At 39.7% G+C, this 144,179-nt stretch overlaps 7 protein-coding genes across 10 annotated transcripts; 4 read left to right on the forward strand and 3 right to left on the reverse strand.

Moving 5' to 3' along the window:
- Positions 1-1,000: 1,000 nt before the first annotated feature.
- gucy2f (guanylate cyclase 2F, retinal) lies at positions 1,001-12,595 on the reverse strand. The gene is made up of 19 exons (XM_026193399.1): positions 12,178-12,595; positions 11,278-12,089; positions 10,038-10,339; positions 9,385-9,739; positions 9,199-9,283; positions 8,596-8,692; positions 8,332-8,457; positions 8,014-8,094; positions 7,298-7,474; positions 7,003-7,159; positions 6,768-6,917; positions 5,436-5,584; positions 5,165-5,328; positions 4,862-5,054; positions 4,575-4,749; positions 3,552-3,650; positions 3,368-3,462; positions 3,207-3,292; positions 1,001-2,515 (listed from the first exon to the last, which is right to left on the reverse strand). The coding sequence occupies exons 2-19, from the start codon at positions 12,017-12,019 to the stop codon at positions 2,434-2,436; spliced, it is 3,315 nt and encodes a 1,104-aa protein (XP_026049184.1). The 5' UTR covers positions 12,020-12,089; positions 12,178-12,595; the 3' UTR covers positions 1,001-2,433.
- Positions 12,596-17,357: 4,762 nt separating this feature from the next.
- On the forward strand, positions 17,358-29,135 carry tsku (tsukushi small leucine rich proteoglycan homolog (Xenopus laevis)). 4 transcript variants are annotated; one of them, XM_026192782.1, is made up of 3 exons: positions 17,358-17,589; positions 24,464-24,775; positions 25,993-29,135. In XM_026192782.1, exons 1-3 carry the CDS (start codon positions 17,575-17,577, stop codon positions 26,731-26,733), a joined length of 1,068 nt encoding a protein of 355 aa, XP_026048567.1. In that variant the 5' UTR covers positions 17,358-17,574; the 3' UTR covers positions 26,734-29,135. The 4 variants fall into 4 exon arrangements, with proteins under 4 accessions (XP_026048567.1, XP_026048570.1, XP_026048569.1 ...); XM_026192785.1 differs by lacking the exon at positions 17,358-17,589 and adding an exon at positions 18,117-18,450; XM_026192784.1 differs by lacking the exon at positions 17,358-17,589 and adding an exon at positions 23,669-23,750.
- A 7,652-nt stretch (positions 29,136-36,787) lies between these two features.
- mmp13b (matrix metallopeptidase 13b) lies at positions 36,788-39,491 on the reverse strand. Its single transcript, XM_026192239.1, has 10 exons — positions 39,406-39,491; positions 39,042-39,169; positions 38,790-38,938; positions 38,556-38,681; positions 38,296-38,451; positions 38,075-38,195; positions 37,759-37,892; positions 37,516-37,675; positions 37,310-37,413; positions 36,788-37,225 (listed from the first exon to the last, which is right to left on the reverse strand). Exons 1-10 carry the CDS (start codon positions 39,427-39,429, stop codon positions 37,125-37,127), a joined length of 1,203 nt encoding a protein of 400 aa, XP_026048024.1. The 5' UTR covers positions 39,430-39,491; the 3' UTR covers positions 36,788-37,124.
- Positions 39,492-57,716: 18,225 nt separating this feature from the next.
- mmp20b (matrix metallopeptidase 20b (enamelysin)) lies at positions 57,717-63,487 on the forward strand. Its single transcript, XM_026192238.1, has 10 exons — positions 57,717-57,851; positions 58,629-58,867; positions 59,701-59,849; positions 60,139-60,264; positions 60,360-60,518; positions 60,620-60,782; positions 60,929-61,062; positions 62,033-62,189; positions 62,750-62,853; positions 63,347-63,487. Exons 1-10 carry the CDS (start codon positions 57,717-57,719, stop codon positions 63,445-63,447), a joined length of 1,467 nt encoding a protein of 488 aa, XP_026048023.1. The 3' UTR covers positions 63,448-63,487.
- A 488-nt stretch (positions 63,488-63,975) lies between these two features.
- mmp20a (matrix metallopeptidase 20a (enamelysin)) lies at positions 63,976-68,464 on the forward strand. Its single transcript, XM_026192236.1, has 10 exons — positions 63,976-64,117; positions 64,700-64,950; positions 65,680-65,828; positions 65,913-66,038; positions 66,186-66,347; positions 66,468-66,585; positions 66,667-66,809; positions 67,019-67,175; positions 67,587-67,690; positions 68,152-68,464. Exons 1-10 carry the CDS (start codon positions 64,007-64,009, stop codon positions 68,250-68,252), a joined length of 1,422 nt encoding a protein of 473 aa, XP_026048021.1. The 5' UTR covers positions 63,976-64,006; the 3' UTR covers positions 68,253-68,464.
- An 8,463-nt stretch (positions 68,465-76,927) lies between these two features.
- On the forward strand, positions 76,928-84,784 carry tbrg1 (transforming growth factor beta regulator 1). Its single transcript, XM_026193434.1, has 15 exons — positions 76,928-77,269; positions 77,412-77,549; positions 78,222-78,279; positions 78,386-78,468; positions 78,700-78,736; positions 79,092-79,154; positions 80,304-80,540; positions 81,538-81,608; positions 81,697-81,938; positions 82,030-82,166; positions 82,301-82,447; positions 82,583-82,680; positions 82,825-82,935; positions 84,070-84,212; positions 84,505-84,784. The coding sequence occupies exons 2-15, from the start codon at positions 77,431-77,433 to the stop codon at positions 84,591-84,593; spliced, it is 1,635 nt and encodes a 544-aa protein (XP_026049219.1). The 5' UTR covers positions 76,928-77,269; positions 77,412-77,430; the 3' UTR covers positions 84,594-84,784.
- Positions 84,785-95,510: 10,726 nt separating this feature from the next.
- Positions 95,511-102,154, reverse strand: siae (sialic acid acetylesterase). Its single transcript, XM_026193109.1, has 10 exons — positions 101,969-102,154; positions 101,527-101,688; positions 101,112-101,266; positions 100,776-100,914; positions 100,347-100,515; positions 100,130-100,212; positions 99,918-100,051; positions 99,570-99,724; positions 97,203-97,389; positions 95,511-95,972 (listed from the first exon to the last, which is right to left on the reverse strand). The coding sequence occupies exons 1-10, from the start codon at positions 102,021-102,023 to the stop codon at positions 95,709-95,711; spliced, it is 1,503 nt and encodes a 500-aa protein (XP_026048894.1). The 5' UTR covers positions 102,024-102,154; the 3' UTR covers positions 95,511-95,708.
- Between the last annotated feature and the right edge of the window lie 42,025 nt (positions 102,155-144,179).

Below are 144,179 nucleotides of genomic sequence, written 5' to 3' on the forward strand. Positions count from 1 at the left end.
GGAAGATCCCAACAAAAGATCCCACTGGTGTTATTATTTAGGCTGGTAGTGTTTAGAGAAATGGTCCACCATCTATAAATGAGCGCCTCATAGACTCTCAGTATTCCTGTAGGGCTTCTGTTTCATGCACGTCAAATACGCATTGGGACAGAAATAAAAATAAAGAATGCTACAATAAAAATCACCAGAACCTCTCATACGAGAGGACGTAATCTCATTGTGAGACACAAGTGCGTCTTCTACAGAGAAGCATGCCGCCACCTTGTGGTTGCTGAGAATAAGAGAGAGCGAGCTTTTTAAGGTGTTACAAATGAGTGATTTAGTTACTTTATATTTACACAGATCTTACACATTGCATTACAGTTACATAATATACAAGACAAATAAACATCATATAAGTTACACAATATACATTACAATATATTGCTGACTGACTTAGCTGTTGATTTGTATACTGAGCATGAATAATGCTTCTATTTTCAAAAATAACATGATGTGATCAGTGGGAGAATTTGCAAAATTTATAATCAGCTAAAATATGTTTCATTGTTCAGCGCGTGAATATAAGATTACTTCATACTTAGGGCTGAGTCCAAAACATGCATCAAAAAAAGGTACGTTTCTACTAAACGACATTTTGTATCTATTTCAGTTTTTTACTTTGTAAAGGTTTTACCTTATGCAATCCGCAATGAAACTACAGTGCACAGGGACATTTCTTGTATTGTTGTATTACTTTACTTTTTAATCTAAAAAGAAGTAGATAAGAGGTTAAAAAGCAAAACAAACAAAAAAAACCCCCCAAAATCTGCTCAGCGCTCATTCCCAAATTTTTTTTTGTGAAAATTTTGTGTTTTAATTGTTGTACAGGGCTTTCTAGCTCTTATGTCTGTGACAAGCACTAATATATATATATATATATATATATATATATATATATATATATATATATATATATATATATATATATATATATATATATATATATATATATATATATATATAACATTGTATTTACTTGCTAATTTACTTTGAACCGGAAGGTGGTGCTGTTCATCTGTTACTCCTTGCTGTCCTGGATATATATGTGTAAGTTATATACATGGGACCATTATCTTTTAAAGAAACCATGTGACACTTGACACACGATTACAAATTCACGTGTGTTAATAATAATTAAATAATAATAAAAGTTTGGTTGGAATTTTGGTTGATGTGAATAAAAACATAATGTTTTCTCTACATTTTTGATTTTTTCCCCGTAAAGCCTGATGTATATACAGTCGACACACATACAGTGTGACTGTGAGCAATAAATTTCACAAAAACGCCCTATGTATTAAACATGATACAAGTTAAAGCTCATATATGCAAACTGATATTCAATGTCTTCTATTAATTCATCGGAAGGTTGAATAATCTCTCCAGTTTTATTTATTGATGTTTTTCATTATTCAGGCTTTACAGGTTTAAAATGTCTGACATCATTGAGAATTTTTCACTGGGTCTGTTATAGATTTTCAACATGTATCTTATTTGTATCGTCTTACTGAGCACCTCATCAGAAACAGAACATTAAGGCGGATTCATTTAACTAGAGTTTTGAGTGCTGACAATAGATGTTAAAATGACACTGAGCACATTAGAAACAGTGACATGTTTCACTAAAGGAAGTGGCCATTTTCCTCCTCATGACCGAAATAAAAATGAGTCGTACTTTTCCTTATTTATACTTGTTAAATATTTCAAGAAAAAAAACTGTAGGCATGGGCTTAAATGTACTTTGTCATGTGCTTCAAGACAGTAGAAAAAAAACTGATCGACCCCTTTCTTTTTTTCCTCTCATCTTGTTATTTTCATACAGTAGCAGCTTTTGCCTCAAACTTTGAATGGCTAACCAGTTTTAGAATTCAGCCACAGCTAAGTAACAGTCTCGACAACTATACTATGAGCTTTATAACAAACTAAAAACAGATAAAATCACCAGAAAAAAAGATAACATTTCATTTTGAAATAGGCGTTTGGGGCACTCAAATTTTCCAGCAAGTGAGCTTCTGATTGCCCTGTAATAGGTGACCACGCAGTGGCCGGTGAGTGCAGAGAGGAGTGAGCGAGTGCATCCATCATGAAGGAGTGGTGCACTTTCCCCGTGATTCTGGCAGCAGGTACGTAGGCAGGTAACTCTCATTACATTAGCACCGTTGTGTTTTGCTGCGCTGGCTGCAGGCAGATTAGCCGGTCGATGGACAATCCTCTTAAAGAAGTCTACCTTAAGCCACAGTGAGAAGCTGGGTGGTGCTCTCTGTCCTCTGCGTGCCCCTCCCAGCTCTTTGTCTCTATTTGGATGGATGCTTACTCCTCCTGATGCTTTCTCCTCTCCTTTCCTCTCCTCTAGTTTTGCTTGTTCCACATTTCTCCTTCTCTTCCTTGCCTTCACAACTTTTTGTCCACCTGCCTGTTGGCCTTGCGGAAATGAGTCTTGATCTCCTCTGTCACCATCTCTTGCCAGTTGTCCCTAGTTGACACAGAGTAAGGTGTTAAAATCATGGCTGTAATTTGTGCAGTTGTCAATTTTAGGGAGTACTCTAGGATCCACAAAAACACAACGAGAGCTGCTACAAACACAGTAAATTTAAAAAAACAAAAACAAACCACCAGCCAGCCACAATGAAAACGAATGCACTAAACAAAGAGGGCTTTCCCCAATCTGCTTAAGAAGATACGACAAGATCAAAAGATTAATGTGGCACTGCCAGACCACAAGCAATTTGTGAGATCCAGATATCTATAAGGGAAATTTATGCGCACAATCTCATCACGGTAGCACTTTACAGCACAACACCAGCTGGCATGCAGGTCTATACCTCCTGTGTATGGACTAAGAAGGTCAAGCCTTTTTCTCGGCTTTGTTTTTCCTGTATGCAGCTATCTCCTCAGGGTTCAGCCCGTGATTGTCTTGCCTGAAGCAACATGTGGATAGTTGCAGTTTGCATGAGTGGCAGGACACAAGTTACATGTGTGCATCACACTAATGAAAAGCAACATTTCTGAAAATATATCTGAAAAAAAAAAGATGTTTACAAGTGACTCATGAATCTGACTTCAATGGCAAATTGTGACAATCGCACACATTTCATTATTTCCCTTTAAATTCAGCTGTTGTGACGGTGCAGTGAGCGAATGAAAAGAGAGACTCTGTCTCTTACCCTGGTTTAATCTCTGGTGGTTTTGGCAAAGGCTTTGTAAAGTTGGTTTTCCCCACAAGCCAGTATGTCTCCTCAATACCTTTACCCTGCAACAAAAAGAACAACTCAGAGCTGTGCAGTCGGTCTTTTAGTAAATAAGTAAGTCCTTCCCAAAGTGTTACCTTAAGCTCTGTCTTTCCTCGGACTTCTATTTTATAACCATCGTTAAGAGAGTGGAGGATCTTCACTGTGCTCATATTTACATGGATTCTATAAGCTGAGGATAGGATAAAGCGCATATAAAGACAATATACAGACAACAGAGTCAACCTAAACATGCCACGATGCAGCAAAGATCGCACGTACGCAGGCCAGTGGATTCCATACGAGAGGCAGTGTTCACGGTGTCTCCAAAAAGGCAATACCGAGGCATAGTCAGACCCACCACGCCTGCAACGCAGGGCCCTGCAAAATACACAACAGAAGTCCAATCATTCCATTCACTCATGGAAAAATGTCCGTTACTAGTGGTGTTTTCATTTAAAGGTGAAACCCATGGTTTCAATTAGGAAAGTTTTAGTATCTGAGGTGTTTTACATCACTCACTTGGAGAGAAGCATTAAGAGTCCCACCTCATAACAGAGCATGCATCAATAACAACAAATACGAGAGAGATTAAACATGAAATTTTGCGGCTGAGCCAGAGGTGGGTTGCAGTGGAGTGGACTGCAGATGTGCAGCAACTGTGGGCAAACTAAAGTAGCTTAAACCATGCACTATAATGCCTGAGTTGTGCTTTAGCAGCAAATAACTTAATAACATACCCGGAAATGCCTCTTAACCCTGCGGGGTAACTTTAACCTGATGCACACCTCCAAGGAAATGCAACTACTAATCAGGCTGATGCAGCCCGCAGCACCTCTGATTGGTGTGGAAGGTTACAGCGTAGGGTTTGGAGGGGTTATGTTGTAAGCTATGACGTGGATTTCCTGCTAAAGGATAATTCAAGCATACAATGAGATGTCAGCTGATGTGGGCTGGCATGGCAATGAGCTGTGACTGCCTGTGTCTACCTGAACTAATGCTTGTCCATTGACTCTGCATCAAGCCGAAAGCACTGCAAAGTCCACTGCCAAGACTGCAACTCTTATACTTACTACACAGTATATTTATCTGTGTCATAGTCTTGTTATGTTTTTTTTAGTTCTTGTGTTATTTTGTACGATGCACCACAGTAGCCAACATATACTGTTTCTAAATGAATAAATACGATCGGACTACTATGTGGATTCCTGTTCTAAAATCTCTTTCAGCGACGCACATTCATCTTTGGATTCTACCTGATAAGCTTGTCAGGCTGATAATGACTCCAAAGACTGCCACGCCCACCTGAGTGGATTCCTATTCGTATCCTGACGGGCACGTCCGGCATGTGTCGCATGTGGAAGGTTCCCACTGAGCTGAGGATGTTCAAAGACATGTTGGCGATCTCAGCAGCGTGCTTGTTGCCATTTTTCTTAGGCAGGCCTGATGCTACCATGTAAGCATCACCGATGGTCTCCACCTGGACAAATCAAGAAGTTTATTCAGTGAAAGGGCAAATCAAGTGGAAGTCAAAGGTTTCAGACCAGTAACCTCTGAAACTGGGTGTTTATCAGGCGATATTATTCCCTGACCTTATAGACATCATGGTTAGAGAGCACAGCATCGAATAGTGTGTAGAGGTCATTCAGGAGGTCGACCACCTCAATGGGATCACTGAGCGAGGAGATGGTGGTGAAACCCACAATGTCGCTGAAGTAGATTGTCACCTGATCAAAGAACTCTGGCTCCACTGTGGCACCAGTTTTCAGGGCCTCTGCCACAGAACTGGACAGAAATAGAAAAAAAAAAAAGGACGAATGAGATGATCATGGAGTAGGGGTACATTTATTTTCCAAACTTCATGCTGGCAGGATTGTGTGAGAGTGTTGACTGACGGTGGAAGCATTTCAGACAGCAGCTTCTCCGTTCTCTGCTTTTCCACCTCCAGCTCCTCTGTTCTCTCTCTGATGAGTTCCTCGAGGTTGGAGCTGTACTGCTCCAGCATCCTCAGCATGGAGTCGATGATATTGGTCTTCTTACCCTTGTTGATTAGCTTGAACTATTGGAAAAAGTACGGCGTCATGTTAAACAAATATGTATAGAGCTCTTTAAATAGTTTAGATGAAGTAAAGAAATGAGGCCACGAGGTCGTCTGCAAAAACGAACCCGGTCAAAGATCTCATCAAAGGTCGGTCTGCGGTCAGGCTGTTCGCTCCAGCACTGCTTCATCAGCTGGATGCATTCAAGCGGAGCCTGGTCTGGAGCCACAGTAGGACGGCACATGGGAGGAGGTTTTTTCACCTTACGGATAATCTCTGGAGAACACGGGATGAATAAATACCAAAGTTATTACAGGTGCCTAAAGCAAAACTAAAAACTAAAGCTGTTTGTAAAACAAACATTTTAATTAAGTGAAATAAAAATAATGCAACTAAATAAAACCTTAAACAAAAATTTTAAAATAATTGAAACAGTTTTGTGAACTTGGAAAACTAACTTAAGTAAAAATATACAGGTAATATAATTTTACTGTTTGCTAGTTTGATAAAATTATATGAATTTCCCTGATAAACCTTTGAGGGATTGTTAATTGAGACTGTGGGGGTCTACGACACTGTGAATCAAATGTACGGTGTCCTTGAGAGGCCAAAAGGACTGCAACTTAAGAAAACAACAGTAATAAGAAAAACGCTGCAAAAGCACACAAAACACAACGGAAATAGGAAAAACGAAAACAGAAATAGGAAAAAACACAAGGGAAGTGTTTCTGGGGAGACAATAACCTGACGGACCAGTTGCAGGAACCCAAAACACTGTAGGCGTGTTTTATCATGATTCATATAATACTAATGATGGATTTTTAGGCTAATAGTTAGGTTAACACACTTACCTCATCTTTTCTTTCCTCACAAAACCGATAGATCCTCCACTTTTTCTAAGTGTCTCCCAGCGCAATTCTTGGTTCCTGCAACTGGTCTGTCGGGTTATTGTCTCCCCAGCAACACTTCCCTTGTGCTTTTGGAAATCTGTTTTTTCCTATTTCTGTTTTCATTTTTCCTATTTCCGTTGTATTTTGTGTGCTTTTGCAGCGTTTTTCTTATTGCTGGTGTTTTCTTAAGTTGCAGTCCGTTTGGCCTCTCAGGGCCACCGTACAAATGCTTTCAAAAACTTCTGTGGATTTTCCGAAATCTAACGTCTGACACATGCCCTCCATACAATAATAATTAAAAAACAGATCTAACACTAAAACTAATGAACATTAAACTAAAACAAGAAAGAAATCAAACGGGAGACTAACTGACACTAAGCAGAATTAAAAACAAATGACAGAATACAAAACTATTATTACTTTTATTTCTGTACTGACACTCTGTTAACTGAATTTGAAGTGGAAAGACAGCTTTTGGTGGCAGCCAAACCAAAATCAGATATCTCCATCTTCTCCTTACTAAATAAGTAAATAACTCATTGTTTGAGTATTCTGTGATGAATACACACCTTCAGGTGGCAGTCCCAGCATACAGTACGGTGGCCCTCTCACCACCACCTCTTGAAGAATGATAGAAAAACCGTACACGTCTCCCTTAAATGTCCCTTTGCGAGAATTTGCAAGGTCGCGTAGAAACTCTGGTGCTGTCCAAAACAGATCTAAGTACAACAAAGGAAACATTTAGATTCTGGCATTGTTTCAATAAAGTATATTGAGTGTAAAACACAGCACAGCAAACAGTACCTTCAGGTGGGGGCTCTTCTAAAGGAGCTTTCTGAGACTCCAGCAGCTCATTGAAGCCATAGTCAGTAATCTTGAGGACAAAACGGCCGTCTACCACACAGTTTCGGGATTTTAGCCTGCCGTGGGGGAAGTCCCTGTGGTGAAGATATTTTATACCCTAGAAAGATTCAGATGCAAATAACACTTTGATTCAATCATAAAGAAACAACTAAAAACACTTAATAAAACTCTTGCTGTTTTCTTCCCTTCAAAAAATGGCAAGCGGTTCTTTTCTAAAAGACTTTTTTTTTATCACCTTGATGAGATCGAGCATGAGGGAGGACTTGAACATCCAGTCTAGTTTAACGTCCTCGTTCCTCAGCAGGTCCTGCAGACTGCCCCTCGAGCAGTGCTCCGTCACCATCGCAAACATGGAGCAGTCCAGAAAGAAGCCCAGGAACGGATTTACGTTCTCGTTTCTCAGGTCCTTCATCTGAGAAAAGTAGCTGCAGTTTGTTAAGATGACCAAAAAATCATACACATTTTTCAGTCTGAATATTTGCAGGAATTACACATTCAGGTTTTTTTTCTCATTCATCATTGGGTCACACAGGAGAGCACATGTCACCTAAATATTGTGTTGAAATGACACATGACAATAACACTGTATAGTTTATATTTGTATTTGTACCATTTGATAACACAGTATTTTGCATTTATATTTTGTATATTTGTATACACTGTATTTTGTATTGTATATATATATATATATATAGTGGTGTCAGAGCACAATGTCTTGCTATTTGCCCTCTGTGTATGCTGTTGACCAGGAGCATCACATTTCATCTCTCTGTATATCCATACTGGGCTGAGACAACAATAGAGTTCACTCTGACTCTAACCCTAACTTGCTCTCAGATCACTCTCTTCCACAAATTGTCATAAAAATCTGAAGACACAGAAAGCAGAAAATGTCTCCTGAAGCATATTAATATGCATTTACGTGACATCAAGTTGGACATGCTGCTCTACCTTCATGAAAATCCTGGAGGTGCTTTGTTTTACTTCCTTGAAGTGGCCCTCTTCGAATTTCTTCAGCCAAACCCAGTCGCCCTAAATGCAAAAGCATGATATTATTGTTATATGAAATTAAACTCTCCATTGATAGAGTCATAAAGGGTTCTTATTTAGTCAACCTCCTTCCACTGAAATGTGTTAATTTTGTATATAAAGCATCTTGAGTCACTGGCCCAGACATTATGTTACACAAGGATCTCCCTTACCTTCCTCACTTACTCACCAGCTTATGTTAAGAAGCTTTAGTGAATATTTGATGTAAACTCAGCTTACCTCGTACACAGCTACATTAGTGGTCTCATGAGTTTCTGTTTGCATGCTATTCACAGAGTGTGAGGGGTCTGCAGATTTCTCCTCCAGAGCGCTCCTGGACTCGCTCAGATCTTCTAAAGTGATTTTCTGCATGACATCAAACACCATTTAAAGATTTATTAGAAATGAGAGCCATGCTGTGCTTGGCAGACATTAAATGTGACGATGTGGAAAACGCACAGATGATGGAACGGTGTGCTTTAGTCTAATTTAATGATGACTTACCTTTTTGCTAAGCTGAGGGTTGATAAAAGTGAGATCCTCTAAGGTCAGGAGGATCCGATTGGGACCTCTGACCAGCTGGATCTGATGAAGTCTCCTCCTGCCAAAGTGATTTTACAATAGGTAAACAGCACACATACAACAAATTCCCTGAATCTCAGAAACGATACGGGGGAAGTAGTGATGTCTCCCTCAAATGTCTACATCTGGAAAAACGCTTTTTTTCTTCTGTTTTGCTACAAATTTATATTCCCTGCTGTCATGATTTAATAAGTAAAAATAATAGTGGCTTGAACAAACCCAAATTTTCACCATTTTATCTAAAAAAAGGAGAATGCTTATAGTTCTTCGAGTAGATTCTTCTGGTGTGTCTGACTGTCTTTAATCCAGAGATGAGCTCTAAGTTAAAAGTACATTTCTAATTCTCAAGCTTTTATACATGAGACATGTCTTCTCAAGCAAAGAGGCATAATATGTGATTCTGGAGATGATATTAGTTATTACCCACATCATACCACATGGTATAGATCACACTACTTCAAATCTCTGAATATAGGCTTGGAAGCGGGAGGCATCGTTGGAAAAAAAAAGACTTTGCATATTTACCTGATATAGAGAATTACTGTGAGCCCCGCAACAGCCAGGGAGAAGATGACTGCTAACGCTATTATGATGTAGGTGACCTCCACACCTAAGGACCATAGTGGTATGCATTAGACTGATGGATAAATGACAAAATGTAGACTTGGCTAAACTCACACCTCTTTACACAAACACACCAGAGCCTCATACCTCCTGTGCAGATGGTGCCTTGGTCAAACCAGCAGCTGGAGTCAGAGGGAGGAGGGGACCCTCCGGGGAAATTTATGGACCTCCCCGCAAAACGGAGTGCCCCTGATGTTAGGTCCACTACATAGGTCTGGTACAGCTTGCTGCCCCTGTTGTCAGAGTCCAGGATGATGTAGTTGGTCTTAACACTCCCAGAGGTGTCCACTTTGACCTCCTGGTTGAAGCCATTAAAAGTGATGTTCCGCTTGAAATAGGCCAAGTTCGACCCTGACAGCTGCATGCCTGCTTTCCTGACATTTTGGATGGACTTGGCCAGCAGGTAGATGCTGTTATAGATGGTCCCAAACAGCGGATGAACCTGCAGGTTCAAGCGAAGGCTTAGCAAGGTTGTAACAGAAAACATGACGGGGTTCCTATTTCAGTCATTTACAGCTGCTAAAAAGGATATTTTATAATTAATATAGAAAGTCATATATTATTATTAAAAGCATGTGATTATGTTTTTCTATAATATGCGTGTGGAGACAGCAGGAAACATTATAACTGTCTAATGACTCAGCCTTTGCACCAATATATGTCATGATATGCAACAATGTGTGATGGAATAACAAACAAGGAGGACATTGTGAGTGAAATCAGTTGAATTGGCTTCCTACCTGCTCTGGCTCCATGGGCAGCGTCACTTCTTTGCTCCTCTTGGCCGCAGCAAACGCCTCGTTGAAGGACAGTGGCTCCGAGGCCACTGTGATAGTGAGCACGGCGTCGTAGGCCTCTCTCAGGTTGCTGCTGTTTTGCAGAGGGAGGTAGGAGACGTTCATATAGGGCACGCTGTAGAGCAGAGCGTCGTAGGGCACAAACACATACTTCCCTGAAGTCAGACCCATCTTGCGTGCTGTGAGGAGGAAAGTAGCTTGCTGCTGACCTCCAACCAAGACTGAGTGCATGCACATAACGATGACTGAAATGAAGAGCAAAGACACAAAGCATTACAAATTCCTTATGAATATATGTGGTGCACTAACAGGACTATTATGAACAAATGCTGTGTTGGGAAAAGCACCTTATTTTTTATTGAATGGAGAGAGTGTGAAATATCTTAACTGCAGTAAAAGTGCCAGAAATGTAAGAGGAAATGTTTGAAACCTTTGCAGCTTCTTATTGTCAAAATAAAAGTCTTTTTTAAAAAAAAGCAGATTAATTAAATTGGTGCCGTTCTTCGCTTTAAGCACAAGGTCAAACCTGAGTTATCTAAATGGCATCCGGCTCAGGTGTTGGAGAACAGCTGAGGTGTGGCAGTACTCTGGTTGGGTGATCTATTGGTTTGGCATTTGCCATTCTGCAAGTTGCTTTAATGTCAAATGATGTTTGCTCCCAGTGTTTTGTAACAGAAGTTGGTCAAAGAAGGGGTCATTTGATTGTTAGGGGTTTCTCTGTGTTATTGTAGGGACTTTGCCTTACAATATAAAGTGCCTCGAGGTGTCTGCTGTTGTGATTTAATAATAAAATTGAACTGAAAATAAATAAATATATAAATCAGTGGCCACTGTTATTTTGAGACCTCGTTTGACTAAACTGAGCACACGAAATGTCCTTTTTTTTTTTAGAAAATCTCCCCTTTGGGCAAGAATATTGGCAGTAAGCGACAGATAACAGATAGAGGTCCATTACCAGAGAAAGAGAAGGGTATGCTACTTATTTACACTGCTGTGTTTTACTGCTGATTTTATGTAACAAATATAAATGCATGGCCAAAATATCAGAGCCTTTGCGCGTTAGAACCATACCACAATTTCACAACTTTAACACAGCACAGATTGTACCTTGGGTGCTTTTCTCCTGTCCCTCCACAGACTGCATATAATCATCTATGGAGCACTGTTTTTCTCACACACTCACCCCTGACACCTCCTGCAGCCTGGATCTTCCTCATCGTGCTCTCCACCTCCGTCTCATTCACGCCCATAGATCCGACGAGTCTAACGGGAAGCCCCTTGCTCCTGAGAGCAGAAGCAACCCTCACAGCCGTGTCAATCCAGATGTCCTCATTGGATGACACTACCAGGACGCTGGCCCATCTGAAGTGTTTCAACACTACGAACAACACGTCGGTGGGAAACGGCACTGTCCTGGTAAAAGTTGGGTATGCCGTGGCGCTCTCCAGCTCGTAGGCGACACAACCATATGAGAAGAGAGCCTTGTCCCAGTTCCTGGCGAGCAGAGACGCTGCGACACAGTATCCGGGGTTGGTGGGGCCAACGAGTCCGTCTGCTATGCCCTCGTAGTAAATATATGCCGTGAGCGCTTTCGAGGTTTCGCACGGCTCTTGGACGATGATGAAGTCCATTTTCAGGCCCAGATCTAGAGCGGCGTCCCCGTTTATCCTGCTCACGGCGAGCCTGGCCGCCGCAGCAGGCAGGGCCTTGTAAAAAACAGGGTCGCAGTTCCAGGGCCCCAGGACCCCCACTTTGAATATCAAACAGCGGACGCAGCAAGGGAACGTCAGCACTCCCAGCAGGACCCATAACAGAAAGTTGTAAAAGGGCAGAGCCGGTAAGGTGTGTCTGTTTTTAATTACGGGCACACACGAATGGCTGGACTCCCACAGCGGCCATCTGAAATTTGGAGCAATATGTTGCATTGTCCTCCCACGGTGACCAAGATAGTGAAGCCTTGCGTTCACTATCAGTTATCAGTCACACCTCTGACACCTGCAAACCGGGGTACAGACACAAGTCTCCATTTTGCCCAGTATTATTTGAACGTTCACAGATGTTTAAGTACAACTGAAGCACTCACCACATGTCTGTAACGGCATCAGGACAGGGTCCGATGAGACAATCTTACAGATACCCACTCGGATCTGCGTTCTTTCTTTTCTTTTTTCTTTGTTCTGTCTTCACACACACTCGCCAACTAACCATCCCCGATACCTTTACCTGTTCGCCCCGGTGTCACTCTGATGAAGACACAGGCCGGTCATCGTGTGGGGATTACGGGCTGAAAGTGTCACGAAAAGCGCCTAGATGGGGGTGTGGAGACAACTTTAGCACCCTGGAGAGCTACTTACGTCCTGCAGTCAGCGTCTCTGAGGGCTCCTGCGCGTTTCCACAAACAGCTCTGTTCACAGGCAACATGTCTCTTAAAAAAGGACGCAAAACCACTCGTGTCTTTTTTTCTTTAGCGTGTAAATGTGAAAAGAAAATTAGATGTATTCCAGATCGAAGTTTTTTTTTAAATCCTGCACTCCTCCTTTCGATAAAAAATAAAAAATAAAGCGCAATTTCCCTCCCCCAAACATTACAACTCTTTGGTTTTGTAATAATTTGAAGGGGAAATGATTTAGTATGTTAGTATAGGAGGTCAGTATCAGCTACAGGCCCAATCAATCAAATCCCTCCAAAGTGACCCGGGACCAGTGTTACTCACTAATCCATTTTCAGTGAGGCACAATATAAGAGGATTGACAGCAGGCCTTAGCGCACTCTGAAAGCCTTGCTGTGGTCCAGGTTAGGCCTTTTTGCCTAGAAGTGTAATAACAAATTCATTTTTCCTCATTCTTCGTATAAAAGAGAAAAAGAAGGTCCTCCGTGTGCACACAGAGACAAACATTTAGCAAGCAAACGGGTCATTATCAAGACAACTCAGCCAAGGTGCACCGAGGCAAGTGAACAGCGCTTTAATTGGCCTAATGTGCGCACGGTGCAGCTTGGATTAAATGAATTTGAACTCTAGCGAAGTGGGAGTAATTAGAGTTAACAAGGGCTTTCCCTGCAGGTCTCACGAATTCTGCCTGCGTCAGTCTTTTTTCGGTCTTCTATGACTGGTGAAGCAGCCTGTGCCTGGCAGAAGCAGCTGGTTGTCACCACATCCACACACGAAATATGGAGAGGGTGGATGAATGAATACAAACAAACAAACAAACAAACAAACCAACGGTGGTGGTACATAAGACATCATCACATGACTTTTCATGAACAGATATATATATATATATATATATATATATATATATATATATATATATATATATATATATATATATATATATATGAATTGTGCACACACACACATGGAGCTGCAAAGTTGAGTCCACCTTTGTTGACCCATATCCCACATAAGCTGGAGAGCCTCTTAAACGTAACACCTTGACAACGCTGTCCTCCATCCAGGAATAGAGAGTAGAAATGATGACACAGCGCAAAGTCCGTCCAATGAACAGCGAGCACAGGTCTGCTTCTGAGTGCAGCTCTGTGGGGACACAGTGAAGCATCTGCAAGACAATAAACTGACAACCAAGTCAAAATACATAAATACACACGTAAATAAATATCAGCACAGTCAGACGATACGTTTCCTCACGAAAGATTCTCACAATATGCAGTCTGTGCAGAGAAAAACGGAAATGCAGTGTGGGCACGAAGGAGAAGGATGAATAAACATGCCTTTGGACCGATAAAATAGAATAAGGAGGAGACAAGTAATGGAGACACCAGGGAGGAGAGTATTTTCAAAGGCCTTGGACTTTTTGCGTCGTCCAAGGCACAGAAACTCCCACTAACAAGCCAAACACTGCCTTGAATGCTGCTTATGCTAAAGAAGTTGTTCTGAGTTTTAGGAGCTCTGTTCTGTCATGCCAAAGTCTTCATTTAGCAAGGTAAAGTACAATTCTCTTTTTAAGGGAGCCAAGTTATAGTTAAGTGACGGGGTCAGCAAAACTGCAGCTGTTATTTTCTGTGATTAAAGTGAGAAAAAAATGAATAAATAAAATAATAATAAAAAAGTAATAATATATATATATTTTAAACTTAAGCGCATAGTGTTTTTTTTAATGAGCTCTGGTGTCATCTAGTGGACAAGTCCTCCACTGCTTTTTCATATTTCCCCCCATTGACGTCAAAAGACTTTCTGGCTAATATAACCTAATATAATTAACCCGCTCAGTAAAGAAAATTATTGTTTCCCTCACAGTTAAACCCTCCTTAAAGGGAAAACCACGGACATTTGAAACACGGGCTGGTTTATAACACTTAACACTAAAAGGCAAAATCAAGCCCGAGCATTGCACTTCCTCTGCACATGCTCAGTTAGACGCATATGCAGTACAAATTTATTAAACCACCTATTCAAAAAAATAAATAAATAAAATAAAAATCAGGAAAACTCAAATATTTTAGTTCTTTATGATGATGATGATTATTACTTTAGCCAAAGCACAACATTCAACCACTTAAACTACTGTCTTTCTTCACGAATTCAAGTAAATATGTATTATAAGTAATATAAAAATAATACTAATGTGGCTTACTATTTTTTCTTTTCCCTTTTTTTGTAACTCAGTGAATTTGACAATAAGTATATGATTTCAATCAAAGAGCTTGTGTATACTGGTGAATTAACTATTAACCAAACCTCACACTCAGTGGTGCTCTGATGAATTTATTAAGCACTTTAAAGCTGTCAGAATAACTTAACAGTAAATGGATTTTTTAAAATCTCTTTTCTTTATTTTATTTAAAAATGTGTCATATGTAACTTTTTTTCTCAGATGTCTTTACTGGACACTGCTAAAATTGGATTGATTTGAACTTCTAACAGGTATAACTGGAATAGACTAACAGAAGAAATGAGCAAGATCTCTAACTTTTGGTAATGCCTTGTTACAACTGCCTCTGAGTCCTTGTACTTTTATTACTATTTTTCGAAAAACCTAAATGGTTGGCCTTTGCAGCACGTTGCTCTGAATAAACCTAACTGGGCGTTTGTTCTTTTCAAACATCTGAGCAGCGATGTTGGTTTTACTCTTCTGGTTTATTCCTCTGCAAACATTATTCAGGAGGTTTAATCTCCACCTGCTTAATCATTTGCCTACCCCATAATCTATTATTTGAATTTTGCCACATGACTAAAGGTTTTTCTTGTTATCTTAAAAAAAAAAAAAAATCCCAATAGCATGAATGATAAGTAATGTTTTTCAGTTTCAGATACTGTAACACGCCCCTGAACACTGGGATTGTAACCAAGGAGGATTTTACAGCCTGTACTGTTTCCACAGTTGACACTGACATTGAAATAACAGAACGACCCAGCGATCACAAACTTGTTGTTAGGTTCACTCTGGCTGTTATGACTGTTGTAGAATGGACAGATTATGAAACAATGCTCCCTGAGCACAAAAGGCACCCACTCATATTACCCAAACACCTGAACTCGCAGTGGGAGCAAACCACACAGAAGTGATTTCTATTTCCTTTGTGTCTCCAATGATGTGTCCTGCAGACACTTAGTGTGATTTTGTATCACTTTGTGTGTCCTTGTTTGAAATCTCTCTTGGCTATATTGCACTTTTGCTTGTGTTTATCTCACATTCATGTTCCATTTCGGTCTTTTTGAACTATTCTGTGTATCTTTGGGGTCGTTTTGTCTCTTATTGCAGATGTTTTTGTCTCAGTTTGGTACATGTTGCATCTCTTCATTGGTTGGTGTATGTTTCATTTTCATTTCAAGCAGTACTCAAGGCCTCCCTCGACCAACTGGGCCTAGGGGGCTGTGTTCAGCAGGCTTCTAATCCTTTGGTGGCATTTTTAATAAGCAGTATGCCATAGCAGGAGAAAAACAAGAAGAAAGAGAGCTGGTTTACTGGTTTGATTTCATTAGACTAGGATTAGTGTTAGGGTCTTGAGCAAGTTCTGATCTTTTGACAAACCTGAAGACCCTTTTATTGCCAAAAAAAGATGCAAGAGGTCTATGCGTGTGACAGTGTTTGCACAAAACACGCAAAAAATATGACCAGCTTTCCTGCAGAACTTACTGTACTGCGTGCCTTTTTGTTTGCGGGGAAAAAACAATAGTTACAGTTCCTCAATGCTGGCCTCAGTTTGTGTGCACCCCTGGGAGTGCTGGTGCATGTGTGTGTGCGGGTAACCGTATGGGTGTGTGCCATGGTGCTGTAATGCTCTCACGAGGAAAACAATGGACCTTAAGGGTGCAGATAGAGAGAGCCGGGGGCCCTTCAGCATTGTTTGCATACCAACAGATGTTCATTATCACACTTGACCTCTGTGTTTTTGCTCCTGCATTATGAGAGAAGTGTTCCATGTCAGGATAACAGGGTGTAACACAAAATCTCCACAGATTTGGCCTGTGTAGGATGGTTGACTTAGTTATTTATTTAGTTGTCATGCTTGTATTTGGACGATGAGACTTCCCCTGTCATATTGGAAGTAAATATCTATTAAATATGTTCAAATTAAACAGATAACCGTTTCTGTAGGCATTGTCTTATACGCCTCAAACTTATTTGCCTGCACACCAGGCAAAAAAAGCGCGACAGGAAAGGTCTGGGTTTCTGTTCACATGAACTATTATTCTTTATTTATTTATTTTTTTATCAGTTTCATCAAGACGTGTGGCTGAAGCCAAATGAAACAAACCGCCTTGTTGCGCAACCATGCTTTCAGCGTTTCTTTCCGCGCGTGTTAGTTTTTCTCCACTGCTACTAGAGGGCGCACAGAGCTCGGCATCGAGAAAGCGGAAACTCGTACTAGCGATCCTTTCAAAATAAAAACGTGAGCTTTTTTTTTTAAAATTTCTTTCAGAGCGAGCCTGGGTGAGACCTCTGAAACAGTTTCAGTGTGTAAATTCTCCCCGTTTCTAATACGAAATGGGTAAATAGATTTATTAAGATGATTATGATATGTTGCTGTATAGAGATTAGCTAGCTAAGGGCACATCTTAACCTGTACAGGAACCATGGCTACAGGAGCCGAGATAACCTAGCTGACTATCCGCTATTAAAAAATTGCTAATAAAAACTAATAATAAAAAGCCATCCTGAAGGCCCGTGCTTCTAATATAGTCGATAAAATGTAATAAATTCTTCTGTAAGCTCTATTTGAAACATTTTGTTTTGGCGGTAACAAACAGGAAGAGTGCTGTTTTTTTCTAGCTAGCTTTTTTTTTTTTTTAAGTGGGCGCTAAAGCGGAATGGAGGAGGATGGGAACAGACGAGTGTGTCCCGGTGTTTCCAGCTCCTGATAGTTTACTGCGGCGGAGCAGAGCATACTGTCAGAGGGGTTTTGCAGAGCTCATGACGACTAGCAGACAGACGAGCCAGCGGGACACGAGAGAGCGGCGGGGGGCTGGAAAATGGGAGCGGTGAAGTGAAAAAAAGCAGCCGAAAAGCGGACTGCCTGGATGGAAGGCACCAAAGTAAGTTCCTGGAAACACAGAGTAATGAGAAAAGTAACAATGTCGCGTTTTCCCCCTCTTCTTTTTTGCCCTCTCCCTTCTTCGTCTGCTTATTTTTTGTCTTCCAAGCTGTTAAATGTTGTCGGACAGAGAGCCCTGAGCAGAGGAGGGTGAGACATCTGGCCAGCTCAGATTTCACGTTTGCCTCTGTTTAAGAAACCGCCCCTGGTGTCCCGACTGACCCGACCGGGCTCTTGCGTGTCGTTAGCTCATGCTGTCCGGACACAGAGGGAGAAATAAACTTTATGGTGCTTGTCTGCTGTGAACGATGCGCGCTGAGGTGACACGCAGAGCTGCAGTGACAGCTGAGAGGGGCGGGGTTGGCAATAAAAGTATGTAAACTGTTCTTGGAAATGAGCATGTGAGGTTTTTTTTTTTTAAAGTTATTCTAGTGTATTTAAGCAAAAGACCCCCCCCCCCCAACCCACCCCACCCCCAGCTCTGCCACGTACAGCTGCAGGAAATTTGATCTGCAGACAGAGGTGTCCGTGCAGTGCGTGGGTACCCGCCTCCCCTCTCGCAGGGCATGGCACGACGGTTTAAGTTGTGGCAATGCTGACAGAGCTGCGGCACTTTTTGCGAGCGTTTGGTCGGCTTTTTACGATGAAAAAGAGGAAGAGAAACTCTGACACTGACACAAAGCCATAAATGAGAGAGAAGAGGATATATAGATGAAAATAGAAGCAAATAAAAGCTCTGCACTCACATTTTCTTCACATTTACTGATGCAGTCCAAATCCCCTCCTTTGAGCTTGACCAATATTTTTTTTTGGAGCCGATATTGATTATGTCCCCTCCAACAATACTGTCATTGTTAAATCGGTGAGTATTCTTTATTTTTATTATTTTTTATTTTTTTTCTATATATACACAAAAAATGAACAAACAGTATATTGAAGTTGCATTAGAAAGGTGGAAATGATTGGGCTAGTGCTGGGGAAATATTGGCCTGTTTGACAGATTTCAGCTTCAGGCCAAAACAAGATTAAATCTGGACAGGGTTGGAGAAATTTGGCCTTTCTCGCTCAGGATGGGCAATTCAAGAAACAGCACTGTTTGGCCAACAGTGCACAGTTGTAGCAGAGTTTGGGGTTTTTATGCTAGCGCTACCCAGCAGTAAGGTTTGTGCTAGATCGCCTATTTGTTATTATTAGTAGTTTTTTTTCTCAAAATTCCTTTGCTGTAATTGTGTTTGGCTTTGCCTGTTTTTCCTCTTTGTGTTTTCATCTTCTTCTTTTGGTTATGGCTCATCTGCCTCCATCTCACCCTGTCCTTAGCATCCTCTTCTGGCACACCAACCCTTTGCATGTCCTCCTGCATGGTTGTACTATTTGTATAGCAGCAACAAATCCACAGGCGGTATCAAAGACGTAGCCTTTTAGGTTTGTGAAATTCCATACTGACGTTATTGTACTAGGTTTTTTTTTTCCATTTTTTTTTCTTAATTTCTTTATTCATTATTGCCATCTTCTGGCTGTATAGAAGTGTTATATCTTATCAGGCAGAGGTAATGTGATGCAGTGAATTCAACTTTTTGTAGCATTTTTCTAATCACACTGACAGCTAAAAGCAGTAAAAGCACTACAAAAAGACCATGTGATGTGGTGACCTGTTGGGGGGGAAAGGGGTAGCAGCTTAAATTACCTTCTCCAAATAGTCAGGATGGTCTAGGAGAGGATACCACCTGGGGAGTACATGCAGGGGGGAGTACATGCAGGGGAGGAGTTATCTGGTGATTTTTTTTTTTCTTTCCTCCATATTTGTGTTATCAAATATAAAACCGACCTTGTAAGGAGCTGGCAAGATAAAGACTATTTTAGTGTTTAGTACCTGCTTAGTCAAGAGATGTAAACCTATGAAAATTGCAGAATGACACTACTTCTAAACTACCCAGAGTTAATCTTTCCTGGTTGAATGGGCTGATACTAACTGACTGATGTCTCAGGCAGCTAGTTTTGGCTACAGTACTAGATTACTATTACTGCTGCATGGCTATGTAAGCAGCATTTTCATGCTGTACCTGCTGATGATTATTCTACCAGCCTTGTAAACTTTTTGGTAATTTCTACTAATATATATGTGTATAAAATGATCACATACTACAATTACCTGTGTAAAGAGGCCATCCAGATAAACATCCAGCGAGTTATTTTTATTCTGAAGTACTGTCCTGCTAGCTTTTCAGAGTGCATTGGGATGAATGTGATTAGTGTCTTTGCCTCAGATTTTATTTATTCGCCAGAACTGCTGGCGTTTCATTGGCACCTAATTGTTTTAAAACACTTAAGCAGTGCTGGTTTAATTCAAACTTCTCGTCTCCACCTCATTGTCATGCATTAATTTGGCTTAAAAGGATTAGTGCAGCATCCATCTTCTAATTACACACTTTTTAGTCTTCAGCTTGAAGATTAAATTGGGACAGAGAAGTCTCAGTGACATAACGAATACATCAGAGCACTGGAGGATGCTAAATGCATTGGGGGCTCAAAGAGGTCTGACTCAGATGGAAATGAATACATTTTAAATGGGAGGACTAAATAGAGAGATAGTTAGATAAGTAACGCTTTAAAATGTGCCTGCAGTATATTTGTATTCTACAAATTTGGTTACATTTAGATAAAGAAGACATAGTAGAAAATCTTTTATTTGAACTTGCACAAGGATTTTGCTTGCAGGCAAATAAAAGCGATGCTTTTCGATTGACTTTTGACACATTTATCTGATAAGTCTGATCACACTACAGCAAATTGAGCAACAGTGTGATAATATTTTGCAAAACTCTTGCAAAGATAAGATTGATCCCATAAAAATAATCACTGTGCATGTGTTCATATATAACTAATGGCTGATAAGTCCTCAGGGGCCAGCAGAGGTTAATGTGCGGCTTTCACGGGATGAAGAGGTGTGAGAAGACCTCTGAAAGCGAGAACATGTCGGAGGCTGATTTCACAGTCCTTTGCCAATTGCCCTCTCAGGGGGGCTTTTGTAGCTCGTGCTGCTGTTGGATAATTGCAGCAGTTAGAATGTGTCTGATCTGGAGGCGCTGCCTGCAGTGGTTTGCTGTTAGCTGAGATTTATTGGCAAGAAGCTGGGAAGCACACCTGGCGCAGAAAGTTCAGCACTAATGCGGAGGGAGCGAACAGTGGAGGAGGGGGAGAAGGGTTGATGAAAGTGGCTGGATAACCACAGAAGTGACAAACTGCTGAAGAGCACTTGGTTTTACAGTTTTCCACATATAGGCTACGTCCACACTAGCCCGGATAGATTTGAAAATGACGTTTTCATCTGAAAACGCTCCGCATCCACACTAGCGTTTTCAGTCATTTTCACAGAGTTGTGCGTCCACATTGAAATAGCCAAAAACGCTTACTTTCCAGCATTGCGCATGCGTGAAACGCAAGAAGATTCGGCCTGCCTCATTTCTGTCTGCCGTTTATTTACTTTCTGGCTCGTTGAAACGTCGTGGCAAAAGTTTTTTTTAAATGGACTAACAATGAGGTGGAGTTGTTGCTGCGAGTAACACAAAAGTACAAAGTTGCAAAAGAGTGAGAATTAAATTATTTGAAGCATGTACAAACTGATATCAATCTTTAATAGGGCTGTCAAAATTGAGAGCAAACAAAACAACTGCTGTATAATGTTCTCCGCTATCTTTGTTGAATTGGTCACATGACTGCATCACATGACTAAAATTCGTCATCGTTTTCGAAAGTCTCCATTTTCGCTGTCAACACTGCGACGCGAAGCACCGTCTTCAAGTGTATTCGTTTTCGAGAGCGTTTTCAAAACGCAGTCTCAGTGTGGACGGGAGGCCAAAACAGAGAGAAAACGATGAGAAAACGATTTTCAAACGAAAATGCATTAGTGTGGACGTAGCCATAGTCTGCCTATAGCATTCCTCTCTGTAGTTCCAGGTTGGGCTGAAGTAAAAGTTCTGTGTCCGTGTGCCTACGTAGAGCCTACATCTAGGGGTGTTCAATGTGCTCCTGTAAACTCATAAAAAAAACCTGTATAATTGAGCTTATTGGAAAAAAAACATTGAATATCAAAAATACAGCTGGGATAGGCTCCAGCGCCCCCCGCGACCCTGAAAAAAAGGATAAGCGGAAGCGAATGGATGGATGGACAGTATGAAAAGTACAGACGGTGGCAGCAGTGCTTTCATTGCTTCTAACACTCACTTGAGGACTTTATGTGTTATAACCTCACTGTTTTCCACGCCTGGCTGGTGAACCAGCAACAGCACAAGCACGAGTAGCCCACAGACCGGTTGTACCACATACTTTGGTCACTGCCTCCATCTGACAACAGACCAAGGTCATTTTAGTTTACTAAAACTGGATGTGAAAAACATTTTAGGTAACTAAAATAAATATAAAAGACCTTTTGAAAAAAATTGAAATAAACTGAAAGGATTCTGTGAACTACAAAAATTTGGAAGAAATTTAAATTTGATCAAAACTTGCCTTATGAGACATTCATGGACTTGCTTTTTGAGACTTTAGATGTCTACAAGACTGAGAGTCAACTGCTTTCATTGTTTTTTGTTTTTTTTTTGTAATACCTGTGCTGAAATCTTGCCTCTGACATATGTCCTCCACACAATCATAAATAATAAAAACTAAATCCAAGTCTGAAACTAATAGAAACTAGCTCTCTATGGTCTGCTAACCAGTGTTAATGAATTTTGATTCGGTTTTAGTCCTAGTCTTATTTTCCTTGATATTAAATGTGAATTTTGTCCTTATGTCTGCGCTTCTCTTCCGCCCACACATGGGTGGAGCCAGCTGTACCATTTCCCATTTAAAAAAAAAAAAAAAAAAAAAAAAAAAAAGATATTCTGATTGGATTTTGTATCTCCAAAATATTTTCATCTAGTTTTTATTTGATGACAAAAGTGTCGTACATTTCATCAAAGTTTTTTCATTTTTTTTCTTGTGTTCATCTGGGGGAAAAAAAGCCATTGATAAAAAACAATGATAAAAATTGTTTGTCGTGAAAGTAAACAGTGTTGCTAATGCACTTCAACTGGGAAATCAGTAGACCTAAACCATTCTTTATGACAATCAGTTTTCATACATAAGATTTTAAATGTAGACTCAGAGAGATCTTTCTTGAATGAATTCATTAGCAGCTGTGGCTTAGGAGGTAAATTGTCTACCAATTGGAAAGTTGGATGAACAAATTTGTGGCTACTTGCATCTGCATGTTGAACTGTTGGGCAAAATACTGAACTCCCAAGTTGCTCCTGATGCATCTATGTGAGTGTGTGTGATTGGGTGAATGAGCCTTTTAGTTTAAAAAAAATAAAGTTGCATGTGAACTGTGCTGCTTGTAAAGAACTCAGCGTTCCAACGTGCCCCTTCATGTCTGGTCAAAACGTGCAGCTCGGGGGACGTGCACAGTCCGCACTTGGAACGCACAGTCACGGCTTTCTATCGCTTTTACAGATTAACCAATAGCAGTGTGTACAGGGGTCAAAACAGCCAAACACTGCACAGAGGTGAGCGGCTTTGGCTGAGCAGACTTTGAGCCCGTTGTAATCGGCACGCATATGTTAAACAGCAAGTAATGTGTAACTACGCTCCTCACGATCATACATAATGTAAGGGAAATAAATTTTAACTCTTTCTAGGTGTTACTGAAAATGCATTTTGCATTTATTGGAAAGCCTTAAAATTAAATGCATTCATACTGAATTTTGTGCTCTTGGTAATGTCCAATAAAAAAGTGGAACTTCTAAGAGTTTTTTTTTTTTTTTTTTTTTAAATTTGTAACAACATGACAGTTATTCTAGTTTACTTATTTAAAAACAGGAGGGCAAGGGTGTCATTTTCTCATAGCTATACTGGTGCAAAGCTGCAGGTTTTATCTTTTAACACATACTCTTCTGTGTAATGCATGCAACAACTTCACCATGACTTTTCACTTCTAACTATTACACAACTCTTAACCTCTGTCCATTTTCTGTGTGTGTGTGTGTGTGTGTGTGTGTGTGTGTGTGTGTGTGTGTGTGTGTGTGTGAGTGTACTTGTTGCCTTAGTTGAACTGCGTGACTAGACACTGTTAAGCTCCCATTCATTCCGATACACACAGAGGGAGCACACAAGAGCTGAATATAGGTATGACTGGCTATTCTCTGGTTTGGTCTTGGTTCAGTTTTGCAGTATTTTTATTGGATGATTATATATTTATTCTGCAATTTATTCTCTTTTTAAAGCTTTCTAAAATTGTGGAGCAATTTTTAAATTTCAGTCATTTCATTTATAAAGTTTCTTTCCGTATTTGCTGTGCTTTACAGTGCAGTCACATAGAAATAGCATTTCAGAAGGAGAAATTGTTTCTGACTGTGTCTTCTTAATACACCGAGGCTCAGAGGATGTGGGCACATCTCTCTTATTTTTTTTTCTCCCTAATTTCAAAATGGATCAAAGATTTACGATACACTCAGTTTTATAACTATGCGTATGCATTCTAGTGAGTTGACTAAGAAAGTGCAAATGAACTCATTGATCAAAGAAATTAGGTCACACCCATTGGGAAGCCAAAAGAGAGAGGGAGAGAGACAGAGAAGGGGGAAATTGGGGCTACTCAAGTTGCACAAATAAAAGCGTGAAGTCTTTTTCTCAGAGCTATACAAAAGCCTTCACAGCTCCTCAAATTTCTAAAATCCAGGTACTCTGTTCGGTAGTTCATGCAAGGTTGGATTTGATGGTGAGTGAGAGGTGCAGTTTCTCCAGATGGCAACTGTGCCCAGGAACCGTTTTTAACCTGGCAGGCAGGAGTGTTGTTAAGAGGGCTGTTAATGTAAATAGTGAATTTGTTCTCTCTCCAGAGAATAATGGCTCTCTTGCTGTGGCTCGGTCTCTCGCTGCTGGCGGACGCCCAGTCCAGCGGCGTTAAGAACTGCCATCCTGGTTGCCATTGTGAAGTGGAAAGCTTTGGTCTCTTCGACAGCTTCAGCTTGACCAAAGTGGACTGCCGAGGGCTGGGACCCAGCGCCTCCATGCCCATACCAATCCCGCTGGACACTGCTCACTTGGACCTGTCCTCCAATGAAATGGGCCCACTCAGTGACACTATGTTGGCTGGTCCAGGCTACACCACCCTCATCAGTTTGGACCTCAGCAGCAACCACATTACAAAGGTAAGTAGTTTAAAGAACTCCTATATATGTCCTTGACCCACTAAAGACTAAACTTTTACTGGTGGTTTTTCAGGCATTTGGGTTCTTTTTACTGTTTTTTTTTTTTTTTTTTTAATTGTTTTGTTTTTGTCATTTGCTGTGTTGCTTTCTGTGTTATTTGCCCAGATTTTGATGTGGCATCTTGCCTGGGATTACCGTAATGACCCTTATATCACTGAAAAGCACAGAGTTGCTGCTTTCAGGAGCCATTGGAAGTTTTGTTATTGAGCCAGTAGTTCAAGAGTTACAATAGTTTGACCTAAAAGTTTAACCTAAACCCATCGAGCACGCCAACGCTCCAATTGGGAGGATTATAGTACTAGTGTAATAATCTTCTGGTACAGTGCTGTAAAAAAAGTATTTTCCTCATTTCTGATTTCTTATTTTTTCTTTCAGATCATCAAACAAATTTTTAATATTAGTAAAATATAACCAGGGTAAATACAAAATGAAGTTTTTAAATGAATGTTTCTTATGGGAAAAAAAGCTGTCCAAACCTACCTGGCTTTGTGTAACAAGGGATTTGTCCCCTGTTAAATCATGATTTGCCAAAGATTCCAAAGAAGGAGAATGTCCGGCTATCAGTTCAAGCCTTGAAGTTCAAACACACTTGTGTTTTGCAGCAGGGCAATAATCTGAAACACACCAGCAAGTCAGCCTCTAAATGGCTAAAAAAAAACCCAAAATGAAGGTTTTTGGCCTAGTCAAAGTCAAATTTTTTATGCCTGTTTTTTAAACAAAGATTTATAACTTGGGCTGAATCTGCAGTGTTTTGTAAATTCTACCAGCTTATTCTCACTTAGATTCAGACATACGCAGCTCAGACCTGCTCCCTACTGCCAGCTAGTTTGGAGTGTTATCTCAAGTTTTTAAGGACACAAAATTGATGGAGCCTGATACACAGAGCGGGGTGTTGAGAGAGATAGACGAAGCCAGTTAAAACCTTTTTCACAGTTCACTGGACCGCTAATGGAGCACAATGGACATGCAGCTCTGTAGCTAACACCTCTTCTAGCGTCAGAGATAACAGCTCAAGTATTTGCCCTTTCTGGTCCCATTATGGTGCAGGCTCCACCAGTCTCACAAAATAAATGAAAATATTTACTTGCAGCTTACTGCTCAGTGTTTATTCCTTCTTTTTATCTTTGTTAACTTGTTTCCTTCCTTCATACTTCCAGATAAGCCCCAGCGCACTGTCCAAGCTGCGTTATCTGGAGTCTTTGGATCTGAGCCACAACAGCTTGGAGAGCCTCTCGCCGAGCTGTTTCTCTGGGCTCCCCCTGGTTGAAGTTGACCTCAGCCACAACAGCTTCCGGGAGTTTGACTTGGAGGTGTTTGCTTCCAAGGTTCACAGTGAACCTGTTAGTGTGGATCTGTCTCAAAACAAGCTTGTTTCAGTCTCTGCTGCTTTGTACGGCCGAGTTTTACACATCCAGAGCTTAACTCTGTCGTCAAACCAGCTGTCGAGCGTGCCGAGCCTGGCGGGACTTCTTCTGAGGTATCTCAATCTGGATGGAAACCCCATCAGACAAATCACAGAGGGAGCCTTTGCTCAGCTGAAAGATCTGGTTTATTTATCTCTGAGTGGCCTCCCCGAACTCGAACACATCAGGCCAATGGGCTTCAAAGGTCTCCAGAGCCTGCAAGTTCTGGATCTCTCAAACAACCCGAAGCTCAAGAGCCTGAGCCCCACAGTGTTTAGTGGGCTAGACTCTCTGCAGGAGCTGAATTTGACCGGTTCTGGCGTAGCATCCTTGCCAGCTAACATGCTGACCCATCTGCCCAGCATTAAGAGTATCACACTGGGACGAAACAACCATTGCTGGAGGACCCAGAAACAGGGACTGTTCCACCGGCAGATGGGGCAGGTCCAGCATAACGAGGTGCTGACCTGTAACACAGACGGCATTGTGCTGTGAGGGAATGGACTGCTTCTTGGAGCCTTGATACCAGAGCTGTGCCTTCATTTGCTTAGAGATGAAAACACTTTTATTTGTGTGTGTGTGTGTGTGTGTGTGTGTTGCTCTTATTAAGTCACAGGGATATTTTGGAGCGTCTTTTAAAGATCTGAGGTAGCCTTCATGAAGTATCATACATGCTGTATCTTTTTAAAACGCAGTCTCTTTTTATGTAGCACATTTTCTTTAAAATGCAGTGTTGTCTAAACTGGTAGAGAACCTGTCATGAAGTCACAACTTAAGCAATGTTTATACATTACTTAAAGTACTGGAGTGTACTTCATGTACGCTCAAGGGATTTTACACCACACCACTGCATTTCTTTGTAAATTTGCTGGTGTAGTTTGAGTGGTATGCAAATGTCCACTCACATATTGCTTCCCATTAGCTTTTAATGGATATCCTAACTTAATAATGACCAAATGAACAAAAAAAAGCCAAAAAATATAAGCACCATACTTTGCTGAAGTGACATAACTGCAGGTATGAAAAAAGACAGTCCATAATGAATGTGCCATCTGCATTGATTGTGGCACTAGTACACCTCTTCATGGACAGGAACACTGTGGGAAGGCAGCCCACTTTTCAGTCAGTGCAGCCCAGAGTTGCTGCTGAATCTGTGGAGAGGAACTCCACAGGTTTCATGTGGTTGAGATCAGGGCTCATTGCTCATTGGCATCTTGTCTGGCGGTCCGCCCTGCCTCTGTCATTCTAATGGGACGATCATGGTCAGGTTGCCCCAGATGGGATTTTTTCCAAACCTATGATGGCTTTTTCATAGGGTTGGGTGTGTTTGATAGAGGAGTGGCCATCTGGGGTACTTTGGGTAAAGGCATTGTGACACTCTTTGCTAAAATAAAATGTTGGGAATTATCAAAAAAGCAACCCCACAATAGAGAAAAACTCTTCCCAAATTGGGCCAAAAGTAGAGTGGTGTGTTATTAAATCCCTTGAGTGTACTTCAAAGCGGACCACATTACGATTTAATTGCACTTATTAGATTTGCGGTATTGTTTTATAATAATGCACTTAAACCTTTGGAAAATATCATTCCTTCAAAGTGTTGCTGAGAACGACAGCACTGAGGGACTTTTGTTGACCGGTGACCACTAAGATTTTTCATGTGATATTGAATGTGACGCTTGACAGAAAAGGTTAGGGGAGGGTTTTCTTTAGAAGACTGATACCACTCTTATGTTTTTAGAATGAAGTTTATCTTTGCTCAAAGACTGGACGCAGAGAAAGCAGACTAGCTCTGTTGGAAGAACCAGCTTTCCACCGACAAGCCACCGGTGCCTGATCCGAAAACTGGTTCCACGCACTCCCACCGAAATGAGACTGATACCAAGAAAAACTGCTTTTCTTACCGCTGTTGATGACATCAGATGCTACAAATTCTTAGATCATTCACAGATTCTGTCAGTATCCCACGGATTATTGCTCAACTTTTCCTGCGTAGCACTAACAATCTCCAGCGCTCAAACCTATTTAATCGTCAGCCGGTGATTAAGAATCACAAGCACCATCATTACAGCACTTGAAGTAAGGTTTATTTAACATGTCCTTGCCTGCTTTGCTTATTCCATGGAAACACAGTCCACCTACAAGAGATACAACCCGTTCATTTGCTGGATTTTCTCACTTTTTTGTACAGAACCAGGCTGTCTTCGTATAACCCTGTATTCAGTCTTAATGTTAAGCTACGCCAACAGTGGCTGCTGGTTAACGCAAGTATTTCACACAAAAACAACTCCCCCAAAAAACATTGAACTCTAGAATCCAGGGAGCAGATTCCTTTAAGTGCGTGGGAAACAAAGTCAAGTCTTGCTACACATGCTGAGGGTAAAATTCTTTTCCTTGTTACACCCACAAAATGACCATTTCATTACTTGATTTTTTTGTTTGCTTGTTTGTTTGCTTGTTTTTTGTGCCCATTGAGCCCGAGCTGAACTGTTCCTTTCCACAGCTACACTACAAAACAGGACGTAAGCGTCCTCGACCGTGCAGACCTGGAGTTGCTGTTACTCCCGGTCACATTGTCCTCCATCTGAGCGGGATGGTTTTCATAGCAGATTGGCTCATATCCAGTATTATTATCACTTGTTATCACATACTTGGTGATGAAAAGATGCCAGTATGTGTTAATGTTTAAACATCGAGCAGCGCTGTGCTTACCTTGGCATTCCTGTGGCATTCAGTGCAGCCTCAAGACTGCACATTAGGGTTTTATTGATGTCTGCAATCTGTAAAGGCGCGATATTTGAAAGCATATCCAATCTTTTCAGTTTAAGTGGAGGAGACTTTATATTTGTATGTATGTAACTATGCTGTATATAACTTTATATAAAATGTGACTATTCTTACATCCTTTGACTGCTTTAATTCTTTGTGACGTAAGAATGGGAACAATTATTCTGTGTACCGGCCGAGGAAATGAAACACATTCAAAACTGAATCGCATGCGAGGAAATATTGTGTCAGTGTCTGTGCCGCATTTAACATTTTGCTCCAGTTTTTCATAGAAAGTGTGTGCAATATGTGCCTGACTCACAGCAAAGGGTGTGTCTCTGCAGGACACGAGGAAAAGCTTAGATCTCTGCGGTTTGTGTCGCTTTCACAACTCAGAAACTTTATTTACACGCATGCACAGACCCATACGGGCACGCTTGTGCTCCTGAATAGCTTTTAAAAAAAAAAAAGAAGAAAAAATTGGGACACGCACAAAGGTTTGTCAGGCTTATATGCCACAGTGCGCTGGTAACCTGCCAAGGAGGTGACAGCGAAGGAGCCGAGCTGAGAAAGGAGAAAAGGGGGAAAGAGAAGTGGGTGTCCAACACGGCAGCTTGCAGATTTTCTGTGTGTCTGTGTGTGTGTTTGGCAACAAGTGGTATCCAAGATGGAAAAACGTCACACTGTGCCCTGTGTTCTGTGACACTTTGTTCAAACTACAAGAAAAAAACAAAAACAAAGGGGGAAGAAAAGTGACTAATTAACGGATTTTCAGAGATTGCATCAGAGGCCGACCACATGTGTTACATCTTGAAAAATGACCTGGAGAATACAGAGGGTTTATGGGTAAGTTTGCTTATGTCATGCAGTTCTAACTTGTGAGTGGGACCCTCAGTGGATTGATCCCACAGCACAAAACTTTTCCAGATGTTTTTCTTCTTCTTTTTTTCCCCCTGTCTTGTGTGATGCAGTGTTGTGTTTATACCTAAGGAAGCAATTCAAAAAAAAGAAAAAGAAAGCAATCCCAGCTGTATTCAGTAGTGGCACAATAGCTTAAACACTTTCAAAAAATCCCTCTGGTTCTATAATCATAACACTTATTTTAAGCATATAATCCAGTGTCCAGAAATGTTTGTGTGAAGTGTAATAACATGTTTAAGAGTGAAAATATGAATAAGACCTTGAGCAGAAAGCTATCCAGGATGGAGACCATGTGTCCGTTTACACATTCCACCGTCGCCTAACAATGTTCCTCTGTGTCTTCAGGGGCATGCACAGATGTGTTGAAAAGGAGCAGAAATGAGCTGTCATGACATCTGTAAGATGCATCACAGTCTAGTACATCCTTGTCTCAGAAGGAAATGCACAGTGGAACATATGCTGCTTATTAATGCAAATAATCAGCCAGTGACACGACAGAAACTCGGCGCATGAAGTTCACGAAGTTTACACGGTGTTATCAAAACTGGACAGTAAAGGAATAGAAAAATGTTGCCCAGCCTGATGAGTCTGCAATTTCTGCTGCGACGTTCAAACAGCATGAAAGCCTGGATCCATCCTGCCTTGTATCAGCAGTTCAGACTGCTAGTGGTGGTTTTTGGACCCTTTGGTACCAACTGGGCAATGTGTAAAAGTCACAGCCAGACAGTATTGATGTTGACCATGTCCATCCCTTTATGACCACAGTGTACTCATTGTCTGATGGCTGCTTCCAACAGGGAAACACGCCATGTCACAAAGCTCACATCATATCAAACATGACAGTGACGTCACTAGTGAAATGTCCTCCACAGTCACCAGATCTCAGTCCAATAGAGCTCCTTTAGGATGTGGCATAGGGTAAATTCACATCGTGGATATGCAGCTCAGAAATCTGCAGCAACTGTGTGACGCGGTGTCAGTATGGACCAAAATGCAGGAATGTTTCCAGCACCATGTCGAATCTATGCTACAAAGAAATCAAGACGGCTCTCAACGCAAAAGATTCTCACAGATCGAAAAGCAACCAAGATCTTTCAGTTTGACGTTAAAAAAAATAAACTGGAGGTCAGTGACATTTATGGGTACAAAGAAAGTTAAGTTCCCATGAAGGTAAAAAAACAAACAAAAGGAAACAAAAAACCCCACAGACCTATCTAAACATGTTTTATCTCATCTAATCTGTAGTCTGAAGTCACGTCATCAAGAAAAACAACCCTCCCCTCACCTGATTTATCTCACGTTCTGCCTCTCAGATTCGACACAGCCACTTCTACCACTTTTCATTCTCTTTGTTCCTCATTGTAAAGCCCATAAGTTGTAAAGCAATGGCTTTAAGCAGGATAATTAATATTTATTTGACTTTAGGCACAGTGGCGCAGGACACGTGAGTGAAGAATTCAAAAGGAAGTGACTTGTTTCTCTGCAGTGGTCTGGCTGTGAGATGTAATTACTTCAAAGCAGAGGGAAGCTTTGAACTGTGAATAATTAATTCAGGCAAGCAGAACCAGGGTGTTTTTATTAAGTACTCTGTTCTTGCTTGAACAACTATCACACAAATGTAATTTGACCTTCCCGGAGAAATCCTCCAGAGAATCAAGCCATCCAAGCAACTAATCCACTTTTGCTTCATCAATGAGCCCATATTGCTCTGAACGCTGCGAGGTTTTAACTCTTTATTCTCTCTTTTTTCAGTTTTCAAGTTTTCATGTCACAGCAGTGACATTTGGATGCTTTGAAATGCCCTCAGGCTTGTGTGCTGCTGTAACAATAGGCACCAAGGTACTGTGTCAGCGAACTGCAGAGGTTTTGTTTTCCAGACAAACAAAAGATCCGCTCAACTTGTCACAGGCCACAAAGAGCTGCTTGTTTTTTGTTCTGAGAGCCACTAAAGCTGCTGAAGTCTGTACTGCTCCACGGCATTATTGTGCACAAATGACACAACAAAAATCACGTTTAAACTCGGATTGCCATGTAAAAAGGGGCGATGTTTCAAACAGCGGTCTGCAACCTACATGTTGATTGGAAGCCTTTTACGCATGAGGTAAAGCTTCCTCTAAATCACTCCTCCGTGAAGCAACAAGGTAGCTGTGATTTGCTGCTTCAGATCTTCAGATGCTCTTGTGTATTTTTGCTTGTGCTGAACAGATGCCCTGAGTGCCGCTCAGACTGTTAAAAATACTTTCTTTATTTTCACACTCATCAGACACAGTGGGACTCGTCCACATGTCAGCAGTGCATGGAACAGGTCTGATTTTCAAGTTTCAAGGTTACCAGTCCAGGCCTGAGCCTCCAAACACTCACTGCACCACCTATTCTCTTTCATCTAGCATTCAAACTCACATGTCGATGGATGACTTGGGGTTCAGCCTCTTGCCTGAGAATGCTTTGAAACACAGTCAGGGATTGAAGCGTCAACCTTCCTACCGAGCCCCACTCTACGTCCAGAGCCACAGCTGCACTTTTTCTTTCACTTTCAGTGTACAAATAATTAAAAGCCGTGATTGAAACATTTTAGATTATTCCTGTCTGAAATAAAAGTAGTTTAAAAAAACATGATTATACTTAACTGGTAAATGGCTACATATATAGATTACAAGTACTGGTCTACGGCTTTCTACTCAATTTGAGCACTCAAAAGGCTTTCTACTACAATCACCCAGTCACACACACATATTTCTACAGCACTCTTATCTATGACTAAGCGCTTTTATCTGGCATTCACATGCACTTACTCCAGTGGAAGCATTGGGGGCAATTCAGGGTTTAGTATCTGACCCAAAGATACTTCAACACAGGAGTCGGAGATTGATCGTCCAACCTTAACTACTATATTTACTCATTCATTGCAGTAGCTAAAGTATTTATCTTATCTTATAAATGACCCCAATAGATTGGTCTCGGTTTCAGTTGTGAATGAAGGTTGGCCTTTATTTTGTAAAGAGTTTCAGGTTGTGTTTCGTCCACAGCGTAGGAGCGTTTATGAGAGACGATGGTGATTCTCCACGTTAAGGAAGAAATCCTGGATTGTATTACTCTCTCTGACAACTGAGTGCAATGATTACAAAGAGGCCCACATGCCAAATGAGAGCTGGAAACAAAAACAGCCTGCAAACTATGAATAATGATTCTTTGTAAATGCAACGTTTTCACTTGTGGATTTGACTTTTAAACTCTTTCCTTTTACAGTGAATTTTATTTTGGATTCATTTATTATTGATAATTTGGCTTGGTATCCTGATGGGAGGACAGTGCAGTGTTTCCCACAGTTCCTACATTAAAAGTTGTACACTTTTTAATTGCACAGCTGCTTGCACATTTGCAGAAAACAAATATTTGAAGTAGCCTTTTAACATAATGTAATCTCAGAAGGCTGCTGCCAGCTATATCGCCACACCAGAGAGTTCAGTTTACTGAATTTACGACACTGCTTCAGCTCACATCCGGTCTGACTTATCACTTCTCGATGGTCAGCGTGGAGCAGAGTTGGATTTTCTCCACATTCCAGCATCCAGAGGGTGGAAACTTGCAGACGGTGTGTTTTCAGCGCCGCTGAGCTTTGCAAACATCACGCCTTCAGATTGTTTCTTTTCTATTTGTGGAAAAAGGAAGAAAAAGAACAACAAGAAAATGACAAGGTGGCCAGCAGCACACAGAAGGCTGCAGAAAATAAACACTGTGATACTGAACCAGCCAGTTCAGATGGAAATAAGCTGAACACACACACACACACACACACACACACACACACACACACACACACACACACACACACACACACACACACACACACACACACACACACACACACACACACAGAAGGGTTATATTTGCCATCAGCTAAAAGGGCCACATTTATCAGCTTGATTATATCAGGCTTAACACAAACTGCTGTGTCACTTGAAAGTTGCCTCTATATCTGACATAAGATGAAGACGACACATCTTTTTTGAGAAAATGAACATTTTCGTCAGCCTCATGGAGCGAATGTGCACAAGTTTTTTGTTTTTTTTAAACAAATCAGTCCATTGTAGAGGCAGCAGGACTCTTGCATCACCTCTCTCATTATGGTGGTCTGGACGGAGTTTCCCACAGGAAAACGGATACATCCTGAGACGGCTGCCCTACTTCTCTCTCTCTCCTCCATCTGGTTTCCATCAGAAGCTGCTGGGGCTGCGAAGGTTTTCCCCCAGAGGACACCACCTCTGATTTTTTTTTTTTTTGGGGGGGGGGGATTGATCTCTTTCAACTGTCTCTGTCCATTACCTTCAAGTTCTGATTAAAACCAAATTTCTGCTACACTCTGACAAACTGAAGCAAAAAACAAAAAACAAAAACAAGAAAAGAAAAGTTGTTTTAAATAAGAGGGCACTTCAAAATTAAAGATGGGTATGGATATTATAGTCAATTTTTGGGAGTTCAGTGCAGTGCACAAGCACACTGATGGCTAAACCACACCCACTCGAGTTTTGGCTGCTAGATGAGCAGTGGGGCCATGGGGTTAAACCTCCTGCTCTTCAGCCAACAGTATTTTCCAACCTGACCACTGGAAAGATATTAAAATTCAAGGCTATGATCTCCTCATTTGAGTCAGGTTCAAATCCTCGCTTCTGCATTTTGGATGAGTTGGTTCATATTAATGATTTTTGACTGCAGCAGGATCGGGAGAGGTGCTCAGGAGTGAGATAAAAAGGAGACTTACATGACCTTTAAATCCACACGGACTAAAGGGGACTTGATTTTTTTTGTTTGTTTTTTTAATGCTCGTCAGTTGCACTGATTCCTAAAAGTCAACAGCCAAAGTTGCTCAGATTCACTATGAGTAAAAGTGAGTCAGTAAACATCCAGAGACAAGAGGCTCGCTTGTTCAATTTCCCCCTGAGGAGTGTATGTATCCAAGAAAGTGAGCGGCTGTAAGTGCTTCATTTATCTATGCTGAGCAGGACTGGCTGTGCTTTTTTTTCAGTCCCTCTCTGAACATGATCTTTAGCATAAGGCTGGTGGAAATGGAAGGTTTTCAAACCACTTCAAGTACAGGCCTGGAGTCAGCTCTAACAGTGGTTACTGAGCCTCCCTCAGCCTGCCTGTTTGCTTAACGAGCTCTCTTGTTTAAATGATTTCTTTGCACTGATACTATCCAAAAATGATTACTTCTACTTAAAATACAGAAAAGCTACATATCAAATGTAAGTGGTTACATCTTTTTGGACACACAGAGATAATTTCATAAAGTTATTTTGATCATGCTTCTTTCAGCAGCATCCTCTGCGTCTCTGTAAGCTGAAGCTTTGGCGCTCATAGCTGAACATCAGAACACGCACACAGGATTTGTTAACCGGTGACGCAGCACACACCATCGCAATACTTTGGAAATGAGCAAATGAGGTGACTGCTTCACTGCACTGTAATTATGTCCACATGATTGAGCCTGTGGATTATCCTGCTTGGCTGGGACTGCACTGTTTCCTAAACTACAACTAGATATACTTTGGCGACCTTTTCAAAAGTGGACAGCTCATGCAGTGGACACGAATCCTTGCTTTTCTTAATACTGCTATTCTTACACCCTCTATTCAGGTAGCCGGCTGTAACAGGTTGGAGGAGGAAGATCGTCTGTGTAACTGACTAGTTTGTTTGATTAACAGGAGCCAATGTTCAGACTGCACCTTGTTTGTTCTGAAAAACATTTTTTTTTCTGTACACTGAGGAATGGATTAGATGGCACTTTGCGGTGTAGAGACTGAAATCTAAGCAGCAGGTATTGACATGATTTAGCATATTAATTCAGCATAGCAGTCATTTGGGAGTCTGATCAAATCAACCTTTTTTATTCTGAAGTGGGCTGTGAAGCACTCAAGCCTTTAATAGGAGTGCCCTCTAGTGAAAAATATAAGCAACTGCATGTAAAAGTTTCAAAAGATCTTAATAAAGTGGACAGTGCCTTTGTTGTGCCAAAAACAACAAACGTTTTCCCAAAAATTTATTTTTTTGTTTTTTATTTTTTGTTTTTTTTTTCTGTGATTTTGAGTCATTTTGAGCCAGAAATTTGCACCATCAAAACTCCTAATGTCTTTTTCAAGATAGATCTGGTGTAGAGGGTGGCAGGAAATAGGAAATAGGAATTTTTTTTATCTAATCCCATCATGAATCCTATTCACTACAGTCTATTTATGAGTATAAGTAAAGAAATTATACATAAAACACATAGACACATCAGAAATCACTTTTTTGCACAACATGTTAAGACACAATACAACAAGTAAGTGCAATGCAGCTTGTCCTGAACAACACAAGCTCACAATGCTCTGCAAACTTAAATCATCTATTAGCTCACTCGAAGGCTCCAGGAATCATTACAGATGCCTGGAAGAGGATTATGAATAAACCTATTAACGGGTTCATCTGTCTGACTGCATTTCATTATGCATGGCCAGGTTGTTATAAGTAACCATGCAACAGATGTCCAGCTGCTTTTAGCTTTTTATCAGTTGAGCCCACTGATCACACCGCACTAACACAGTCTGCCAACATGTGGGAAGTTTATAACCACCGCTACTACTCCTCTTTAATACTGTATCATAATAATAGTAATAATAATAATAATTCCAGTAAGTTTGGTTGTAAGATTCCTACCATAGAAGGGTCAAATTCTCATATTCCTTCAATATGTAAGACGTTTTTAATCCCCCTGTGTACCACTATTATAATAATAAGTAAAAAAAACATGACTTCATTCATCAATAATCAAACTTTATTTGAATTGAGTAAAAAAACTGAAAAAGTCAAAGGAAGCACAAAAACTGTTCGGTCAAATATTGAGTTCATAAAGCATTCAAAGAACTTTACCAGAAGATCCTGACATCCAAAATAAAAGTTGGAACAAATATATTGTTGTAAAATAAATATGAGAAAACATATCTATAGAATTTTCCAGCATTCTGTGTCCAGCACTATAGTTAAAATAAAAATCTCTATAAAGTTGAGTTCTTCCTTCTAAGCTCTGAAGTTTCCCTGCTCATACACTGGGCTGTCTTTCCACATTTCATTTTGATATGTATTTATGTGCATAGTTTGTATTGTATTTCTCAAAGCCTGCTTTAATTGAAATCAATATAAGTCGCCGCTGGATTCTGTGGTCCTTCTCATCAGCAGTTGAGAATGGAGTTGGCCCTTTGGATGCGAATAACCTTCTTTGAGTTGTAACTGTACTCATACTGCATGTGTTCATGGAAGAAGTACAAGTATCCTGTAAAACAGAGATCAGTATCAGTACTGGTGGATAAAAATCGTACCTTTGGATGCTTCTACTCAGAGTGTGACTTTATTATACCATAGTGATAAGTAGCAGCGTCGACCTCATCCTCCATTCCAGGAAAGTCCTCCTCAGTGGATCGTGGGTAGCCACTGTCCATGGTCCCTGTTGCTTCATCATAGCTGTGGGTGACACATAACCATTTAGTCATTCAACACTGTTGAGTCTGATCACTGACAAAGCTGCAGTGTGACCATTACAATCACTTCTATGTCTCCACATACCTCCAGTAGTCTTCATCGGTGAACAGCAGAGTTTTCCCAGTGTCTTTGATGTGCACGGCTGCATCTATTTTCCTGACGCTCTTGGGAAGACCAAGTTTATGAATATATTTTGGGTAACCATCCACAATGTTGTATCCATTCAAAGCCCACATTTGGATCCCTGGTGAAACGTGGAATAGGTTTACGATGTACACGCACTCTAATGTTTATTTAAGAAATGACCAGAAAGTGTGAAGTACTCACCACTAAATATCATAACCAAATCCTTCTCTGGGTTCTCATAAGCTGCATCTACTTTTTTGGGAATAGATGGCCAAGTGGACTTAATCAGAGTCAATTCAGGCTCCACCATCTGAGGATGAATACGCCAGTAGTATCTGAAATGAGGTGTGAAAAAACAGCACGATGAACAGCACAGAATTTACAGAGCTTTTATTTTGGTAGAGCTTAGGCAGAAAATGGAACTCTTGTTCATAGATTGTGTCGAGTGGTTATAGATTAGATATCGTGGTTAGATCTTTCCAGAGTGATGAAGAACCTGATCAGGCTCATGTTGTACCTGTCTTTGAAGATGATGGTTTCTCCTCTGAGCTCTGTGACAGCATCAAAAGTTAGCTCGGGGTCACACTTTTTTGGGGCGTCGGGCCTTGGTTTCACTTTCTTCGGATTTGGGTTTGGACCTGTGGTTGATGGACATGTGGCATTAATCTGCTGTTGATGACAACCAGTCCTCAGTTTTCTATAGGTTAAGCTTACAGTCAAACAGTACAGTACTCCTACCATAGAGGGCTTGAATTCCTTCTATGTCATCTTCAGCCAGCGGGTAGCCTGTAGTATAGGTGTAGATGGGGTACATCAGTGCGCCTGGGTCTGTGGAATGGGACATCCCCAGGGCATGACCCAACTCATGGGCTGCCACTATAAACAGGTTGTAAGCTGAAAAAAAAAGATGTTGAATTCAAAATATTGTTGGATAATAGTAATTATCACTAGGAAAAAGTTTAGATATTGCTCAATATTCTAATTATAATAATTCTTACCCGATGAATCTTTGGTCCAGTGTTCATCCTCATCAAAGTGAGTGTCTCCTCCAATGCCTTGGCCAGGAGGGTAAGCATGAGCCAGCAGTCCATCAGGTCCATCAAATGGGTTGTAATCTCCATGCTCTGCAGAATAAAGGGTAGACAATGAGCAGGAATGCACCACAGCAACCCTTCAACACTTGTGTTCAATTCAATTGTAATATATCAGAATTCAATCAATAGTTTGTGTACCTTTTGATCCAAAGCTGATCATAATGTCTGCATTGCCCTCGTAAAGCTTCTTAAAAGTCAGAGGAGTAACGTCAGCCCAAACGTTGAGAGCCCTGCGGATGGCTTTGTTTACATCTTCTTTCTTCAGATCTGGTGTGTAATTCACTATCCTGAAACATCAGAAGATATGAGGCAGGGGAAAGCTGGTGAATAAAATACATTTGAGCAAAAATACCTATGTCACCTGTTACTTTATGGCACCTAAATGCATACCTGAATGTGACGTTGTTATTTTCCCATTTGAGGTGTCGAGGGAAGTGGTTGTACTCCCCAATGTCTGGAACGCCACATCTGGGCTCCTTCATCACTGCTAAAGTATTGTCATCTAGTTTCCCTGTGACCTTTACAAGTAAAAGAGATAGTGGAGAATATGTCATGTGAGTACATGTATCGTTTCGATTAACACTTTTGTTATTGTGAGCAGCTGAAAAGAAGCTGGATTCCCTGATAATATTCAACTTTTGAATGGTAAACTTTTAATAGGGAATATACTTTTTTCATTTCTTTGGAAATTACTGGTTATATTTTTGAGATGAGAGATGAGATAGCCTTTATTTGTCAGTTGCAGGTCTTTTACCTCCAGTTTGAAGAATTTCTGCATTTCCTTGATCTTGGCTTGAAGGAAATTTGACGACGTCCGTCTACCTTGGAGACCATTTGGAAGGCCATAGAATCGATGAAGGTATTTCTGTTTGATACAGAACAAAGAACTGTGATGTGAAGCTCATTTAAAAATCAGAAAAGCTCCAGATCAAACATTCATGCTCATTGTAACAAAAACCCCAGATAAAACAGAAATAAAACAGAAGCCAGTTGAAGGCTAGATATTGACTGAATAAGAGCTCTTACCTCAGCTAAAAGCTGCTTGTCAATGTCTTCAGATGACAGAGGCTTAGCAGAGGACTGGGCGGCCAGCGCCAGCAGCAGCACCACAGCGATCATACTTGTTGGCTCACAGTCGTTTACTGTGGCAAAGAAGCTCAGTGGGGTATTTATACTGACTTGAGACCACTTTTTTCCCCCAGCTGTTCCAAGTGATTCATGTGAAAGCACCTACCCACTTCCTCTTATGCCTGTTGAGAATGTGCTTGGGTCTGTAAAACTGCAGGGACTGTGGTTTGAATCTCCTTTGAACTCATAGTTTGATCACACATGTTCTATTTCCTGTATGACCACTACCTAAGACGTTTGGAAATCAATTTACATGGAAATGTCTGTTCGTCAAAATTATGCAACCATGTGTTTGTTTTTCTCAAACGTGAGAAATTTTGAAGAGATGCGTTTTTTGGCAGAAAATACTGTCAGCCTCATTTTTACAAATACATCACATCCGTTGTTATTTTCTGTACATTTTCTTCTTAGGTTACAGTAGATGACATATAAGTGGCTGACTATAAACAACAGGGGATTTTGTGAATTGTGGCCTCATGATCGTCTGGGCCTTATTTTAGCTGCGCATGTTTTAGGATGCATGACTAACAAACATATAAAAAAAAGGATGCGATGAAAGCACAAACTTTTCATTTAAAATGTGATTTACATTTCATGTGACATCATGTGGTTGTAGGATGCAAATGTCCTGCATTTGCTTTGGTGAAATCAGCTCAATCAGATGGACAGTACTGTGCAAAAGTCTTAACCTACCCCTCAATTCTTTCTTTTTCTAGGAAAATGGGAGATGGTAATATGTCTAAACACTTCTTGAAGGACATTAAAAGCTCTTCTTGGGATGTTGGCTGCCTTTTATTCTGTTCTCTGTCAAGAATCCCACACTGATTCAATAATGTTATGATTCAATCACGTCCAAGCTCTGGGGAGGCGAGTCTGTGACTGACTGCGTTCCATTGTGTGTTTTTCCATCCAGGCATGCTTTTACTGTATTGACAATGTGGATAGGATCATTGAGGTGCTTAATAAATGAAACCATGCCAACCAGACACTTTCTTAATGACATTGCGTGCCATTGTGTGGATCAAAATCAGACTGTCTGTATTCATAATTCCATCAATTTTGACAGGATCTCCCATGACCCTGCCTGAAATGTAGCAACAAACCATGATAAAGCCTCCAACGGGTTTTTTAGATGGCTGTAGACGCTCACTGTTGGACCTCTTTCTTGAACTCCTCCATACATATTGACAATAATTGGACCAAAATCTGAATCTTTCATACTTAGATTCATCACTCACGTTCTTTCAAATACTATTCATCTGCTGTCAATTGTTTTTGTTTTGTTTTTTAGACTAATAATTTATCTTTTTCTGTCCTCTGCATGTCCAGTTTCCTTTGAGGACACACCCGACACCATATTGAGATATGCCAGGTTTTGGGCTATTACTAAGCTAGCTGGTCCAAAAAAATGCTATTTAATGCCCATCAAACTCTGTTATCTTAGGAATTTTTCATTTATTGAAAAAAAGAAATGGCAACAAATGATGTGCCTTTGTGACAAAGTGGCTAAAGATCCCATTTTAAACTGTTCTTTTGCTAAGTTGTCTGTTGTGCTGAGTAAGGTAAATGTTTTGTGCTTCTATGCTTCTATGCTTTTATAATTCATAGATCAGTGTTATGTCGTTAAAGAAATTCCTCTGAAAATGGTGAGGTCCAAGAACTGGATAAAAAATAGAGTTGTAGATTCTCAGGAACTGCGTAGAGGATTTGGTCATAGCTGAGGTAAAAACGTTGCACATTAATTCAATTCAATTCAATTTTATTTATATAGCGCCAAATCACAACAAAAGTCGCCTCAAGGCACTTCATAGATATAGAAAAAAACCCAACAATCATATGACCAAGGCGCAAAATAACTGCCCATGAACTGAGAAAAGTCAAGCGTGCAGCTGCCAAGATGCCACTTGCCACCAGTTTGGCCATATTTCAGAGCTGCAACATCACTGGAGTGCCCAAAAGCACAAGGTGTGCAATACTCAGAGACATGGCCAAGGTAAGAAAGGCTGAAAAACGACCACCACTGAACAAGACACACAAGCTGAAACGTCAAGACTGGGCCAAGAAATATCTCAAGACTGATTTTTCTAAGGTTTTATGGACTGATGAAATGAGAGTGAGTCTTGATGGGCCAGATGGATGGGCCCGTGGCTGGATTGGTAAAGGGCAGAGAGCTCCAGTCCGACTCAGACGCCAGCAAGGTGGAGGTGGAGTACTGGTTTGGGCTGGTATCATCAAAGATGAGCTTGTGGGGCCTTTTGAGGATGGAGTCAAGCTCAACTCCCAGTCCTACTGCCAGTTTCTGGAAGACACCTTCTTCAAGCAGTGGTACAGGAAGAAGTCTGAATCCTTCAAGAAAAACATGATTTTCATGCAGGACAATGCTCCATCACACGCGTCCAAGTACTCCACAGCGTGGCTGGCAAGAAAGGGTATAAAAGAAGAAAAACTAATGACATGGCCACCTTGTTCACCTGATCTGAACCCCATTGAGAACCTGTGGTCCATCATCAAATGTGAGATTTACAAGGAGGGAAAACAGTACACCTCTCTGAACAGTGTCTGGGAGGCTGTGGTTGCTGCTGCACGCAATGTTGATGGTGAACAGATCAAAACACTGACAGAATCCATGGATGGCAGGCTTTTGAGTGTCCTTGCAAAGAAAGGTGGCTATATTGGTCGCTGATTTGTTTTTGTTTTGTTTTTGAATGTCAGAAATGTATATTTGTGAATGTGGAGATGTTATATTGGTTTCACTGGTGAAAATAAATAATTGAAATGGGTATGTATTTGTTTTTTGTTAAGTTGCCTAATAATTATGCACAGTAATAGTCACCTGCACACACAGATATCCCCCTAAAATAGCTAAAACTAAAAACAAACTAAAAACTACTTCCAAAAACATTCAGCTTTGATATTAATGAGTTTTTTGGGTTCATTGAGAACATGGTTGTTGTACAATAATAAAATTATTCCTCAAAAATACAACTTGCCTAATAATTCTGCACTCCCTGTAGTGAGTGAGGAAGGTGACTGAAAAGGAAAAACTCAATGCATCATGGGAATCCCCAGCAGCCTACGTCTATTGCAGCAAAACTAAGGGAGGATTCAGGGTCACCTGGTCCAGCCCTAACTATATGCTTTAGCAAAAAGGAAAGTTTTAAGCCTAATCTTAAAAGTAGAGATAGTGTCTGTCTCCCGAATCCAAACTGGAAGCTGGTTCCACAGAAGAGGGGTCTGAAAACTGAAGGCTCTCCCTCCTATTCTACTTTTAAATACTCTAGGAACAACAAGTAGGCCTGCAGAGCGAGAACGAAGTGCTCTAATAGGGTGATATGGTACTACAAGGTCATTAAGATAAGATGGGGCCTGATTATTTAAGACCTTGTATGTGAGGAGCAGGATTTTGAATTCAATTCTGGATTTAACAGGAAGCCAATGAAGGGAAGCCAAAACAGGAGAAATATGCTCTCTCTTTCTAGTCCCTGTCAGCACTCTTGCTGCTCTTGGATTAGCTGAAAGCTTTTCAGGGAGTTTTTAGGACTTCCTGATAATAATGAATTACAGTAGTCCAGCCTGGAAGTAATAAATGCATGAACTAGTTTTTCAGCGTCACTCTGAGACAGGATATTTCTAACTTTAGAGATGTTGCGCAAATGAAAGAAAGCAGTCTTACATTTTTGTTTAATATGTGCGTTGAAGGACATGTCCTGGTCAAAAATGACTCCAAGGTTCCTCACAGCCTTACTGGAGGCCAAGGTAATGCCATCCAGAGTAAGAATCTGGTTAGATACCATATTTCTAAGATTTTCAGGTCCAAGTACAATAATCTCAGTTTTATCTGAAGTAAGAAGCAGAAAGTTAGCGGCCATCCAGGTCTTTATGTCTTTAAGACATGCCTGCAGTTTAACTAATTGGTGTGTGTTATCTGGCTTCATAAAATGAGAATATTTTATTGTTATGATATATGAATAAATAGAATCATATAATTAAAGAGTCAAGATTATCAAGGTTTTATTATTCTTTTTTATCATGAATACAACATTTATTGTAAATTGAGATTTTTAACCATTGCTCTAGGATTGCTCTGGGATAACATGCAGCTCTTTTCCCCATCTCCAGTTATGACAGTGCTTTACTTTTGCTATATATGGACCAGTCATGCCAAGGCGTGTATTTATTCTTTTTTTTGTAATTTTGGATTTTATTCTGTTCCACTTTGTTGGTATTTTCATAAATAATTTCATTATTTACACTCTTAGTAATGCATAGAGGTTAATTTATACATCAGCAAATGTAGCAAATTTCAGTATAATGGGACCAATAGGACATGGTCTCTATGGGAACTTTCTAAACATTTAAAGTTACTCTGTGTAACTGTGTAAGCGGTCTCTAGCGGCATATGTAAAACTTGATTAGACAGAAGGAAGATGTCCTTCCCACCCACTATGTTCAAATACGGTCAGGGAACATGGCCACTTCCGCAAACGGCATAAGTTGATGTGGATGCATAAGTTTGTTGGAAGATGCAATTACATGCTATTCTATGTATATTTATATACATAGAATAGCATGTATATTTTTTATTTAGCATAGCATGGCTTTTTTTCTGTTAAATAACATATAAACATTACAGACTGTACCTTTAAAGTACCTAAAGGTCCTCAAGGAAAGTACAGACATGCTGGCTATTAGCCTACTATTACTATTACATCACGCTATTGTCTATGAGGAGTAACAAAGCTTTTGGAATTATTTGCTTCTTGTGCAACAGTGGAATTCTTTAGGCAATGAAAGCAGACGACTCCAAACTGAGAAACAGCTGCACTATCCGAAAAGAAATGAATAAAAATTGAGATGGATCAGTCCATATGGGCATAAAAAGTTTATTTTAGACGTAAGCATTAAGAATTGTGTTCAAATAAAATTGCTGCCATTTTTAACAAGATTATTAAGCAATGTTGTATCTGCAGTTATTAGCAAACATAGTTTTGGAAATGGTCTTCTATTAATTTCTAGTAACAATGTTTCGGTAGACACATCAAGTTTTGCATTTAAACTGCTGCACTGTTGGACAAAACCAAGTCTTAGAGACTGTTTTGCTGTAAGAAGTTCAGGTTTTAAATGATCATTGTAGTAATAGTTTGTGTACCTCCTGATTTTATTTTATTTTTTTTGTATATAATCTCCCACCTTTGTCTTAAAAGAAAAAAAAACATAAAACAAACAGGAATTGTTGCCTGGACTACATACATACTACAGGCCATCTGTATTTCATTAGTGATATCTTGCAACCACACACCAACATCCATATTTGGAGTAGCATCATGGCCTTTAGACAGCGGTTGAGTGCTCCTGACTCATTTTAGGGAAGTAGGCAGTTAGGGGGATTTTTGGTGTATTTTAAAAAAGTTATGAACAAACACAAAACATACACTGACACAAACTTAAGGTAGACATCACTGGTCAGTGCTGTGACCTATTTCTTTAAGATAAAAAATGGTCCTGATCTAAGATGTAAATCTGTTAAATCCAAATAGCCAGCTCATTAAATGATATAATGTTATTCCTATCATATTGTCCTAACCTTTCACCCAGATTTCAGCAAAACAGGAGATGTATTTACTGGACTCTTAAAGCACACTGTAGACCTACTGTATGACCATTTTAGACTTTTTCAGGTAGTGGAGCCTAACCCGGCTGTCTTACGGGGGGAGGTGGAGTACACAGTACAGGTCAGCAGTCCTTTCCTGGCAAGCCACTTTCAAATTATGGAGAAACCGTGAAACGATGATGTCATACGTTATTACTTTGCTCCCTTTGTAAAATGAAAATGAATAAAAAAAAGTGCACACTTCTTAAAGTAAACAACAGGATACAGTACCAGGAATAATTAGCTCATCATTACAAAGCTGCAGTAGTAAAATGAAATGTAAAGAACATTGTTGCAGCCAGTTTACTGCACAGTAAGCTATTTTTGATACATTTTCCATTACACTTTTATATAGCCTACTTTTTATTTGCAGTGTGGTATTATTAGTAATAATAAAAGCAAATGTTACATATGAGAGTGAGCAAAAACATTGAGGAAATATTAGAGAAAAGGAGAAAAAAGAGAAAGCACTTCAGAAAGAAAGGAGAAATTACCCTTTTGCCTCATTATTCACTTTAAGAGTGATAAGTACGTCTAGACTTCCCGAGTTTTTGTCAAAAACAGTCATTTTAGTCATTCCCATGTGTTCTGGGGAAAGATTTACCCAGGGACTGATGCATAACAACTGCTTCCATTTCTAGTTGTTTAGGATGCTTTTCTTGGCAGTTGCTAAGATAACCAGTGTGGGTTTCATGTGTTATGGTGGAAGTTCAAGTAAGGATAAACCACCAAGTATGTATATTGGCAGAGAGAGGGGATGTTGCTACCCGAGTAGCGCCTCTGTTTTATCTTAAGCAACAAGAGTGGAGATAGTCATCTGTTTTGGAGAGATGGGCTGTTTGTACTTATACAGTAAAAAATAGAAAATGTAACTAATTGTGAATGAGCCATAAATTGTGGTATTAAAAAAAAGATTTGACAAATATTGAAATCAAGATGATTTGTATTAATAAAAAATATTAATATAATAAACCACTTTTCAAAATCTACCAGAAAGTTTTTCACAAGAGCAGCAAATCAAAATCAGAAAACCATCAAGTCTAAAAGAAGCTTCGAGTGTTTTGAGTTTGTGTTTCAGTTTGGTTCTTTTGTAGTATTAGTGAGATTTTGTCACTATTATAATAATAATGGATTGGATTTATATAGCACTTTTCAAGGCACCCAAAGCGCTTTACTATTCATTTACCACTATTCATTCACTCTCGCATTCACACACTGGTGGAGGCAAGTTACAGTTGTAGCCACAGCTGCCCTGGGGCAGACTGACAGAAGTGAGACTGCCATATCACGCCATCGGCCCCTCTGGCCAACACCAGTAGGCAGTAGGTAAAGTGTCTTGGACAGGACAGGACAGAGAGCCCAGGAATCGAACCGGCGACCTTCCAGTTACAGATACGCTTCCCAACCCCCTGAGCCATGGTCGCCCCATATTATGCCCTGTTTTGTATTATGTTTAAATTCTAGTTACGTTTGTGATCCTTTCCTATGTCCTGTTCTATGCCTGTCTGTCAGGTTCTCCCAGGACTCTGTTTAATTACGTTTGTTTGTTTGTTTGTTTTAGTCCAGGTCTCAGTGATAGTTACAATAAGACAGAAATGAATGGAATACAATAGGATGACCCTTTATTGTCATTTTACATGTGCAATGAAAATTGTGAACAATGAAAGTTCCAGTTTTACTTCCTGTTTTATTTAGTCTCTCAGCTCATGTGCAGTATATTCACTTTTGTGTCCCCTTATCTCATTAATTTGATTAATTAGATTGAGTTCAGGGTCTGCCCCGGGGCCTCCTCCCTGACACGCTGGGGAGATTATATTTCTCGGCTGGCCTGAGAACGCCTTGGTGTTCCCCCAGATAAGCTGGTGGAGGTGGCTGGGGAGAGGGAGGTCTGGGCCTCTTTGCTTAGGCTGCTCCCCCCGCGACCCGGCCTTGGATGAAGCGGATGAAGATGGATGGCTGGATGGATGGATGGATGGATGGATAGATTGAGTTCAGCTCTGTTCTTTGGTGTTTCCCACCTCACTAATTACCTGGATTATATCTGAGTCTCCTTCATGCTTTATGCTGTGTGCTTGTTTGTTGGCCTGTTGTCCTTTAGTCCTAGTTTTCATTCTTTTTAGCTCCTGACCTGCTGTTATGGTGTTTGTTAATCTGTGAGCTCAAACCCAATAAAACTCAGCTAATGAATTTATTTCTGTCTCCTGAGTCCTGGATCTGGATCCACACTCTGCCTTCCTCACATGGGTCCATGACAGAAGCGTCATGAGCTGTGTAGTGGAGGAATGTTGAGAACACAAGGCCAGACACTTCAGTCAAAACGGGTAAACTCAAAACATGATTTTTATTAGGTTGACTCACGCAAAGAAAATACAAAAATCAATTAAAGTGATTGTAAAATGCTCTGGGAGCCAGTGCGAAGTGACAGAAAACAATCTGGGGCAGAAACTCCAGTATTAATATTAAATATGGGATCATCCAGTGTGTTTAAACTTACAGTGAAACTCTGCGAAAGGTCAAGGAAGAACTGTTTAATCATGTCTTTCATTTTTTTGTGTGAAGTCCATTACCTTTGTGTCTAAAAGATGCAGTGTAAAAATGTCTAACTGCCTGAAATGGCTTAAGATTTATTAACTAATACATTGTTCATATGCTGTAAACGTGCTTCTCACTTCAGCTGAACGTCAGAAATGTTGTCTGACTTGTTTCCAGAGAATTGCAGAATATGTCTCAAGCCCTACTTGTGAATACAGTGGGGCAAAAAAGTATTTAGTCAGCCACCGATTGTGCAAGTTCCCCCACTTAAAATGATGACAGAGGTCAGTAATTTGCACCAGAGGTACACTTCAACTGTGAGAGACAGAATGTGAAAAAAAAAATCCATGAATCCACATGGTAGGATTTGTAAAGAATTTATTCGTAAATTAGGGTGGAAAATAAGTATTTGGTCACCTCAAACAAGGAAAATCTCTGGCTCTCACAGACCTGTAACGTCTTCTTTAAGAAGCTTTTCTGTCCCCCACTCATTACCTGTATGAATGGCACCTGTTTGAACTCATCACCAGAAAAAAACGCACCTGTCCACAGCCTCAAACAGTCAGACTCCAAACTCCGCCATGGCCAAGACCAAAGAGCTTTCGAAGGACACCAGGAAAAGTATTGTAGACCTGCACCAGACTGGGAAGAGTGAATCTACAATAGGCAAGCAGCTTGGTGTGAAAAAATCAACTGTGGGAGCAATCATCAGAAAATGGAAGACATACAAGACCACTGATAATCTCCCTCGATCTGGGGCTCCACGCAAGATCTCATCCCGTGGGGTCAAAATGATCATGAGAACGGTGAGCAAAGATCCCAGAACCACACGGGGGGACCTGGTGAATGACCTGCAGAGAGCTGGGACCAAAGTAACAAAGGTCACCATCAGTAACACACTACAATGGCAGGGAATCAAATCCCGCAGTGCCAGACGTGTTCCGCTGCTGAAGCCAGTGCATGTCCAGGCCCGTCTGAAGTTTGCCAGAGAGCACATGGATGATACAGCAGAGGATTGGGAGAATGTCATGTGGTCAGATGAAACCAAAGTAGAACTTTTTGGTATAAACTCAACTCGTTGTGTTTGGAGGAAGAAGAATACTGAGTTGCATCCCAAGAACACCATACCTACTGTGAAGCATGGGGGTGGAAACATCATGCTATGGGGCTGTTTTTCTGCCAAGGGGACAGGATGACTGATCCGTGTTAAGGACAGAATGAATGGGGCCATGTATCATGAGATTTTGAGCCAAAACCTCCTTCCATCAGTGAGAACTTTGAAGATGAAACGAGGCTGGGTCTTCCAACATGACAATGATCCAAAACACACCGCCCGGGCAACAAAGGAGTGGCTCCGTAAGAAGCATTTGAAAGTCCTGGAGTGGCCTAGCCAGTCTCCAGACCTCAACCCCATAGAAAATCTGTGGCGGGAGTTGAAAGTCCGTGTTGCTCGGCGACAGCCCCAAAACATCACTGCTCTCGAGAAGATCTGCATGGAGGAATGGGCCAAAATACCAGCTACTGTGTGCAAACCTGGTAAAGACCTATAGTAAACGTTTGACCTCTGTTATTGCCAACAAAGGTTATGTTACGAAGTATTGAGTTGTATTTTTGTTATTGACCAAATACTTATTTTCCACCCTGATTTACGAATAAATTCTTTACAAATCCTACCATGTGGATTCATGGATTTTTTTTTCACATTCTGTCTCTCACAGTTGAAGTGTACCTCTGGTGCAAATTACTGACCTCTGTCATCATTTTAGGTGGGGGAACTTGCACAATCGGTGGCTGACTAAATACTTTTTTGCCCCACTGTATTTCAGAACCTCCTCCTTGCAACACCCTGTGAGCAATGTGACATTTGAAGTGTGAAGGAGCTCAAAAACATTTGTTACGACATACAAACTCAAGATGGCAAATACCCAGTGGCATGCGTGCTGACAAGCAGCCATGTCTCCATGATGTATTTCTACAAAACCTGTGAAGAAAGGAGAAGTGTGATGAAACTTCATGTGAAATAAATCCCAGCATATAAACAGTACAGTAGTTCACAATGAAATGTGTGAACTTTTTTGTGTGTGTTTTGATGGAGTCAGAAGTATTAAGGGAGGACTTTTAATGGTTTACAGCAGCGGCCCCCAACCTTTTTTGCGCCATGGACCGGTTTATGCCCGACATTATTTTCACGGACCGGTCTTAAGGTGTCACGGATAAATACAACAAAATAAAACTAGTACCGGTACCAAAAAAAAGAAGATTTATTCATAACACACCTGAAAAGACCCAGGAAAACCGAGTTAACCATAAAAACGATAACAAAATAACGCTGAAAACCGATAAAAACCCTGAAAACCATACATTTCACACCTGAGCCTCAACTCTCGTGGCCCGGTACCAAACGACTCACGGACCGTTACCGGTCCGAGGCCCGGGGGTTGGGGACCGCTGGTTTACAGTGGTAAAAACCATAGAACTATTGTTGCCAGTGTACTACATGAGCCACTAAACACGTTTTAATTAGTGTTATAAACTTGTGCATGGCATGATCTGTTACTCAACGATTTTAACCAACTTGTATGTGAGGTCACACTGTCAGCAGATAATAATGATATGGGAAGCAGTCGAACTCACTTATTAGAAGAGAGAACAGCCATAGATATACTGTATGCCTTATTAGTACCATAGTGCCATTTGATCACCAGGATCCTCCAGGATTTATCCAGCCTGAGGTTAGAGTCAGAAACTTTGTTGTCATTATGCCAAAAGCACAACAAGATCACATGCAGTCCAATTCAGTGCAAAGAAAGTAATCTAACTATTTTATTAAACTTTTTATGTTTATATGTGTGTGCTTGAGTCGTTATTGAATGCAAGGTTGTTCACAACTTAAAAGTAAGATAGTAGTAGGGGAAATGCTTACAGTTCAGGATTCACATTAATGTTAGTCTGCTGTTATAAGAGAATTGCAAAATGAACATCATATTGTGTCATATATTCATCACACAATATTACATAGTTTTCATCCACATTCAAAAATATACAAGAGATTAGTTAGCACATACTAATTAAGGAGGATGACAGCTGCACACTGGCTAACTGTTTTCCCAGCAGAAGCTTTTTAAAATCATCTATTAATTTCCATAGGCTGCTCTGTAACATCTGTAATCTAAAAATGTGCGTTCTGTTTAGGGAAAAAAGGGGTCAACAACGTGGAACAAGAGGAAGGTCTGATGTCCCACTTTTCCAGTAGCGCTTGAACACAGCCTGCATTTGTGGATCTGTAAACCTGTTAAACCCCAGGTCAAAATATGACATAATCTATGTATCACACATTCTGTATGTGAGCGTGATAGATGTCACAAATACTTTTGGACAGGCCTTTATAAAATAGTTTTACATGTGTTCAAACTGCTCTGTATTTGTGTGTAGATTACTACTCAGAAACCACATAGGTAGAACTTGTGAGTCACATCACCGTTTTGAGTTCAGTGTAGTCTGGAGTCAGAAAGACTACATTAAAAATAAAAACAGTACAGAAATAATTAATTGTGTGGGATGGAAATGCTCTACTGATGCAAATTTGTTTTATTTGCTTCCTCCTATGAGCAGCAAACCAAACTGAGGAGGAGAGTAATCCCTCAAACAGGCCCAGACTCCAGTGGACAACGAAAGAGGCAAGAATTTCCATGTACTGTCAAAGTTAGCTGGAAGAAGCCAAATTCTGTGATGCTATTGGAGTTTGTGATGCTTTATTTAATTAATACGTATTTTCGCTTGTGAATTACTTGTAATATTTTAAAGCAAACATATCCATAATTATTTACTGTATGTAGTCACCTCCAGCCTGAAGAATGTCTGCATTTTCTTGATGAAGGCCTTCTACCTTGTAGACCCATTGGAAGGACAACACCCTGCAGTTACTTGTTGCAATGTCTTCTGAGCAATCCCAGCTATTCTTCTTCTTGAATCTCTTAAGGTCTTCCAGATTTGATGGTCTTCTGCCAAGGACCTTAGGCATCAATTCACCCCACAAATCTTTGATTCAAGTCAATGCTTTGTGCAGGACAGTCATTCACATTTGCTTTAGTTTCTAGAACTCACCAGGAGTGGTGTATGTTTTGGATCGCTGTGTTGGAAGACAAAGCAATGACCCAGACCCAGTTTTTCTGCTGTCTGCTGGAGGGTTTCTTTCAAAAACCTTCATATATTGTTCTTTCCTCATGATTCTTTGACAAGATTGTCAGTTCCAGACACTCTAAAGTATCCGGCAGCGTAATACTCCCACCGCCGTGCTTCACTGTGGGGACGCTGTTCTTTGGGTTGCACACCTCACCCTTTCTTTCTTCAAATGTAATCAGTGTTTCTGTGGCCAAAGACATCTAGTTTTATCTCATGCATACTACAATGTATGCATAATCTTTCTCCAGGTTGTCTTTATCATACTTCAGTCTGATTTGAAGGTGTCTCTTTTATAGGAGTGGAGCTTTACGTGGTCTGAAAAACAGTTCATTCCTGTGGAGGGTTTAGTGATGGCCTTCTTTTAGACCACAATTCAAAACCCTAATTTTTAACTTAATGTTATAAACTTCGAGCATTACAAAGTTAAACTGTCTGACACAGGGCTAAGTGTGAGGTAGAAATGATAATAAAAATAGTAACAAATAAATGTTACATATGCGAGTTTGTAACAAAAGAAAAAACACAAACAGGTCACTGGCATGTGGAATGAGGAAATATTTACCCAATTGTTGATGCCTACAGATTTTCTTGATCTTTTTTTTTGGCTGTTTCTAGGCTAACCAGTGTGGGTTTTATGTGTTTTGGTGGAATTTCAAGGAAAGGATAAACCAACAAGTATGCATACTCGCAGCGAGAGGGGATGTTGCAACCCAAGGCTGAAGAGCACCTCTGTGTTATTCTATCTGTACTCAGATGGTAACTGCTGTGTTGTTAGGACCAGTCACTGAAAGCTAATATGAGCTAATTATCTGGCCAAAATAGTTCCAGATTCACAGTAATGTTAATCTGATATTATCAGAGAATAGCAAATTGAACATCAGTGTTCAAGTGTGAGATGCTTTCATCACACATTACATCCATTTACAAAATATACAAGAGGTTAGTTAGCACACACTCCCTTCAGATGATGAGCCACAGAGTTGTGTAAGAAGACGTGTGAATTTAGGCAAAAAAAGTTTAAAAAAAACAAACGAACCTAACCCCATAACAAACAAAGAACATGAACACAGAAAAAGGTCTAGTTCCGCTTTTCTATTAGCGCTTGCATCTTGCATGTGTGGATCTATGCGAAGCCGGCAGCATGAACAGTCACAAAACCCTGTGATGCGCTCTATCTGACACGTGTGTTTAATGTTCTGCAGGTGAACAAGAAGTACTTATAAAATAGTTTTTTTTAGCTTTACATGTGTTCAAAGTGAGTACGCAGTCGTGAGTACTCAATAGCAGAAATCGTTGCACACATGCGTAGATGTTAGTTTATAGTTGTGCATCATGTCACACTTATTTGTAACCCTTTGAGACAAAATTAAACGTAGGCTGGCGTGAGAGGCTGCATCCTGTGGAAATGGAAATCAAGCAAAAAATAATTTGTGTGGCAGGAAAGTTTATGTAAACATATAAACACATAAAATGATACAAGGAAAAACACCCCACCCATACATATATGTGTTTTTATATCCTTGTGGGGACATCTTGGGCTACGTTCACACTGCAGGTCTTAATGCTCAATTCCGATTTTTTGATCAAATCCGATTTTTTTGTCTGCTTGTTCACACTACAAATAAAATGTGACAGCAAACGTGCTCCTGTGTGAACCCTCAAAGCGGCCCGCATGCGCAAAAGAAGACGTCACACACAACACGCTCTGTTCAGACCCAGACCAAACAGTATTGTTTGACTGATGGCCGTTAATATAAAGACTTGTTTCGGACTTTACGTTCCCCAATTTTTCTTTAAGTTATTTACATATGGCCTAATAATGATCCTTATTGCAGTTTTAGAGAGGAGCGGTGCTTCAAAGGATAGATGCAGATTTACTGTCAGAATCTGCAGATTATACAGTATAAATAAAATGTTTGCGCTTCCCAACAGCTCACTAACATCTACACGGGAGGGACAGGAAGCGTTCACGATGTCTTTTCGGGCGCTTCTCTGGCGCTGATAATTGGCGTCTGTTTTGTGTCAGTGACGTAAAACACGGATTTAATGCGACATCACCATTCACACAGCAGTCGCTTTCTGAAACATCAGATATGTATCGGATTCAGTACCACATACGAAAGTGACCCAGATCGGATTTGTAAATATCGGATTTGTGCCGTTCACACTGTCATACCATGATTGGATATGGGTCGCATAGGGTCAAAAAAGTCGGATTTGATGCGCTTTCGTGCAGTGCACGTAGCCTTATTGACACAATGCTTAGCTTACCCTAACCATCAAAAATGAATGCCTAACCCTGACCCTAAACCACATTTCAAGTCTCAAAGATGCCTTCAAACTCATCACAATGACGGTAATACCCGTCCACACACACACACACACACACACACACACACACACACACACACACACACACACACACACACACACACACACACACACACACACACACACACACACACCAAGCAACAAAACAAACTAAGTGAGAAGTGACAGACCCAATTCTGTCCTAAGGATATCCGGGTAGCTCATATATGACTCATGCATCTGGCTGTGTTAATCACCATTAAATAAATTAAATTAAATTAAATTAAATTGTTAGTCATCGTTGTTACTTTAGCACTTTGATTACCTACAGATTATATTCAGACAGTGAAATCTATAAATATATGACAGCCCACTGAAATGTGTTCAGTGAATTGTTGGAGTGGAAATGAAAAAAAAAAAGTACCTCAAACATGAAGTACGAAGGTGGCTAAATATAACAATAACCCTTTTGTGTTAACTGTCAAGTCATTCTTGTTTACACATACTCTCGAACAACAACAGAAGAGTCCAAACCAAAGATCTTTCTAGATAAAGGCGTTTACGTTCCGGATCAGCAAAGATAACCCTGATATGAGACGAGAACAGACGGATGGATAAATAAATAAAAGTAAAATAAATTAAAATAAAGACTGTTTTAAAGTGTGTGCAAAACTGGGAAAAGTGTGATTTGTTTTGCTAATGCAGTTAACTGCAGAAGTGTCAGTCATTTAGCTGCCATGAACATGTATTCATATTAATGATGACACTTCATAAATCATGGTGCTCTGCTCAACCTGAACTCTGTGACTGACTGAAAACATGGATGAATGTACTGCGGGACACCACAGGGTGGCAGCAGAAACTATAATCAGGAGCTTGAACGCTTTGTTTGTTAAAATTTGAAGTCATCTGATCTTTCTACAATGTTATCTTCGTTGAAAACAGACATTTATTGACAACATTTGCTATCTTCATCTCTCTCATCTCATCTGACATCTTATGTGTGGAAGGATGCAGCGCATTCTATTACATTGTTATACCACCACTAGGGGGAGCCAAAGTAGGAGCTCTATCCCTCCAATTTTACATTGACTGACTTCAAAGGGGCAGTTTGTTGCAGTGTGGTCTCAATTCTGTATTTTCTCATTTTTAAAACTGAAACACTGAAGCCTTTTTCTTGGAAAAAAATCATAATAAATACGGACATGATTCAGTTACAATAACAATTTTAATCATTCTTTTGAAGTTTGTGATTGACAAGCAACACAATAAATATTTTCCTTTAAATTATGGTAAAAATATTATTTGGAATTCATTTGGTCATTGAAGTTTTGTATTGATAATCTCTGATACTGTAACAACCCTTGTTATTGACAGTGCCTTGCTGTAAACTCATCTGTCAGGTGTTCAAAGTTTTGTAACTTTCAGGTTTATACTTTTTAACTCAGTTTTCAGGTTTTGTCACATCTGGCTGTGTAGCAAGCAGGATGTGGACCCAAACATCTAAAGAAAATCAGCTTCAATGCTGAACTCAATGCAAAATAACAAGACAGAGGGGAAATAAAATTAAATTCTTTTTTTTTAAAAGTAAAACATGTCACCAAATACAAAGCAGTAATTAAGTAAACAAAAACAACAGACTACCATACAAACTTAACACAATGGGGAGACTTGACAGTAACAGGAGGCTAAATAGAATAAACAATAAAATACTAATAGCAAAACATGCTCTAACTGAAACAAGAAATTAAGGCTCAAGACATTAAGGTGATATTAAATACAATAATAAATTAAATTGAAACCTCTGGGTCCAAAACCCAGGATCAGGTTTATTTAAATACCACCAAATCACATCAAGTCACCTCAAGGTAAAAACCCTGCTGTATCCTTGAGAGCAAGCACTTTGTGAGAGTGGGAAGGAAAAACTGCCTTTTAACAGGAAGAAAACTCAGCAGAACCCCTCTCAGGGATCTGAAGCGACCATTTGGGGGTAGAGGGGAAGGAGAAGATAATTCTTAAACCCGTAACAAACTGGATTGATCCTACTTGTGATCCCAATCAGCTTGTAACCTTGCAGCTGCTGCCTGTGACCTCTTTCATCATGGCTGCTTTAAAATGATGTTAGTGCCTCCTCTTTTCTGCTTGGAACACAAAATCTTCCTTTCTTTTAGATTCCAGTTTATCTCACTGGTTGGGATTGGGGTTAGGTGTGCATATTGATGACGTGCAGCAGCCTGATTTTGAATTCAATTTGGGGCTCTTTGCTGTGTGTCTCCTCCTCCTCTCTTTCTTGTCTACTCTTGACTGTTGAACTGTCAAATATAGACAGAAAAGCCCCAAAATAAATGTTTTACAACAAAAATCTTCCTTTCTTTCCACAAAACAGTGTAGGCTACGCTGTAAAGGTCTGCTGAAGTTGGCCCCATAACGCTCCACAATGACCAGTCAACCTTAATTGTAGCCTGAAAGTACCACAGCACCACCATTGCCAGTTTAAGCACCCCGGGTGATGCCCAATGAGGCTTTAATCCCCTCCCTCTCAATTTAGGCTCCTGTTCTGTGAACTCTCTCATTCAGAGTTGTGACATGCATTTGCTAAAATGGGGACGAGAGCTGGCCTCGATGGGGTTATTTTAGGAGACCTAAAACGCGTGGGACGTGTTGCATCAGTCTGGAAGGAGTTTAAGCTGAGATTCCTCCACAGAAGCTCCATCACTATTACTCTATCACTGCTTAGTTATTAATGCTGTAAATTAAAAATAAACATGTTTGCGCCATGCCCATTCATAGCGATGGCAATGAGCACATAGTGAGGAATGTTTTACTCTATGTTGCCTCATGTTGTAGTTTCACCACTGATTCAGGATTATCTGTGAACCAGCGTGTTGCAAGTGAAAAACTCCGACTGCGCCGTGTCTCGCTCTGGTTTCACATATCTGCTGAATTGAAACAAGATTTTGAAATTGGAACTGTGCACTGCTCTTTATTTGATTTAAACCATCATTGGTGCAAACATGTCATGTGACAAAAATGTTCAAATGTCATTTTTTCTTTTTTTTTCTTCTTCTTCTTCTTCTTTTTTTTTGTCCTTGGCCCTTTCCAAACTCCTCCCTAATTTTGTAGTGCTGTCAGAGGCTTCCCTGGGATTTGCATGTGGTATGAGTCACAATGACCATTTAAAAGGCTTTCTCATTAACCAGAACTTCCATCTCCACATGCTTAAACTAGGCCACTGCAATTCACTGCAGCGTTAATTCTGTGAAATGCATGTCATGCTGCTCTCCTGCTGTGTTCTGGTCTTGCTTGTGCCCGGTCCAGGTTTTACGGCACCCACATTTACACCGAAGGAAGAAAGCACTCCTACACCAGAACCACAGGCTGACTTGAAGCTGGCCACAGTAAGTGTATAATTGCACGAGCTCCTTTTACAAATGTTTTCAGAGTGGACTGCATGTGAATTGATGTCTTGTACGATGCAAAGTCATGCTAAATTGTCAGTGATTTTACTGCAGGGTTAAAGAATTTGGAAGGATGCATTATTTCCTGTGCGTATTTTAAGATATTTCCTTTTATTACATTTGTTTTTATGTGGGTGGAGGGTGGAGGTACACAACTGCACTGCCCTCTCAGCCCTTGATGCTGTTATATTATATCCTTTAAAAGATTTGCTTGGCATTCCCATTTTCACATTCTTCTTCCCAATTTAATTCCTTACATCTATTTTTTTTTGTCTTTTCCTTTGAAGCAAGTTGCTTGTCTTTGTTCCATCTTGTGCCGACTTTTTATGCAAGTGTAATTGATAGTTGATGCTGAAAATAAGGGCATTTATGTTGAAGCCATGATAGCTCAGTCAGACGTTTTATAGCAGTTCATAATCTGTAATGCATGTTGTGATACAAGAATAAAGTTTTGCAGTAACTAGGTTAAAATTAAGAATCCAAAATTCTGACTTTAGCTAATTAAATTACTCCACTATTCAGTCAGTTTACGCCAACCACATTTTTCTTAATGATTAATTATTGGAATTAATAAACATTTGATTTATATATTTCTGTTGCATTTTATTTAAAATGATTGCTTTCTGTTTATTAAAGGTGCAGAATTGTTTTTTTGTTGTTGAGTGAATCAAACCCTCTTTTGTGCAAAATGCTATCTGATCTTAAATCTACTTTAAGGACTATCTCCAGCACTATTACCACCTACAAAATGATCCTCTGGGGCGCATGAAACGAAGCGGCCTCTCTTTTACCTCCAAGGTGAAAGACATGCAAATTTTCTTTGGGCTGAATGTGTCGGGAAGACTGGACTCGGATACCCTGGAGGTGATGAGGAGTCCTCGATGTGGCGTTCCAGACGTGGAGGAGTACAGCCACGCCCAGACGACGCGCTGGAATAAGAATGTCATCACCTACAGGTATTTACTGTGGTCTTCACTGATGCTTAATGATCATGGGTAATGAAAACTATCTGGAAATGAATGTTATATAGTGGGCATGTCTAACCTTGAATGAACTCAGGGGGGAAATAAAAAAACAAACTGTCTGGCTGTCTTCACCAAACCTCAGAAATATGTGAGGATCATTTTAAGAAGACAATAAACCCTTTGGCAGAAATGGAGAATAGCCACTGTCACAAATCCTTATGGCTTTTGGTTTGGGACTTCTGGCTTTGAGGGTCACTGTGGGCTTGTTAGAGTGCCAAGCTGACCATACATGCTTTAACTTATGTAACACTGTCTGAGACATCCTTATACATTCCTGTGCAGATTCATTTTGAGGCATGCCTGCTGGATTACATACTGAGTAAATGTATAATTAAAGAGTAACAAAGAAAGACAATTGTTTTTGTTGTTATTAAAAAAGAGACTTTATTCAAGTTAGTGTAATGTTTTGGTATCACGGAAATTTTTATTTCACAAAACCTTGCAGGAATAACCTAACCGTGGCACAGCTCCAGATCTCTCTCTTTAAAACAGTGAGACAGGGCATTGGCTTTAGTGGATGACTGCACACCCTGAGTGCCCTTCTCTTGACTCTTTAACAGGAAGTTTACACAATAACTACATGATGTATGAAACTTGGTGAGGAGTTGGATGGAGAAAAAGGGAGACCATTCATTTTTGCTGCAGATCTGGATCACATTCAAAAGTTATGAAATAGAGAATTGGCCTAGAAAGATGGTGCTCTCTACAATACATTTGTATTGCGTGTGCAGTTTGATATTAATCAGCGTGTGTTGCTCTTGTAGCATTGGCAGATACACCAGAGATTTGCCTCGCAGCACTGTGGACTCTTTGATAGAGTCAGCTTTCAGCGTCTGGGCCAGAGCCAGCAGTCTGACGTTTGTCAGGTCAAACACTCGCAATGCTGACATCATGGTGGAGTTTGCGAGCTATGGTGGGTTTGTATTTTGTTCTACACGGTACAGTCATGGAATATAACAGAAAGAAAAGAAATTCTCAGCAGCTCTCAGCCTATTATCTTATGCAAATATAACAGAGCAGCAATTGTACACATAGGAAACTGCAGTAGTAATTTCATTGTTAACCAAGGTAGCGTCATCATGCACTGGCTGCTAAACTCAACTGACTCATTCAAATGAGGTGAAGAGAAGCCTATAATTTTCTTTTGGCATGAAAGAAAATGGTTTTCTCTTTGGTTTCTGTTTCGTGTTTGTATCATTTAGCACACGGTGACTTGTTTCCATTTGACGGGCCTGGAAGGACACTGGCTCATGCTTTCGGTCCGGGGTCAGGAATCGGCGGGGACACACACTTTGATGATGCTGAGCGCTGGACAGCAGGAGAAACAGGTGCTGAACCAACCAAACTAGAAATAAAATTGGAAAAAAGAACGCTGGAAATCAATCACATCTTTACGAACACACTTCTCTTTTTGCTGTTTCAGGTTTCAATCTGTTTGTAGTGGCAGCTCACGAGTTTGGCCATGCTTTGGGTCTGAAGCATTCCAGAAACCGAGAGTCACTGATGTTTCCAAACTACAAACCCTTCCGTTCAGCAAACCTGTTATCCAGTGAAGATGTAGCCAGCATCAAAGCACTTTACAGTAAACACTTTGGATGTATTCCTGAGTAATCCTCAAATTCAAATGCAGTTTTTGTGTGAAATAATTTTCCCAATTAACATATCTATATTTGCCTGTGTTAGGTCCTATCAGAGGTCATCTAAATAATCTTCTGACAAACTTTCATCGTAACAACTGGTTGTCTAGCGTACTATTCCCTCGACTCATGCGGGACAAATGTGCAGCAGACTTGACCTTTGATGCAGTTTCCACTCTCGGGGATTCCACCTTCTTCTTTAGAGAAAGGCATGTTGATGACTAATTTGCTTGAAGCTGTCCGTACCCTTTAGTCAAATCATCACAGCACCATTAGAAGATTTAAAAATACTATTTAAAACATGAAACATTGTATTTTTTAAAATAAATTAACTAACAATATTTCCTCATGCCAGGTATCTCTGGATTAAGCATAATCATGAGGATGACATCAAGGAGGGTCCCATCTCAAACTTTATGCCCAAGATTGAAACCAGCATTGATGCTGCCTTCTGGGTACCTCGCAGATCCACTGCTTACCTTATTCATGGTAACCACACAGTGTCACAGTTTTCAATAAATCTTGGGCTCTGTTGTGCCCTACCCCATAATTCTATGTAGTGCTCCCAAATAGCTTTCCTACTGCAGAAACCTTAGAATTGATAGTAATAACTATACACCTTTATATGCTCCTTCCTATGTGGAGTCCCTCAAGGTTCAATCCTTGAGCCACTTCTGAATTCATTATATATGTTACCTCTGGCTCCTACCATTGCTTTCCTGAGTGCAAATCTGTAAATCTCTGTTAAGCCTAACATGCTTGCTAAACTTCGATTGCTTTTATGGGAATTTCTGAATACATTTCAGAAATTTGAATAATTACCTAAAAAGCCCTACATTGCAGCTCCTGCTTATGCAGCAGAGACCTTATCTGATCTGGGCATTTTGACATTCTTACTTTAAATCCAGAAGTGACCACACTTTTGAGGTTGTAGTGCCTTTTCAGTTTGACTGAATCTGTGGTTTTCTTAAACTGTTAGAAACTCGTTTTTCTAGATTAGTGTTTCCATAACCTTTCTCACAGTCTGTGCATGTATGAACAAATGTAAGAATGTAAGCTTGACTGTGTGCTTGGATGGTGGGATATGTGCACTTTCTTTATGTATGATTTTGTGCACAAAGTACTTTTTAAATGTGATTTAAAGTTATTATTATTATTATTATTATTATTATTAATAATAATAATAATAATAATAATAATGATGATGATGATGATAATAATAATAATAATAATAATAATAATAATAATAATATTGTTATGCACACTTAAACTGTGTTATAATAACATTTAAAAAAGCAAAAGCCACGAAAAAATTCTGATGATTGAATCATTTTGACAATAATTTTATTATTGTCAAACAAAAAAAGTTCAGGTTTTTATTTGCATCTTTATGTGTAAAGCATATGTATATTAATAAACAAATAATGCATATTTATAAGGATACTCTTTTCTTGGACAGACTCCATGTTCTGGACAGTGAAAGGCTCTCTTGTGAAGGGAAAGCCCAGAGCACTAAGTCACTTTGGGTTTCCAGTCTGGGTTCAGGATGTAGATGCAGCAGTGCACATCGCCAAAACAGGACGAACTCTCTTCTTTATGCATGATATTTACTGGAGGTAAGACAATAAATGGATGGCATGTATCTGATAAAGATCAAGTAAATGTTTCCCCCAGTGCAATTAAAACTTTTATTTGCAGGCAGGTTCACACATTAGGGCATTTTACTTTGCTGAGCTTGATTATTTGATGTGATTTAACTCAACTGCTTTTGCTCCACAGGATTATATTATCATGCCTTGGGCCATTTCTTTGTTTTTCTTTTATGAGTTCGGGGAAGAAGAGACTTGATGAATGCATGTATGCGGGAACAGCAAATTGAATTAAATCAAATTATACTCTTCTTCTCCTATTTTAGCCACAGTAAAGTGTTGTTTAAAGACTGTGTGGTATTAATGGAGGTATAATGCCATAGCAGGGACAAATGACAAAGCAGATGTCAATATGGACTTTTAAAAAGTTGGGCTCAGATATGACTAAAGGATTCCCTCTGTCATTTGGACCTCACGGAGAGAGAGGAAAAGGTTCACTGTACACAAGTTACATGTTTAGTCCAATCTTTGAACGACAAACAGATGATTGTGAGTCATGAGTTCTAACAGGGTTACATTACTTGCAGTTACAACGAAAACCGAAAGGTTATGGATTTTGGTTACCCAAGGTTCATCAGCGAGGGCTTTCCTGGACTCAACAGCACAATAAATGCAGCTCTTCATAAAGATGGTGAGGAAAATATTACACCCTACCAAGTGCATGCTTTTTGTTTGATTAAATCTTTCTTTATGCAGTAACTACTTAACATACATATCAACAGTACTCAAACTAGGTGATAATCCTGTCTGATTGTTTAGGATGTAGGTTTGGCTGTGTTTTAATGGCTTTTGCAAGTTTCATTATCATTGGTAGCAAAGGAATGCTCATTTAAATTCAATACCAGCTCTGTGGAGTTCAGTCTGAGCAGAGCATGTGGTTCCCCACTTAGATTTAAATGGTATAATTTACCACTTAAAATGCTTGGTATGATATACTAAAATTTTTCTGTATGATATATATGAGACACTCATTGTGTAAATCATTGACATCAACATCAACAAACTGGAGGAAGGAAATCTAGAAAATCTAACATGAAAAAGTAGAAATGCAGTATGTAAATTATTTCATTTGCATATTAAAAATCTTATTTTGTTGTTTTTGTTTTTTTCTTTTCTCATCTTAGGCTTCATCTACTTCTTTGTGGGACCACAAGTCTACAAATACGACTACACGCAGAAACTTGTTGTAGGAGTTGAGAAAGCAAATTCCTGGCTTGGTTGTTAAAGTACTGTCTGAAATCCATGCAACAATGATATTAGCTAAATTAAAGAGGGCAAATGGAAACACATTGTACTTCTCAGTTTTTAGTGGTATTCTATTTATCAGTAGTCATGTCATGTCAAAATAAAGAATTACAATTGAAAACTTGCTATTAGATTTTTGTAGTTTTTCTATGCCAATCATATTTTCTAATCATGCCTTTGCTGATCAGCATATGAAGTTTGTTTGATTTATAGATGTAAAGAAATCCACATGAGGTATAGACGCATATAAACATGAGACAGTGTACATTAAGTTTTTCTCCTACCTGACTGAGCAGGAAAAAATGCAGTTTTCTATGCTATGGAACAAACCGTACATATGATTATCGCCATTATAGACAGAAAAGCCAGACATATGTAGACATTTCATTGTGAGGTTATAACCACAAAACCTCTCGGGGCAAATATACCCAGCTTTAACAGCCATCATGGAGCACTTTGGGGCCATGTGATTGCAAAACAAGCTCAGGAATACTCCCATATAAAAAATGTGAAGCGTGGTTGAAATGTGCATTTAAAACATGGATTTGTTGTGGATACCCGTTTTGGGCTCTCTGATGTTGGTGGAAATCTTGTGGACTCTACCCATTGACAAAGATCAGCAGAGGCTTGAGGATGTGGAGCTGGCTGAGGTTTGTGAATGGATGAAAGGCTTACGAACTTTGTGTAAAAACCATATAAATTAGAATTGTTGTTTCAGTTAGAAATGTTGGAGATAATGTTTGTAGAACCTTTAATGTAAGACTGTGAAGACTGCAATGGCTTCAATTAAAATGGTAGAATTATGAGTGTATTTCGTTTATTTAAACTAGTAGTGCTACAGTTCAGTGTGTGTGTTTTCTTGCTATTAAACATATGATACATTCACAAAATTTCTATTTGAAGCGTCCAGCATTTTTTTTCCTTTCACTTGTTTTGAAGTTTATGTGTAAGCATCTGAAAAAAAACTGAATTGAACCAATATCTGTGATACAGTTTCTTTTCCTTTTTAAACTCGCTTGCTCTCTCTTTTCAGCTGTTACAATAATAAGCAGGAGGGAATCTTCCTCATCTTTGCTAGACTGACATATTTAACATATTTTATTAGGTGTTTAAGGAAGAGAAATAATTAAATATGTTTTAGATTACATGTAAAAAAATTATTAATAAAATCCAGCTTTACATTTTACACACCTCGTCCTAAGCGTCCAGATCTCAACTCTTCATCTCAACAGGATTACCTCAAGAGGTTTTACAGTCTGAATCTGGGAGACCACAGGCCTCCAGTAAGAAGTGTGAGGTCTGCATCCACCATGGAGGAGAAGATCCAAGAAATGCAAAACTTCTTTGGTCTGAAGGAAACAGGAAATATGGACCCTCACACCCTGAATGTGATGAAGGAAGCAAGGTGTGGAGTTCCGGATGTGGACAACTTCGCCTTTTACCCTAATAGGCCTAAATGGAAGAACCACATCATCACATACACGTGAGATTGCATTTTCCATGTTTCCCAGATTTCACAGCAATCTGCCGTTATTTGTGAATGTAGTCAAATGGCGTAAAAGATTAAAAACTCTGAGAGAAAATATTAACAAGTGTAGTGTACAATCTTACAATATTGTACTATTATTTTAAGTTAAGTTTATTAGTTACTTGACTTCCACATTTCGTTTGTTGAAGCATGTATAGAAAGGGAGTTTGAATGAATAGTTCTGTACTGCAAAGACTCATTGGAACATGAAGTTTTCTTATTGGTTATTTTTCATTTTGCTGGGTTTAGACTTCCTTGTTGTGAATGTATGATGTGGTTTACAGCATAATTCCAGCAACTGTGTGGTGTAATAAGAGGTAAAATTGATATGTATGTAATAAGAATGAATAAGAATGTGAATTCTGGATATGAAGGTTTGAATATGCAGATCGAAGGCCCTGAATAGCACGAGGAATCTTCTTTTTATAGATATAAATCTAAAGCAAATAAACTGTTGATGGCAATAGCATGAAATATAGTAGGAACGCTAAATAATGCTATAATAGCAACGATTAACAATATTATACTGTAGAGTTTATATTCCACTTTTGCAATTAGAAAATAATCTCGTAAATTGCTTAAAATTTCTTTTGACCACCAGAGGATATGCTAGTATTTGTAGCAACATATGTTGAAACATGTTGTTCCTGATGCCTCATGTTTTTCTCAATTGCTGGCATGCAGGATTGCCAGATACACTCCAGACATGAAGAAAGAGGATGTGGAAAAGTCTGTTCGTTCAGCCTTGAAGATGTGGAGCGATGCAACCCCGCTGAAGTTCATCAAAATCAACCATCGAAAAGCTGATATTGTCTTCTCTTTTTCTCGCAGAAGTAACTGTGAAAACGTGTCTAAGGACTTTTAATCGTGACTTTTAATTATGATTAATAAAAATCAGATCCTGTGTTTTCCTGTAGCTCATGGAGATTTCTTTCCCTTCGATGGACCTGGGGGCGTGTTGGCTCATGCCTTCATGCCAGGAATGGGGATGGGTGGAGATGTGCACTTTGATGAGGATGAAACATGGACGGCAGGGACTCAAGGTTTGTCAGTCAAAACATGAATGCAGTTTGAAAGCCCAAAGATGACACTAGGCAAAAATTGGGAATTAAATACATATTCTGAGCCAGACAGAAGCATTCCAGCAGTTTGTAATGAAATAATAACAACTATTTGCAACTGTGTTTCAGGTTACAGCCTGTTGAGTGTTGCAGCTCATGAACTTGGCCACTCACTTGGTTTGACTCACTCTAGAGACCCCTCTGCTATCATGTACCCCAATTACAGACATCAGAGCAATGCCAAGTACTCGCTCTCTAACGATGATGTGAGGGGTATCCAAACTCTGTATGGTAAAGAACAAAACATAAAACATTTGAAATATTGAATTCATAAATCGTTAAACACTGAAATAAAATTCTCAGAGCGTATTATATATTATATACAATGTTTTCTATGTGACTATTTCACAGGTAGGCCCAACAAAAAGATGGAAACCCAGGTGGCTTCAAAAAAATGTGACCCAACATTTCCCCAACTTTTTGATGCAGTAACACTGATTGAAAATGAGATTTGTTTCTTTAAAAACAGGTACAATGTATTGCCACTTAAAGGTGCACAACATCTTAAATAACCTCTCAACAGCAACTCACTTTTCTTGTTTCATTGCAGACACATGTGGATGAGAACAACAAGGACAACTTATTGGAATCGTTTAACACAAGGCCACATTACCACATATTTACCGAGCATCAGTTCTCAGATTGATGCCGCTTATGACATCCCAGCCAAAGGCGTGGCGTACATATTCACCGGTACAGTAATGGGCAGCCTGCGAAGCATCACTTAGACGTTGTCAGCATGACAAGGCTTGATTTCCAGTAGCAGAACACGCAAATTACAGCCTTGTGCAACATAAGTGTTGCAGTTCATGCAAGAGGCTCATTGAGTTTGGCAGGGATTGTGGTACGTTGCTGTTTTTCATAGTGTCCCCAAATCCAGTGACATGGCTGTGTTTTTCCAGGTCATAAGTACTGGGTGGTTGAACAGCTTAAGATGAAAAGTCGCGCTGGCTCCATTTACGAGTACGGCTTCTCTTCCAGAGTCAGGCGGGTTGATGCTGCTGTGCATGTCAGCGAATACGGGAAAACAATGTTCTTCGTAGGAGAGTTTTATTACAGGTAACTTTTTAAAGTGCCGCTTTACAGTTAGAATTGTTCTCTGTTCTGATTTATACTTTAACATGATGAAAGTCACAGGACAACCTGACCTGTATATGGCTGATTATAGCTGGAGCTAAACTGACCCCAACCTCATTGTTATTTCTGCCATTAATCGATAAGTTGTTTGGTCTGTAAATATCACACACTAGCTTAAATCACTAAGCTTCTGTCTAGTCTAAATTGAACTACATTCAGTTTACTAAAATATAAGCAAAAAGAAGCAACAAATATAATCAGCATATAATAATCAACGGTTAATTCTGGCATTAAGTAAATGATGTTTTTGCTTTAAATGTCTTTGACATTGCCACACTAAAAAATGTACTAATGTTTTTCATATATTTCAACTTTATATATTTGAATGATCAGGTATGATGAGCACAATAGGAGAATGGACCCTGGCTTCCCCAGACTCATCCGAAACGATTGGTCTGGAGTCCCCAGAAGGGTTGATGCTGCATTTAAGTTACAAGGTAAAAAAATAAAAAGGAAAAAAAGACTCAGGAAGTTCAAAATGTGGACCTTAGCAGCCAGCTGCAAATAGAGTACAACTGAAATAGAAGTTGTAATTTCTTTTTTCATTTTTTTAAAACCGAGTTTAGGTTTAGGTAGTAGACGGGTGGAGTTTACCACACCAAACACACTTTGAAACACCATCTAGTTTCAGGAACGATATAAATTTGACAAGTAGAAATAGAATACTATTCAGAGGCAAACATGGCTGTGCACATGCCAGGCAATCACACTCCACTCACTCACACTTAAAGGATCTACAGGAGCCATGTCTCACGCTCTGTTTTACTTACTGTTTCATTCTCACTTAACATGTGGGTGGATTTTGGCACCAAAGCTCTGTATGCTTTAGAGGGGGGGAAATCATAGTGTGAGCTGAGATACATCCACTCACTGTTTTTGTATGATTTTCTTTTCACAGGTAGCATCTTTCTCCTCTGTGGAACAAAATCCTACCAGTATGACTTCAGACAAAAACAAGTGGTGAATGTAATTCCAGGAAAGTCTTGGCTGGGATGCTGAATTGAAACAGACGTGAGAAAGACAGCGAGAATTCCTCAGTTATAAAATTACAAAAAACCCTCTGAACATGTTAAGCTAAGATAACCATGTAGCGGTATAGTAGTTGTGCTACATTTTTTAAGCATATGTGTACTTGTATGTGAATTATACTAACCCTATCTCTGATTATACTAATCCTGTGTCTCATTCGTTGCTGTTGTACATTGGTAGTAATACTTCTTAATCTGTGCATGAATATACTAAGTACTTATACTGTGAGAGTCAAATGTAAGGTGTACATTTTTGTCAGTACTCTACACGTATTCAAACCCATGTACTCAAATCTTCTTTCAAAATGTACATCCAGTTAAATTACACCTTCAGGAAACCTCTAAAAAGCTTACCAGTGAACTCAGCAGGATGTTTGTTATTAAACTCACCTCAATAAAACAGAATATTTGTGAAGTGCCCCACGACTATCTTTGCAATGCTGGAATCTTACATATTCTTATTAGCAAAAACAATATGCAAATACCCCAAAAAGTGCAGCGGAAAGGCTTTTGTTCTAAATTGCTCTTAAGATTTGTTGCAAATGACAGCCTCTCAATGCACACTAGTGACGCTCACGCTACATTAAACATAATTGTATTAATTAAAACACAAAAATATTGATTGAATGTTCAATATAAAAACACAAAAATGTTGGCAAATGCATTATTTTTTCTTGATAGAGTGGTTTATGCTTTAATTCGATGGTTTTGGAAACATAAGCCTCATTTAATTGGATGCTCCCGCCTGCAGCAGCTTTAGCACACTGTACCTATACCCCCTCCCAAAAAATAGACAAAATAATGAGGAAATTTGGGATAAAACTATTTAAGCGTCTCTCTCAAAATGACAACATCAGCACAAAAACATGATCTAAACAACCTTTTTTAGCAGGAAGATAAAACGGATCATAACAGCTCCTCCCGCTGTGTTATCAGCTCAACTCCTCTTTTTTCTCCACTGTGGTAGCTTTTCCTTTTTTACTGTGCGTTCTTATTGATGTTTTATCAGAACAATATGCACCTCAGACTGTCGCGGCTGCCCTTTTAAGAGGATAATGGATAGCAGAAAGAAAAGAAGATGTCTCTGTTTTTGAATAGTACTGCTGGGCTGTTTATCCCTGTCTCATGGAGTGTTTACTATAGTGCCTGAAGATTATCCTTGAAGGCAAAAACATTAGCAAAGTAATGTGATGTAAAAATGGGTTTTATTTATTATAAAATAAATCTGTCATGATCAGTCTGGCCGGACTCAAACGGAGGACTCGGGAAGGAAAGTTCAGTGAGTTTATTTACAGTGTTGGTGCAGATAGTGCTATATGGTCTTTTTGAAGTGCTCAGTTCGAAAGTCCCAATATGTACAAAATCCAATAGAAGGAAGGTTCTGTGAATCCAGGTCCCCGATCCTCTGAGTCTCCCCAGCAGAAACTCCACCAAGTAACAAACACTGTCTCTGAACTCCGCTGGGCTGTTGTAGGCACAGAAAGAGAGACGGTGGAGAAACACAGGAGGACTGTGACAACATTATAGTAATCATATAAAAAAAATCATCTTCCATTTCTTCCTGTGTAAATTGTCTCAGCTCATTGTTGTGATGTCTTAAATGTGACGCATCACCTTTTTCATCTGACATCTTCACTCATTAATCAATATTTCAGTTACTTAGAATTTTATATTGTACAGAAATATGACGTGGACTGGCAAAACTGACAAAGCCGTTGTAATGATAATACAGTGACTTCAGAGTCACTAAGTAAACTTCTACTTCACATCACTCTTATTGATGTGGCACACTTGAAAACAAACAGGAGCTGCCCAAACTAGAAATGTCCCCACTGAATTTGAAACAGGTAAACAATGTTACAGCAAACATGCAATCGTCTTCAAGGGCGGATGTTAGGAATTCATTTGGGAATGTATCTTTGTTATGGTGTTAGTGGGTTATAAGGGTGTTGATGCCAAATGATCCCCTGGTTTATGGGATTATCTTTGGTGACACACACCCTTTCATAGGACCTGGAGGCTCACACAACTTCTGACAACAGGAGAGGACGCTAAGTTTCAGAATATGTGATACATATAGTATTGTAACAGTCTTGAGTCCCCACTCTTTTCTTTATATTTTGCTAGGGTAAATAGGAAACTGGTACAGTGATTGATTAAAACATATATATTTCACATATTTTATTCTTAACAAAAAAGAAAAAAAAGCACAATTTCATTGTACGTGTACAATGAGAATAAAGGGCTATTCTATTTATTCTATTCTATAAGGCAAAAACAGGATGTACAATTCTACAATTTCTACAGTTTCTCTGCCCTCTTTAGGTATGACAACATGCAACTAGCAGGACTGATATGAGTTGCATATATCAACATGCAGTGACACAGCAAAACATTGGGAAACAATTTAAGCTGCTGTGTTTTTTCTCGATCGTGTCTGAACTGTTACGTTGTGAAACGCTCACATGCTTTGCTCAGATGCTGCAATTTCGGAAATAAGACCACACAGTTTGTAAAGCCACATAAGACGAGCTCCAATAACGGAAGAAGCCTGAGTCACCGTTTTGAACATGGATATGGATAAATTAAGGATTTTATAGTTTAGTGTTTCATGTGTTATGGTTGAGCCACAGAGCAAGAACAGGCCTATGAGGTGATCCAGTACAAATGATACAACTCACAAGAGTAGGAGACCTTCAAATGGTTAGTTACCAAAAATTCTCCTCTGAGTTTTAGCTTTACTGCCAAAAGTCAAAATATCTGTTACTAAAATTTCTGACACTCCAGTGCAGTGGAAGTGTGTACCGTTGATTTCATTTATGCACAACAGCAAATCCCCACTCTCAGTTTGTCCTCTGATAATTGTCAAAAAGTTGTTCAATTTACAGTACGATCTATAAATTATGCAGACGCACCACAAGGGAAATTTCATTCACTTCCACTGAATCAGGCACGTCTAAGAAAAAAATATATCTATATTTCACTTTGGTTAGATATCCTTGGTGTATGTACCCTTTAATTTGTAGAAAATATTTGGTTGTCTTAAAGAGAAAAACTATTTAAAAAAAGATTAGAACTGCTTCTAAACAGATTTAAGAGAATGTTGACCATTTTATTGCAATTACGTTTTGATAAAAAACAGGTGGTAGTGCTGGTGTAATTTGGACAGGAAATGCTGATCATGTTAGATGTTCTAATCTCCAACAGTCAGGAATATTTAAACATGCAAGATGTCCTTGTAATTGGTGATTCATTTTCAGCACATAAAAACAATCACGCAAACATCAAATAAGTCTCAACCACACAAGCCATCATGAAGAATGGGTAAAGACATTATCTGAAAACGCAGAGAGAAATACTGTTTGTGCACATCTCAATCTAAAACAGCTGCTGGAGCGGAATCTTGTAAGGAGTTCAAGTATGGTAGCCATCTCTAAACACAGTACCTTAACATAGAAGGTCATGCCATTCAAATTACTATAAATTTGAGTTACAGCAAGATGTTTCCTTGTCAGACATGAGGTGTATCATTGTTACAGCCTTCTTGGTAATCTATGTCAAAAAGCACTCACCTCTGACTTTTTAATCACAATAAGCTGCTGCCCCCCCAAAAAATCCACTAATTATATTTCATAGTGGTAAAGTTTTTTCTCATCTACTTCCTTGACATGCTGGGAAAAAAAGGAGCAGGATATATTTTGAAAAGGTACTACGGCCATTTCCACACCTGACAACTATTTTGTAACTATTTGCAGCGGCGTAGTAGTTTTAAATCAGCATATATTAAATGCCTCACATTTGACCTAAAACACTACATTAAAAAAAAAAAAAAGCACAGAAGCCAGAAAGAATTGCTGCATTGTTAACTCTCCATCTCCCTCAGAGTTAACAATGCAGCGTCTTCTTTCTAAATCTGTAGGTTAATAGGACTTTGGAGCGGGATCTTAAGGGATGGGGCGTGGCCAGGATTTTTGCTCGAGGCGCCATATCAGCAGGCCAAACAAATGCTTGCTGTGTGTGGACACACAGACACGCATACACGTTTACACACACAAACCATCATATAGAAGAGAGATTTCTGAATAGGGATTTTGTTTCTGTTTTTTGTTAAAGAGACATGAAAGACCTCAACTTAAGGTTAAGTGTATAAACTTGAACTTGAAACATCTTTATGATGCACGATACCGGTGGTTTTATTTACAGAGGTGTAGTGGCAAACAAACAGTGGGGCATAACAAACAACTAAAGACACCTAAACTGGGAGAACTAAAATAACAGACCTGGGAGCATATGACAACGGATGATGAATAGCAGAGAGACGCAGACAAGGAACAGGACACCGTGGAACACAGGGTAACAGACTGACACGGAGGACCACAGACGAACCGGCAACAGGCAGGAGAACACACAGGGCTTAAATACACACACCAGTAATCAGGGGATGAGAGACAGGAGGGCAACACAGCTGGGAGGAATCTGGGCTGACGGGACAGGGGAAACGTAAACTGATCACACTCACATACGACGCGGACCTTCACAATAAAACAGGAAACTCAGATACATGGAACCAGACAAGACATTGAACTAAACAGACAGATTCAGATGCAGACTCAGAGGCAGATCGAAAATATAACACACAGAACTCAAACAATAATAATCATCATCATCATAAACTAGAAAATGATAACTAAAAGCGCTGGGTCACCGACCCAGGACCATGACACAACCGAAAGAATCGTGAATCTGAAAAGCTACATGATTTTTCTGGATTTTATTTTTGTCGACTTATGAAGTTATATATATTGTTTTGTATATTTTTGAAATTTCTTAAGGAGAAGATTGCTGATTGGTCTTAACCAATTACTGTATAAAAGATGAACGACACGACAGCACTTCCTCCCATTGTGCAAAAATGAAGCCAAAATATCCCGCTTGTGGGAGCTGCCATGTTCCACTTTTGGAGCCAGAGTCTGCTCAGTAGTAACTCGTGGCGGAGCGTCTCTGCCCACACACCCACTGGACGTGACCGTGAACACGCCCCCTTACACTTTTTACATAGCCCGGCTGCTCTGTCTCTCATTCTGCAGGGTATGGGTAAAATTTATCATACAAAACATGCAATATGGATTAACGTTACTGCTGAAGATGTGAGGACATCTTATCTCTGAAAAAACAACTGTTAATGAAGCTGGAAAAACACACCCATGTCTTGATCCTTAAAAAAGCATATTAATATATAGTACAAGCCAATCAGAAGTAAGTAGAAGTAAAAGGCTTCAGCCTACTAATATTAGTCAATAAAATACATTCTCTGCGTCAAAAGTGATGAGTTAAGGTGCCCATGGAGGCAAGGGTGCCACCAGGCATTTGGCCCCGGGGTGGACCCAAGTCAGGCTGGAGAGATTATATCTCTTGGCTGGCCTGGAAACGCCTTGGTGTTCATATTCATATTAATATTCTTATTCTTCTATGACAAAAAAGTACAAGTGTTCATTTAAAGAAATAAACAGAACAGTAAGAGATGTTTTTTTTTTTTTTTTTTTTCCCTTAGCCGAAGGCCGTATCGTTTGTGACCTGGGAGTTGGATAGTCCTGGCTCAGGGACTTTTTTGGACGTCCTGTGTCACTACTGCTTCTGGCCTCTTGTTGTCTTTTGGTGTGTTTGGTGTGTTTTCAGAGGTTTCACTCAAGGTTATATTGTTCATTTTCTTAACTAGCAGTCGGATAGTGCTTGGCGTCCAACTTTTTTGGCTGCTCTGTGTCACTGGTGCTTGTCCTGGCCTCTTGTTGTATTTTGGAGTGTTTTTGAAGGTTTTGGTGTCACTCGAGGTTGTAACGTCCATTTTCTCAACTAGATGTTGAATAGTCCTTGGCGCATAACTTTTTTGGCTGCTCTGTGTCACTGGTGCTTGTCCTGGCCTCTTGTTGTATTTCAGTGTGATTTCAGAGCTTTTGGTATTGCTCGAGGTCGTAACATCCATTTTCTCAACTTGGTCTTGGATAGACCTTGACAAAGAACTTTTTTGGATGTTCTGTGTCACTGCTGCTTGTTCTGGCCTCTTGTTGTCTTTTGGTGTGTTTTGAGAGTTTTTGGTATCACTCAAGTTCATATTGTTCTTTTTCTGAACTTGGAGTTGGATAGTCCTTGAAGAAGAACTTTTTTGGATGCTCCGAGTCACTGCTGTTTCTTTTTTCTCAGTGTCTACTCTCATCCTCTTTCTCTCTGGAGAGTAGCTCTCAGAGTTGTTTTTGCTGCCTTTGGAAATCTGACTGTATTGTCTTTTCAACACAGTTTTTTTTCTTCACAGATTCGTCTTTTTTTCCTTGGTGGAGAGCAGCTGTCGTCACTTCTGCAATTCTGTGCAACATAATCCGGGCCTCGCTTCCTCTTGAGTGGAAGCTGGAAATGTGTTTCATCAGAATTTGGCTCTGGATTTTGGTGGTCCATTGTAGTAAAGCCAGCGTAAGCTTGTTGGCTTTTGCCGTGTTTACTCTGAGACATGTCAGAGTGTTGATGAAGTGACTGTCTTAAAGATTCAACTATTTAAAATTTTTTCTCAGGCGTACCTTTGAATGCTGCAATCTCGAGTGTTACAAGTAAACGGACTGACAGTTTGGGCTTCTTACCCGGATTTAAGGATTCACAGATCAAAGGCATGTTATGACATGATGATGTCATAACATAACGTAACAACAACATTCTTTTTTAAAATTTGATTCTTTTTATTGAATCGAGTTTCAATGAATAGAATAGAATAGAATAGAATAGAATAGAATAGAATAGAATAGAATAGAATAGCCTTTATTGTCATTGTACAGAGTACAACGAAATTGGAGTGCCACTCCCTTGGTGCAAGTTTCAATAATAAATATAAATGTAAAATATAAAAAGTACAAAAAAAACAATCGTAAGTACTCAAACAATAGTATGTACAATATATACAGGATAGCAGCATTAATATAATGACAGTATGAATAGCAGCATAATATAATGACAGTGACGGTATGGAATAGGTTCAATTGTTTTTGTGCTTATTTACTATGTTGGTAGCTCTGGGAAAGAAGCTATCCCTGAATCTGTTTGTCCTGGTTTTATGTGACCTGTACCGTCGGCCTGACGGTAATAGTTCAAACAGTTGGTTGCTGGGGTGAGAGTGGTCCTTGATGATATTGCCAGCTCTGCTGAGGTACCGAGAGTTTGCAGTGACCTCCAGGCTGGGCAGAGAGCAGCCAGTGATCTTCTGGGCTGTGTTGATGACCCTCTGCAGTACTTTCCTGTCTGCAGCTGAGCACCCTGCATACCATGTTGTTATGCCGTACGTTAGGATGCTCTCTATGGTGGCTCTGTAAAATGTCACCAGCAGCCTCTCCTCCAGGTTGTTCTTCCTGAGCACTCTCAGAAAGTGGAGACGCTGCTGGGCCTTTTTAACCACCGCTGTAGTATTTGCAGTCCAGGAGAGGTCATCAGATATCTACACGCCCAGAAACCTCATGGAGTGTACCCTCTCCACACAGTTCCCGTGAATGTAAAGTGGGGCCGGGTCTGCTCTGCCCTTCCTGAAGTCCAAGATAAGTTCTTTAGCTTTCGTGGTGTTCAGTTGGAGGTTGTTAACTGAACACCACTCAGTCAGTCTGTTGACCTCATCTCTGTAGTCCGACTCATCCCCCCCTTGAGATGAGTCCAACCACTGTGGTGTCATCCGCGAACTTTATGATGGTGTTTGAGAGATGGGTAGGGGAGCAGTCGGATGTGTAGAGCGTAAACAGGAGGGGACTCAAAACACATCCTTGTGGAGACCCGGTGCTGAGTGTGATGGTGCTGGACCGGTGGGGGCCGAGTCTGACAGACTGTGGTCTATTTGTCAGGAAGTCCTTGATCCAGAGGCAGATGGGGGTGGAGAGTCCCAGGTGAGACAGTTTCTGGACCAGGATCTCCGGGATGATATGATTGAATGCTGAGCTGAAGTCCAGAAAGAGCATTCTCACATAGCTTCCTCGGTGCTCCAGGTGACTCAGCGCAGTGTGGAGCGCTATGGTGATAGCGTCCTCGGTGGAACGATTTGTCCTGTAGGCAAATTGGTGGGGGTCCAGAGTGGGAGGCAGACCGGCCCTGATGTGCTGACAGACCAGTCTCTCAAAGCACTTCATCACTACAGGCGTAAGTGCAACAGGCCTGTAGTCATTTGGGCTGGCCACAGCTGTCTTCTTGGGACACTCACCAAAGTGAATCGAGTTTTTTGAGTCATTTGATTCACTGAGTCAGTCGACCAGAGAGTGCAAAAAATGTACATTTTCACTCAAACTTAATTTGTTTCTCTTTTCATGTAAATCCTACTGCTAAGATGAATGATTCTAAAAGAAAACAACTAAACAGCAAAAAAGAGCAAAAAAATGTCTAAAATTAAGCAATTTCCTATCAAAATTGCTTAATAAACATTTATTTTATTTTATTTTTTATTTTATTAGTATTTTCCTTAAAAAAAGATTAAAAGCAGAATATCATCACTCATACTGTGAAACACTTAAGAGGTGCAGTACAGTAGTAACAGATAAGTAAAAATGTAAATAAAATAATGGAAAAGGGTTTTTTTTTTTCTAAGTGTAACTTTCGGATTTTATTTTGACGAGCCGTACATGTACACCGGATATCCGGTAAAGTGCTCATCCGTCTTTGGTTCCGATACAAGACTTCTTGATTCTCATATACCTTTACTATGCTACAGTAAAACTGTGATAGATATTCGCTTTTTTTTAACCCAACGTCAAATATGTTCACGAGTTGGACCACACTAGTGAAATATGTATTCTTTCAAGTCTGGATTTAAACACGGAAACTGCTCCTAGCCAATGACTCCTAGCTAGTTGATGTTAGCATTTAGCCGCTCTGACTGTAAACAATGCAATGAGGACGGACGAAGGTTCCGGTTGACACGGAAACTAATAGTGAGGAGCACGAAGTCAAATAAGTGTTTGCTGCAGTTTCATTTGGGTAGGTTTTGCTTGTAGCTGGTCCTTACTGTACCTGATGTTATTGTGCAGAAGTCAGTGTTTGCCTTGCTTAAGGTCTGCAGTGAGGCACGCCTGTAGACTGAAACGCAGCTAGATATTTTCTCATTGACGTTTCTTCGCAGATGCTCATACCTGCCCTCCATGGAATCCCTCAACACGTTTGAATCTGAGATGGAGGCTGATGGACAGGGGAACTACTCTCTGTTTCCTGCTCTGGACAGCATTGCAACTCTGTCTGGCACCACTGAAACTCTAGAGAGGTGATTCAAAATAATCAGATTTATAATACGTCATTTTAAAATGTTACTGTCTACTGTAACTTCATTTATTTTGGATTAAGAAATATAATGCTAGTATTGACATAGATTATAGAATTTCAAGTGTTTTGAATACTCAAGCAGAGTAGAAACCCTCTATATACGAAACCAGTCTATTTACCACCATGTTCAGTTAGGGTACAGCTAAGAGCAGAAGAATCCTCAGATCACTGACAAATTCAAGGAAAGAGAAAATGTGTCTTAGTAAGGTCTTATGGCATCATATACTGCCAGAACAGCTTTAGTGTGTCATGTTTCTAAAATATATTTCATCCTTTAGTGTTCGTCCATACACCATAGTTGATGTGATTCACATAATAATAATCATTATACTCAGTGACCCCATGAGTCCTATGAGCGGAGGCACCGTCAGCATAGAAATGTACTATTATGGGAATTTATTGAAATGCTTCTAAGAAGTCATCACTTCCCAGCACTGTAAGGTTAAAGGGCAATAGACTTTTCCTTTTGTCATTCCTCTGCATAAGCAATATGAACATGTATCCAGATAAAGTGGGTGTGCTTGCAGGAAATTATGCCAAAATTTTAAAGTACAAATAAATCAAGGAGATAACTTACACCAGAGGACACTGATGTTTTATTTCCTGTTTGCAGTGAACCACCCAGCGAAATAGCAGAGAAACCGAACCTGACGTGGCTCGATGCTGCGCAGGTATGGGCCATATATTTGTGACATTTCAGTAACATTCACAGCAGTGAGGGTCTTTTGCGTTTGGTTTTGTAGCAAGTTTTTTTTCTTCTTTCTTTCTCTTACATAGATTGTTTTGGAGGAAGCGGGAGGTCCCATGCACATAAAGGAAATTAAACAGAGAATCATCGACAGGGGACTTGTTCAATCCAAGTACAGTGTTCTCTTCACTTTAACTGTCTAGGTTATTAGAGCATATCTGAAAGTCAAGTTTCATAAGTTTTCATGAGCTTTAGTTGGACAGCATCAGAACAAATTCATGAAAACCAAGAGTGTGCAAGATTGCTGTCTTTCAGTGGGTACAAGGGAGGAGGGAGATATGGTTTTCTGTAATTCACTATGATCCTTTAGACTTTGCTCATCTCGTTGTTCTCTCCTTGGCAGTGCAAAATCAAGCTTGGAAGCCGTCATGTACCGCGAGGTAAGGGAAATGTTTGAGACTCAGCCTCACAGCAGCCTCTGCTGTTGAGTGCAGTAAATTACACCATCACCTGTTGAGTGGATTTGGTGCAAACACCATTTGCATTTCTGTCAGCATCCTTTGTTTTCCCACCCCGCTTCTTTGACTTTTATTTGTTTTGCATCATTTTTTTAACGAGGCAGACATTTCTGGGCTGTAATCGGAACAGACAGTTCTCTGTGCGCTCTGATGTGCGGGCCTTTAAACTGTGATCTTATAATGATTGAATTCATCTAAATTGACCCCCAGCTTGTGTGAATCAAACCCAGCCTTTCCTGCCCCGTGCATTTGGCCTCAGTCTCGCATTATGTTTCAGACACAAAAAGGCAGCAGGAGATTCAAGAGGATTGAAAACAGAAACGGAGTCTTTGCTCTGCTGGTGAGTCATCTGAGATACTAATGGCACTGTTATACCAAACCTAAATATATTATAAGGTGCTGCAAATTTGCATTGCTTTGTATGCCCTGCTGTTGGTTATGGATAAATATGGAAGCCTTTCTTTTCACAAAAGAGCCGGACCCAGAAGTGTAGAGGGATACACAAAACTGTTCTAAGTAATTGAAAAAAATCATATATACAGAATTAAAAGTTCACATTATTACAACTAGCATTTTTGCATTAAGCCTGTGTCTGAGTGAAATAAGCTGAGACAGGGAGTTCAGTTTTGTTTTAATTTCTTGTGCATCTTTTGTTTGGTTGAACTTTTGTTATTTGTCAAAAAGCACTTTTAGTGGAAGCTGCATCTGTGTTTTGTTTTGTTTTTTGTGTACATTTCACCATTCTGAGGAAAGCACAAGCATTAGGCTCAGTGTTGGCTCTGTGTTTCCACAAGCCCCGCTGGTTCAGAAACTTTTTCTCGTTAACGACCAAAACAAGATGAACATCTTTGATTTGCTAGCAAGGGAGGCCCCAGCCGGTGTCTCAGAAAGCACTCTGAATCCTACCACAATGACCCCAACGATGGCCTCCGCTTGCTGCCTTTTATTGGGAAAACAGTTCACACAATACACATCACAGCAAAGCAACGCCCACCATAAAACCCCCCAAATGGTTCTAAGACAAGGCACTATGTGTGTGTATGTGTAAACATCTGTATGCATGTGAGAATGTGTGTGTGTGTGTTTGAGTGAGTGAGTGAGTGTGTGTGTGTGTGTGTGTGTGTGTGTGTGTGTGTGTGTTTCCTCCTGCTGTTTCTAACAACATCCTGGTCATATAGAGAGTAACCCCCCCACACCCAATGTATGGTTCACCATGCATAACACAGTGAAGCCATACAAAGGGCAGGAAGCTTACCAAACATCAAACAATCTTCACAAGGGATGTGTAAAAATTCTCCCCCAGCATAGAGTGGCTGGAGAGGTGGTCAGGGACAAAGGAATGTCTTGACCCTATAGATTGAACTAAGATCTTACAAATTTAAGAAGCATAATGACAAACATTCAACAATTAGACTTAACACTCAGGAACTCGTGCTACAAATGAACAATCCTCTGTCTTTGTCTCCCCTACATCTCTGACCCCTTGCAGACTGATGAGGAGCGGCAACAGGCCCTGCAGGCTTTCACCGCCCAGTCTTTCCTCAGCTCGCCGCAGCAGAATACCATCTCTGGTTCTGGGTCAGGAGTCTCAGCACCCACCTTCCCATCTCCCACTACCTCCTCTGAGCATAAGGCCAAGGGGAAGAGGGGTCCACGAAAGAACCAGAATGAAAAGTATAGGCTCAAGTACCTCCGGCTGCGCAAAGCTGCTCGTGCCATGATATTTGTAAGTAAATGATGTTTCCATAAAAATAAACAGTCTTACATCATGCATATAAACTCACCAGCCACTTTAGTAGGTACACCTGATTACCTAATAATGCAAATTAGCCAATCACATGGCAACAACTGAGTGCATTTAGGCATGTAGATATGATCGAGACATCCATTTTTAATTGAATCTGATTTAGTTGTTGGTGTTGGAGTCTTTTAGAAACTGCTGAGTTTTACAAAGAATGGTGCAAAAAGCAGCAGTTCTCAACATGAAAGTGCTTTGTTGAGGTCAGAGGAGAATGCGCAAACTGCTTCAAGCAGAAAGGAAGGCACTAACTCAGTTAGAACAAAAAAAAGAAATCTGCATTCCTTGTTACAACCAAGGCCTCCAGAAGAGCATTCCTCTACTGTGAATAAGAAAAACAAATTGGCACTACAGTTTGGAAAAACATTGCGTGGTCTGATGAGTCTTGATGTCTTTCTATGGATGGTACGGTCAGAATTTCACATAAACGACATGAAATCATGGATCCATCCTGCCTTGTCTCAACAGTTCGGGCTTCTGGTGGTGTAAGAGGTGTGCGGTATGTGGGATGAGGGCTTTTTTCTGGCACACTTTTGGGCGCTCGTGATCAGTGTGTCCATCTTCTGATGGCTTCTTCCAGCAATATGGTGTTTCATGTCAAAAGAAAGCATAGATTGTCTCAAACTGGTTTCTTGAACATGATGGTGAGTCATGAGACGATGACCTTCTCAGTCACCTCAGTCCTCAGTGTGGTAGAACAGGATATTCACGTCATGGATAACTGTGTAATGCTGTCTTGTCAATATGAACCAAAATCTCTAATGTTTCCTGTACCTTGTTGATTCTGTTATGGAGAATTAATGCTGGTCTGAAAGATAAAGGGGGTCCAAATTTATTAGATACCCCAAAAGTGTCTAAGTGTAGACTAGGACATGAAAAGTATGTTATCCAATCTGACCACACCGAGGTGTAATTTTGCCAACAGGAAAATGCAGCTCTCTGTGATGAAGTTGCTCACATAGAAGAAAAGTTTCTGAGAGCAAAGGAGGAGCGGAGGTGAGTACAGGTGACTGCTGTGTGACATGCGGAATGATGTGCTTTTGCTCTAATGGCACATGGTATTCATTCATTTTTTTATTTTCAGGTTCTTACTAAAATCCTTGTTGCAATACCAGTCTCTGTCAGAGGGGGAGCTACTGCCCACACCCAGCTCAAGCGCTCATCTACCTTTACCACCAGTGGCATTGTCCTCAGGTCCTTCTGGGGCTTCAGGTCTGTCCACTACTCACAGTGTGTCATCAACAGTGCCAACAGGCGAAGAAGGAGCACTTAAAAAACCCAAAAAGGAAAGGAAGGAGCGGGGGAGGGAGAATGGAAAGGATGAACGTGAGTGTTACGATCAAATATTTATTAAGACAGAAAATGACATCCTTGTGTTGCTGTATACAACTAAATTGTGTTGAAATTGGGCTTTTAGTTCCAAAGAAGATGTCCAAGAAGAGAAAACTCGCAGATGGCTCACGGAAGGTGGTGCAACCCATCCCTCTTGACTCTTCTGGCCGTCCTGTCTTTCCCATAGTACTGGGAGGTTTGACAGTCTACAGTCTGGGCGAGGTCAGTGTCTCAGTGACAGTAAACCTCTGAGCTGAGGTTTTAAAGTTCCAATCTTTAGCATAAAGTGAGCTTTAGAGGACACAGTCAAGCCTCTCGAAATACTGATGACTGAATCCTTCTTGTCTGCTCTCCAGATCATCACAGACAGAATGCTGTTTCATGACGAGTGTGCCATCTACCCAGTGGGCTTCTGCAGCACGCGCATCTTTGCCAGCATGAAAAACCCCGAGCAGCAGTGCCTCTACACCTGCCAAATCAAGGACGGGGGAACAGGCCCACAGGTCAGTTCTCATCTCGCATGCAAGTTTTGATACATGTTTATATAAATTCGGTTTACTTTTAGGTGAACACACGACACTAAGATTAAGATTTGTTACTTTAAACAATAATTTTTTCCAAACACCCTCCATCTCCAGTTTGAGATCGTGCCTGAAGAGGACCCTCAGAATGCGATCGTGGCCTCCTCCGCCCTGACGTGCCATGCCAATCTACTGAAGGCCATCGCGTCTGTGAGGTAGCACAACTTCACCGCCACATTCTGAACAAATGAGCAAACATGACAAAGCTTTTGTCTTCCAGTCACTTAACCTGCTTGTACAACTTGAATTAGTTTTGGTCACCTTCAGTTAAAATAAATCCTTCTGCACATTCTTCTTAGTTCCAAGTCCATGGTGTCGATTGTTCCATCAGGAGCAGACTTCTTTGGCTTCTCTCATCCCACCATCCAGAATCTCATCCAGAGTTGTCCCGGAGCTCGCAAGTGTAGCAAGTAAGTGCATATCTGCCAGTGTTGGGGAGTAACGGAATACATGTACCGCCGTTACGTATTTAAAATACAAAATATGAGTAACTGTATTCCGTTACAGTTACCGTTTAAAAAGGTGGTATTCAGAATACAGTTACTTTGTTGAAATAAATGGATTACACTGCGGTACTTCCCTGTTTCATTTTGTCGCGGGTCAGGACTGTTTGGGTTTTGTTTGACAGCTACGTTCTGTTGTTCCAGGCGGCAGCATTACGGTTGCCATGGTTACAGGGCGACGCTCTCTCTCTCTGTGACTGTGTGTTTCCTGGGTGAGAGAGCGCCTTTTCGTTGTTGTTGTTGTTGTGCTAAGCTAACAGGCAGAATGCTACAAGCATAGCTCTAAAGAATGTAGCATCATGGGCAGTGTAGTCCGTGCTGCAGGGAGAATGGACTGCCATACACGTTATGGGTCTGTGAGCGCGAGGAGGGAGAAAAAGGGGAGTGGAAAGGTACGAGTTGTCATCGAGGAAAAACGGGAGCTGGAAGCATGTAAATATAATAATAACCACTGCAGCCAAGAAGAGTGCCTGACGAGCCCAGTTGTAAGTAAGCTATTAAGACTCGACTGTACACCGTGTTCGTGTTTTCCTCCGAAAACAATAAGTTCCGTTGGAGCAGCCTTTCAACGCCTCTCTCTGTCTCTGCTAGCAAAGTTGACCCACACAACAAAGTAAAGCTAGTTTTCGGCTACGAGCCGACAGGGACCCCGCCGTATTAGTCAGAGGTCCCTTTACTACAGTTCGGAGTCGCGGACCTTCAGTAATAGTAATAAATCACACAGCAATAGTACTACATTCACGTTGTTGTAAAAAGCCTGATAATATATTAAGTAATCCAAAGTATTCAGAATACGTTACTGTCATTGAGTAACGTAACGGAATACGTTACAGAATACATTTTGGGGCATGTATTCTGTATTCTGTAATGGAATACATTTTAAAAGTAACCTTCCCAACACTGATATCTGCTCCCTAACAATGGATTCTCAGCTTGATATATTCAGCTTTTCTAGGTTTAGCTCACTTGCATTATAGACATCTTAAAAATGTCTTTATAGTATTTATGTTTTGTTTTTGTTTTTTAAAATTGTTTATTTAGCTACAGATGGATCCGTTTTGAGGTGTGTCGCCCCGGCGATGGCCAGGTCCCTCACAGCCTATCAGAGGATGATGCCTCAATCAACTTTGAAGCGTTCCAGAGGCACCACGGCTTTGAGAACATCAAGACAGAGCATATCACAGGCATGTACTTTCCATTAAAGTGACAGATGGGTTTACTGTACAGTGAGTCACAGGTTGGTTGGGGGGGGGGGGTCGTCATTGGTTGGGACACAAATCAAAAACTGTGTCAACAGCTGCTGTCTGAACAAAGCAGATGACTCAGCTGTACTTTGCTCTGCTGGAGTGTGTTTGTTATTCATCACAGATGTTACACCTTGGATTTTAAAGCAGTTTTGTTTGTTTTGCCAGCGCTGACATGATGATTACTCAGCGTGACAATGACGATGACTTCTCTATCTCCATCTTCCCTCAGGACAGACACCACAGTCTCCTAGTTTATCTCATCAGCATCACCTCACCTCCCCCACCATGAAGGCTTCGACCTCATATTTCAGCTCCTGATGCTCTGTGCCGGAGCACCTCTGAAATCAAGGCCATACCTGAGCTTAGTTGTTGTAAATATTCCTTGTAAATTACAAGATGGAGCATTTTTTTTTTCCCTCCACCAGGGGGCCTGGGCTTTCTTTTCAATGTGGCTTTTTGTTAGTTAGGCTCTCTTTAAACTTCAATAAAAGTCGGTGTTTTCATGTTGATTCAATTGATTGATTGTGTTTTGCCAAATGGTAAATGGCCTGTGTTTGTAGCGCTTTACTTAGTCCCTAAGGACCCCAAAGCGCTTTACACTACATTCAGTCATTCACCCATTCACACACACATTCACACACTGGTGATGTGAAGCTACATTGTAGCCACAGCTGCCCTGGGGTGCACTGATAGAGGCGAGGCTGCCGAACACTGGCGCCACCAGGCCCTCTGACCACCACCAGTAGGCAACGGGTGAAGTGTCTTACCCAAGGACACAATGACCGAGACTGTCCGAGCCGGGGCTCGAACCGGCAACCTTCCTACAAGACGAACTGCCAACTCTTGAGCCCCCAAATAAAAAAGTAACATTTTATAATTAGGCACACTACAACATGAGTCACAAGTCCCCAGTAATTAAATAGAATTTCAAAGTATTTTATTTGATCTTACAATGTCATTATATTTACAACGTTAAAGTGTAAAGTTAGGTAAGGTGGGAACAAGTCAGGTTTTTACATAAGTAAATTTAAGTAATAAAAGTAATTTTTGGTAATACATGAGTACATGAGTAATTTTAAGTATTGCATAACTTCAGGTGTTTTACAGGAACAGCAACACAAATTATACAGTAAATATTGAAGTACTGCATAAGTAGTTTAATTAGTGTGTAATTTCTTGTTAGTTTTGCAATAATTCACCGTCTTACGTTGTAAACACACTGTACTTTTTGTGGTGCAGGTTATATCATGGACCTAAATTCCAGATATTTTACAGGAAAGGACACTGTGTTTTTTTCCTTTTCAAAGTTATGTTTGAAATGTCATTGTGAAGGGAAAAATGAGAGTTGGCTCCAACATTACAAGGTTTCATAGAACTGCAAATTTTGAAGACATTTATTTTTTCTTGTAAGTTGGTAAGAGAGAATATTTTATTATACCATTACTATTGGTAAAATAAAAGGACAGATGAATACATCATACACATCAGCATAATGATTATTAGATAAAGATGTTTTATTTTCCGTGATGTAGCCTGCATCCTGAAAAATACAGAATATTTACATGAGACCTGTTTTTCTGTAAAATTACCATGAAAATGCACAATGCTGAAAATTACTCACAATGTAATTATTTTTTTGTTTTCTCTTCTTTTTTTTTCCAGAACCCCCCTTTATAGGTAGTGTGCATACCTTTATTTATGTGTTACTTTATGACTTTATTTATTTGTAGGTAAATATACTTTGTTGTAATTGAAAAATACACTGAAATTTTGTTTTACAGTTTTTTACAGACGCTAGGACACATGTCTCAATACTTAGGTCACTTTTGCAAAACACTTCACACAATCCTCCTAACTGACCCTCACCTTGGCAAAGCAGTTCATTTCACATTCAAAATGCACTACAACTACCAAAACACTTCATTCAGGTCTCAAATAAACTCATTCTTCCAGAACACTAGCAAAGGTTGACAGCCGACAAACACACTTTGTCACCCACAAAACAATGACCTAAAAAACACTAACAACATGTAGCATTACACAGTGTTTTCCTGTGTAAAACAAGGACACATCTCTGTTTATAATTTCAATATATGTTACTGGAATGAATCAGACATCATGCAGAATTCGTTAATATTTGTTTATGTATTTTTATCTTTTTTGCACTAAGTAATCCCAAAATACAAGAATTTGTATACACACCATCCACTGATACACATACAACAGTAATGCTAATCTACTCGGTCTTCTCCATTTGGCCACAGGTTGTCATCCACATCACATCTTATGTCATCTTGGGCAATACACCTAGGAAAGAATCTTCTGGCTGCCAGGATTGAAGGAGTTGAAAAATTGAAGGAGTAACAACTGTGTAGATGTTCATCTACAATGAGAATAAGCTGTGGCTGGTTAAACTGCATTTTTAGATTTAAAATATGTTTCAATAAAATATTGCTGTTGGATTTTGCTGTCTTTTCAAGTTTTGCATTGTGTTATTGTTTTGGCCATAAGTTTAACAGTTTTGAAAACAGTATGTAAGCACATGCAAAGTGTCCTGTACGTACAAAGGTTTTTGGCAGTTGTTGTGTCTGAGTGAGAAGATAATTCATGAAATTTGAGAGATGTAGTCATTGAATGCATTTTGTGCCAAAACAATGATAACTGATCCTCAGTTTAGCCCACATAGACTTCTGTTGTGCTCACTGTGTGAGGAGTTTTGCAAAAGTGACCTAAGTATTGAGAAATGTGTCCTAGCGTCTGTAAAAAACTGTAATACAGTGAAATTATACCTTTAATCACCAGCGTTATCCCCTCAAAAAAGAATTGAGTGTGTGCTGGTGACATATAATAATATATTAAAGCAACAAGTAAATAAGCATTAAAGTGAAAGGTTCACATTATTAGAGAAAATCAAGAAAAGCTTTGAACTTGGTGCTTTTCAATGTGATCATCAGTGCTTTCGGGACTGACAGGTCTGCCATAATAATGTGAAATCCATGCAGACTTTGGCCACATTGAATTAACTTTTTTATATATTGTCTGTGGTTATCACTAAAACCTGTCACCTTTATAGTCTGTTCTGTCAGCCGCAATACAAATGTATAAAATAGAATTGGCACCAAATCACGACTAAGTATTTACTGATTTTGTTTACTGTGCAACACAAGTTACCATGGTGATCAAGCCAAAATATAAGAGCCTGTTTTGTGACATTGAAAAATCTGACTTGCAGCTCAGGTCAAGTTAATCTTCCTTCAAAGTACACCTCTTGGCTTTCTACTGTATGTGAAAAATAGCTGTGCTTTATTTTGAAGCCTGAGCTCCAGCAGTTGTTTCAGTTTTATTGCTATAACGTTACTTACTAATTGCAAGTTGCACAGAAAACCATGTGAAAATACAGGGAGTGCAGAATTATTAGGCAAATGAGTATTTTGTCCACATCATCCTCTTCATGCATGTTGTCTTACTCCAAGCTGTATAGGCTCGAAAGCCTACTACCAATTAAGCATATTAGGTGATGTGCATCTCTGTAATGAGAAGGGGTGTGGTCTAATGACATCAACACCCTATATCAGGTGTGCATAATTATTAGGCAATGTCCTTTCCTTTGGCAAAATGAGTCAAAAGAAGGACTTGACAGGCTCAGAAAAGTCAAAAACAGTGAGATATCTTGCAGAGGGATGCAGCAGTCTCAAAATTGCAAAGCTTCTGAAGCGTGATCATCGAACAATCAAGCGTTTCATTCAAAATAGTCAACAGGGTCGCAAGAAGCGTGTGGAAAAACCAAGGCGCAAAATAACTGCCCATGAACTGAGAAAAGTCAAGCGTGCAGCTGCCAAGATGCCACTTGCCACCAGTTTGGCCATATTTCAGAGCTGCAACATCACTGGAGTGCCCAAAAGCACAAGGTGTGCAATACTCAGAGACATGGCCAAGGTAAGAAAGGCTGAAAGACGACCACCACTGAACAAGACACACAAGCTGAAACGTCAAGACTGGGCCAAGAAATATCTCAAGACTGGTTTTTCTAAGGTTTTATGGACTGATGAAATGAGAGTGAGTCTTGATGGGCCCGTGGCTGGATTGGTAAAGGGCAGAGAGCTCCAGTCCGACTCAGACGCCAGCAAGGTGGAGGTGGAGTACTGGTTTGGGCTGGTATCATCAAAGATGAGCTTGTGGGGCCTTTTCGGTTTGAGGATGGAGTCAAGCTCAACTCCCAGTCCTACTGCCAGTTTCTGGAAGACACCTTCTTCAAGCAGTGGTACAGGAAGAAGTCTGCATCCTTCAAGAAAAACATTATTTTCATGCAGGACAATGCTCCATCACACGTGTCCAAGTACTCCACAGCATGGCTGGCAAGAAAGGGTATAAAAGAAGAAAAACTAATGACATGGCCACCTTGTTCACCTGATCTGAACCCCATTGAGAACCTGTGGTCCATCATCAAATGTGAGATTTACAAGGAGGGAAAACAGTACACCTCTCTGAACAGTGTCTGGGAGGCTGTGGTTGCTGCTGCACGCAATGTTGATGGTGAACAGATCAAAACACTGACAGAATCCATGGATGGCAGGCTTTTGAGTGTCCTTGCAAAGAAAGGTGGCTATATTGGTCGCTGATTTGTTTTTGTTCTGTTTTTGAATGTCAGAAATGTATATTTGTGAATGTGGAGATGTTATATTGGTTTCACTGGTAAAAATAAATAATTGAAATGGGTATATATTTGTTTTTTGTTAAGTTGCCTAATAATTATGCACAGTAATAGTCACCTGCACACACAGATATCCCCCTAAAATAGCTAAAACTAAAAACAGACTAAAAACTACTTCCAAAAACATTCAGCTTTGATATTAATGAGTTTTTTGGGTTCATTGAGAACATGGTTGTTGTACAATAATAAAATTATTCCTCAAAAATACAACTTGCCTGATAATTCTGCACTCCCTGTAGTTGCTATGCTTTTCCATGTATGGGATACATATTGCCCAGGTATTTAACTGGTACATTACAGCTAAGTTTTTTCGTCCAGTTTATGCTCGCATTTAGCAAAACATGTTTCTGTATTTTGTTCTTGTTTTCAGGAGAAGTGTTGGATTTGAATGCAACACATCAGACATTTATTTGTGCAGACTTTTAGTCAAAATGACTTGTCTTGTAAATTTCAGTTCACAGTGTGTTAAAATAAACATTTGCCATCCTTTTCTACATTCACACAGTGCAGTAATTATCTGCAAACTATACATTAAAAAAAAGCAATTATCCAGAAAACCTTGAAGTAGATATAATCATTTCGTTCCTAGATGCACACATACTTTATTTTCTTCATGGGGACATCTGAATTGGACTCCAAGCTAGCCAAAACAAATCTGTTACATAGCAGTGTTCGTCTAATAACATTACTTTACATTCCAGTGGGATGAGACACTTAATGATGGGACACTTACCGTAAGTGAATAAATGAATGTGACTGTCTGGCTGTGACAGCGGTAAAAAGGAAGTTAAATGCAGTCATGGTACATATATTATCCAGATAGCACTAACTGAGACTATTGCTTAGGGATTCAGAGTCCACCCTGTGACATTTATTTATTACTAGCACAAATGCACAGAGATTTCCAGGCTCTGAAGTGTTTTGCAATGTGTTTCTCATTCAAATTGCTAAACTTGCAATTAGTGGAAATGCTAACTCACACCTATATCGCTGCCAGTCCTACCTCAAAGACCTTTTTGGAGCACGTGACAGAGGCTGCCTGAACATACTGAATACTTAAGTGGTAGCGGTTTCTTTGGGGAAACGTCCGATGATGGGCATCATAAACCTCGGATTTGGGACACAGAGTCAGTCTATAGGCTACGTCCTACTCATCTTGGGGATGGATCGTGAAAAAAAAAATACAGTGTGAGACTAAAATTTTTTAATGTTTTTGAAAGAGTGCCATGCTAAGATCACAAGAACAAGTCAACACATCAAACAGTAACCAAAAGCAGAGTTCAGAGGAAAATGGAAAATCCCTGTTTAGCTTTTTGTCAAAGAAAAAATTTCCTTAGATGTTAAAGTCATGCCAGAGACATACCGTGTCCTGGCAGCATATCAGGCCACAACAATGACCCACTGAATGCTTGAGCAGGAGCTTCTTAAAAGTAATCAAGTCAAACTGTGTGTCGTACTTGTAGTAAATAGCGCACACCTTCTTCCCCACACTTTTCAAGTGTAGAGTTGGTTTCACATGCAGACACATCTAGATCATGGTGTTGTATTTTAGTGATTTCAGTTATTATTTTACCTGGCCAGTATAAGACAAGATGCGTGCTTATTGAACGTGCAATAGAGTGCAAAATTGTGTTTGCTATCATCTGTAAAGCCAGGATGTTAGTCTCTAATGCATAAACACAGTGTGCTCTTATTTGGAGGTGAGGCAAAATATGCATACACTGCAAAATGGAAAAGTCTGCTCATCCCTCTTCCAGTTGTATTTTCCTTAATAAGCATGTCTACATTTTAGACTTTGTACTTTTAAATATTAAAATGTATGAGATGATGATTATGAGACGTCTTATTAGTCGAATTACTCATGATGCAGATGAAGATTTTCTCACACTTTTGTGCCGTTAAATGCTGTAAAGTCAGGAATACTTGAAGACCAGAATCTACAGCTCAACGTGAAATCAGTGTTGCTCTATGGTACAGAATATTGGAAGATGACAAAAGCTGCCACCAATAAGATGCAGAACTTCATCAACAGCTGCCCAAGCAAAATTTTGGAGACCTTTTGGCCAAAGATCTGTAATCACGACCTGTGGGGGAAAAGCAAAGCAAGTAGCTATACAGGTAGAAGATGCATTAGACATACACTGAGGAAACCGGGCAACAAGATCACCAGACAAGCCCTGACATGGAGCCCACAAGTGAGGAGAAGAAAAAGAGGTAGGCTAAAGAAAACATGGTGAAGGGACCTCTGAAAAGATACCGAACAGGATACTTGGCACCAGATTGAGAAAATTGCTCCAGGCTGAGTGTGGGACAGGCAGTATTTGAACAGGAAGTAAAACTTCAAATTGATTTCAGTTTTTCAGACAGTGCTGTGGATGTTTAGACCAACCCTATGGCGACACTGAAAGTGCAATGTATGTTTAGTGTGTGTGCAGAGCAGGTGAGCAAAGCAGAATGCGTCTTACTAATGAGCTACAGACAAACAAACATGCTTAACTTGTCTTTTGGCCCCACCGCAGCATCATGAAACTTTTAGTTTTCATTTATTTAGCATCTACAAACTACATTACTAAGAAATCGCAAGCTGCAACTGGTAAAAATGTAAGTGTTCAATGTTTGTGAACACATCATGGAAGGAGGGGCTGGAGCCAGCTACTATAGGTCCAGAGACAGGGTCCACCCTGGACTGGTCACCAGTCTGTTTTAGGGTTAACACAAAGAGACAAACCAATACACGAACTGCGATCAAGTAAAATTACCAAATCAATGCGATACAAATTTTTACCCAAATGCAATTGATTGATTCAAAACTTTACAATCACTGCCTGAATGCCCTCACAGCAGTTACATAATAGAAGCTCTAAAGCAAAAGTGAGGTATCACCATACCTGCTGCTGTCAGGTCCACTTAGTTTGACTTCTGTTTCCAATCAGTAGAGATGTCAACAACGTGCTGTACTTACCGTTTGTCACAGTGAATGGTGAGATTTGCTTCATTTGTTTCATTAATCCTGACAAGGAGACGGTAACCTGTGCAGCCTCAGGGCCATATCCTCACAGCACAGCTCTCTCTGGAGACTTCTACAACACCATGTGGTCTCCATAGTGAACAAAATGAAAGAAATTATATTTGACCCTAAAGGTATATGGATACATGACCCAGTGGTGTTTAAGGCTATACAACAGAGCAGGTTAGCTCATATAGGTATTTGGGCATCTATATAGATACATGTTTTAAATGGGAAGTTTATGTTGATTTTTATGTTAGAAATTAACAAACAGACTTCATTTTCAATGCAGCACTGAAAGGTTTGCTATTTGGGATGGCAGTCCGGCTTGACTCACTTGCAGTAAAAACAAAATCTAACATCTTTCCTAAATTATAGGAAAGAGTATCAGTCTCTCCAGTCAAAATATGAAATAAATGTGATTCATCACATTTATAAAATTGCCAGTGATCCATCCCATATATTTTTCCAGAGTATGAGCTACTATCCTCAGGGAAATACAGGAAGGTAATGACCAGGGGTCTCAAACTTAAATGAGCTGTGGGCCACTGCTGGCACTGTCATCTCACTGGAGGGCCACTTTAGTGTTTAAGTAGTACAAAAAACAAACAAACAAACAAGAAAACACCCACAAATATTTCTGAAAATGCAGTGTTTTGTTTTTTTAAATTTCAATTTACCCTGGGGCAGACCCAGGACACGCTGGAGAGATTATATCTCTCGGCTGGCCTGGGAACACCTTGGTGTTCCCCTGAATAAGCTGGAGGAGGTGGCTGGGGAGAGGGAGGTCTGGGCTTCTCTGCTTAGGCTGCTGCCCCCGCAACCCGGCCCCGGATAAAGCGGGAGAAGATGGATAAATTTCAATTATTGTGTAACAAGACAAAACTGCAAATGTGAACGCAATTTTTTTTTTCTCACTGAACTGAAGCGTTTCATTGAACTACCAAATAAACAAGTTGTTACTCTCTTTCTGGCTGCTATGATTTTGTTTATATTTGACAAAATAAAAATGCAGACATAAGTGTACACATTAGTTTTTGACTGCTAGTGAAAATTGTTTTCACAAACAACTCTCTCACTGAACTAACACAGCCAATCCCTCAACATGTTTGTACTCTCTGCTCATATTAAATCATTTTTTGCTTTTTAAAGAACTTAATTTAACACTGCACTCAACAACAAACAAATCCTCCCTAACAGAAAAAGTAACTTCAAGGGCCAAATCGCATTATATTTCCTCACGTCAATATACGGGCTGCAAGTAGGGGTGACGTGGGCCGCTAGTGGCCCCCGGACCACAAGTTTGAGACCCCTGGTTTAGAGGAAGCAGCTCCAAAACTAACTGCTATAAACTCTCATTCCCTCTCATTTCTTACATATACAAATAAGGATTTAGTGCCACATCAGCATGTACTTTAATGTATCAAACAAATGTGTATTAACCAATTAATTAACTTATTTATTTTTCTGACTGAACAGCTTTTCCAGGTTTTCATCAAAGACTTAGAAAACTTGTCCTGTAGTTTTTTAGTTAAATCTGGAACTATTGCTGAACTATAAACTATAACTCAGTAAAACATCTCTGCCTAAGTAAGCCATTATTTGTCAGTGAAGGCTGATATTAGATGATATTATAAATGGTTAAGCTGGGGAACATTAAAGCAGACTTTTTCTCTAAATCTCATGATGCATTTTTTTTCAGTAATGTTAAAGAGCAAAACAAAATACAAGAAAATGAGGTCACTACTTTACATCAATAGACTAAATTTTTAGGGAATAATTATTCAGACAATGAAATGGTCATAATCTGGGGGAAGATCCGTCTTTTGCTGTCTCTGATCTGTTTCTCAAGATTTTTTCTTCAGTTTCTGTCTCCTGAATTTGTCCCTGTCAGGTTACAGCTGAATTATTATAAAATTATACACTTTAAATTAAAATTTTATTTTATACAGTGATGATGACAGAATTGACCGGGATGAAATCACTTTTCCATCCTTCTTGATTCATGTAAATTATGGCCTAATCAGCTGTTCTGAAACAGGAAACGATGCTTTATTCGTTAATGTAAAACTCAAACATGACATAAGGATTCAGTGGGAAAGCATAAATGATAACAAAAAGAGTGCAATGTTTATTTTTGATTTTATAACGATTGATACATTTTCATTAATGCTTGTAACAAAAATAAACAACAAAAAACTACAGTAGTCAGGAAAATTTGACTGAATCACCTAAAAATCATCACAGTGATTGCTGCTCTGCAAGGACGGCACAGAAAATTAGTTAAGAACTTCACAAACAAAGAAAGAAATATACAAATACAGCAATGAGAACATGATTCTTCACCCCCCCCCCCCCCTCCCAAAAAAAATTTAAAAAATCCCACGCAAATTAAAATTGTTTGTGCAGTTTTATTTTGAGTGACTCATTTTCTCAAATTCCAACAAAGGTAAACACGGAAGCCTGATCGCATATTAACACCAGAGCTCTAAGAAAAACAAAACTATAAAGCACTTTTTATTTTTTTTTTAGAAACCCAATCACTCCAACATGTCTGCCACACCACAATCAGATACCATCAGTTATTACACCACTACAGCGAGTGATCACCAAACCAAACAAGCTGCTAGATAAGGTTTTGCAAACATCCTCCTCAGATACACAGAACGGTGTGTTGCTGTGAGGTGAATCCTTATGAATACCACAGTAATTAACATCTATACACTAAAACAACAGCATGAAAAATGAAAGCAGATGCAACATTAATTATCCAACAGCTTACCAGCCAGGTGCTTATTTACCAAAGGAGATTACCTGTTTGGCTTCAGCAAAGACAAATGAACACACTGCGTTCTGTTGGCATGTTATTTAAAACTGAATGTCAATAATAACCAAGATAGCTGATGGTTATAGGCAGGAGAATAGGAAAGCTGTTGGTTGGGGCATAAAGTAATGGAAGAACTGTGAAATGTCCACGTCCTGTACATGATGTTAGACAGAGGCCACCATTAATGTCCAACCATTGCAAACTGCTTTAAAGATCTGTGTCAGTACATAAAACTGAAATTACCACAATGTAAAACTTCAGCAGCAGCTGTACGTCTCACAGTTGGGCTTTTTTCTTAATCCAAACAGTGAGACATACTGTAGAACTTGGATTTTGTTTTTAATTCAAGTTTCGTAGGCTTGCATATCACATTCCAGCTCCACTGTTAAGTGATGCAGTTGTCAAATTGAAGAACAACCTTGTTGGAGCAGCTTTGAAAGGGTGTCTAATAACAAGGCTGTGAAATATACGGCTCATTGGCTCATTTGGAAATGAAGAGAGTGATCACTGATTATTGCTTAATGTTTCCTTAGTTTGACAATGAAAGTAAAATTCAGTTTCAAACCATTCTGTTGCTGATACATTACACTGTACTGTGAAACCTATAAAGGGATTTTTTTTATTAGTTCTATATGTGTCTGATCAATGAAATACAACTATTTTTAAATTAAAAGGTCATATTCAAAGTAATAAAGAAATGGTATGGAGATTTTTATTATTTTATTCATCAAATTTCATGAAGACAAAGTGTTTTCACCAAATGGAATTACAAAATGAACAGACAAGCTGCTCTGAGCCTATTACAAACCCTGGAGAGGTCGCCAATCAACACCGTGCCCAGTTATCCCAACTGACCATAGAGACAAATGTCTTGTCACAGTTTCAGGGTTAGTAGCTTTTCCAAATGCCTCCTTTCCATGAAGAGTGATTGATGATGAAAGGAGGTGCTGGTAAAATCCAACTGGCGCTGTAGACGGGACAGGCTTTAAACTCACAGGGCCAGTCTCTCCAAGCGTATCGAACAGCAGCGACTTCAGACGACTGACACACAGCAGCTGACACCTGGATGGTGGTCAGATCCCACCCCACTATAGGAGTTTGAAGCCAAAGGGACTTAGGCCCACATGGAGCCCAAATATCCGAGCAACAGACCTTGATTAAAAAGACAAGAGAACAACAAGTGACTTTGACTTAGAAGTCATCACAGCAAGTACTGACTACAGCTAAATATTCTTTAAGTGCATGATTATAAGAGTACAACTACAATAGTAAATAATCTAAGAAGTAACTTAACCAGGCTGTGCAGACTATTCTACAATGTTTCTCATTGATATGCACACACAACCTGCACACCAGTAGGGACAGTGTTGGAATGCAGGGTGCAACGGTCCAACGAGTCTACATGTGCTTTGTGGATTTGGAGAAAGCGTCCCTCAGAGGATCCTGTTTGAGAGGGTTCAGGAGTATGGGGTATCTGACCCACTGCTATGAGCCATTCAGTTCGGTGGCTCTTGGACTTCACCCAGTTTGTTGGTTTTGAATTTGTTGGCTTCAAAAGGCATAAGCTTTATAGGGTGGCAGCCTCCAAATTGGACTGGAACCTCCAAGTCTGAGACCATGGTTCTCAGCAAAAAAAGGGATGGTGTTCTCACTCCAGATCAGGTGCTTTGTTGTAATTAAGTTAGGATGAGTTGCTGCCCCAAGTAGAGTAGTCTAAGTATCCTGGGGTCTGGTTAACAATTGAAGGGAGAGGGGAGCTGGAAAATGACAAACAGATTGGTACAGCTTCTGCATTGATGGGTGTACCAATCTGTTGTGGTGAACCAAGAGCTGAGTATAAAAGCAAAGTTTTTGATTTACCAGCTGATCTACATTCCTACACTCACTTATGGCGACAAGCTCCAAGTAATGACTGAAAGAATAAGATCGCAGATACACGTGGCAAAAATAAGTGAAGTGTGGCTGGGCTTAGTTTGAGAGACAGTTCAGTCATTCAGAAAGCACTCAAAGTAAAGCCATGACTCCTCCACATCACATTGAGCCAGCTGAGGTGGTGGCGGCATCTGATTAGAACGCTGCCTGGGCGAGGTGTTATGGATATATTCCACCAGGCAGATATCCTGGGGTAGACCCAGGACACGCTGGGCATATCCTGGGGTGGGAAGGGAATGGTGTTCCCCCAGATGAGGTGGAGGTGGTGGCTTGAGGCCAACTGTCTAGGTTGTTTTCCCCATGACTTGGCCCCAGATAAGCAGAACAAAATGGATGGACGGATGGATATCTTGCTGTAGGACACTTTTGAAAGGGGTCTAGGGATACAAATGTCAACCCTAAAGTTTTAGGATTTGCGCTAACTCAAGCTTACATCCCTGCCACCCTTACCTCAAAGATGTCTTTGGATGATGTGACAGAGACTGCCTGGTCATAGGTAATGTTGACGTACATCTGAGTGGATGCAATTTCTTTGGGGAAAGGTCCGAGGAAGGGCACGTTCTCTTCCTCATAAGCCACAGCCCTAGCACCCAGTGTCAGTCTATAGGCTACATCCTGCTTGTCTCTGGGATGGATCCTGAAACGGAAAAACCACATCAGTATTTTTATAAACAATCCGATTGTCATATAAACTAGAATCCAATATTTGTACTCTCAATACTTTGTATCTGTTTAGAGTTAGCTTTACACTAGCCGTACCACTGAAAAATAATCAACGCCATCATCAAATACATAATTCTTTCCCTCATAAGTGATTATGATGACATTAGATAAATTCAGTAATCTGCACTGGATTGTACGTTTCTTAAATGGAGTTTTAAGCATCACTCATCTCTTTCCCACCAATGCAGAACCAATTCTGCCATTGTAAGTGAAAAACAGCCTGCATGTTAATTCCAGTACCTAATCTAGAACTGATACTACCAGGTTAGACACCTACCTTATAGACAAGAGGTAAAATTGGCATGTTCCTCTCATCAGGTAAGGGTCAAGTACCACTTACCAACTCCATCCTCTTTTCCATAAATTGCCACTTTTGGCTCCAAAAATTGCAACATTTACAGCTAGCCTTGACTTTGGTATTTTCACCATCCACAAACAATCAGTGACATCAGAGGGGTATGTTCCTTTTTTTTTTTTTTTTTACCTAGTCTATTTTCATCCCCAAATGTGAGAGGTGTGCCTCAGCTTGTAGAGTGGATAGACCAATGGCTATTTATAGTTTTGAGGTTTAATCCCCACCTTCTCCTGTCCACATGTAGAAGAGTCCTTCGCCAAGACACCAAAACCCACTTGGCATCTGACGAGAGGAGAGCTCCTTGTGGCTATTGAATGTTGGGTAGAATGCTAAAAATATTAGCTAAAAAGAGTTGTACAGTCTGTCCATCTTAAGACAGTACAATGTGACTGACATACCTTTGAGAAAAATTTGCCTATTAAAGGCGGCCTCTGAAATGTTGATGGTTATGTATGAAAATACAGTTTACATTGTTGGGTTAGGTTGCATACTAATACTCAACTGGATAGAGAACTGCATCACATGTCTGTTAAATAATGAAGAAGTGGAGAAAGCTCATTTCCGCTGCTTGTATCCACAATCTTGTTCTTTCGGTCACTAACCAAAGTCTGTGACCACAGGTGAGGGTGGGGATGTAGCTCGACTGGTAAATCGAGAGCGCTTTTACACTCAGCTCTCTCTTCAACATGACAAAGCGGTAGAGTATCTGCATTACTGCAGCACCGTCTGTCGATCTCCCACTCCCCTTTCCCCTCACTCGTGAACAAGACCCTGAGATACTCAAACTCCTCCACTTGGGGCAGGAACTGGTCCCTAACCCAGAGTGAGCACTCCACCCTTTTTCGGCTAAGGACCATGGCCTCAGACTTGGAGGCACTGATTCTCATTTCCGCCGCTTCACACTTGTCTATAAACCGTTTCAGTGTGAGCTGGAGGTCACTATCTCATAAAGCCAGCAGAACCACATCATTCATAAAAAGCAGAGACGAGATTCTGAAACTGCCCAAGCAGAAGCCTTCCGCCCTTTGGCCTAGAAATTATATAAAAATTATGAACAGAATCTGTGACAAAAGGTAGCCCTGGCGGAGTCCAACGCCCACCGGGGACCAGTCTGACTTATTGCCGGCTACGCAGACCAAGCTCTTCCAACTGTTGTATAAGGATTGATTTGATTATATGTCCAATTCTTATTAATATCTGACTCTCTTCCACAGTGTCTCTTTTTTCCTGTCCACCTCCCCTTACCCACAATGACTGTGTCCCTTCCTGAGCCTGGTTCTGCCGGTGGTTTCTTCCATTTAAACGGGAGTTTTTGCTTTCCACTGTCGCCAAGAGCTTTGTCATAGCAGATCATCTGATTGGTGGGGTTTTCTATATATTATTGTCTTTACCTTACAATACAAAGTGCTTTGAGGCAACTGCTTTTGTGATTTTGCGCTACATAAATAAGACTGAATTTAAATAAACTTGTGTGTTTGGAAACAAGGGTTTTTCCACAAAGTACTAATGTTTAGCTTGAGAATATGCAAAAGATGTATAACTTTTATGTAAACTGCCTTTTCTGGATTTTTGGTTGATATTCTGTCTCTCTACACAAAAATGAAGCTACCAAAAAAAATTGGAGACTTAATTTCTTTGTAAGTGAACAAACCAAATAATTCTGCATGGGATCCAGTAATTATTTCCCCCACTGTACACACTAGATATAACAAAAATTCTATGCTTTCACTTGTTCTTACGTGCCATACGGCGAAGTTGCATCTGGTAAATCCAAAGCCACAGCCATGAAGGTTTTCTTCATCCTGAGGTTAGGAACAAAACCAAAGTCTGCTGTTTGGTGCCAGCGGATGTTTGGAAAGCCATCATCTTTGGAGGTCTTTATGTAAGTGGACAGCTGCACATGTAGAGGAATCACTCATCACCATTGCAACACAATAAACAATGTTATAAATCGGCCTATGTTACACTTATACTGAAAAGAGAAGCCCATGTGTTGTTGGATGCTACAGTGCTACAGTAATGGTGCACCTACACCAAAAATGTTTCAAGTTTACTCTTTGTTAGTGTTAAACCAATGCCTAACAGACCTGGACAAACCCAAAGGGGAAGTCAGGAGCTGTTTGCCCCCCTGAGCCCTGATGAAATGCCATCCTCCAGTCATCAATCATAGCCGGGAAGGAACAGTTGTACTTGTCCTGGTTATACTCTGCATTGGCCTCACCTGAAAATGTGATAAACCCCAGAAGTTTATGTGAGTCACTGAATACGCCAAACCTACCTGTGATATAAGGAGTCTTACCTTGGTACCAGAGGGCCCCTTTGATGGTCATATTGAGCAATGGGTGGATCATTGAATTCCACAAAATAGAATTTTTTTTAGGTCTGAGATCACGACATGGAGAAAACATGCACAGTGCAGTTAGTACAGACCATGTTTGATGGGTATTAAACACACAGAAACAACTGCTGTCTTAACTTCAGTCAGACAGCTGGAGAATGTGTCTTTATGTCCTTACCCGTCTACAACTGGCACTTCTTGACACCGTTTCAGGGCTCTTGAAGATGACCACACTTCGACCGGTGTGCCACCCCAACAGGACTCCACCAGTCCTATGGGGTACTTCAAGGTCTCATACATGTAACGTCCAAAGAGCCAGCACACAGCAGAAAACTCTTCCACCACACCTGGAAACACAGCTGTTCATTAATCAACCAGTATAACGCAAGCTAAGAGCGGTATATATGCATCATGGTTGATATTTATTTGACCTGAGACCATATTCTAATGTCATATGTTGAAACCACAATAAAACCATAGCTTGAATTTAGGGAGAGATGCAAAGTACTATATGAATGTTCAATGATCCAAAACAAAACCTTTAAGTATAAACACATTTTCCAATATCTCAATAAATACTTAAAATGAAAATAAAATCTTATCTTACTGGCAGTGGGCACAGACCAGGGAATCTCTACTTCTATCAGATCCATTAACTCGATGCCACTTGTGTTCAACGCTACCATAAAAGGCCTGACATAAGGATACTTAGCAACAACAGACAGCTCCTCTGTTGCATTGAAAATCTGGTGAAGAGTGAGTAAACAAAATAGATATGCTTTAACAAATGATTAAATACATTTTAAGAAGAAACTGCTTTTTGCCTTATATGTTTGATGGCTCTTTTGTAATTGGGCAAAGATGCAGAGGGCTTTGGCATGTCCCAGCTGACACCAGGTATAAGGCAAAACCTGAATGTCAGCACAGAGACAGACAACCTTACCTGAGTCATGTTAAACCACATGTTGCTCTGCCCTCCACACATCCAAATGTCTCCAAACAGCACATCTGTAAGAGTAGCTGAATCGTTCTGAACTTTTGCTGTCACATTATATGGACCACCAGCAGCAACAGGGTCAAGGGTCACTTGCCAAATGCCTTTAAGAAAAAGAAACAAAACTTTTAGCTATGTGTAACATTGTAGCATCTATGAAACATGATCAAGACAAATTCATAGACTGAATCTGAGGCACAACATGCTGTTACTTTTACTAGGTCAGTGACCACAGTTACAGAATACAAGCCCCAAAACAAAAGTGAGGTACCCGCTATATCTGCTGCCGTCAATTTCACTTAGTTTGAATATAGTACAGACATCAGGATAAATCCCGTCTTTGACAACAACGTGCTGTACTTACCGTTTGTCACAGTGACCAGTGAGGCTTGCCGTTTAAATAAACCTAACAAGGAGACGGTAACCTGTGCACCCTCGGGGCCATATCCCCACAGCACAGCTCTCTCTGGAGACTTCTGCAGCACCATGTGGTCTCCATAGTAGGAGGCAAAACGCAGCTTCCCATCTACACACACCAACAAGTTTTATTGTTTTATTACACTGAAAAAAAAACAAGCAAGATTAATGCTGCCTATGTCAGCCCAGGACACTTGCAAAAGATAGTGTTCGTCTCAGCAATTTCACTTCCTGGTTATTTAAAGTTTCAAGGAATCATAAAACTTGTGCAGATGAATAAAAAACACAACATAAAAAATTAAGTCCGGTTAGATTTACATTAAGTAGGTCAAGGCTTGCTGGAAACTCGAAAACTGCCACAATATGCAGCGTAAAGATAATGCACTCACCACAAGTGTGAAGAGAAGCTAAAAGTGCAAAAACAACACAAAGTGTAGCAGCCATGATCACACGATCACATGATTAATAGAAAGCTGTGGGGGAAAGTCACGCGCTTGTTGGCGAAAGTCCATGTAACAGATACAAACGTCACTTGCGTTTCGGGACTCGGTATTTGTGCGTCGATGTCGTGACGTCATCCAGCAGCTGACGCGCAAATCTCGTGATCCTTCAAAATAAAAGCCAAAGAAATCAACCGCGTTTTTAGTAATTCCGAAACGTCCGGAGCTCTATTCCACCAAACATTTTGTCCAAATTTGATAAACAATTATGATGATAAATAATTCACATTATTTAATCTCTTCTTGTGTTTTGTTGTTGTTGTTGTTGTTGGTTTTTTTTTTTTTACATTTATCGGATACTAAGACATCCATCACAGCTGATTTAAATGGATAAATTACCTTCTCAACATGTCTTGAAGTTCTCCAGAGGCCTGGTAATGAACTAATCGTGTGATTCAGGTGTGTTGACCCAGGCTGAGATCTAAAACCTGCAAGGACACCAGCCCTTGTGGACTGGGATTGGGGACCCCTGCTCTAAGAGACAATACCAGATATATGACCCTGAAAATTTTTCCATCTAGTTACTAGATGGAAAAATTTGTGTTTGAAAGAGTTCTACTAGATTCTAGTAGAACTCTTTCAAACACACTTGTGTCCCTTTGGAGTCATAAATTGAACATAAATTTACAGAAACCATTAATGTCTCCTCTGATTTAAAATAAATAAAACACTACTAGGAGTAACTGTGACAACCACAATGGGCATAATATGTCTTTTTTCCTTTAAGCATTAGATTTAGTGCAATCTGCAGTAAATTAGTTGCTGCAAACTTTAGTATAAACATTTACATTATGCATTTAAATAATTTCCTCTTGACAGGGAAATTTTCATCATGCTAGACTAAAATCAGAATCAGAATACTTTATTGATCCCTGGGGGAAATTATTTTTTTGTTACAGTGCTCCATTATAAACCAACATAAACCAACATTAACAAGACAGACAATACGCTAACTAAGAATAGTACAATATATACACATATATATATATATATATATATATATATATATATATATATATATATATATATATATATATATATATATATAAGTCACTCATTAATAAATAGCTGGAAAAGAAACATGTGTAGTTGTAGCAGTAACCAGTGTGTTAAGTGGATGCGTTGTACAGGGAGATGGCCACAGGCAGGAAAGATTTCCTGTGTCGTTCAGTGGTGCAGTCTCTCACTGAACGTGCTCCTGTGACTGACCAGCATGCCATGGAGTGGGTAAAAATACCCCTATTTACAAAATCACTCACAAAACCTTCATATTTTAATATGAAAGCATAGCGTGCGGGCTACTGCCATATTGCTTTGTTACCGCAACAGTAGAGGCCGCTGTGAAATTCAATATCAAATTCAAATATCACACATTTGACCTGACAAGCACTCTTTGTCTGTTCCCTCACCCAGGACCTATTTGCCATGGGAGACCCTATCAGGAGGCAAAAGCCCCCCAGACAACATAGCCTCTGCGATCCCTGGGACACACAAGCTCCACCACCACGACCATAAAATAACCAGGAAGTGAAACTGCTGAGAATAACAATCACTTTTGCAAGAGTGTCCTGGGCAAACATAAGCAACATTAACATATGTTTTTCAGTGTAACAAAACAGTAAAACTTGTTGGTGTGTGTAGCTGGGAACTTGGACTTTGCCTCCTACTGTGGAGACCACATGGTGCTGCAGAGAGAGCTGTGCTGTGGGGATATCGAGGGTGCACAGGTTACCATCTCTTTGTCAGGATTATAAAAACAGCAAGCCTCACTGGTCATTGTGACAAATGGTGAGAACAGCACGTTGTTGTCAAAGACGGGATTTATCCTGACATCTGTACTGAATTCAAACTAAGTGAACCTGGCAGCAGCAGATATAGCGGGTACCTCACTTTTTTTAGGGCTTCTGTTATGTAAATGTAGTCGCCGACCTAGTACCAGTAACAGCATGTTGTGCCTCAGATTCAGTCTCTGAATTTGTCTTGATCATGTTTCATAAATGCTACAATGTTACACACATAGCTAAAAGGTTTTTGTGTACTGGTACGGTCTATTTTCTATAGTTCACGTGTCATGACTCTTTTTAAAGGCATTTGATGAGTGACCCTTGACCCCATTGCTGCCAATGGCCCATACAGTGTGACAGCAAAAGTTCAAAACAGTAGAGCTACTTTTACAGATGTGCTGTTTGGAGACATCTGGCTGTGTGGAAGGCAGAGCAACATGTGCTTTAAGGTGAGTCAGGTACGGTAAGCCAAGTGAACAACACACCATATCGATAAAGGTTTATTTTAGGCAAGCAGCATCGTGATGCAGTGGTCGATGCTGTCGCCTCAGTGGAGGTGCTAGCCCTTTCTGTGTGTCATTTGTATTTGCTCTCTGTGCCAGTTTGGGTTTCCTCTCAGTGCTTTGCTTTCTTTCCACAGTAAAGACATTCTTGTTAGGTTGACCGGTCATTCTACATTGGTCATAAGTGTGGGTGTGGGAGTGCATGGTTGTCTGTTCTCTGTGCTGGCATTCGGGTTGTGCCTCTTACCTGCTGTCCGCTTCCTCTTTGCCAAAGTGCAAAACCAAAATATTTCATGCTTAAAAGGTATTTATTCATGTGATGAAACATATTTATTTATTACTTTGGTTTGAATCCCTGATCAGTTATCAAGACAGTAAACAGTAAAAGTAATACACTTTGCCCTGGAAGTCAGTTACCAGACTGACTCATTCATATATATATATATATATATATATATATATATATATATATATATATATATATATATATATATATATATATATATAGGTGGGATGGCTGTTTGTAATTACCTTTTGTTAGAACTAATTGCCAAAATGAAAGAGATGCTAATTTTGAGTTAGTGCCTTAAGCTTTAATTTAACAAAGCAATGGTTATTAAAGGATGTTCCAGTAATTAACAATTGATGCAAAGAGTGTGAATTCAAATCCTGGTCTACCCTAAATCTGGCCTTTTATGTTCACTCTTTTTAAAAAATTTGAGCCTTTGCAATGAAATGATCATTTTTGCAGGTTGTTCTGGTTTATATAACCTGCATAAATGTTTCTGGACATAGAAAGATTGACTACATGTTTCTGGAACAGAAAACCTCACGTCAGAGTTGTTCACTAAATCTGCTTTCAGGAATAGGGCCTTGGCTCATTAATGCTTTTAAAAAAAAGGAAACACAGTAGTCAGAGAAATTGGGTTGAATCTCCTAAAATCACAGTGATTGCTGTTCTGCAAAGAAAGCACAAAAAATGACTTGAAACAAGCCCATCACAAGGTGTGCTATATGCCATGAAAGTCATGTCATGTAGTATGCCACACCACAAACAGATATCATCAGTTATTGTGCCACAAGTTTCTCAAACATCCTCCTCAGATACACAGAACGGTGTGTTGCTGTGAGGTGAATCCTTATGAATACCACAGTAATTAACATCTATCCACTAAAACAACAGCATGAAAAATGAAAGCAGATGCAACATTAATTATCCAACAGCTTACCAGCCAGGTGCTTATTTACCAAAGGAGTTTACCTGTTTGGCTTCAGCAAAGACAAATGAACACACTGCGTTCTGTTGGCATGTTATTTAAAACTGAATGTCAGTAATAACCAAAGATAGCTGATGGTTATAGGCAGGAGAATAGGAAAGCTGTTGGTTGGGGCATAAAGTAATGGAAGAACTGTGAAATGTCCACGTCCTGTACATGATGAGGCCACCATTAATGTCCAATCATTGCAAACTGCTTTAAAGATCTGTGTCAGTACATAAAACTGAAATTACCACAATGTAAAACTTCAGCAGCAGCTGTACGTCTCACAGTTTGGCTTTTTTCTTAATCCAAACAGTGAGACATATACTTTTATGTTGTTTTCATTGATTTACTCTAAGTTTAACAGGCCTGCATATCACATTCCAGCTCCATTGTTAATCAGTGTAATTGTCAAATTGAATGACAACCTTGTTGGAACAGCTGTGAAACTGCGTCTAATAAAAAGGCTGTGAAATATACGGCCCTTTGGATCTGATTAAAAGGAAATGGAGAGGGAATTACATTTCTGAATTGACTAGGTGAAATACACTATATTGCGCAGAATCCCTTTGCTTCATTAGCAGTTTCAGTTTGCCCATTCTCCTCTGCTGTCATAAATACTCATGAAGCGTAATCATGAGTAATCACTATGATTACTTTGGGTTTCTTTGGTTTCACACAGAAAGCAAAATTAAATTTCAAAGCATTCTGTTGCTGATATACCTTCTTTATGCAAACTGTCAAACCTTGAAGGGGTTATTTCTTTGTATTTCATTGCTCAAAAAAACTGATCTCATATTACCAGTGTTGGGACTAACGCGTTATTAAGTAATGCGTTACAGTAACTACGTTATTACTGTGGTAACGAGCACGGTAACTAGTTATTATGCCAAAACCAGGAACGCGTTACTCGTTACTGGGATTTAGATAGGCACGTTATTCGTTACTTCGTGTGGTGGCTATCGCGGAGCTTCCACAGATTCAGTAACATTAGCAAGTGGTGGAGGCCAGCAGGTGGATGAGAGAAAGGGGACGCAGGAGGAGGAGAGACCCGTAGCGGCCGCTGGTCCGAGTCAGGTGAACTGAACTTCAGGTAAGAAGTTATGACCTGCAGTCTATCTGTGTCAGATATAAACCAAGTTTAGGTGGAGTTTATTTTCGTTGTGCTGACTTTTTCGTACTGCGTGCTAGCTAGCATTATGGAGTTTCTATACATCTGGGTGGGTTCTATGATGTTAATGATGTGGAACTTTATTTTGTTCATACGGTTAATTATTAGAGTTGCCAACCGTTCCCTAAAAAACGGAATCATCTCGTATTCAGAGAAAATATTACACGTTTGGTATTGAGGTGAAAAGAAACACAGTTTGTCCCGGACTTCAGCTACAATGAAAAAGACACAAAGCTGGAGTTATTCTGCGTCTTTACACTGTCAGCTGCCTCTTCTTCCTTCATTCTCTCCCCCTCCCTCTCCTGTTGCTACTTTAATCATGAAACTGATCAATGATCAGCTGATCAGCTTTTCCCTCTTGTTTATTTATCGTCCACTTTGCGCCAGAAAGAGGAAACCACCGGATGTCGCGTTAAACAACAGCAGCACGTTTGATCAGCTGTTGTTAGAATTTATTTAATATTAATTTCTAGTATCAGCTGATGTTTGCTGGAGCCACAGCTGTAAAGCTGCTGGTCATGATATCAGTTTGTATATCTGGTGAGAGGGAAACATGAAGATGAAACCAGGAGATGTCCTTACTGAATCATCAGAGCTGAACAGGTGATGGAGAAACAGGTTTACCTTTTAGCTGACATAAATGAGTTGAAGGGAAGTTATGAACTGTTTCTGAGAGACAAATAGCACCAGGATCCTTTTTTACGCTGACAGCTGGTAACTGTGCAGGGGCGGATCTAGCAAAGTGTTGCCAGGGGGGCATGTAGGGCATTAACAGGGAGAGGGGGGCACAAGGAAATACTTTCTTATTCTCATTTCAAATGTCTAGCTTTTAATAAATAATTATCTGAATCTTACAACAAACGATTGATAGATTGATGCATATATACCATCAAGACAGTGAACATCACTGTCACAACAGTGTTTGTTTTCATTCAAAGGCTTTATGATTTTTGCTATAATGGTGGTCCGGTCTCTAGTCAAAATGCCCAGGACGATTTTTTGCCCCAGTCCAGCCCTGTATGCAGCTCATCTGCAGTCTGGTGTTACCTACATCTTCCTATTCGGAAGGCAGAATTTCTGAGTTCTGAGTACAATCGAAAGCACCACGACTGCAGTTTTTGTGTTGGATGTAAAAAGCGCACATGACGCTGTGACGTAGGCTAGAATCATGTGGCGGTCAATGACGGTCCAGGCGTAGGATTTCTCTCGTGGAAATATGCACATTATTTTTTCCTTTGGTAGGTGGCACAGTGCACTTGTGGCAAGTAAGCAAGCTAGAAGACTGGCAAAGTTATGGAAGAAACACATTAACAAGAGAATTCTGAGTAAAACCAAAGTTACTTTCCCTGGTAACTAGTTACTTTGAAAGTAACGAGTAACTTGAAGTAACTGAGTTACTTTTGATGGAAGTAACTAGTAATGTAACTAAGTTACTAATATAAAGTAACTTACCCAAACTATTTTTAAAGTAAAAGGTCAGATTCAATGTAATAAACAATAAATAAATGTTTATTATTATTTTATTCATGGTGTTTTCACCAAATGGAATTACAAAATGAACAGACAAGCTGCTCTGAGCCTATTACAAACCCTGGAGAGGTCGCCAGTCAACATCATGTCCAATTATCCCAACTGACCGTAGAGACAAATGTCTTCTGACATTTTCAGGGTTAGTAGATTTTCCAGACGCCTCTTTTCGATGAAGAGTGATTGATGATAAAAGGAAGTGCCGGTAAAATCTGACTAGTGCTAGAGAGACTTAAGCTACACAGAGCCCAAATTTCTAATCAAAAGCCCTCATTAAAAACACAAGAGAAGAGAAAAGGTATGACTTTGTCTTAGGAGTTAAAGATTCTAAAGATTGTTACACGTAAAACTTGGACAACCCACAAAAATAATAGCAAATAATAAAATAAGTGATTTAACTTTGCTCTGCAAAGTGTATCTCATTAACATGCAGATAATCTGCACACCCTTGGGGGCAGGCCTGGTATTGCAGGGTGCCAATTTAAGGTTCAGTGTCTTGCTGCACTGTCAACCCAGCAGTTAGTGTAAATGCTAACATCAACACTATATCGGTGCTGGCCCTAAAATGTCTTTAGAGGGAGTAACAGAGACCGCCTAGCCATAGGTAATGTTGATGTACAATGAAACAGTTTCTTTAGGGTAAGTTTCAAGAAAGACCATGTCCTTTTTCTTATAAGCCACCAGCTCAGGCATCCAGTGTCAGTCTATAGGCTACACTCTGTTTGTCTCAGGGATGGATCCTGAAACAGAAAAAACCATGTAATCTAACTGTTGTTATTTTATTTAATTATTAATTCATTGTGATGTCCCAGTTGGTAAGATAACAGAAGAAAATAAAAAAGTCTAACAGCAAAAGCAGGTCACAACATGTGCATACTTTTTATTGAAGAAAAGCCTCCAGAAATCGGTTTCTCTGTTGATCTTTTCAGTTCTGGTACATTAAGAAATCTGTTGATGCTAGAGTTATGCCAGGGACAGCTTGTGTTTTGGCACTATATGAGAACAAAAGCAGAAACACTTTACTCTGAAGAAGCTTGAATGCAAGAATAGATGCTTTTCAACAAGTAGAACTGGAGCCCATTTCTCCAAATATACTCTTGCAGCAATATAAAGAACCCGATTGTTGTACATCATGATTTGGATTTTTTTTTATCCCAATTTCCATCCACCACCTTAGAAACACTTTTGTCTGTTACTAGTGAGTGAGTGAGTACAGATGATCAGCCATCAAGTGCCTTAAATCTGAGGGTTGCAGGCTTTTTGATCCACTGGATTTAACATTTAAAAGTTACCAACCTCATTATCACATACACAACGTTTTCCCCAAAAGTGGTCATGATGTCCTTAGTTAAAAGCGGTAATCTGCGCTGGTTGTTCTTCTAATAATTTCATCATAAAGTACATATCAGGTTTTAAAAAAGGAAGGTAATTTCCTCGAATCAGGTTTTAAGCATCACTCACCTCTTTTCCACCAATGTGCAGATCTAATTCTGCCATTGTATCTGAGAAACAGAACAGATGTCTATTCCAGTGCCTAATCTAGAACTGATATCAAGAGGACAAAAGACACATTAAAAAAAAAATCCTCATCTTACGGGTGGTGGGCGCAGACCAGGGAATCTCCACTTCAGCCAGATGCATTAACTCGCTGTCAAGACTGCTGTAACATAGCTCACATGAGAGTACTCAGTGAGAAGAGCCAGCTCCTCTGATGCATTAAAAATTGGGTGCAAAGTGAGTAAATTAATAAATAAATATGTTTCATCACATGAATAAATACCTTTTAAGCATGAAATATTTTGGTTTTGCACTTTGGCAAAGAGGAAGCGGACAGCAGGTAAGAGGCACAACCCGAATGCCAGCACAGAGAACAGACAACCATGCACTCCCACACCCACACTTATGACCAATGTAGAATGACCGGTCAACCTAACAAGAATGTCTTTACTGTGGAAAGAAAGCAAAGCACTGAGAGGAAACCCAAACTGGCACAGAGAGCAAATACAAATGACACACAGAAAGGGCTAGCACCTCCACTGAGGCGACAGCATCGACCACTGCATCACGATGCTGCTTGCCTAAAATAAACCTTTATCGATATGGTGTGTTGTTCACTTGGCTTACCGTACCTGACTCACCTTAAAGCACATGTTGCTCTGCCTTCCACACAGCCAGATGTCTCCAAACAGCACATCTGTAAAAGTAGCTCTACTGTTTTGAACTTTTGCTGTCACACTGTATGGACCATCGGCAGCAATGGGGTCAAGGGTCACTCATCAAATGCCTTTAAAAAGAGTCATGACACGTGAACTATAGAAAATAGACCGTACCAGTACACAAAAACCTTTAGCTATGTGTGTAACATTGTAGCATTTATGAAACATGATCAAGACAAATTCAGAGACTGAATCTGAGGCACAACATGCTGTTACTGGTACTAGGTCGGCGACTACATTTACATAACAGAAGCCCTAAAAAAAGTGAGGTACCCGCTATATCTGCTGCTGCCAGGTTCACTTAGTTTGAATTCAGTACAGATGTCAGGATAAATCCCGTCTTTGACAACAACGTGCTGTTCTCACCATTTGTCACAATGACCAGTGAGGCTTGCTGTTTTTATAATCCTGACAAAGAGATGGTAACCTGTGCACCCTCGATATCCCCACAGCACAGCTCTCTCTGCAGCACCATGTGGTCTCCACAGTAGGAGGCAAAGTCCAAGTTCCCAGCTACACACACCAACAAGTTTTACTGTTTTGTTACACTGAAAAACATATGTTAATGTTGCTTATGTTTGCCCAGGACACTCTTGCAAAAGTGATTGTTATTCTCAGCAGTTTCACTTCCTGGTTATTTTATGGTCGTGGTGGTGGAGCTTGTGTGTCCCAGGGATCGCAGAGGCTATGTTGTCTGGGGGGCTTTTGCCTCCTGATAGGGTCTCCCATGGCAAATAGGTCCTGGGTGAGGGAACAGACAAAGAGTGCTTCAAAAGACCCCTATGAATATAAGATCAAGGAGACAGTTCACCCTGCCCAGGATAGGGTTACCGGGGCCTAGCAACTGGGACATGAAATGCTAACCTCTCTAGTGGGGAAGGAGCCAGAGTTAGTGTGTGAGTTTGAGAGGTACTGGCTAGATATAGTCAGGCTCACCTCAATGCATGGCTTGGTCTCTGGCATCCTCCTCAGCTTGCTGCCTGTATGCTCGGGTTTCTCCTGGTGGATGAGAGGGCTTGTTCAGTGCACATTCGTGTTGGGGAACAGGTCCTGACTGTCGTCTGCACTGATTGATGGTTCAGAGCACCCAGCCTTCTTGAACTCCCTGGGCAGGGTACTTGAGGGTGCTAATGGCCTAAGATAGTCCTGTCCTTTCATTCCTGTTATATTAAGTGTGTTGAAAAACTGCAAAAAACTGGCATGCGAGAACAGTCTGCAGCAATAATACGCAAATGGACACAAATGTAGCAGAAATAGTCATCCAAAAATGCCACACATCTCACAGGACTGAAAAAAGGATACTGACACGAGTTTTCCTTTTGTTTTATATTTATTTTCAAGTATGTTATTCTGCTAATAGTTACACACTTTAAATGTCACAGATCAAACATTGTCTGCGAAGCTGGATGTTCAAAATAAGTGTTTTAAAGTACAGTTTTTAAGTGCGTACGTAGTGCCATCTTGTCCGATTTCAGAACATGATGTTACTAGATTTTCTGGTTGATTTCCACTAATAGTCCTACATTAGTTTTATGTTAACTGACTAGTGACGGAGCCAATAAGGATATACTGTCCACTTTCACTTTTGTTAATACCAAAATAAATGGGAGCACCTGGGAAAACCTTTTACAGGACAAAATCTATGAATCAAACTTAATAAATTCAAACATACACATGGTGAATGAAGAAATGGTCTATCAAGTCATTTTTAATGAACTTGAACCAGTGAAAAATGTATTGTAAAGGATGCCTGGAGCTTAAAAACCCACAAATCAAAAATAAACAACAAAACAATTAACCACGCTTGCATAATTTCTCAGAGTGACTCATCTCCTCAAACACAGACAAACTGTCCAAACATGGAAACTGGATCACTTCCGAGCCCACATAATGCTGTCAGTTGCATAATAACCATTAAAAATAACACGAACAAAACAAAACAATCCCAAACCAAAGATCTCACTTTATACAGTTAATCCTGTTTAAAAAATGTAAAAACAAATAAAAAACATTTTGCCAGGTAATTAAAAAGTTTCCTCCTCAGATACACAGTGCGGTGCTGTGAGGTGAATCCTCATGAATGCCATGGTAATTAACATCTACACAATAAAACAACAGCATGAAAAATGAAAGCAGGTGTGACATTAATTACCCAACAGCTTACCAGCCAGGTGTTTATTTACTGAAGGAGTTTACACCTTTGGCTTCAGCAAAGACAGATGAACACACCGCGTCCTGTTGGCATGTTATTTAAAACAAAAAGTCAGTACTAGCCAGAGATAGGTGATGGTTATAGGCAGGAGAATGGGAACGCTGTTGGTTGGGGCATAAAGCAAAGATGTGAAATGTTCAGGTCACGCTGGCTACACGAGGTTGTTATGATGTGGCGACCATTCAATCTGTACGGGCATTTCCCGTAATTCAAACTGTGAGATGAATACTGCACAGCATTTTTTTTGGTTCTTATTTTGTTTTTGTTTTTTTTATCATTTTATCAATTTAAGTTTCACAGGCTTGCAACTGTCAAATTGTCACAACTGTCAAATTCCACAGCCGTCTGAGAGCAGCTGTGCAACAGAAGATATGACACTTTGGATGTGCTGCAAAGGAAGCAGAAAGAGAATTAAATTTCTGAACTGACTCAGGGTGTAGCTGACGGCATGTTGTACCTAAAATATGTAAACTATGCCGCATAATCCTGTTGTTCCGTTAGCAGTCACATTTTTGTATTCACACGCCTCGTCTGCTGTCATAAACATTGATATGAAAATAAACTCTTCCCGTCACTTGTCTGGTTTTATTTGAGTTCAAAGTGGAAACCGACGTTACTTTTTCAGCAAAATTGGTATTTATAATGTAGACCATGCAGATTTGGAGTCGTCTGAGAGAGAAAAGTGCTTCAGTTTCTAAAAGCACATTTGTCTAACACATAAAATCCAACAATATATAAAAATATTTATAAGCCAATTTCCAAAAAAAGTAGAAAAAATGCAATGATATGCAAAATATTTAAATCATAACTGAAAACAAGACAAGATTATTGTCCTTTGTTCAATTTATTGAGCTATTTTATGCTATAGAGACATCTTCAGATTTCACATGGCTTTTTGTTGTTACTTTCTTTATTTGTAGTACTTATTGGGGTATTTCTGTTTAACTAAACTTCTCTGTTTTGTGTAAATTTTATCGTTTGTCATGTTGTATTTCTAAAAAAATTCTACTTTATTTAAGCAATTTTGTTATTCCCATGGTTCCCCGTGTCCTCCTTTCTCTTTTTCTCCCCCTTTTGTGTGAATGTAGGCGTGGCTCTCGTCCAGTGGTGAAAAGTCTCCTGCAGGCACACCTGTTCTCCATCAAGAGTCACTGACAGTTCCCAAACCTGCTCTTTTACCCATGTGGCTGTCCTGGCAGGGTACGCCAGTGTATTAATCGAACCGACCCAAATGCAAACCACGGGAGAAGTCCTGAGCTTTAAACCAAGAACAAGCCTTTATTAGGGCTGATAAAAATAAAGCAAAGTGAACATGGGAGAGTAAACTAACTAGGATAACTGTGATGTCTGTGGCTAATTCTGAACAGGTACATGCAGGGAACTATGAAGTGAAAACATGAACATGAACTGAACAGAATTGTGAAAATCCATTAACCTGACGTAGCGTGGAAGGAAAATACAGAGGCGACCTGACAACTACTGAATGAAAACAGACAGACTAAATATTCACAGGAGGTGATCAGGGGAAGTGGAAACACATGAGGAAACAGCTGACACAAATGAACAGCATGACAACACAGGGGAAGTAAAGCAAAACACACGGAACTTGGAAACAAGACTTTCAAAATAAACAGTAAACATGACGAGATGTAGACTAATACAGAAGACAAGAACGGACTCACAGAAGGAGAAATAGAACCTGAACTAGAATAAAACTCAACTAAATCACAACTAATAATGGCAACAACATAAATAAGCATATATTCAATATAATAGAAGAACTCCAAAAAACACACAATGAACTCAAAATGCTGGGTCACAGACAGAGTTAAGCCCAGACCTCTTGCACTGCTTCATTTACTCACCTGCTTTTTTGAGTTTCTGTCTGCCTTTAGTAACCCATTGGAAATCATGCCAAATACTTACCTGAATACCTGCCTGACCCACCATCAGCGTGCCATTGGAAACAAGCCTGCAGTGGAGCCCTAAGTAACAAGAACTCTACAAAACAGTTCCAAAAATACTTTTCTTTTCTTCTGAGTGTTATCCCAGCCTGAATATTTGCCCCCATACATCCTTTGTTATTCCTGCTTCTTGAGCTCAGTTCAGTAAAATTGTGAAAGCAGGCAAAACCCTGACAGTTACACACAACACAATCTTCCTACACTGGGATAAATCATATGTTGCAAATAAGATCTGACAGCTTCATTTATTTGATTAATATCTTTGAAAAAAACTATGGACTCATGTTGAATTTAATCACAGGAAAGCATTTCCAAGAACTGTGACAAATTCATGTTCCCCACTGTGTTACATCACCTCTTCTTTAGAAAACACATTCTTTAGAACTGAAGGTTTTTTTCTATAGCTCTGAAAAAGGTGAATGTTTTAAGTTCCTCCTTCAGAGGTTCTGAAAAGTTCAGGGTCTGTTTTTCATTTTGTATCAGCGTGTTAATCAAGCACATATTGATCCTGCTTCCTGTCTAGTTTCATTTTTTAATAATGGATGGCTCTGTAATGCTACCCACTTGTCATTGTTCCTCTATGCAGCTTTTTTATTATCACTTTTTCTGTGTAGAACACTTTTAAGCTAAGTTTTTAAAATGCAAAGCGATTTTTAATGCTTCAGTAATGAATCGCTGTCTGACTCACTGAGATCTGGAGATTAATTGCTTGTTTTTGGTAGCAATTAACAAAACAACAATTTTCCCAATATCCTTTCAACAGAAATAGGGTCTTTATCAAAAGCCACTATCATATTATCTACAAAGGATTTAAGAGTCCTGAAAACACAGACATTTTAGAGCTTTGCATCATGTCCCAACAAATCTTATTTCACAATAACTTAGAGATGGCATGTCAGCACGTATAGAAAGCATCTGTGCTGCAGTTGCTAAGTAATATTATATGTCAGTTAGGCAATCAGCATGAGATAGACAAGGGGAAAAAAATCCCCATTATGGTTGCTACCTATATTCAGAAGAACACATGTTACCATCCACTTTACTAATTATAGCCCACACGCTTTTCCCCAGATACCAATTAACTAAGTGCAACACATAACACATATCAGTGCAGATGTACACAACAGCACATAAGACATATTTAAATAATGTGTCATCATCTGCACCTCCAGGTATGTAATTTAGCCTACTTATCATGCCCATGTACAAGCAGAGGCACACGGCATCAAAGTGATGTGACAGTGCATTTCCGTATGAGTAATGCTTCAATATTACCACTTCACTTCACCAAGCCGGTACTCAAATTAGATAGCATAAATTGGGTTGAAAATGGCTATCCGTCCTCTAGTGAGCCGTGGAATGGTCTCTGCTCTGTTCCATCACATTTTACAGCTAATTTCATGTGGTGAAATGAGAGATGCAAATATGTTTGGGGTTTCATGCATGAACCAAGATTTATGACTGCTGTCTAGGACCCTCATAGGTCTCTTAACACATCAGCTCTCATCCATCATGTGATAAATCCCTGAAATTACAGCCTCCCTTTAAGTCACTCAGCTGCTATTAGGTGCATGAGAGGAGCCCGAGGATCATCTCTCCAGCCTGCACTGTATTGTATTTTTACATTTTCACACTTGCCAACACCTAAATAAGAATACATCGGACACTGGCTTGCCCCATTTATGTCAAAACGAACTCTGCAGGAGAATGGATGTTACACCTATACTGTAAATGTGATTTTTAACAATCAGTGGAAGAGAATGTGCTCTAATGTTTTAAAAATAATCTTGCATTTATTTATTCCGTAGAGAGCATCATGTTTTTCTTGTTCAGTTAACCTCCTGAGATCTTGCTATCGCTACAGGAACTCCTTTAAGTGTGTGAAATTGAAGGCTATTAAAGGCTATTTTCATAATAATGGCCAGATACTCCTATATGCATCAGATTTCTTATTTTCTTACTTGGACTTTTGCATAAGTTAGCTGGTGATGGGAGTTATACAGTTGTTATACAGGAACAACATGAAGTAAGATCATTCCTTATATTGGGGGCGGTACAGGATTATATTAGGTTAATGCAGACCTGGCTGTCATATAGAGACACACAATGAGGAAGTCTCTTTTGAGGATATCGATTTAGCTTTTAAGTACAGTTTAGAGGAGCTGCTGTGCTGTTAAAATGTGTCAGTGTGTGAATAATGGTCACAGACAAAATTCTGCAAAAACCTCCACTTAGTAGTTTTATAAGTATGTGTGGACCTGCTGCCCCCAACCCTCAACACTATGGCCAACATTAAATTGGCCTTTCAGCATTGCTGACTTTGACCTAATGAACAGTCCAACGTAGAGAAAGTTGTTTTTTTTTCTTATTAACTGTGTGTCATGGTCAGTCTGCGAGGTGTTTTCCTCTCTCCCTCTTTCCTCTTGCTATCTCTTTTCTCTCAGGTGAAGTTGGCTAACTTGTGATGTGGCTTCATGTATGAAGACACAAACATGAATGTTCATTTATAATGTTATTCTGGCTGTTATAAATATTAAAGACATTAATAATAAGCACATTTATTTACACCTTTTCTCCTTTGCAAGGTACATATTTATTTTCAAAAAAATATGATGTTCCAGTGAGCCAAAAGTGCCTCTGCGCTAAAAACTGTTCAGGAAATGTATTCACAGTACAAACAACTGCATGCAGGTAACGTACATATAATCTCAACAACATACCCATAAGGTACATAACTGTACATGAAATATAAATGTAATATCACATATTGTTCTGAGGTCAGCTATCCAACATAGTCAATATATTTTGTAAGGATTTGGGTGTTATAAAAACTATTTCAAAAAGCTATATAGATGTTGATAATCGTGGTACCTTAGGCAGTTTATATAGTAAGTTTCATCTATACATTTAAATAATTACAGTGAGATTTAGCTTCGTTTTATTTGTAAGGCCTCCTGTGTTGCAGCACTACTCTGTGCTCATTAACTGTGTGTCATGGTCAGTTTGGAGGGTGTTTTCTTGTCTCTCACTATCTCTTTTCTTTCAGGTGGAGTTGTGGGCTAACTTTTTGTCCCGGGCTGTCACACCTGAGGAGTAGTTAGAGAACGCCATGTGCTCCCAATCCTGCTCAGATAGTTTTGGACTCTGTGGTGGTCACTGGTGCTTTCTGTGCTTACCTTGTGTTAGTGCTGTGCTTTGTTTAACCCTGCCTTCTTGTCTGCTCACGGTTACTTCCTCTGGGTAAAAAAAACACCTGCATACCCACTCTCCTTCTTCCAGCTCACCAGTGTCCCTCCGCTGCTTAATGTAAGATATAATTAACTGAGACCAAAGATCCACGTTCAAGATCGTCCTAAAAACACTCATGTCTTGCTGAAACTAACCCGTTTCCTCTCCAGCAAAGCTCCCTGCCTCACGCTTGTAAAGAGACACTTCACTGCACAATTGCCTGTTTACAAGTCCTGCTGTTTGTCTGTGCAATAATTCCTGTAAATAACTTCTTAAACCTGCCGTAGGTGTCTGGGTTTGTTCTTTAGGGTCCAAACATTTAATTATGACACTGTGTTGCATCATCTACTTTTAACTGACCAGCAATGTCTCAACAAAAGAGGAACAGTTTAAAGGCAGTAACAAAACAAGAATAAATCAACTTTTTTAAAGATATTGAAGTAATGATTATGAGGGATGGTTTAGGAGTGGAAGTGGAAATAAAAGAGCAACAAAACAGTTCGACATTTCAGTTTCTTTTTATCTTTCCTTCACAACATGCATAGGACAGAATAAATTGGCCAAACTGAAGAAAAGCAAAGTACAGACAAGTAATTAGAATCTGCAACCTTAAAAATGACAATTCAAATCCTGTACCAGGCTATAATCATAATATTAGGGGCTCCTGGCAGTGTAGCCACTGTGGCTTATTAATATCCATGACCTCAAACAGAAGGAGGAGCTGCAGGAAATAGCAGTTAAATAACAATTAAGTACTAAATTAGGTAATCAGTGCTGTTAAAATTAACACATCCTCCAAATATCTGCCAAAACTCCCCTTCCTTCATACCCAACTTGGCACATTCTCACAGGGACTTGATCACAGGAGTCCAAAAGGCCTGGACTGGTTTGTCAGTTACTGGATCCAAAACAGAGGAAGGCCAAGTGCAGTTTGGAGTAGAAGAAAGAAAAATGAATCAAGTGTCGTTCTTAAAACTGTATTTTTAATCAGATATTTTAAAAAGAGTTTCATGTGTAACTTGGCCACAAAAAATAACACAGATAAGTAACAAGCACCCTGTGTGCTTGTGTTTAGATGTCTTCGGGAAAATGACTGAGGCAAATTGCTTCCAAAAGTGTGAAAACCTAACTCAGAATAACAGTAATGTTTGTGTCTGGGCCAATAATAAAGATTTTCATCAACTGACTTTAACAGACACCATTTCCATCGACCCTGTGTTCACAGATTAAATATCACAGCTTTAGGGAAGAGAAGAGCGACTCAAGGAGTTGCATTTTAATCCAAACTTGATTGCGTAACGACAGTTCTCCACTTCTGGCGGCAGAGCTTAAATCTTAAAAAGTACAAATGGATAATGCCAGGCCAGCAGGATGTCTTTGCTTTGCTCATGTATGAAGACAGGAATGTGTATGTTCATTTATGATGTTATTCTGGCTGTTAAAAATATTAAAGACATTAAAAATAGCCACATATACTTATACTTTATCTTCTTTGTAAGGTACATATATTTGAAGGAATTGTGAGCTTCAGTGTTTGAACATGTTCCAGTGAGCCCAAAGTGCCTCTGCACTAAAAAACTGTTCAGGAAATGTATTTACAGTACAAACAACCGCATGCAGGCAACGTACATGTAATCTCAACAACATACCTATAAGGTACATAACATAACATAAATGTAATGTTGCATATTGTTCAGAGATCAATTATCCAACATAATGGATAGAATTTGTAAGGACTGGAGTGTTATAGAAATAATCCCCAAAAGCTATATAGATGCTGATAATCCTGGTACCCTGGGCAGTTTATATAGTAAGTTTCATCCATCTCTATTAACGTGTCTAGAACGTACATTCACTACAATCATTACAGTGAGATTTAGACTTGTTTTATTTGTAAGGCCTCCTGTGTTGCAGCACCGCTCTGTACCATGTCTAGAAACCCATACAGTTATTTCCATATGAGCAGTTACATGCTGCTTCCCACCCGCCGCCTCCTACACAGATCTAAATTGGTTCTTGGCTTCATGATGAGCTAAAGTGTTGTAGCATCACTTAATAATTCTTTTGGTGTAGCAGGAAATATGTTTACCAATCAGGGAGTGAGTGCACAAGTGAGTCTGACAATATTTCAGGCAGTTTTTGCTGACAATTACTGTCCTGCATTCAATACAGCTGAGTGAGAAACAGCCGGAGGTAGAATGGTCAAAAATATATAAAGAGGCTAATTCTGTTATTATAGCACAACTACAATAAAACTAAACGGAGTAGCAGGGAAAGCGTGGTCTTCAACTTTTTTTGCCATTCTGTGAACAGGGATGTCAATGCACAGAATACTATAATACCCCTTGTTGCACTGGAAACAGTAACCAGAGGAGAAATATCAAAAACACATAAAAGCGGAATTCGAGTATGACCTTTTCTTTTTCACTGGCAAGCTAATAGATCATAAACCAAACCTCACATTGATGCAAGCCTCGGAGGAACAATCCTGACTGACTGCCAGTTTAATAAATGGGCCTATCTGCTTCATCACTTACTGTGATTTTCCCTTTGATGTGAGTAGAATAAGTAAATTTGCCACATTAATTCTGCAAGCACAGGTGGATATTAAAGCTTTAGTTTGAGAGTATTATATTTACATGTTTTATTCCGGTGTTATTTGTTTTTCTTTCAGTACGATTATGAAATCAGGCAAATTTGAAAGAGCCCGTTGGGAGCTGTAGTATAAACAAAGACAGAACTGTTTAAGTTCTGGCAAAAATCACATTCATTTTCTTTAAAATCAACAGATGTTTGCAGCTCCTGTGCCTTTCTGATTAAACGCCGATACCAAATGAGCAGCTTGTACATATTCACTTGACAACTTTGTGACATGTAGAGGTGTAAATTTGTTATACATCGGTAAAATATAAAATGTTACATTCAGGGGTAACCAATCAAATTATATATACTTAATTAATATCTATTCAGTTTATACAAAGCACATTTTCCTCAATGATTTGAATAATTAAAACTCTGACTTTTTATTTTTCTGCTACGTTTTATTCAAAACTATTGCTTCATGTTTATTGAGGGTGAAGAATCATTTTTTCAAACTTTTTCTTGGAACTTTTGCAACATAAGGTCTAATCCCAAAGCAGCAAACTGGCTACGAAACCATCCAAAAGTGGGTCCACATTGATGCTAATTTACTGACAAGTAATGCCGTGTTGTTTGTCATGGAAGACACTTTTCCAGATGCTTACATTTATTGGCTCAGACTAAGTAAGATCCTGAAACTTGCTCATGTATTTATGCCATAATGAATGGTGCACTAGGCTGTGAGTGTGACTAGATGTTGCGATATTTCCAAATGGTGTGTGTGGTGTTACATTAAATTATCGATTAAATAAAATGAAAGAATGATAATCAGTGATGTGATTTTAAAGAAATCATATCAAAAAGATTTTTTTTTAAATTGTTATGTGCTGCCATGTAACCATACCTACTCCCTCTTATGAAAACAGAAGACAATAACTGTTTTATTTTACCAGCAGAGTTATACAAAGCATGCACAGACATTATACCCAGCTACAATTATATGATCTCCCAATTAGCTCTCGGTTGACATTTACTGCCTTTTCATGCTCTGCAGTAGGGGATATGAAAATGTTTATTGAGCTATACACTTTGGCAAAAGGCCATGTTGGACGTGAAGTTAAAGACACAAGAGTCCATATAAACCTGCCTTTAACAGTGTTTGTTATTTTACTTAATTCAAATTACAAGATTTATATCCCTGTTTTTTCTCCCTTTCACTGGGTGGGTGGTGTAACAGATACCTCTCCTCAAAAGCCAAGTGCCTTGTCTGCTGAAGCAGGACACTTTCAGCCAAAGTGTTTATTCCTGAGTTTATTCCTGTCTGTTGTAAGTCCTACAGTCATGCATAATTTCCTTTTAAAAATCATGTTGTTAATCATGTTGCTTTATCAACAAATGCAGTTGCATTTTTACTTTTTTTGCCTCTTACCTTCTCTCTTCTCTTAGCTATTAAAAAGATTTATGATTTATGATAGCGAGTAGACTGAGGGAATCCACATAATAAATAACTGCAAAGCCAGCTGAAGCTGCTGTTATTTATAAAGATTTCTCTTTGTTTTCATTTTGACATATGGGGCCATTACAGTAGAGACATCCAGTGGATGCTGAACATGGTCCAGATCAGCAGGTGGCACTCTCATGACAGCAAAACAGAGTAGCTGTCACTCGCCACAGGATGATAAATTTAGGTGGAGGAAATGCGCTGCACTGAGGAGCTGACATTTTTGCCTTTTAGTTTGTCTTAAGCCTTTCAGAGAGGATGGCTTCAATCACTGGGATTATAATAAATGGCTTTCAAAGATAGGCCTCATCTGACCCGCACAGAGGGATGAAAATTTTTTATTTATTTATTTATTTTTTTTTAATTTTTTTTTTTTTTTGGGGGGAGGGGGGGGGGGTCAAATTTATGGACAAATGACAAGTGAATATTTTTAAATGGTCAGGTTCTTTGATATGAGTTGATTCCTCTAAATTCTCATTTGAATAATTCTGTTATCCACTTATGGAATCAGTTATGGGTATAAAGGAGCCAATGATAACAACTCATAATATTTCTTTTTCTCTCGATACAATTAGCTGTAAACAGGATCTCTGTTGCCAGTGACACACTCACATAATGCAGTTGATATCTCTTAAAAAATTTAAATTGATCAAAATTTTGCTCATGAAATTGCAGAAAACATACAGTGTGAGATGCAATGAATGAAGCAACTTCCATCAAACACGATAGATCTGCATTTTTAATCAGATAAATAATAAAGACTAAATCTAAATAAATATCTTTATGATCACATTTGCGATGATTATGTCTTTTAGTTATCTGAATTGCTGCAGTCCTTACTATTGCATTTCCCATTACAGAATGGGTTTCAGCACACCTGCATGCCTTGCAAAACCACGTCCCCGCTCTTGTCGTACTGACAATTATAAAATCTGTTTCACAAATCCCTCACAGGTGAAGCGGAGACGCTGTTGCAGCTTATCAGCAGTAATCATGTATCTATTTAGGCTTATTGACCTGTCAGATGAGCAGAGTTTGCAGGTTACAGAGAAAATAAAATTATGCTACTCAAAATAACGATTTCCCACCCGTCTGCTGTAGGCCAGAAAAGAACTGAGATCGGCAAGAATAATTACTTCCAACTCAAACCCTTGACGAATTAATGGCGATAAAGTCCCAAAATGGCAGAGGTCACGCACTGGATGAAATTAACAGTATTTCCAATTTTCTCTTGGATCCAGATTCCCTCCGTTAAGACTCAGGGTCATTTACTCCTGACCCAGTTTCTTCTTGGTGGGATGCTCAAGAGACTAAGAAGCAATTTCCCTCATATTCCATCAAATAGGAGTGAGGAGTGAGGTGTTAACAGTGTTGCAGGAAGAGAAAACACTCTAGCTTGACTTGCACTGACACATCTCAGGATTAATAAAGTCTGCCAACATGTACTCAAGTTATGAACAAAACGCTATTTTTAAAACATGGTTAAACTCAGCATTCTGGAGATGCACATTTTTTAGGGCAGCATGGTGAAAGATAGTCTCCTTTAATTTACAAAGTGAAAAATTATCTTCCTGAACACATTATTTTTTAACTGCATACCAGTTTCTGTTGAGATGAAATGAGAGCAACAGCATAGCAGGGATTCTAATAGCTTTATCTAAGAGAATGAAGGAGTGAACTGTAGCTCCTGTAAGACTATGATTCACTAAATTGCAAAGAACTTTAATACATATTTGTGTTACTTTTGTGAAGCACTAACAAAAACATATTTTAGCAATAAGGAACACAGTTACAAATGCTTGCTGTTTATTCAGAGGACCTTGTCAGTTTTATGTTGTTCTAAACTGAAAGCGGCTAAATGTCTTTTTTCTTTACACTTTTGTTCCACCACCAGACAGGAGGTGCGTTTAACTGTTGCAGACAACCAGTCTATAATTCCCTCGAAGCACAGGCAGACGCAAGTGGTTTTCTGTCACTGGTTTATTTGAAGACTTCTCTCCAAAGCCACCGTGAAAACTATACAGCATTAACAAAATAAAACTCAGCATAAGACACAGCAGTAAAACACTGTACAACAAACACGATAAATAAATAAATACCTCGTTGGCTGCATGCTGCAAAAAGGGAATTAGCCGCCGTTCTTCTGAGGTTTCCTTTAACCGTGTGTAGTCAAAGTCCACTTAACATGTCTTTCAATAAAAACCATCCTTTCTGCGCGCTTACAGGTGTTTTTCTTCGTTCTACCCAAAGAGGAAACTAGCGCAACTTGTAAGCGAACTTGACTTTCAAAATAAAAGCACCAAAACGTTGACTACAAAAAACAAACAAAGTAATGTACAGCTTAAATAATTTACAATCATGACATGGATCTTGACGAGATAAAGAAATAATCCAAATTATATACAATGTCATCATGCCAACAGTTACACTCCCACCAAATCACACAAATCTTTACGTGGGATTTCCCTAATGAAATAGTCTCTCCAAACAAGCATTTCTACTTATCACCAAAGACTTCTCGTTATCAACCCTTTGTCAGGTAACTTCCAGCAAATAACCATTTAGTCTGCTTCTAAGAGAGTAACCACTCTTTGAACAGGTCTCTCAAGAACAACAGTTTTAGCTGTGTGGCTCCCTCCTTTGTCATGTGTATCACTGACGTGCAACTTTATTCTCCTCACTCGATTATCTGATCCTGGATAAACTTCTGTGACTCTAGCCATCTTCCACTCATTGCGTGGTGCCAGATCATCTTGTAGAAGGACAATGTCGTCAACCTTGATGTTCCTTCTGTTCTTCCGCCACTTTTGTCGCTCTTGTAAATTTAGAAGATATTCTTTCTTCCATCGAGTCCAAAACATATTAGCCAAACACTGCACTCGACGCCATCTTTTCCTAAGATAAACATCTTCTTTGACAAACTCTCCAGGCGGGGGCAGAATGATCTTGGACTTCATTGTTAAGATGTGGTTTGGAGTCAATGGTTCAAGGCCTGATGGATCATTCAAATGTTCAGTCGTGAGTGGTCTGCTGTTGATGATAGCCATGACCTCATACAGAAAGGTTCTCAAGGAGGTGCAGTCAAGCCTTTGAGATGACTGATCGAGAATAGCGGTAAGAACACTTCTTATAGTCCTTATTTGACGCTCCCAGACACCTCCCCTATGGCTTGCTGTTGGAGGGTTCATGAGAAATTCACATCCTAGAATCTTAGCCTTTTCTTGATCCATTCCCTTCATTAACTCCATGAACTCTCTCCTAGCACCAACAAAATTTGTTCCTTGGTCGGATCTTAGCTGTCGAACATTTCCTCTTATGGCTATGAATGCCCTTAAAGCATTGAGAAATGCATCAGTTGTCATGTCATCAACCACTTCTATATGTATGGCTCTTGAACATAGACAGGTAAACAAAAGACCATATCTTTTGAGAGTCTTTCTTCCTTCCTTAACATAGATTGGACCAAAGCAGTCCATGCCAACGTAGGTAAAAGGCGGTGTTGTTTCTGTCCTATCTTGTGGCAAGTCACCCATTTTTTGCTCTTCAGTGGATCTTCTGTACTTCCTGCAGGTCACACATTTAAAAATATGTGATGAAACTGCACCGCTACATCCCAGGATCCACCAACCATTTGCTCTCAGTTCGTTCATTGTCATTCCACGTCCTTGATGATGGATTCTTTCGTGAAAATGCTTGATTAGTAAAACTGCTACGTGGCTATTTTTTGGCAGAATTGCTGGGTGCTTCACATGAGGGTGCAACGTGGCTTGACTTAAACGTCCTCCCACTCTTAAGATCCCTTCTTCATCCAAGAAAGGATTTAACTTGCACAGTGGACTGTTTTCAACTATTGTCTTTAGCTCCAAGCTCTTTATCTCATCTGAGAATGCTTCTTCCTGAACCAACTTGACAATCACAAGTTCTGCTTCTTTTCTCTCCTCTAGACTTGTGCTATCACTTGTTCTTTGCTGAATACCTTTGTGCATTCTGATGTATCTTTTCAGTCTGGCAACTGCTCTCGATAACCTTGACCAGTCAGAGAATTTCTTGAAGTTATCCAACAATGATTTGTCTTCCTTTGACTTTGTGTTACACACAATCAGCTTGCGGAGTTCAGGATCATCCTCCTTGATTTCACCCACCTTGCATTGTCTGCCAGGAAGTTCTTTTTGCCAAAGAAATGTTGGGCCGGTAAACCAATTTGAGGTCCTAAGCCGCTCTGCAGTCAAACCTCGAGAAGAATGATCAGCTGGATTATCTTCTGAAGCGACATAACCCCATTGTTCAGGGTTTGTACTTGACTTGATCCTCTGTATGCGATTTGCTACATATACCTGAAACCTTCTGGCGTCGTTGTTTATGTAGCCAAGAACAACAGTGGAATCTGTCCAGAAGAATTCCTGAAGATCCTGGATTTCCAGTTCACTGCGAAGCATGTCGCTGGTTCGGGCTGCAACAACTGCTGCAGTGAGTTCCAGTCTTGGTATCGTAGTAACACTGATTGGGGAAACTCTGGATTTTCCCATTACCAAAGAGCAATGTACTTCATCAGATTCACTGATGGCTCGCAGGTAAGTACATACACCATATCCTGAGAAACTGGCATCTGAAAAATGGTGAAGTTCATACCTTTTGACATTACCAAAATCAGAAGGTAAGAAGGATCTTTTGACTTGCATGTTAGTCAGGTTGGGAAGGTCTCTAATCCAGGACTCCCACTGAGGTTTTAGGATTTCTGGAAGCTCCTCATCCCAGCCAATCCTTTCTTTACACATTTGCTGGAGCATTTGTTTCCCTACAAGGACGAAGGGTGCGATGAATCCCAAGGGGTCATATATAGAGGCCACAGTAGAGAGCACACCTCTTCTTGTTAGTGGATTGGATTTCACTTGAACTCTGAACTTGAATGAGTCAAACGTGACGCACCACTCTACTCCAAGAGCTCTTTCCATATGTGGTAAGTCCAAAGCCATGTTCAAATCCTTGATTGTGGCACGCTCTTCTTGTGGAATGGTTGCCATGACATTCTCGCTGTTGGAAACAAACTTATGCAGTCTCAATCGTCCGATACTACAAAGCTCTCGTGATTCCTTGACAAGCTGGATGGCTTCCTTCTCAGTCGGAACACTTGCCAATCCATCATCTACGTAGAAATTCCTTTGGATGAAATGTATAGTTTCTTCGTTGAACTGACCTTGTCCTTGAGTTGCCAGATGTTTTAGGCCAAAATTGGCACAGCCAGGCGACGAGGCCGCTCCAAACAAATGAACCTTCATTCTGTAAACTGATGGTGAGGTTTCCAAGTTGCCATTCTCCCACCATAGGAATCTCAAATAATCTTGATCTTCCCTTTTGACATGAAACTGGTGGAACATTCTCTCAATGTCGCACATGATTGCAACAGAACCTTTTCGAAAGCGACAAAGGACACCCACCAATGTGTTCGTTAAATCTGGACCAGTGAGTAGATGGTCGTTGAGAGATGTTTCTTGGAATTTGGCAGAGCAGTCAAATACCACACGTATTTTCCCTGGTTTCTGTGGATGATAAACCCCATGATGTGGAATATACCAAGCCAATTTCTCATCATTTTCTTCATCAGAGACCTTCTCTGCATCACCACATGAAATGATGTCATTCATGAAGCTTACGTAGTCTCTGTAGTACTGTTGGTCTTTCTTTAGTCTCCTTTCCAGGCACTTCAAGCGATGTATGGCACATATCTTGTTGTTGGGTAATTTAGGCCTGTCTTCTTTGAATGGCAGTGGCATTTCAAAGTGACCTGTATCATTTTGCACAATGTTTTTTCTCAACTTTGTCAGGAACTTGAGATCATCTTGAGACACAATATCATCTCCAGTTCTTTCTGAGAAGTCTGATTCCAAGACCCTTATGATGTCTGAAGGAGTTACTTCCTTCACTTTGGTTTGGCTCACATAATGCACTACCCTTTTAAGGTTGACAGAAGACTCAACATCTGGTATTACTTGTCTCACTACTATGCGATGACTGATTCCGATTGCGTCCCCATAATCAACACAGGGGTTTCCATTACCAACAATACTCCATCCAAGGTCTGTACGTTGTGCATAAGGCTCGTTCTCTTTGCCAGACACAACTTCTCTCGGAAGCAGGGCTTGTGAACAGTCATATCCGATAAGCAGACCCACGTCACAGTCCTACAGAGGTGCAATTTCTGACTGTAAGTGTACTAGATGGGGCCACGCTTCTGCAGTTTCATTGGTTGGGATGTGAGTTCTGTTAGCTGGGATGAAATCACGCGTGTACACTGGTGGTAAGGAGATTCTCTTGTTGGAGTAAAAGCCACGGACTTGTAGGTTACTTACTCTTAGAGAACTCACCACTGTAGTTCTTGACGTCATGGTAGAAAGCTTAAGCTTGACTTGCTCTCCATTTGTCTGTAAGGTTTCTGCTGCTTCACTCAACACAAATGTTGTGTCACTCTGCGAGTCCAATAAAGCATACACAAGGACTTCTTGTGCTGGTTGTGTTGTGCAGGAAAGCCACACTGGAACTATTGCAGCTGTTTGCATTTTAGCTCCATGAAGCATTACTGTATTTGAAGTAGCAGTTCTGGTCATTTCGTAATCCTGTGCTAGTTGTACTTCTTCATGAACCTCACTCGAAGTTTCATGATTCCGATTTTGCTTGGCCTGTGGTGGTTTTTGCTTCTCTTTGGTTCGTTCTTCGTGCAAACAAGTAGGATGACGCTTCTGGCACTTGTCACAAACACTCCTACTGATGCAACTCTTTGAGTGATGACCGTACTTCAGACAACCAAAGCACAACTTTTCCATTTGAATGAATTTAATTCTATCACTAACTGCTTTCTCCCCGAACTTCCTGCATTGGTGCAATGTATGCCCAGTCCTTTTGCAGAAAAGACATGTATCAGCATATTTTTCACTGGAACTTGTGATGAGTGTCTTTGCTGCAAAGTTGAAATGTCTTGAGGATTTGGTTTTTTCAGTTTCATCTTGTTTCAGTGCCTGCAGCGATGTGAGAGGGTTGCAAGCAATTTTCACCTCTCTTGTCAAGAACTTCACAAATTGGCTGAAGGAGGGAAATTGATTAGTCGCTTCTTCTATTTCAATAACTTGTCTATTCCATCTTGCTGTTAGCCAATCTGGTAATTTTGACAAAATTTTTCTGTTTTCATTACAGTCATTCAAGATTTCCAGTGCCTTAATATGGACCATGGCGGCTTCACAACTACGGAGAAAGTCAGAAAACTCTCTGAGTTCAAAGCTGTCCTTGGAGCCTATCTTGGGCCATGTCTGAAGCTTATCTCTATATGCCTTTGCAATCGTGAATGGGTTTCCGTATCTTTCCTCCAAAATCTCAACTGCGGCAGCATAGGCTGATTCAGTTCCAAGAAGGAAATAGCCATCGATTGCTTTCTTAGCTTGTCCACTTACATACCGGCGAAGGTAGTAGATTTTCTCCTTATCTTGAATGCTCTTCTGGTCAATCAACGTTTCAAAGGAGATTTTCCAATCACTGTATTTCAATGGATCCCCACTGAATACTGTAGGTTCAGGAATTGGAATTCGGTTGGCACTTAAAGCTCCTGCCAGCACTTTGACAAGTTCTGCAGTACTGTCATTTGAAGAAGTGGTCACAACTTGTGGTGCAGGAGGCATACACTGGGGCAAAGAGCCTGTGGAAGCACAAAGTTTATTATCCACTACAACCTCAGGTTGCAGTATGTCCTTTTGCTCTTCCTCTTTGTCATTCTCTTGATTGTACACCAGCATTCTCGCCCTTGCTGCACTGAGATCCTTCATTGCCTCCAGATGCTGTAATTTTCTCCGCTTTTCCTCCAGAGTCCTTTGTAGAGCTATGTGCTCTTCCTCTAGTTGAGCCTTAATTTTAGCTTCTTCTTCCTCTCTCTGCATTCTTCGTTTTACCTCTTCTGCCTCTCTTTCTAACCGACGTTTTACTGCTGCTGCCTCCTGCTCAGCTATCTTTTTCTTAGCTTCGGCTTCTAGACGCTCGATCTCTAACTGTTCTTTTTCTTGTTCTTGTAACACTTTAAGAACAGCCTGACTTGCAGCAACATCAGCAGCAGCATCTTGTCGCCTTGCAGAAGACCTGCTTGAAAGTACTGAGGTGCCTTTCAAAATGGAAGCAACAGAACCTGAATTGCAGGTGCTTGAATTAAAGAGAGAGCCTGCTTCTGGCCAGTCTTGCTCCTCCTTTTCTGGAGACCTTCCATGCAACCTACTTGAGGCTCTGGATGCAACAAATGTAGAAATCTCTACACACCGATCCACTCTACGACGCGTGACCTGGTCTGGAGCAGAGATCTTTCGTAGCTCTTCATAGACATGCTGGACATCTGCAGAAAGACCTGTGACATCACTTATAATGTCATTAAGCAAGTCCTCAGATAAGGTCTCTGTTGTCTGTGATAAGGATTGTCTTGCAGATTTAACTTGTGTTTTCCATTTGTCATATATATAGTTAAACCTTTGCTGGAGTGCTTTAATTTTCTCATCTTGCATTTCTTTGCCTTTCTCTGTTAGAGTTCTGATTCTTTCACTTCGTCTTGGCTGCTGCGCTTCCTCTTGCTGAGCTTCAGCACCATGCACTTGACCTTCTTCAGACTGATCTTGAAAGTCTGCACTGTCACTAAACTGAACTGTAGGCTCGCTTGGTTCTGACATTTTACAGCACTTCTTAATCAACCCACTTAGAAATAAGAAATGTAGATGGTTAACCAAGCCTCAATGTTTAACACTTACTCATATGTAAATGGCACAAAAATAACACAGTTCAAATGGAAGTGTTATCTTACAAAAATACACCTGATAATAAACTTCAAAACAGTTCAAGAATTTACATCCAAAACCTTCACTTATTGCTTCCCAAATGCACTTTTATCTTAAAATCTTCAAAAGTTTTAGCTTACACCAAAACAAGATGTACTATACACCACAGTAGTTATCAATCACAGTATTCTTCAGCAATGTTTGCAAAGGTCCCTTCTTAGGCCACTTAACTTAAACACCTTTCCTTAAAACACTGCCCTTTAATACTTGTGCATGTGTCATATCACCATATGCATATAGTACTTTCAGCTTATCTGCCAGTTCTTGTCAGCTCCGCTGCGCTGTAGACATGTAGGAACAAGCCCGCTGATGCTTTGAAGTTGCCGCATCGTCAATTAGTGGCCGCTTGCGTTGACGAACAGTCCGAGTTTTCACTATAATTCCCTCGAAGCACAGGCAGACGCAAGTGGTTTTCTGTCACTGGTTTATTTGAAGACTTCTCTCCAAAGCCACCGTGAAAACTATACAGCATTAACAAAATAAAACTCAGCATAAGACACAGCAGTAAAACACTGTACAACAAACACGATAAATAAATAAATACCTCGTTGGCTGCATGCTGCAAAAAGGGAATTAGCCGCCGTTCTTCTGAGGTTTCCTTTAACCGTGTGTAGTCAAAGTCCACTTAACATGTCTTTCAATAAAAACCATCCTTTCTGCGCGCTTACAGGTGTTTTTCTTCGTTCTACCCAAAGAGGAAACTAGCGCAACTTGTAAGCGAACTTGACTTTCAAAATAAAAGCACCAAAACGTTGACTACAAAAAACAAACAAAGTAATGTACAGCTTAAATAATTTACAATCATGACATGGATCTTGACGAGATAAAGAAATAATCCAAATTATATACAATGTCATCATGCCAACAGTTACACAGTCTGTTTCAGTTGTTGCATTATCTATGTAAAAGGGTTATTTTGTTTGTGCTTTGGTTATGTTTTGGCCATTTTTTTTGCTTGTGCCAAATAGAAGCTGAAGTGCACAATCGTTTGCTCTGTGTACCAGGTTTATTTGGTGACCTCTTTTTTTTTGAATCACACTTTAATGTGAGTGTGTGTGTGTAAAGGTGAAATGCAGGTGATTTGCTTAGACCTCCCTTCCCCCATTAACCCATCTGCCCACCAGTAAACCAGAGCATTGCATTTTAAACTTGTTTGTATAAATAGATTAGAGGGCAATTGATTTCTTTTTACCATTGTCTGTACACTAATTTCTCAATTACTTGAATCACATCTCTGCCCATTTAAGTATAATGGACCTTAACACATTTTTGGTTTTGGTTATTGGTACTGATTTGAAGTGATTTCTCCCTGGGATTCTGTGTGGCAGGTATCTGTGTCTTTGTGATGCACCTTACTTACAAGGCTTGCTCCTGATAACTTTTGAAATGACCACTCCTCCACACAGTGAGTTATTCACTTTGTGGTGCTGATAAAGAAAGAGCTGTCAGACATGGAGCTAATGTGATTTGCTTTCCCATTGAAAGTGCCTGCAGAGAATAAAACTTCTTAGACATCTTCACTTTGCAGTGGCTCAACGCCCTCCTCTGGCCAAGCTGCAAGACTTAAAAAAAAAAGAAAAAAAGCTATTGGAAGACCTATATCTGAGTGTGGCAGGGCGTGGCCTGCGGTGCCATGCAGGGAAGGCGGATGCACCTGTACCGCAGGCCACGCCCTGCCACACTCAGATATAGGTCTTCCAATAGCTTTTTTCTTTTTTTTTAAATCACGCAGATCAGTTTGTGATCCAGTTTTAACAAGGACGTCATCGCTGATTCAAAAATGCAAATCCAAAAACCAAGGTGCCTAATTTTGTCTTTTATATACAGTCTATGCTGCTGTATAGACAAAACATTTTTTGGCATCAATGTGAGTTATTTATTTATTTATTTATTTATTTATTTATTTTTGTTTGTTTTTATTAAAACCATTTACATGGTATGGAATTGTTTTTTATACTTTTAGCCCCAAATTAGCTTAACATAAAATTAACTAGTAACAAAGTTGTGTTCCTTTACAGTCTGAGCACAGCTTGTGAGCTATGTGCTTTACACTTCAGTGCTCCAGGTACATAGTCCAGCAGCATATTTAACGTACTGTTGTTTTATGGTGGAAATGCAGCCAGTGTTCAGAGAAACCATGTAGAAATAAAGTAAGGGAATCTTCAAGAAAAAAACAACAACAACAACAACAAAAAGAAAGCAAAAACTAAAATCTTAAGGGAGGTACTAATGTGACAACAAGGATAAAACTGTTATCAGTTACCAGTGTACTTCACCACTGGCTTTATTCCCCTTTTCCAGTTAAATGACATCTAGATTATTGTTTAATATCAAAACAAAATAAAAGATGATGACATTGTACATTAATAATTTTTCATGTTGATTCAGGATAATCCTGCCACGTACAGTTTGCATGCAGTGCCATTGCCGGAAATATTGCAATATTTATGAAAGTGAAGTTCTGGAGGTCAGTATAGTGGACTCAGATATAACAGCTTTATCTCTGACATTTGAGGCCTGGATTTTTGTCCAATTTCACATCGAGTTGACTTGATTTGGCATTTATAATATTTAACCTTGACCCAGTCTTGACATAAACAGCTTTTTAGTTTCTAGCTTAAGCGTGAGCTGGAGTATTATATTAGCATCCAGGGCTATAAATATTTAAAAATAAAAATAAGAAAAACATTTTATTATGAATCTCAAAATCTTATATTTATGTACACTGCACAATTTAAAGAATTTTAACTTAGAAGTTAAAACATGCCGTACACTACTGATGACAAAACTGACAAATTTGACAATTTTGTACAATATAATGTTTTGTCCCCTGTGGTAAATATTTTTTCTTGTGCCAGATTTTATAAACCTTGCTCTAGCTGTAGGATAATACAGAAATGAACAGGACTCGCCCATCTGATTTTAATGAACCTTACATCTATGATCAGTAGTTTTTCTTCGGTCGTACATTTGTGTGTTGTGCTTGGAATGCACTTCTCCCAATGAAGTGGGAATTTGAAAGAGTGGAATGGCCTTCAGGTCCTCATGACCTCCAATATTTGTGAAAGATGCTTTGACAAATATTTCGGGGCCAGGGTGATAGAAGGATCAACACAACACGGGACTTAATAGATTTAGCATTGAACACAACATACAGCTCTTTGTTTCCTACTTGAAACCAACAGGGAACTTTTATATATTTTCTAAAAGTATGACCGTAGCCTTTGCTCATCTTAACCATGTGTTTATTAATGTAAACATGACAACAAATGCCTACTAAGGTAGAGTAATAATTTTAACCCAAATCTCAGTGTTTCTCTCGAAAATCTTATTTTTAATGAGATCAATGAGCATTGTCACATCATAAAGCATAAACGATTTTGTCCTGCTTATTAAGAAATTAAATATAAAAGGAAATTTTTTTTTTTTAAATAGTGATTTTAATTTACATCACCTGGACGTTTAATTTGCATGAGTGCCATTTAACCCCAACCTTTCTTGGGGCATGTAGAAATGTCTGCTTAAATCTGCAGTTGCTCACTTACAATTAAAGACATAAGAGCAGTTTCCTCACCGACACATTTAGAGTTACATATTACTGATGTGTCCATCTGAGCTTTTTTTCCCCTTTACCAGCCTTTAATTTGATGCAACAAATAAAATTATGAGACTTGCTCTGAGCAACATTGTGAAAATGCAGTATGCCTAATTAAGTTATCACATTGTCTTGTGAGTGAGGTCTATTATGGGCTATGATTCAGGTAATATCACTGGCTGTTGGTTCTGTATTAGTAAGCACAAGACTGAGAATCCACATATTAATATTTACCATTACCGTGTTTTCTGCCTCCCGCTGATCAATTAAAAGCTACTGCACACAGAATAAAAAAGGAAACACAGTATTCCAACACTCACTTGTTTTCTAGCTTGTATTAAAAGAAGTTTTTCATCTGTAAGAGTTTTCCTTTCTTTTTTTTTTCATCTGAATTCGTAAGGCAGATCCATTCAGTGGATGTACGTGTCATTTAGTGCAACACAGTGCTGAGTTTTACTGTTCGGGAAAGACCATTATTTGAGTAGCTGCCATTAGTGGAGCCTATTCAAGCTCATGCTATCAGTGGCTGATAAGTAGATTAGTGGAGGGGTTGGGGGAGATGGTGAGAGTGGGTGCTTGCTTAGATAATATGCCAGCGTCTCTCAGCAGTGTGAGCCGCCAAGGCTGATAATGAAAGCTGGCTACTAACCAAAAGGTTCCAAATCAATTTACAGATTTGGGCACATTTAGGAGAGGGCAGTGAAAAGGCAAATTGAGCCATTACTGTGGCTGTGTGTGTAAATGAGAACGTGCCCTACTTGACAGTCTTCTGACATTCAGGTGAGAGACACTTACTACATTTGATATGTCTGTGGGAAATGTGGAAAACATGGAGGATAACAAAAGAAACTACAAAAAAATCCTCCAAAATCTGAAAGTGAATCAATCCCCAAAGAAGCTCACGTTAAAGTGGCAAGTTTTAAAGCAGGTATAGACATGTTTACACCCTGGTACAAACAGCCAGTACAGCTCACAGATTTAAATTAATATGGACTTAAAGTTATGCATAATTAAGAGGAATGTAACAATGGACGATGATGTCAGAGATCAACTATCATCACTGCTGACCAATCAAGGCAATTTTGATCTAATTTGCCCACTGCTGCATTAAATTAATATTGTTCATATTCATAGATTCATAGCAACTTCAATCTGCAAAGGCACATATCATCACACAACTAAATATGTAATATGTAATACAGATGAGTCTAACATTTGTTTATGGTAGCTCTGTTTCCACATAAAGCGCACCTCATAACTGATCTCAGAGCAGTGAAAGGAGAGACAGTGCAGCTTGTCTAGGATGCTAATCTGCCACTAGTCTTCTGTCAAAGACTGGAGTTTTATCCAAAACTGCTGGCCTCTCAGCTTGACGGGCTTCAGTCATTGTTATTGGGAAAGAGATGTACTTGTGAACTGGAAACATGCTATAGTTGGGATCAAAGGTAAGAGTACAGATATTTTGCTCTTTTGCTTAGAACTGGAAATGCCAGTCTCATTTTCTGGACTCCAAGTATTGCACAGATATAGTTGCCTTAAATGTGTAGGGTTAGAACTATGAAAGCGTGCTTTGGCCACCTGTTTAGAGAGAATGGGTTATAAGTACTTATGTGCACAGAGACAGATTATCCTTTCTATTGTTTACAAGCTAATGTTTTTCTATTACATGCCAAACTCATCTGACAGTTTGGTTTTTAGCTGATAGGCAATGATGACACATTCAAGTGTTGTGTAATCTGTGGCAGCCAGCTTTAATTTTGTATATTTTCTCAGATGTTTGACATTTTGACAGGTTGACATATGCTGCTGTCTAAGAGGAAGACAAAATAAATTAAACCATGGAGAGGGGAAGCATGGATGGCTCATTTAATAACTTTGAAAATAAAAGTCAGAAAAAATGATTTGCTTCTCCACCGAGTGAAATGTGCCAAAAACGCATTTTTTCTTGCCTTGAGCATGTTTATATGGAAATGGAGCACTGTGAATTTCAAGAAATCCTGCCTCTAGCACAGAATTATATCTGCTATTGTTGACTGGAGATAAATAATGGTGGTAGTAACACAGAGAAAATTATCATCATTTACCAATTCAAAGCTCTGAAAGGTAAGCCTTGTGTGGGATATTAGTTTAATTGATGGGAGGAAGTCCTTTAATCTATCAAAGCAGTGCTCTTTGTTGTCTTGTTAAATCTTGGCAATGGTTGTAAATTTATGAGCAATTGACAAGGGAACTTCCTTTAGAACTGTGCCTGAAGTGATAAGACTATTGTTTGTTTGACAATAATTGCAGTTCCCCAATGAACAAATTAAATATTCAAAAGTGAAAAAAAATTAATAGAAAAAAATATAAATTAATCCTGAGAATGTACTTAAAATGTAATTTAATGTACCTGTCGTTGGTTTGTTGTTCTCATGCAGTAGAGATTTGCTTGACTCATATCTTCAGAATACTGGATTCACCCCGAGAATAACAAAGTCTGTCCTCACACAAAATAGATTTCTGGCAAGACTCATATGGAAGAAAGAAATGATATACGATATCTACGAGGCCACAGGCTTCACTCGAGCTTCAGCCAGAGCCTGTTGAAGCCTGAAGAGATGAACTAGCTGTACCTTTTTTTGCTGTAATAACCAGCTGTTGTTGATTGAACCGCAGTGCCTGGAGGAGTGCGCGGGCAGATGCTTTGGTGACACAGAGAATGACAAACACTCCCCGCCAGCATCTGTATCAACACAAAATGTATGCATGATATGCAGCTTCACACACACGTGTACTCCACAGCTAGGAGAACAATTGTCCAGCGCATCACATGAATGTCAACAAATACTACAGGGGTTCATCAGAATGCGCCTCCAGTCATCCACAGTGGAGTACAAGGGCCAGGCTGTTAGGAACTACTAAAGGATGAGGGAGTTAGAGATTTGTTTGATGTTTTTAAATTATAAGTGACTTAATGTGAATGAGTGAACGACATACATACATATATATATATATATATATATATATATATATATATATATATATATATATATATATGTTGGTAGTAATATGCAGAATAACTGTGAAAAATAGGGGAAATGACAAATCTGTTGCCATCTACATGCATAAAACTTCAGATATTCCGCCCACAGTAGTGACGTAGTTGCAGCTAGATGGTGATTTAACTGCAAAATGCCATTGGCACTCACCAACCTTGCTCTTATATAGGAACATAAGCACACTGGATCTAGTTGGCAACCTACCTGTTGCAAAAAAAAGTGCTGACAAACTGTGTAAAGAGTGAGTCAGATTGATTGCAATGTGCTGGCAGATTATCTGGGTTTATAAATTAGATTCCAATTATTTGCAAACCTTCACCAAACTTTCTGAGAGTCGCTGCTTTCAGATTGTTAGACTGCAGTGCTACAGAGAGCTAACCTTCCACATATGCAATTGTCCTGCAGTTTAAAGTGGCTTCCCAGAAGCTGAGGGTCTAGCATGCTCAAGTACAGCAATAAATAAATAAAATAAAAAATTGCATTTCTCTAGAGAAAATGGAATGTGAAAGCTAAAAATGTGAAAATTTGGCTCGAAATGCTCAAAAATATTTGAAATACTAAAAGCAGAACTTGCTGAATGAGCTTAATTGCATAAGATTACAAAAAATATCAATCAGCTTAATAAAAAAGGCAAGAGTACCAAAAACTGAAAATACACTAAATAAACCAAAAAAGTACTGTCATGGGCTGGTTGTGTGGCAGGCAGAGAGAGGACCCAAAACGTAGGACTTGGCAGACAGGCTTAACTTAAGACACACATTATTTTCTGGCAGATGGCTGATTGAACAACATAACAAGCAGAGCTGAACTGGAGTAACTGAAACCACAAACCCTGACTAACAGACAGGAGCGCACACAACATGAGAACATGACAGCGTTGTGACAAGGAAACCAAGGACCTAAATACACAGGATAACGAAAGGATGGCCAACAGGTGAAAACACAGCTAAACCTAATAACTGCTTGTGCCACCCTTGGCAGCAAAAACTGCAGTCAAGCATTTGGCATAACCAGCAATGAGTGTTGTAGAGGAATTCTGGCCCACTCTTCTTTGCAGGATTGTTTTAATTCAACAACATTGAAGGGTTTCTGAGTATGAATGTCCTGTTTAAATTTAAGCCAAAACATCTCGATCAGATTAAAGTCCAGACTTTGACTTGACATCTCCAAAACCTTCATTTTGCTTTTTTCTAACTGTTCAGAGGTGGAGATGCTGGTATGCTGTTAGACCATTGTCGCTGTTGTATGACCCTAGTGTGCTTAAGCTTCAGGGCATAAACTCAGGGTCTGATGTTCTTCAGGATTTCCTTGGTCTCCAGCAAAGAGCCCAAGACCATCACACTGCCACCGCCATCCATGACTGTTCATCTGATGTTCTTTTTATGTAATGCTGTGTAAGGGTTAGAAAGCCTTAGAAGAGGCTTTGCCACCTTTTCCAGGCTGAGAAATGTCAATGAGTTTGTTTCTTTTCTTGAGTTCCTTTTAGATTGTGGCATGATGTGCTTCTTTTTAAGGGCTTGTAGCCAACTTCACTTTGCCAAGAAATCACTATTTAAATGATTTCTTGACTCAGCAGATTTGCCAATAATCAGGTTTTGGTATCAACCTTTTAAAAAAAATGGTGTGTCACAATTAATTCATGATTTAACATTTTGTGCATATGCAACCAAGTCTTGTAAATTATATCTAACTATATCTAACCAAGATTAGGTTAATTTTAATAGGACTTCACAGGATTTCAGTGAGCTTGCAAGAAGACAAAATAATTTTGGTTATTCATCATTACTTTCATGCGGAGCAGGGGAGGTGTGCTGGAGTTATAAATTTAATCTGAACAACCTTCAAGCCATAGAAGAAGGACTCCTGAGTGCTATTTCCCCGTGAAACTGGCATTTTCTTGTTAACTCTTTCACAATAAAGTATTAATAAAGTCACTGGATTCGCTGGTAGCATCAGAAATATAAGTACAAATCTAGGAGACAACTTCTAGCATTAAGTTTTAAGAGACACGGACATCTTCTTACAATATAACTACACAGATATGAATCATATATTTCCTCACAGACAAGGATTCTGCCTATCTTCGTGAGACATGAAAAATAATTTTCCTTGTATGGGCTTTAAAAACTCAGTATAAACTAAAAGTTTAGGTTTAGATTTTCTGCATATTGAAATATAACAATAAAAGAATCAGTTCTGACTCACGAGCGCATATTTTGCTAGTATGTAATTGTAATTTTATTGATGTTAAGATGTTTACAATCACCCGAAAATAATCAATATGTTTATCTTGACTTCGCTAAGTTGTTACTGGAGTTTTCTGTTTTCTGCTCTGGAGTGCATTTTTGCTCACTGTGCGTGTGTGTGTGTTTGTGTGTGTGGTAAATTATCATTTGGTACCTTTGTTGTTTAATTGTTATAAACCCATGTACTGGATTTTTCCAGCCTTCAGTCTCGATAAGCTCTCGATGCATTCACAGACTTTGTTATCAGTGGGAAGAGAAAAAAAATGCAGCTCATTAACGGCTTCAGTGACTTTGTGTAATGAGCTTTGTCAAGGCTTCAAAAATCTGTTTTACTTTGAATTCAATTTTCTCAAGTAAAAAAAATCAATTTATTAGTTCATTATCGAGTCGTTGGCATGAAAAAATGTGTAATTGATTAATTTATCAAATCTGTGTGTCTTGGATAGCCTCTGGTTTTCATTTCTATCGTACTGAGGGCGAAGTCTCCCTTCGTGCCCTTGGTTTTAAAATATTGTTATTATTATTATTCATTCTGGCACAGTATCAAATCTAACAATTTTCAGCTGTGCCAGGACACAACTCAAAATTACATCCCCTACTTTATTTATTTATTTCACCACTCTCTCACAGTGACCACCTTGGCAGCAGTTTTGACACCGGATGAATGACTAATGAAAAAACAAAGTAACGTATTGCCTCTTTTTCTGCATTCTATTGAAATGACAATTTCAGTAATGCATATTTTGAAAAGCTGAGTATTACAGAAATATGTCTTTTTTTTTCAATTTCTGCAGTACTTTTACTTCTTAGTTTTACAATTTTATCCATTATTTGACCCTGAATTACATTTACATATATAGGTTTGAAAGTTTAAATAATATCCCACGAGGCTGTGACTGAAGGTGGAGGAAATTAAGACTATTATCATATCCGATTTTAGACACCATAGCACAATAGCAGGCTAACACCATCCACTTCCAGAAATTTCTTGCAGCCTGTGCACACCCCCATATCTGTGAAGAATGGCACAGCGTGCTAGTCTGCCTGTCTATCTTTTTTTCTTATCTGTCTATTGAATGTAGTGAAGCAGATTCTGTTTCCAGCACTGGTAAGATCTGGGAAGCTGGGCTCAAGGCGCAACAGCTTGAGCACACATTGGCTAGTATCCACTAACTCAGGCTCTACAGTTAATGAGGACACTGAACTCTTTTTACACAACACCGAGCTTAAAATACGTTCACCCCCAGTACTAAAACAACTATAACACGCAGCAATAGAGAGGTATAAAGAAGTGGAAGGAAGAAAGCAGCGGCCAAGACATGACAGAGCAATCTAAGAATAGAAGATGACAAGGTGATGAAGGACAGGACGGTGGAAGGAGAGGCAACAAAGAAGAGAAGGGCTAAGGACAGAGACAGGACTGGACAGAATGAGGTGGGAGAGAGCAGGACTGAGTCATCATTATGGTAATAGAGAGCGGTAGTGAGTGCTGAGCAGCCGAACCACGCTGACTCATTCAAATGCACTTTCGGTTACACACAGAATGTCATAGTGCACCCCAGGGAGAGCATCGTCAGTCCAAGGTTAGAAAAATACACTGAACTTCACTTGTCTGTCCTTCAGTTACATGCTAATCCTCTTTATACAATGCAGAAAAAGATACTATGATACTGTGTTATAAAAATGTAGTTTAAAGTGATCGTTCATACTGCCGAACACCTTAAGAATTTTCACACATGCATGCATTCATCCAAAAGGTGGGGTACCCAGATCGCCGGCCTATCTGACACAGAGAGACAGTTAGACATTTGCACCTACAAGCAATTTAGAATCACAATTACCATAACATGTCTTTGGTAGGAAACCACATTACCCAGTGACAACCCACATAGGCAAATGAGATTGGTACGCAGGTAAAACATGCAAACTCCTAACAGAAAGATCCGAGCTAGCTGATGGATTCAAATCCAGGACTAACGACTACACAGTGTAATTCTAAGTATTTAAACAAATTCATGGACAGCTTACACAGATTTCAAAAGTAGTTGCACAGACACCAAACAAAATCATGTTCATTCAGTCATTTTGTGAAAAATCCATTGCTGACATCAACAGCTGATTCATAGCGTCCTTTGTGAGGCTCTCGCTGGCTTTCACTACAGCCACTTTCAGCTCCTGATATTTGTGCTGTTGTCTCATATCTTTACTCTAGTCTTCAAGTTGAAAGCTACACTTGCCACACTCTCAAAGCTCAGTCAGTTTGAGATCAGGTCTTCATCATAATAAGCTCATTGATTTTTGGGGGTCCTTGTTCTGTTTATTGGTGAAAGGTTGCCCTGTGAGTTTGGCTGTGTTCATCCCACTCCTTCTATCAAAGGTAAAATCATTACTAATTGTCAACTTTTCACTTCAATTTTCAGCCACGCAGTTTGTTGTATGGCTAAAAACTGAACTGGAACTATGAAATATGCTCTTTATTATGCATTAAAAAGTTACAGTCATAATCTAAAAGGACAGCTAACCAGATAGTACTATTAGATCCAAATATATCATACTTGGACACCAAAATATATATAATTTTTTCCTTTACAATAGTGAGGAAAATGTATATGAAAGGACAGGACTTCAAACATCATTGAGGCTAGGAGGAAACTGTGAAACAGCAAACATGAAACCTGATGTGGTTTGACTTCAGTTTGCAGTACAGTTGTATGACCCTGTTAAAAAGTGAAACTATGTTTTTAAAAAAGGCCAATTCATGTATTTATCCTCTATATTTAAAGGCTAAGTTGAATATATTTTAATAATGTGTTAGTATAGCATATTTTGGAGCTAAAACTTTGTGCAGTTTCTAATTAAACAATAGCCGTAACTCTTGGGAATGATTCTCACAGGCTTTAACACTCTCACCTTTTAATGAGGCGATGTCATGCATTTCCAAACTGAATTTTGCCTCTCTATCATTACTTTGCTCACGGTGCTTGCAAGACAGATAAAGTTAAGAAAAGTCAACTTTTCAAGAGCGGCTGCAGGTACCAGCCAGTCAAGTCAGGTTTATTTAAATGCACCAGCACTGCCACTAACCAACCGAACAGTGCTGTGAAAATGAGTTTGAGTTGGATTCTTTCACCATTTAGCTTAAAAACTGGCAGTGAATAATCACCCTGCTGCCAACTGAAGAGTGGTTAACTTGCCTTGTGAGTGACTGGTTGTTATCCTTGACAACTGCACAAGCCAATAAATCTCTCACAAATGCCAAGCATACCTATGTGTGAATTCTGTTCATCTGCTCATTAATGCAAATATCTAATCGGCTAATCATGTGGTAGCAACTCAGCATTTACACATGGTTAACACGACCTGCTGAAGTTCAGAGCATCAGAATGGGGAAGAAGGTGATTGTGACTCTGAACATGAGCTGGTCTGAGTATTTCACTTACTGTTAATGGAAAATGGTCCAAAAAGAGAAAATATCCAGTGAGTGCTGGTGTAATGGTGTACCTGAGTATTGTTGGTGACAGTATTCATCTTTTTATGAACACGGTGTACCATCTTCTGATGGCTGGTTCCAGCAGGATAATGCATATCACTAAGTTCAGATCATCTCAAGCATGACAATGAGTTGTTGAACTCAAATTTGCTCCATAGTCACCAGCACCTTTGGGATGAGATTCACATATTGATGTGATGCCAACGAATCTGTAGCAACTGTGCTGAGACTGAGCAAAAATCAAAATCTTAGCACCTTGTTAAATCTATACCATTAAGAATGTGACCAGTGAGTGTAGGTTCCCATACAGCTAAAAATGTTCGCACATACCTGCAAGGCAACCTTATTTTCTCCTTAACATAGAGCTGACATGTTAGACAGAGCTGAAACATTTTCATTGTGTCATCTACCAGATTAAAATGAATAGTTTAATTTTTAGCAATTGGCTAAATGAAAGAAGTCAAACTGAAAAGGGGATTTGATTTAAATGCACCATCTGCACAATATTTACAAAATTATTTTCATAATATTTCTGCAAGCTTGGATGAACCATCACCACCCTCCTAATGAGCTGCTAATGAGTGTGAAACAGAGTGTGGAGTGCCAGATGTAGTGCCCCTTTAACCTAATAACTCATAATGGTGGTTCATGTGCTAAATTAGAGCATCACAAACTGTAAAGTGATTAGAAGTGTCAATAAGACGCCTGAAAAGCTTTTTTCTCCTCTGTCAATTAGCATAACGGATTTCCTAATTGGATTCTTTTTGATGTGATCCGTTTGTTATCAGTATGCTGTTTTCCTAGGAAGATATCAAATTTAAGATCCCTTAGAGATAATTTATTATATGTGTTAGGATAAATAGAAATTCGGCTCTGCTCATATTGTGATCACTTGCCACCTAATATGACCATTTGTGAATAGTTTAGGACA

This window comes from Astatotilapia calliptera, chromosome 14 (genome assembly GCF_900246225.1).
Source record: "Astatotilapia calliptera chromosome 14, fAstCal1.2, whole genome shotgun sequence".
In the NCBI taxonomy this organism is placed as follows: domain Eukaryota; kingdom Metazoa; phylum Chordata; class Actinopteri; order Cichliformes; family Cichlidae; genus Astatotilapia; species Astatotilapia calliptera.

What these genes read in the sequence shown, in the direction of transcription:
- gucy2f (XM_026193399.1), bottom strand. Translation starts at nt 12,019, where the DNA reads ATGCAACATATTGCTCCAAATTTCAGATGGCCGCTGTGGGAGTCCAGC. An exon ending in TGCCCATGGAGCCAGAGCAG is followed by an intron (nt 9,740 to 10,037) that starts GTAGGAAGCCAA and finishes TTGAACCTGCAG; the next exon opens with GTTCATCCGCTGTTTGGGAC. An exon ending in ACCCTCAGCTTAGCAAAAAG is followed by an intron (nt 8,458 to 8,595) that starts GTAAGTCATCAT and finishes GATGTCATGCAG; the next exon opens with AAAATCACTTTAGAAGATCT.
- tsku (XM_026192782.1), top strand. An exon ending in GCAGCAACCACATTACAAAG is followed by an intron (nt 24,776 to 25,992) that starts GTAAGTAGTTTA and finishes TCATACTTCCAG; the next exon opens with ATAAGCCCCAGCGCACTGTC.
- mmp20b (XM_026192238.1), top strand. Translation starts at nt 57,717, where the DNA reads ATGCATGTCATGCTGCTCTCCTGCTGTGTTCTGGTCTTGCTTGTGCCC. An exon ending in CACTGCTTACCTTATTCATG is followed by an intron (nt 61,063 to 62,032) that starts GTAACCACACAG and finishes TTTCTTGGACAG; the next exon opens with ACTCCATGTTCTGGACAGTG. An exon ending in TGCAGCTCTTCATAAAGATG is followed by an intron (nt 62,854 to 63,346) that starts GTGAGGAAAATA and finishes TTCTCATCTTAG; the next exon opens with GCTTCATCTACTTCTTTGTG.
- tbrg1 (XM_026193434.1), top strand. Translation starts at nt 77,431, where the DNA reads ATGGAATCCCTCAACACGTTTGAATCTGAGATGGAGGCTGATGGACAG. An exon ending in AGGGGACTTGTTCAATCCAA is followed by an intron (nt 78,469 to 78,699) that starts GTACAGTGTTCT and finishes TCTCCTTGGCAG; the next exon opens with TGCAAAATCAAGCTTGGAAG. An exon ending in GGAGAATGGAAAGGATGAAC is followed by an intron (nt 81,939 to 82,029) that starts GTGAGTGTTACG and finishes TTGGGCTTTTAG; the next exon opens with TTCCAAAGAAGATGTCCAAG.
- mmp20a (XM_026192236.1), top strand. Translation starts at nt 64,007, where the DNA reads ATGGATTTGTTGTGGATACCCGTTTTGGGCTCTCTGATGTTGGTGGAA. An exon ending in ATGGACGGCAGGGACTCAAG is followed by an intron (nt 66,039 to 66,185) that starts GTTTGTCAGTCA and finishes ACTGTGTTTCAG; the next exon opens with GTTACAGCCTGTTGAGTGTT. An exon ending in GTAGGAGAGTTTTATTACAG is followed by an intron (nt 67,176 to 67,586) that starts GTAACTTTTTAA and finishes TTGAATGATCAG; the next exon opens with GTATGATGAGCACAATAGGA.
- siae (XM_026193109.1), bottom strand. Translation starts at nt 102,023, where the DNA reads ATGGCTGCTACACTTTGTGTTGTTTTTGCACTTTTAGCTTCTCTTCAC. An exon ending in CTGGTCTGTGCCCACTGCCA is followed by an intron (nt 100,516 to 100,775) that starts GTAAGATAAGAT and finishes CTGTGTTTCCAG; the next exon opens with GTGTGGTGGAAGAGTTTTCT. An exon ending in CATCCAAAGACATCTTTGAG is followed by an intron (nt 95,973 to 97,202) that starts GTAAGGGTGGCA and finishes TTTTTAATCAAG; the next exon opens with GTCTGTTGCTCGGATATTTG.
- mmp13b (XM_026192239.1), bottom strand. Translation starts at nt 39,429, where the DNA reads ATGCAGAAATTCTTCAAACTGGAG. An exon ending in GATCAGCTTTGGATCAAAAG is followed by an intron (nt 38,682 to 38,789) that starts GTACACAAACTA and finishes TTTATTCTGCAG; the next exon opens with AGCATGGAGATTACAACCCA. An exon ending in CGCTGCTACTTATCACTATG is followed by an intron (nt 37,226 to 37,309) that starts GTATAATAAAGT and finishes TCTGTTTTACAG; the next exon opens with GATACTTGTACTTCTTCCAT.